Genomic DNA, 110507 nt, shown 5'->3' with positions numbered 1-110507 from the left:
GTAATAACAAATGTGTTTAAACTTTCTTAACCTGTAAAATGAACATGGTAATTAGGAGGTGTGGCCACAAAATAGGCATGGTCAAACCATTTCACCGGACTCCGGGCAGAAAATCTTTTTGTCCCTCCTTCTATTTCCAAAATGTTGGGAGGTATGCAAGTGAGTCGCATTCCTCCCTGCATGTTTCTAATGCAGTATTTGCCAACTAGGAAAATGAAAGGCACTATAATTGGAAAGATTTGATCTGCACATATTTTTGCCACATTCAGATCTGGGAAGACACAATACTCAGTGTCCCTCCCCAGGTTGACACATCCATTAATACATTGTGTCATACCATGCTCAAATTGATAGCGATATATCAAACTTTTACTCAAGTTCTAATCCAGCGGTGGGTTGTGTTTCCTGCTACCCTGCAGAAATCACAGAGAGTTTGTCTTTCAAGTGCAGGTATGGGATCCCTTATCTGGAAACCACTTATCCAGAAAGCTCCAAATTACAGAAAGTCCATCTCCCATAGAGTGCATTTTAGCCCGTTGTGACTGTGCAAATATCATTTAGGTGATAAGCAAGATGACTATACAAAGGGATTACACCCACAATTATGCTATGGTACTTACAGTCTTTGTATAAAAACAATAACAATAGAAAGAAGTAACTGGGTAATAATTCCAATAAGGGGATAACTATATGCACACATGCTACCAGAGAGGGGTTCTGAGTGTTGCGACATTTAAAAGGTGAAATAGCATTGGAATGACAGGTTCTGGGCAGCAGTGCAAAGCCCTGCAAACACATTAACCTAAAATAAGTTTCAGTGCACAGCTAAGCATTCAACCAAGAGTCACAAACTTTTTCAAATTTCATTGACTTGAATTTGGCAACTAATTGCAAACTATCTGGGAACTTTTATCGGAAATGAAAATGTAATATAAGCTTTTTCATACTGAAATGGGAAACTTTCTAAATATAATCAGTTACAAATTATGTGCTGTTTCTGAACTATCCCCCTCTCGGCATCTGCGTTTCTACAGTCTCTCTTCATGCAGGAGATTTTGATTGACTATTATCTAATATATGTTTTGAGGCAGTGGCATAACTGTAGAGGATGCTTGACAAAGGGGCGTGGCCCCGAAACGTTGCACCTGCACTGCATTAAAAAATTGCAAGGGCTTGCCCTGCAGCTAAAATCCTTTGTGCCAGTGAAAGTCTTTTCTATAACTGTAGAGGAAACAGACCCTGTAGTCGCAGGGTGCGGGGAAAAGGGGGACCCAGATTGCGGGGTCTGCTTCTTCTATAGCCAACAAGAACCCCCATTAACCAGCCGATCTCTTACCTGCGACAGGTGGAAAGTGGGTGGAGTGGGCGGGAGGATGAGGATCGGAGTGCGCTGGGCCGCTCTGAATATGTTTTTGCAGGGGGGCCTGGCGCACTCTAGATACGCTACTGTTTTGAGGCTCTTCCTAGCAGATGTATTAAAGCTCACTCAACCGACACTAGTAAACACAAAATCTAACAAAGTAACAGACTTTGACTATAATTCTGCATGAAGGCCCGGATTTGGGACAAGGCCACAAAGACCAGGGCCTAATGCAGCACAGATAAAAGGGCAGGGCCTAGTGCAGTCCCAATAAAAGGGCGGGGCCTAGGGCGGCACAGATAAAACGGCAGGGCCTAAGGCAGCCCTAATAAAAGGGCGGGCCTAGGGTGGCACAGATAAAAGGCCAAGCCGCATGTGGGGAACTCTGGGATCTAGGTCTCTGCTCTTCCTTACCCCTCTACCGAAATTGTGAAAATTAACTTGAATTGAAAAGTTATGCAGTGATTTTAGTGGCGTTCTGTCCAAAAACAGACTCTCACTAGGTTCACTCAAAAGTATGGTCATCTTGAATAAATGAATAAAAAGTCAAACTCTATTCTCCAATGTCTGTAATAGAGGGTGATGGTTAAACTCTGATCTATTTGAAATCAGTGTGGGTAGTAATGTCCAGGTAATTGAAATAGGAGCCCCAGTGCAAGTCCCTTGAACAGGGTGGAGGTTGGGCAGTACATGGATCTATTTGGAATAAAATTTATTTTAAGGTCAGATTAATGGGTGTGTTTATTATAGCTAAAGCGGAGTTCAGGTCAAAGGTAGGATAGGTTAGGTAGAGAAGGGTGCCATCAGCAAAGAATGATTCTTGGGGACCAAGTTTAAGACCTGCTATATTAAGGGCTTCTCTAATTAAACAAGCTAATGGCTCCAAAGTGATGGCACAGGGCAAGAGTGATGAAAGGCACCCCTGTTTAGTGCCCTGAGAAAGAGCAAATTCAAATGACACTTTGTGGTAGTTTTAACGTAAGCTGGTGGTGCCCTGTAGAGGGCTTTGGTCCATTTCATACAGTTGTCACAACAACCCAAGTGTTGCATAGTGGTCCAAAGATATTACCCACTCCACAATTGTCTAGTACAGCAATCACCCTATAACCTGTCATGCCTGATTGCCAAATTGCGGAATAAATCTCAGATTTATGTCAGTTGACCTACCTGGTACAAAGCCAGACTGGTCAGGTGCAACAGTAGAGGGAACAACCTGAGACAAATGTCTAGCTAATACCTTAGCAAGTGTTTTTGCATCACTATTTACAAGATATATTATCCTATGTGAGACACAAAGGGTGGGTTCTTTACCTGGTTTCAGCAGGAGTATTATCAATGTGCTTTGGTTGACCTAAAAAAAAAAGTCACGTGTGCTTGGCTGTAACAAGTGTATGGAGCAATATCGGGGTTCCTGCAGCACCACAACGCCTTTAGACCAAAAGCCTCCAACCACCTGGGGAAGGCGTTATCAGGGCGACCTGGGGGGGGGTAGCTTATCAATGTATTTAACTCTTATATAAGAAGAGAAACAGTTGGCAGTTATTTTGTTCATTCCAGTGTAAAGTGTCTGAGAATCATAGAGGCATGGGGGAAAATGAAGTGCTTGAGATTCTAGCAGGCGGGAAGGCTTTTCAGGGAGATTAGTCACCCGAAGAAGAGTCGATTTGTCGCTGGGCGACTAAATCTCCCCGAATCTTAGCGTGTCACCACCCTCAATAACAATGTTATGACCCCATTACCCAGGCTTGTACAATAAGGTATCTATCTCCGGGTCTGACATCAGGTTGCTTCATAGTAAAGGAGCAGTTTCTCCTAATTATAATCGATACCCCTCTTAAGTAGGTTGAGGAGGCATAATGGGCTACAGAAATCCAAGTTTTTTTAAAGGGCTATAAGTTTGCTACCATCGGTTCATCTCAAGTAGGAGTATGATATGAGGACTGTAGATTTTGGGAATCCCAAGTTCCAGCAACTAGAAAGGCAGTGATCTCCAGGCTTTCCAATCGCTATATGACCTTACAAAGAAGCCTAGCTTGCATTCTGGCCAGAGGCAGCGCTGCATATGGTAGGTTTTGCAGTTGCGGCCTATTTTATCTTCAACAATTCTCAGTCACAGTTTGAGAATCTCAATTGCAAAATGCGGGGTAGATGTGGTCTTTTTTCATGGACAATATCTTGCATTTTTACAGGCTTCCATCAGGACCCTATCACTATCTCTGTAGTTTAGCAACCTTGCTGTTAGTGGTCATGGTGGGGCCCCTGGAGGAGGGGGGCGAGCAGGGATCCTGTTGGCTTGCTCTACAATTAATGTTTATAAAAATGTATCTTTGCCCAATTTATATCTGAGCAAGTTTTCCACAAACACTTCAGGTGTATTCCATCCAACCTGCAGTAAAGTTTGACTGACACAGATGTGCTTTTGCATTGTTGCACGGTACACTGTTGCTTGCACAAACATGATCTGCATGGAGGGTCCATGCATGGTCACCATGAGGAAATCTTACATCTGAGGTGTGAAAAACAACATTTAGACAAGCCAGAGGAACATTGGAAAAAAGTGCTCTGGACTAATGAAGTAAAAATGTAACTCTCTGGTTACAATCACCAAAGGTTTGTTTGCAGGCCTGGACTGGCCATCTATCCATTCTGGCAAATGCTCGGTGGGCCGCTTAAAAAATGGGCCGGGGGAGCAGGTAAGCCAAAGAGTAAGCCTGCCAAATTTTAAAGGTAACTTTCCTCTAACCACCAAATTATTTTTTTAAATCACTGTGCCTAGGGTTCTAGTACCTAGAGTCTCTGATGGTGTACAATATACATATACAATATATATGGGTGCTATTATCATGTACCTTTTATGGCATAGAATTTGCTTAGGGTGCCAGTACTCACTGCTTCTCACTGCTAATAATGAATTTGTCAGCAGCCACTGATTATCACTGTGTATAAAGTGCTTCCAGATGTTAGAATTGGAAAACAGACCTATCCACTGTGTTAAATCTTTAAGCCTATATAAAACCTGCTTAACTTCTAGTTGATCCAGATGAAGGCGAAAAAACCCATCTGAAGCCTCTCCAATTTGCCTCAGAGAGGGTTCAGGCCGACCTCGTTGCTCCTCTTACGTGTCACAGGCGGGTTCAGGTTGAGCTCTTCTACTTCCTCTCCCCGCCCTTTCAAAATAAAATCAAAAATAAATTCTGTACCGTTTCTGAAATAATCAAGATTATTTTCACTTTTCCTCTCTCAGCATCTGTTTCTCTTCTTTCTGTCTTTAGGCAGCAGTTGGGTGTCAGATATACATTGACAAATTCAATATATCTTATAGGGGGGCTCCTTTTGCCTAGAAGATGTATTAGAGCTCACTAGACAACATGTCTCTCTACATGCAGAATTTGTGCAAAAGGCAGTTATTTTGTTAGATTTTGTTTGTACTGGAATCAGTTATTTGAGTGAGCTTTAATACATCTGCTAGGAAAGGGATCACCAGATAAGATATATTGGATCTGTCAATGAATATCTGACACCCAACTCCTACATGAAGAGAGAATGAAGAGAAACAGATACTGAGAGAGGGATAGTGAAGATAAACTTGATTATTTCAGAAACCGTGCAGAATATTTATTTGATTGTATTTAGAAAGTTTCTTATATGCTGTAGCTTATATTAATTTTTCATTTTCGGGATAGTTCCCCTTTAAGGGCCTCTTTGCCAGCGTACAGATTCCGAACTTAGTCAATGTTTCTCCTGCACTCCACTAAGAATCCTATACTGTATAAAGGGTACATAGACCAGCAGCCTCTGTAGACATTTAGCCAACTTCCGATCCATGTTCAAACAGCATTACTAATACCAAAAGACCACAGCTTTAAAACAAATGTCAATGTGGCACTGTATCAAAAGCTTTGGGAAAATCAAAGTATGTTTTTGCAGTAGCTGAAATACTGTATAAGCCATGGACTAAAATGTATAATGTAAATTTATAATGTAAATTTTGAGGGTCTACATGTCACTACATGTGTAATCCTATGAATATTTTGTCATTGAGCAGGGGACCTGGGAACTAAGGGGCAAATTTACTTACCTTCGAAGTTGCGCCAGCGTTGGCTTTGCCGCACTTCGCCAGGGCGCCGCTAATTCACTAAAATTCGAAGTTGCACTCGGGGAGGCGAAAGGTAGCGCTACTGTTAATTCGTCAAGCAAAGCGAAGTTACGCTAGCGATGCCTAATTTGCATACGGCGCCAAGTTAAAGTACAATGGACGTATATGTAGCAGCAAATACATTACACTACACAAGCCTGGGAAAGCTTCATAAAATAAAATAGAGTTGTTATTTTGCCCTATACATGTGCCCACAAGTGTGTATAGTTTAGGTGCCAAAATTTACGATCTTTTTCAGCCTATCACCCTTAAAAAAGTAAAAGACGCCAGCATTTTTTGGGACTTAGAAAAAATTGCAAGCAAGCCCCATCTACTCTTATTGCACTTCGCCTGGTCTGAGGTGGTGAAGGCAAGTCTGGCGCAAGAGGTAACGTTCAGTAAAATCCACAGGTTATCGTAGTTACGTCCCTTCGCCATAGCGCAACTTCGCTTGGCGTAAGGGTGCGAAATAGCGCTAGAGTAGATCCACTTCGCTAGCGAATTTACGCCAGCGCCTGTTAGTAAATCAGCGAAGTAATGAAATAACGTCACACTGGCGAATTTTCGCTAGCGTTAGCCACTTCGCCCTTTAGTAAATTTGCCCCTAAATCCCTCTAGTGAACGTATACATCACAAATCAACTTATACTGTACAACATATAGCAGACTGATTACTTATATTAAGCTATACTTTTTCCCTTTTGACTTTAAAAACGTTATTCTAGTAGAATTTGCAAAAAGCCTTCTATGGTTCTTGCCTAGTAAACAGGCAATGGCTTGAAATGCTTACTTGAAGATAAACCAAACCTTTTATTTAATCTTCCTTATGGCTGCCAGGGTCTGTGGTAATAGCAACGAGATAACCCTTTAAACGTCAGTCTAAACAGAGGTAAAATACAAATGTCAAAAACTTAAAGTGCATTACAATTAAGACTAATCACATATTGTCTATGAATGTTGCAGGCTGTATCATCTTAATTTCACAAAGCTGCAATGAACTAATTGTTTTTTCTTTTTTTTAAAAAGGAAAGAATAACATTGTCAGATATGTGATATGGTCCAATAACCATAGGAGCAGCAAATGCTGCCCAAGTCCCAGGATAAAAGTGGACTAGTCCAACACTAATTGACAATCCGCATGCTTATTATTTATATAGCACCAACATATTCCGCAACACTTTACAGAGATTATATACAATTCACATCAGTCCTTGCCCCCGTGGAGTTTACAGTCTAATGTCTATCCCATTCATATACACTATGGTCATTTTTTATCAGAAACCGCCATGCTCTTCTTTAAAACCAATTTCACAGTAAAGTAAGGGGTCACATAGAAATGGTATTGGCATATTAGATTATTCTATTTACTATCCAATATATTATTTTCCCCCCCAAAAGTTTACCAGTTACCTTCATGGGACATCATCAGTTAACAAAACAATCCTTTGATATCGAGTGTAAAACATTGGCAACGGACAAACAATTCCGAAATAGCCGATTTCAGGGAGTGGATATAAAATTTTTACAGAAGAAAATTTTTAAAGGGGTTGTTCGCCTTCCAACACTTTTTTCAGTTCAGTTGTTTTCCGATAGTTCACCAGAAGTAAAGACTTTTTCCAATTACTTTCTATTTTCTATGTGTGACTGTTTTTCTAATATTGAAGTGTAAAGTTTCATTTTTCACCATCTAAAGCAGCTCTGGGATAGGGGTCGCCAACCCTGTAAACTGTTCTTAATTGATTTTGGAGGCACATTTATTAAAAGTCAAATTTCAAATTCATGTGAGTTTTTTAAAACTATTACATTTGAATATAATGGGGGGTTATTTATATTAAAAAAAAAATCGAATATCTAAAACTCTGACAAATTTTACCGAAAACTTGAATCAAATTAGACTAAACTCTATTCAAGTTTTTTCTCTGAATAAAACTAGTTTGTCAGGAAGGCTACTAACATGTCCAAATGACCTCTCCCATTGACTTATACATAAACTCAGCAGGTTTTAGGTGGCAAATAGTCAAATTCGAGTTCTTGAAGGGCCAGAGTACGATAAATCTTGAAATTCGAATTAAAACTCGAATCAAGTTTGGATAATTCACAATTCGAGTTTGAGAACTTTGACCATAAAAAAAACTTGATAATTCGAATTTTCAATTCAAACCTTTATAAATCTGCACCTTAGTTGATACATTTCTTATCTTTGCACCTGCTGAGTTGAATCCCTGGGTTTTACTGAATTAAAGGGTTTTTTCACCTTCCAACACTTTCAGTGCAGTTGGTTTCAGTTAGTTTACCAGAACTTTCTATTTTCTATGTGCGATTATTTCTCTAATATTGTAGTGTAAATCTAATTTTTCACCTTTTTAAAGCAGCTCTGGGAGGGGGGTTCCCTAATCTCATCTATTTATTTGATACATCTATTAATTGATACAATTAGTTGATACATTTGTTGTTTTTGTCCCTGCCTTAGCAGATCCCCGGGTTTCATTAAAGGCAGCTGTTAGAATTGATACAATAGTTGCTAATACTCCAGAGATGCTGCTGAAAAATGTATCAAATAAATGTTGCAAAATTGTAACAGTTTATACTCTGCACCAGAATTATGGACTCAGACTCAATCAATCAGACAGGAACATTCAAATTAAAAATTAGATTAAAAAAAAAATAAAAAATGTAAGTTTAGGCAAATTCGTCACGTCTCAGGCAGGTAAAGTGCACAGACTTGCATAGCTTTCCCTCCAGTCATTTGACCTTAACCCCATTCAATATCTTTGGGAATATTAAAAAAGAAAAAAATCTAGGAAACTGTCAAACACTGTATTATTACAGGACCAAATTTAACTTCCTAAAAGAGTGCTGGAATGATCTCTGATTCTGCACTTACTAGAACTGATGCTAGAGAGTGTAAGTGGTGATTAAAGTATATTCAGTAAAAACTAGCAAGCTTTTTGATTAATATTAGTGTATATATATAGCAAAATATAAACAATGGTGGAGGATTCAATTCTTTTGGACTCTGCTGTACCAGTAGCATTGTTTTCTTTAGCAAAAAATGTGATTCAATCAGCCCACACAAAGTTTAAGGGCAATATCATCAATATGCTTTTCAGATGGCTGTAGAGTAGCTGGGATAACCTCAAATAGCTCCCATTTTCTTGTATGGGAAACATCCAGAAGTGTGTTTTCCAGCCTAAAAATACCCTGAAAAGTGTTTTTAGACAAAAAAAGTGCTCAAGCCTGCACTTCTGTTTGTTTCCCATTCAAGCAAATGGGTGCCACAGGAGGCTACAACAGACACATTTCAGCTGGCTGAACCCATGTGACACAAGCCCAACTGCAGTTTGGAACACTCCTCTCAGTAAATATCACCTCACTTGTTATTAAAGATTCCCACAAGTTATGGACCTATCAGATACAAATGGTGTTCTCCTTCTCTGCAACACTCTGGGGTCTATTTATCATGCTGTGTAAAAAGTGCAGTGAAACATTACCAGTGATGTTGCCCATAGCACCAATCAACAATTACATTTCAGCAGATCTGATTGGTTACCATGAGCCACATCACTGGTAATGCTTCACTCCATTTTTGACACATAATGATAAATAGACCCTTCTCTATGTAGTCAGCATGATTTCAGCCATTTTGCACATAACATATGGGGTAAACTCATTTAAAAAGTCTATATACCCTCTTTATATCATGAGCTCATTCAGATGGGCTTATGTACAAAAATATGCATAAAACCAATCAAATTCCAGAAGGAAATATAATGGGGTTTATATACACACACAAGTAACATGACCTCTTTTGAACCTATGGAATGAGGCACGTCTGTATAAAAAATAAAATTAAAAGGTCCATTTATCACACTGTGTAAAAAGTGGAGTGAAACATTACTGATGATGTTGTTCATTGCAACCAATCAGATCATTGCTTTTGTTTTCTGTTGAAATAGAATTGCTGATTGGCTGCTCTGGGCAACATCATGCTTCATTCCAATGTTTATGTAAATGTTTACAGCCTCTAAATATATTGAGCCATTTTTACAAAGGTGTGGTATATTTTTTTCTTTATGCAGATCCATCCCCCTTCCATTGTCAAAGTGCCTTCACCCAGCTGAATGGAATTGTACCTATTTAACATATTAAAAAGCCTGATCGTCAAGAGGTGAGAATGGGTTGCTAGTTGCTACTTACTGAGAAGCTGCCAGGCTAGAGCTCAGATGTTCTGAGGATTCAAATTTTGTTTCAAGGAGGGTGTCCCAGAACTTGAGACATGATTTAATGGCTGTTTGGCATTCAACCTCTAACTCAATATTTGCTACAGCACTAAATATTTAATACTAACATGCATCCAAGCATATTCAAAGTGCAACACAGAAGCTTAAAACTTTCAGCAATGATTCAATGCCCTGGAGATTTGATGATGCCTGGCACTTAAAGGCAGCTGGCAGTAACTACCACAATCAAAAAGAAAATAAACCCTCACAATATGGCATATTTATCAGAAGGTCAAACAGAGCTCGGCACAGCCTGTCAGAGGAAAAATCCATTGCTATGGGAATTTTAGGAGTATATTTATCAAAGGGTGAAATCGAGAGCTTGTTCTCTGATAAAAAAAAAACACAGAGTGCAGAGATATTTCCCTGTAGCAGGCTGTGTAGAGATTTGTTTCACCCTTTGATAAAGCCATGTGTTTAAACGGCATGCTTATAATATACAGTACTCACCCAAAATCAGTTAACTATACTAATAATATTGGAGCATATTTATAAAAGGGTGAAACAACCCTCACCACAGCCTGAAAGGGGTAAATATCACTGCACTCAGTTTAAGCACAGCACAGTTCATTCAGACTGCTCTTGTGATCTGCCATCTTTCTGTCACCTCCAGTTTTACTTTAAATGCCAGCTCAATAATCCAGCCAGTAATGTTAAGATTCTTTTTGAACTGCAGGAAAAGGTTATGAATGTATGAGAACAAATGGTTACATCGGGTACTAAGTACAAGTGTGTAAAACCACTATAATGTGTGGTTTGGGAAAGGTTATTTGAAATGCTTATCTGCAGTTAAAAGGTTTTATTTCTCAATAGTAAACCTGAAGCAATGTCAGCTTTGCCTCAACTGCAGCAATTAGCTTTAAATAAAAAAAAATAAAAAAAAAGGATAGTAGTACTGTATAATTTACTTTTTTTGTGACAGTTTGAATACATGCTTACGTTGACTTGCTGATAAAGGTGACCCTATATTGCAGAAATATGCAGTTGTCTGCCGACGTGGAACTACATGTCGAACGCTTATTGATAATTTAAAAAAAACACAAAAAGGCAGTCTATCACTTACCCGAGAAAGCATTACAGAACAGAGTGCTAATACACAGAGAAACATTGTTCACTGAAGTGAATGACCCCACTATTTACTATAGATATGGATATATATAGATAAATGACCCTATGTAATATTGAGATGCACTACCCCTTTAATAATAAAGCAACATACCATCAGCTTTGTTGAGGTGCAGTCAACTTCTGAACTACACCTGTTTACCATTACAAGTGTAAGAATGTAAATTCGCATTTCTACTTCTAAGTACAAAGCAATGAAACAGACAATGTATTTAATCTTACACAACACATGGCTACTGTAATTGCTTCACTAGACCACCAATGCTTAGAGTAAAGCAAGTGAAACAAATGGTTTACTTATATTTTAATGGTCACTGGCATCTGGCTGGTTTAGTATGAGATAACATATTCAGCTGGATGTTAAAAAAAAAAATTAAATAAAAATACTTCATCTTTCAGTTTCTTTACATAGCTTTTCCATATGTTAGTTTACTTGGGTAACTGGAGTTCACTGCAGACCCTGACCCCCAGCATTAAGCAGAGCTGAAAATAATTCAGTGCAGCTGAATGTTTCATTTAACTGTTAAACTAAACTCCATTCTCTGCCAATTTTCAGAGAGAAATCAAAAGCATTACAGTTGCATTTTGTTTGATGCTGAAATCATACAGAATAGAGTTCATATAACTTCTTGATGCAATATGCCAGGGCAGCAAGAGCTATTGTGTTGTGGAGTCTCTTTCTGTGTATGTCATCCTTTCTTACAAGCACCACAGGTGAGGATGAGGTGAGGGTATGTAGTGGCAGTCTGGATAGTTTGTAAGCATCATACTCCACTTGGTATTTGCAGCAGGGATCAAATTGCCAGGAGATACCATAGAGAGTAGAGCAGGCCAAGCTGAGCACACCAGCTGGCAGAGATACGTAGTGTGAATACTCAGCGGGTAATGCCAGTGGGGTGAGGAGACAGGCTGTTCCTGACAAGACTGCAGTCTTATGCAGACAGTTCCCTACGGTGACCCAACGAGCAGTTTCATCTCCGATTCGTGTGGGCTCAATCACAATGTATTTATATTGGGCTTCCAGCGCCTGCTCCAGCTCATACTCAAACTGGTCCTGGGCATTCTCTCCATTGTAAATTTCATGCACAATGTAGCATTCACCAGCTGAAAGCGTCACCCTAACAAAGACAGCAGGTTAAAAAACAAAATTCTTGGATACACAATATGGCTTATAAATCAAAAATCGCCTCATTCTTTTCTTTAAAGATGCATGCTGTAAGAACTGTGCTAGCTGATTAGGATGAAATGTTTGCTACTTCTTACAACACAAGATATACTACAATACTATACTAGCCTGGCCAGGATTTAAATCCTTGCCATTGCTATTTGAGAAAAGAGAAATGCTAGAGCCATTATCAAAATCAGATTTAGGAGTCTTATACACACACGAGGAAGTTCTTTTATCTTTCTTTTACTTTTTTTTTTTTTACATAAAACAGCAATACAAATAAAGATATTATATATATATATATATATATATATATATATATATATATATATATATATATAAAAAATATATATATATAAAAAAATATATATATAACGGAGGCCCCTTCCACACACACCCCAAACTGGTTAATTCTTGTAAACTATAAATGCTGAATGCTCTGGGTCCTGAAAGCAATCTGACTGCTGCTTTTCTATGTCATGAATATCTCTCTGAAAATGCTTAGACCCACAACCCACCCCTGGAGTTACTGTAAAATGTAGGCTTTTCATATTCAACCATGGCCAACGAGGCAAGCTTTTTCCTTCAAAAATCTAGGTTTCTTGAAAATACTGTGGGCGTCTCATTTGCATATGCCAAGGTTGCAGAAGATACTTCTATAAATAAAGAGGGGTGACGCTCGAAACGTCATGTTTGTGATTAAAGGCACTTTTTGCAGCAGTACTTCTGCGCTTATTTTGAACCCATTACTGGATTTAAAGGTTGCAGAAGAAACTAACAATAGGCAGCAATATGAAGGTTTGCAGCACATGCTATAACAGCAAGACTTGGTTCTCGCATGGTAGATAATTAGATTACCACTGCACAGATAAATCCTCCTTTGTGATAAACTTCTGCTTGACTGTGCACTTGCGATCTACCTTGGAAGACCAAACATGGTGTAGTTTTAATTTCCTCATACAGATCAAGAAATAGATTTTTAATGATAAAAACAACAGGCAAAAGGAATGGTCAGAGCAAGTTCTACTCATTGAACTCATGTTGACCAAGGGGACACATTACCCATTTAAAGGGAATGTCAACCCAACAAATATTGGCCTAATAAAATAAAACATATTGCTAAGCAATTTTGCAATATACATTCATTAAACATTGTCTTTGGTTTCTACATCATGTGAAAGCAGTGTTTGTCTGTCCCTTTCTATTCTCTGTCCTGGAGGCTCAGACTGTTGATACAATGTAAGACAAGGCAGCTGATTAACAGACTTGTCTTTGCTGGGGAACTAAGATTAAAAAAGTAACAACCAGGCGTTAAGCAAATGCTGCTTTCAATAGCAATTGTCGGCCACTGTTCATGCTGACTCGTCAAATACAGGTAGAATTCTATTGTTTCTACCTGTATATCGAACGACTTGTGTACTGAAGCGAACGGTCTCTCTTGGAAAAATCTAAAAGTATAATTGTTACGTCGATGGCCACCTAAAGTGCTTACATCTTGCATTTGGAACACTGGGTCGTCTGCTTGGAAAAAATTATTTGGTTGTATCAAGATGTTTTTCAGAAAAAAAAAAAAAGCTAGAATACTATACTGTGAGTGTATTCACCAGCAAGTCCTAGAGAGAGTGAAATGGTGTTTTATCTCTCTATCTCCAGAAGATAAAACAAATGAGATTAACCTGTGCAGTTTAAGCCATTTTCAAATATGGCTTCTTTATTGGAGTTCCCTATGGATTTGCTACAGTCCCTGTCCAGTTTTCAAATGAGGGGTGGGCGTGTCCCAACGGTGCCCTCCAAAAGGACAGTAGGAGGGGAAGAGCCAATCACAGTCACACAAGCAAAGACAGACTTCTGACCCCTATCAGGCCAGACTAGCTGCTGCATGTTTCCTATACTACAGTGCAATGTGCTGCTGGCCCCTGCACAGCCTGGGAACGTAGGCAGCAGGAAGTGGAACAGATGGGCGGGACTAGTAGGGATTTTAATGAAACTTTCAATAAAAGATCTTTCGAAGAAAGATAGTTCCTTCAGTACACTATATATTCCATTTTTAAGAAAGTACTGGCACATTCTTGTTTTTTTATACAATTTGTTCCCTTTAAAATCAATAGTGGCCAGACCACAGGGGGAACCCAGTAATAGAAACTCCAGACTCAGCAGCCAGCAGTAAGGAGTAAGAGTCTGTATACAGACTCCGCACAATCCTTAAAAATTACAATTTTTATTTCTAACTATTCTGTGTTTAAAGGGGCAGTATACCTACAGTATTAATCAGGAAAAAAAATCTAAATTTTTTTTGTCATTTCTCAAGTGAACATGGCAAGATGCTTCATGTTTGCTCTTTTAAATAAAATGACAAGTACACAGATAATCCCCCTGCATAATGGACTCCTGCTAGCAAAAATGTCACAACACATGGGAGGGGTCTAATTATCTACCTTGCAAGGACCAAATATAGGTTAGCTTCAATTTAAGTTTGCCCTGTTTAGCTCAAGAAATAGCAAGAATTGCCTAATTAAAATAACAGGCAAACACTAAAGTCAAAACCCCTTTTCTGAAAATGATGAAAAACTGCCTGTCCACCTACGGGAACTAATGCGAAAATCAGCAGCCACTGAAATGACGAAAACACAATACGGTTGCTGCAAATTTGCAAGCAACCGTTTTTACGACTTTTAAGGCCTCCTTCTTATTAAACTTCCTGTTTTTCCTGACCTGCACGTGGTTTGTAGTGAATGCCAAATCATACATTTTTTTTGTTAGACAGAATAACTTAGCAGTGATCCAATTTAAACATTTAACTATCTAAATAGTTTTTGGCAGTCAACTGCCTCTGGCAAACAGTGAAATGTAATTATTAATGATAGAGAGCACCAATTAGTGCAACAATATGTCAGATCTAAGTGGCATTTGGTTTTCTATAAGGGGTTGGATGAATCAAGTGCGTTAGAAAGGACTTTATGCTCCCCTACTAGTTTTGTAGATTCCTCCTTGTATTACAGACATCCAATCCTGTGACAGATGGTATCCCCTAAACTACTGAGAGTTTTAAAGAGGTTTTAAAGGAGAAACGTCCCCTTTCCTGACAAGCAAAAGAACATTGACATTTATACATGAGCAGCTTAAAAACTAAAATGTTCTGATCACCGTTTTAGCTATAAAAAGTATCACCTTCCCATCATTTTTTTTATTTAGCATTTCTGAAGTATTACACAATACTGTTCTTTTTCACAGAAGTCATTTTGACTTCTAGCAGCACGAATGGTCAGTGTACAATAAAAACTACTGCTTTTGAACAGAAACATTGAAAGCTTAGAATAGGGTGATCCTACTCGTTTATTAAGTGAATATTTTCATTCTGTCTGCTGAAATCTTGCCCGTGCAGACCCAATAGTTACATTCAGGGCACTTTCCCGAGACACCTACTTCAGTGGGTTTATGAAGTTCGCTTTGGCCACTCAGTGACAGTAACATCCCCCATAATCCCCGCCCCGGGCGCCTGACTGCAAGGCAACTCTCCCGTCAGTGAGAACCAGGCCGCGGCCTCCATACATTAAGGGCGCCCCGAAATGAAGCACCTACAGGAGACACACAACTGATACTGGGACATGCTCCATCTCCCATTGAAATACTTTTGTCTGAAACACTTTTCGTTTCACTGCTTTTGGGCGCCTTGTCCCCCAGTCTCACCTCTCTCTACCGCCGAGCCCAGCGCGTCTCCTTCCCCAAGTGGCCATCTTGGGAGACTCGGTTGCAAATGTCTCTCCTCTAAACACAGTGCGCCGCGCGAGCGTTGCTGGGATAAATAGTCCTAGCAGCAGCAGAGCTGTCACATATCACACAGAAGAAAACCACAAATACCAGGGGCCCTTGCGGCTCTGTAGTTGAGCGCCGCGCTTAGCCAATCGGGATTTGTAGTTTGGAACGGTCTGCGGGATGGCTGAATGTCACAGGGACTTAGGGTAGAACAATGCAGTTTTGCAACAAGAGGCAGTTATAATATTGCAGTGGGGTGACCTCATTCGAGGTTTTGAGATCCTAGGCATTTTATTAATACAGCCTCCACCCCATGCTCTCAAGGTGACTGTGCTATATATAATATGAATGAAGGCACAGTCTTGTTTTTTTTGTGAGACTATATCAGGCCAGCATAAGAAAAGGACAAGGGAGTTACGCATCACCTCACTTATCTGCACCCCCCCCCAGAATTCCCATTTACTATGTCCCAGCTTAAAGGGGACCTGTCACCCAGACATAAAAAGCTGTATAATAAAAGTTCTTTTCAAATTAAATATGAAACCCACATTTTTTTTTTATTTAAGCATTCCTAGCTGTTGTAAACTCATTTAAATATCTCAGCTGTAAATCAAATATTGCTTGCCCCTCCTCTATGCCTTAGGCATAGAGGTGGGGCAGCCAATTACTTTCACTTTCCATTCAGCACTTCCTAGAAATCACTGCTCTCCCCACATTCCCCCGTTCTTTTCAATGTTTTTTTTTTTTTTAAAAGTTTTTATTTTTGGAATTTCCAACAACACAGACACATAGACAAAAATATAAACAAGACAAATCATATACAATGGAAGTGGAACCAGCAAACAGCGTATCATCACACATAAACCCCAATCTTAGTGAGCGGCTTCATAGTTCAGCCACGCTCCCCAGACGCCCTCAAACTTCTTGGGGCACCCTCTTGTGATATAGACCAATTTTTGGTAAGGAAGGACGGTGTTAACCTGGCTTTTCCAGAAGGCAACAGTCGGGGGTTCAGTCGATTTCCAATGCAAAAGGATAGATTTTTTAGCATAGTATAACAGTTGTAGGTAGCAAAGCTTAACCGCAGGCTTCAGCCCTAAATTATCCATTATTCCCAACAGACAAACTAACGGAGTTCTAAAGCTAGGGACATCCAAGACTAGAGAGGTATGGTGCAGGACCTCACCCCAGAACTCCTGGATTCTTGGGCAGTTCCAGAATACATGCATAACCGTGCCTACCTCCTGATTGCATGTGGTGCATTGGTCTGAAACCGTAGGATATATTTTTGCAAGTCTAGAAGGCGTAAGGTATACTCTGTTCAAAAACTTAGTTTGGATATACCTGTCTCTAACAGACATGGTAATGAGTGGGACCTGTTTCAGTGCGTCCGTCCACATCTCCTCATCCAGACCTGGAATATCCCCAGCCCATTTATGTTGTACCCTGGCAAGTGGATCGGGACCAGCCCTTTCCAGGATGGTGTAGAACCAGGAGGTGGGTTTTTTTATGTCCTCCTTCCTCAAATAGACTTCAAGGGTAGACTCTACTATTTCAATGGGCCGACTGGGAAATTGGGTTTGGAAGGCATGCCTGAGCTGGAGGTAGCGGAAAAACATGGAGTGGGGCAATCGGAAAGCACGCTGTAGGCTCTGGAATTGTTTCAGATCCCCCTGCTCACTAACATCGGCCAAGGTCTTGACACCCCGACTAGCCCAACAGTTCACATCCGGCATATCCCTGAGATGAGGGGGATTACCATTCCCCCAAAGAGGCGTCCAGCAGGACCACACAGGTCTAGCCTTATGGACCATCTTTAGTGCTCTCTGAAACACCCCCACCACTGTGGCCATTGGTACAGTAATCGAACACTGCAAGGAGGTACCTCTATATAGTAACTTAGCTAGAGCCTCTAAGGAGCCCATGTTCTTTTCAATGTTTAATTGTGTAGCCAGGGCATGGGGATGGACATCAGGCCCCCCATTCTGGTGCACAAACAAGATTTTGAGATGATGCAAGGCTTGTCTTAATAACAGTGTCCACAAAATGGCGCCTGCCTGCTTGCTATAATTATTAGGGATGCACCGAATCCAGGATTCGGTTCGGGATTCGGCCTTTTTCAGCAGGATTCGGATTCGGCCGAATCCTTCTACCCGGCCAAACCGAATCCGAATCCTAATTTGCATATGCAAATTAGGGGCGGGGAGGGAAATTGTGTGACTTTTTGTTAGAAAACAAGGAAGTAAAAAATGTTTTCCCCTTCCGTCCCTAATTTGCATATGCAAATTAGGGTTCGGATTCGGTTCGGTATTCGGCTAAATCTTTCACCAAGGATTCGGGGGTTCGGCCGAATCCAAAAAAGTGGATTCGGTGCATCCCTAATAATTATGAATTCCCAGACGGAAGGAAACAAGATTCAAATCATTTTTACAGTGTATTTATTGTTCATTTTGCTTGACTAGCATGATAAAATAGGATTTGGAATAATTTTTTTGGGTGACGGGTCCTTTTTAATAGTGTGTGCCTCATCATCATTTAAATGTGATAATTCACATGCAATTTGCGAAACACGTTTTCTAGCAGCATTTGTTTGTAAATGGCATCACTTCGAGTATACAGTGCCAATAGTGACATTTGTGTGTAAATGACTGGATGAAAATCAATTGTCTGGATTCATTGTCATGTGCTCCTTGTAGTTTCATTGAATTGTCTTTGTGGAGCTGAGCTAAGTGGATATTGAAGAAAAAAAATGCATACTTTCATGTTTCCACACCAATATCTGCCGTATGTGCCCCTGTGGCATGAGAAGCTGCCTTTTGGTTTAGCACACACAGGAAAGCAGGTACCTGCACACCATATTGCCCTGCTGTTACCAAGCATTTTGTAAGTATAAGAGTTAAACAAACAAGGATATTTTGCAGTACGGTGTTGAATCGACAAAATGCACCCTACAAGTTGGATGTAGACGCATGGGTTATATAATGGGACTGATACAATAATCTGATGATTAAACTACATGATACATTAGCCATCCAACATGACACACCTGTCGTAAGGGAACGCAGCATGCAGCATCTTCATCCAACAAGATAAACAATGATGGTGTCCGAAAGATTTTTTGAAACATTGAAATACATTGACTCTTGGATGTAAACACACAAACAATATACTCCATCCGACATTATCTTATCAGACTTTACATTACAGCTGTGAGCAGGGTCGGACTGAAGGATTAGGGCCCACTGGGTTCCAACTTTCGTGGGCCCCCACGCGTATATGCAAACTTTGGCACACATGAGCAAACTTTGTTGCGCTACGCGAATGTGCCATGAATGGAGCCCACGCGTGCCGTATATTGTTTTTTTTTGTGGGAGCTAGCAGATCAGGGTAGAGGGTCACGAGGGCCGGGGCCCACAGGGTTTTTCCTGGTGTCCTGCTGGCCCAGTCTGACCCTGGCTGTGAGGGATCAAATTTCGTAGCATCCTACAAAATCTTGTGGTGTTGCATGGCAAGATCAGATAAAATCTGACCCACAAAATCTGCTAAATTTTTTGTGTGGAGTTTAGCCCTAATTCTAGGTGAGGCTGTTAAAAATAGGGGAAGTGAGATTTACCTATTTGTGCAGTTTAGGAGTGAATGAATGAATGATTAATTAAATATGTTGGTGTTACTGATAGTAATACCAGTTCTTGAATCTAAACTACATTCTTTTCTTAGTTTATCAGGGGAGTTTCACTGGTAGTGTAATGGCTCATTACATTAGATATGGAGGAGATTACATTAGGTAGTTTGATTCTCCAAATTCAAAAAAAAAAAAAAAAAAAAAACTGTTCTGGCTGAGGCTACGCTTCTTAAACTTGATGCATGTGATACATTTTGGGCCTATCAGTGTAGTCAACGGTCTTTTGATGCATATGTAGAGATGTTAAAATGGATCCACAGGAAAAGCATTTTGGGTGAGAAGGCCCTTTAGTCTACTACTTCATGGTATATTAAGACTTGTGTTAATGGAGCAATGCCCTGAATTCTCATTTCAAGGTTTAATCATATCCATATTATGACAGCTGAAAAAATGTTATTACCATGAGTACAATGAGAGGGAGACAATGCCTGTTACTTCCAATGGTCCTAGATAGTTTCCTGCAGGGAAAGCACTGACAGCTATGGATTGCAGAAGTGCAGACTTCGACTATACAGTATGAATATACAGTATTTCCTTATAGATGGGTCCATCCATAGATGATTTTTAAATTTATGGTGGGCATATAGCTGGCTTCACGTTGTAACCAAAGAAAGAGAGTAGAGGTGAAGTACAAGTTAGGACAATCTGCTGAGCGATTTATAATACAGGTATGGGACCTATTATCCAGAATGATCGGGACCTGGGGCTTTCCGGATAACGGGTCTTTCCATAATATAGATCTTCATACCTTAAGTCTACTAGAAAATCATGTAAACATTAAATAAACCCAGTAGGCTGGTTTTGCTTCTAATTAGGATTAATTATATCTTAGTTTGGATCACGGACAAAGTACTGTTTTATTATTACAGAGAAAAAGGAAATAATTTTTAAAAATTTGTATTATTTGATTATAATGAAGTCTATGAGAGACGGCCTTTCCATAATTCGGAACTTTCTGGATAACAGGTTTCTGGATAACGGATCCTATACCTGTATCGGGAAATTGAATTTTAGCGAGTAAGAAAACATCCAAAAATGTCCACACTGCCTCCAAAATGCCCATCTGCTTGCCATAGCTCACAAAATGATTTGTCTGCTGGTTGTCAGTGGCATTAAAACGCATGTCACCAATCCTAATATTGGATAAAAGTGTGGAGTCGGACACATACAGAATGTTAACAAGCTGGGTTACACAGCAAAACAGTTATTTTTTCAGTGGAGGTTCATCTTTGTGCTCCATCTGCATTGTTGGACACGTCAAATCCAACACCAAATGGGTTTTACCACCAGTGACTCACATTTTTGCAGATGGGAAAGCTTTTAGGGGTGATTAGTCATCTGCAGAGATTTATCGTTGGTGATTAATCTCCTGGTCTGCCATTGCCCTAAGGGCAGTGGCCAACAGGGAGATGTCACCAGCGATAAAAATGCACAACTGCGGGTGACAAATCTCCCTAAAATGCCTCTCCATTGTAAATTTATTCTTCTCTGCAAATTACATAAAAGTAGTGACTTAGAGTCAGTATGGAGTTAACCATTGCTTGCTACCTCAGCATTCCAATTAAAACTAAAGCAGAGGCCTCTGGAATCCGAATCGTTCTGCAGCATGTGTTCCCCTGAATCATTAAGAAAACCTCTTTGTCTGGGGGTGACAAAAGTGCAACAGTGTGACTCCACAATTTTTCCATAGTCCTTGAACTTTGGACCCAACTACCGGGGGAGCAGGGGGTGCAACTGGGCCAGGGCCCCTAACCCACGCAGGGCCCCCCCTGCAGATCGCGCAAGCTGCAGCCGGCTGGAGCTGCAAAGCCGCCACCTAGTTCCGTTACTGCTTGGACCTGTTCAGACATGAACTGGATTCCTTGATTAAAATCTCACTTTGCTGCCCACCGACTCAGGCAGACAATCTTGGGGTTGATATTAGTGCTGGGGGTCCCAGTTGCCACAGAGGTTCTGAAAAAGACAGCCAAAGAACAATTGACTAGACAAGTACTTTACAGATACTTGCATTCTTATAAGAGTCAGCCCTTTTGCAAATGAAATACAACTCCAACCATGCTCCCCACTTTTTTGTTTCATTCTAAAGCTAATGACGTGATTTGTGCCAGTTACATATAATGCAATGGGTGCACAGGAGTTTTGTAGATGTGATGTAAGCATTTCTGTCAAAGGTATAGAAGCATCTTTGATCAATACAAAGTACAAACTCAAAGGTAATTTACAGTAATCTGAAATGTACATTTACTTTAAAAGTAGTCAAATGAAATTATAAAAAAAAAAATGCCATGATATTCACAAAATTATTTTTATTGTGGTAGGAAGTAGTATCAAGCATATCTTACCAAAAGCATTCATTTTACAGCCATCTGAAGTCCTAAATGATGGGTTATTGGTACTGTATTATGCCTGCAACCTGGAGACTGACCAGATTCTCTGTCCTTTCTCATTCTTTCCATCCCATAATCACAACTCTAAAGCTATTCACATGCAGACAAGTGAAATAAACACTTTTCTTTCTTAAAAGGAAACCACTACATTAAACAGAACATACAGCTTTCATGATTATTATAAGCCTATCTAAGACATGAATGCTTATTTCAGGGGTCTGCGGATATATTGTTCTTCAGCAGTCTGCACAAGTACAACCTCTGAACAGCAGTAAGAGTCCAAACGCCAGTGCCGATTAGAAGCGACTTACTCTGCAGTCTCTAAACTTTGCTTAGCAGGCCCATTATTTATCAGCTCAGGGAGCATAATGGATACTTTGCAAACTTAATTGTGATTCTGTATACTAATCAATGGTGATTTGTGCATAAATTATATTCTTGGCATTGATTTAAAAGCAAACTCCTTTACTAGGGGGAGGGGAAAAGGAATAGCAATCAAAAGGACATTTTTAACAGAAAACTGTATGAAGGTTGTCGAAAGGTAGACAAAAGCAAAATGTTAGTCGATATCTGTCACACAAAACCCTTCAGTCTTCAATGTAATATTTGCCAACACCTATAAATATGTGAGGTATGTCATCATGGTAAGAAAAGTGAAACAAAAGGGATGTTATTTCAGTTCATCTGAATTTCTAATAAGAAATCCACTGGGTTTCAGCAAAAAAAAATCATCCAACAGGACATCAAGAATTTAAAAGGGTTTAAAGTAAATACAGATAAAGTTTTTAATACAGTATCCTATTTTCTGGAATGTTCAGGTCCAACCACAATCTTCTTTTGAGGCATTTTCACTTTTCTGTTTAGTGGCATTAATTAAGAATATGCGTCATAACATTTCTGCTTTCAGAGGACTTCGGAGATATTTGTCTGCAATGGGAAGGCCATGTGAAATTCATGAAGGCATAACCAAGAACAGAAGAGAGAAAAATCCAGGACATTATTCCCCACGTGAAGCAGAGCCAATACAACAAAAACGATTATCAGAAACCAGAGATGCACCCTTTTGTGGCCACACAATAAAAATAATTTGAAGACATGTCAGATGGTGTTAAAACATTTGTACTTGCATTTAGTATGTATAAAAAGTTCCCTTTGCTGCACTCATAGCTAAGGCTGGTGGGTTCTGCGATCTCTCCTCCCTGAGCTTTCTTAATCCAAGTGCCTGTTCAATGGGCTCAGTATGCTGGTGTATAAAATAAGTCTCAGAGAAGTCCAGATTAAGGCTGCAAATGTTCCAGGTACTGAGGAAGTGGATTTTCCTTAACAAATTTCTGAATATACCAGCAGGTTAAATGAGCCTTCAGATCTTCTTCAACGACAAAGTCCATGGCAGCCTGAAGGGAAATATAACATTCATTAAACATTTCTGACCCAACTTTATTTACATACCCATACATGGAGATCCAAGGAGGGACCCCCCCATGACTTTCAATATTCGCTCTATCCCTAGAACCCAATCCCAAATTATACCATTGTATTTCTCAGAGGAATGAAATACAAAATACATCACCATTTATGATTACCAGGGTTCTTCTGAACAGTGTGATATCTATAGGATTAGAAAACTATGTGACATACAGTGCCTTGCAAAAGTCTTCACCCCCCCCCCATTTTTCATGTTTTGTTGCCTCACAACCTGGAATTAAAACGGATTTTTTGAGAGTTTGCACCATTTAATTAACAGAACATGCCTGCAACTTTGAAGATTTTTTTTTTTATTGTGAAGCAAACAACAAATAGGACAAAATAGCAGAAATCTGTTCACTTCCCTTTGTAGATCCACCTTTTGCAGCAATTACAGCTGCAAGTCGCTTTGGATAAGTCTCTATGAGCTTGCCACTGGGATTTTTGCCCATTCCTCAAGGCAAAACTGCTCCAGCTCCCTCATGTTGGATGGGTTTTGCTTGTGAACAGCAATCTTCAAGTCTGACCACAGATTCTCAATTGGATTGAGGTTTGGACTTTGACTAGGCCATTCCAACTCATTTAAATGTTTCCCCTTAAACCACTCGAGTGTTGCTTTAGCAGTATGCTTCGGGTCATTGTCCTGCTGGAAGGTGAACCTCTGTCCCAGTCTCAAATCACAGGCAGACTGACACAGGTTTTGCTCAAGAATATCCCTGTATTTAGCACCATCCATCTTTCCCTTGACTCAGACCAGTTTCCCAGTCCCTGCTGCTGAAAAACATCCTCACAGCCTGATGCTGCCACCACCATGTTTCACTGTGGCGATGGTGTTCTTGGGGTGATGGGATGTTTTGGGTTTACGCCAGACTTAGCATTTTCCTTGGTGGCCAAAAAGGTAAATTTTAGTCTGACCAGAGCACCTTCTTACTCCATACACTTGGGGAGTAGCCCACATGCCTTTTGGCAAACATGCCTTCTTATTTTTAATTTTAAAGTAATGGCTTTTTCTGGCCACTCTTCCATAAAGCCGAGCTCTATGGAGTGTACGGCTTATTGTGGTCCTATGGACAGATACTCCAGTCTCTGCTGTGGAACTCTACAACTCCTCCCGGTCTGTGAGTTTTGGTAGGTGGCCCTCTCTTGGCAAGTTTTTTTGTGGTACCATGTCAGAAAAGGTGTGTGTATACTAACAAATCATGTGACAATTAGATTGGACACAGGTGGACTTCATTTCACTAAATTATGTGACTTTTGAAGGTAATTGGTTGCACCAGGATTTTTTAGGGGCTTTATGGCAAAGGGGGTGAATACATATTCACATGCCAATTTTCAGTTTTTTATTTATTTTAAATTCTTTTTTATATATATTTTCTCATTTCACTTCAACAACTTAGACTACTTTGTGCAGATCCATCACATACACTTAGATTAAGAAACATTTAAATTACAGGTTGGAATGTAACAAAATAGGTAAAAGGCCAAGGGGGGTGAATACATTTGCAAGGCTGTGTGCATGCCAAAAGGAATATAATGCAGACAAGCTTACAGGCAAAATCGATTAAAAATACAATAATGTTACTAAAAATCTCTTTTCCTAAAAATAAACTACACATATATTGCACAGCAAGATGGGTTGTCAATATTCAAGTTCCATTAGTCTTGCTTTACAGAGATCGCAAAAAACATCAATTGCAATTCCTAACTGATAATGAATAGAATCACTAAAATAAAACAAAATCACTTATCTGCTTTGATTTTCTATCATATAATTAATGAACTACATTTCCTTTAGCCACAGATTATATATTCTATTATCTGTGCCCCTTTTTAAAATGTTACTTCTTTGTGTAATTGTCTTGCAATACTTCAGTTTAAATCACACTAAAAGTTACTTCTTATGTTATTTAGCCCTCAGATCAGAGCACCCCTTCTGATGAAGAACTTGTGTCAGCATAAAAAGCTTATCATACTGATCTCACTTCTATGTGTGCATTAGGCACAGCAATCATAGATTACTATAGGAAGCACTGACAGGTGGATATGATTAAATACTGCATAAGAAAACACTCACAATGGATAAAGTCTCGCACATGAATGTGTTCTCTGCACTCCCTTCTGTAGGATCTAGAAATACAACACACCCCGCACATACCTTAGCAAGATGTTTGGCTATCCCTCTCCCTCTGAAGGCATCTGGAACTTCAGTGTGTTGCAGATCCACAGTTTTCTTCCCCACATACTCGTACAAAAGAACAGCTCGATCATGGCAACCTACATAAAAAGGTGCAGAATTAAGCACGTAGAACTGAAAAAACAGCATCAAATACCACAAAGGAAAGTGGAAAAAACAATTTAGAAGTATAAAAATAATTTATCAGTTTGTTCAGTCTCTAAGCAAACTTGAGCATTACAATTTGGTACTGATCGGTCCAGCTAGTGACAATAAATACACCCTTTACAAGTATTAAAAAAAAAAAAAAAAAAAAAAAAAAAAAGAGTTGTGTGCTTCACACAAATTCGACTCAAAACTTCTATTAGGTAAAAAAAAATGTGCAATTCTTTCCATGTGCCAAGTCCGATCCAATTTTCATTTAAAAAATAGGAGGCAATTAAATGCATGAAAATCAAATATTAGCGAAATCAAAACTGAATGCAAAAATCACTGTTTAGTTTATGAAGCTTTCGGGTCATCATGATCTTCATCTCTGGGCAGCACTTTCTATCACTTCTTCAAAAGTTACTTTCCACTATTAAATGCCAACTACATTCATATCCTTGGTAGATTTTTAAGCAACATTTGCCATTATGCAACTGTAAATATCCCAGGCAAGAGTACAAATTAGTGATGTGGAGTCAAGTTTGAAACTGTGATTTATCTGATGGCATGTTTATTTACAATAGAATGTCCCAACATAGATCAGAGGGACAAAACTAAAACACTGCGTACACTGAACATCTAAATTATGGTATTTTTATTTGTATTACTGTACTGTGTACTGTGTACTCTAGACTAGCGTCTGTGTTAAGTTAAATATACATGTTTATTTTTAAACTTTTATTTTTAAAACTTATTCAAAATATCACATCATCTCAGAATTGTAGGATATCCAAACGCACTGCTATTCAGTCCCAGTGTAGGAGTGCAACATTTCCCGATTGGGTCACCGATATCCCGAACTCTATGCTAAAATCTTGAAAATGGAGGAGAGCACTCAAATAGCATAATGTCACACTTAATAAAAGGCACGAAAGGCCCAAAACATGTTGTGTAGTAGTAGTAGTCAGCAATAAAAGAATTTCACAGCATATGTTATGTTTCAGACACAACCTGCCCCATATGTCTTGATCTAAATTAAGCCTAGCTTTCCCACTTCCATTCTAAATACTCGAAGATAACTAATTTTTCTTTCCCTTCCCAATACCCTTCTATACCGTTTAGCCGCACAGAAAACTGCCTTCTTTTTCGGTCGTGCTCCACTCGAATAGGGCCATTTGGATCCATGCTCTCCGGTACTGAGTGCGCCATGTGCAACTCCGGTATCCACAAATATGGCCAGGGAGTCAGCTGTGAAGTCATGTGCCGCAACCAACCTATGGCAGCGGAGTTTATTCTACTACCGATTCTATACATGTGCTGCGACCAATTTTAGGACTAGAGGTTTCCTCGTCCCTGCAGTAAGAGAGAGAGATTTTACTAGCACCAGATCAAAGTATATAGTACATGTTATATTGTGTAAAAGAATAATTCGTTCTGTATTCAGTCGTCCAGAACTAGTAGCGCATGGCTGGGAAGTTGCTCTAAGGTAGCTCAAATGTGCCCTTTGTTAAATAGTTAAAGGAAAACTATACCTCCAAAATGAACACTTAAGCAACAGATAGTTTATATTAAATTAAGTGACATATTCAAGAATCTTACCAAACTGGAATACATATTTAAGTAAATATTGTCCTTTTACATCTCTTGCCTTGAACCACCATTTCATGATGGTCTGTGTGCTGCCTCAGAGATCACCTGATACAACTTTAAAGAGGACCTGTCACCTTGAGACATAAGTAATATATATCTTTTCCCTCCTTAGTTTAACCCTTTAGTCAGCTGTTTTTGTCTATATCTGAAACGGATTAGAAAATCTCCTACATGTAAAAAGTGCTTCATAGGCGCTGCCATGTTGAAACAGGACCCCTTTGTTTTCTGTGTGTGGATTGTGCCAAACTGCCAAATCTCATGGATGCTTAGTGATAGAGTATACTCTGTGATAGACTGGCTCTGTACCACTCATGTCACACCAGGACTTGATATTCTATTAGGATTGTTTGAAACACATTGTTCTATTTAGATTGTGTGGGCTTTTACTAAAAAATCTCATAAACTATGAAATTACCGAAACGCTAAAACCTGCTAAAACTGTGCAGTTCTTGGGGCTCATTCATAAACACTGGGCAAATCTGCACCTGGACAATAACCAATTAAATGTTTGCTTTCAAAGTTCAACCTGCAGCTGCCTGTAAAAAGCCAGTCACCAATTGGTTGCTATGAGCTACTGCCCAGGTGCACATTTGCCCAGTGTTTATTAATGAGCCCCCTTTAGTCAACCCCAAAATAAAAATGTGCCTAATAAAATAAATAAATAAATAAATACATAATAAAATAAATAAATAAAGACACTGCTGGGATTTAGGGTTAAATATAAAAATCAGGAAAGTGTGTGTGAAGGGTAAAGTACCTGTAACGCAATACTTTTGCTTGTCAAGAGTAGACTAATTGTTTACATGAAGAGCAGAAAGCAGCAGCATTATGGTTAAACTTTAGCTGCTACTTCTGCTAATACAAACGGAGCTCGTCATCTGACATATGACTGAGCTCCTTATCTGACACCCCCTCCCTCCTCCGTGCTGATAAACTTTACCAATGTGCTTCCCCATTCTGTCTGTGCTTTTGAACTCCTACACAAATTCATGCGCTGTAGTCTCCAGCCCCTGACAACTGCAGAAACTGGAGATATCGCCAGAGGAGTGTGCAGGGCTGATTCTACCCATGATGCCTTGCTCTCCTGACTTTCAGAAAGTCGGGGCTTCAGTCAGTATCTCGTGGACATTTTCAAAAGTAGTTATAAATTGAGATTTAGTGAGATTTGAGTTGAATAAATTGAGGTATGTGGTTTGTTTTAACAGTTTTATTGCCTTCCTAGTGTTAACTCAATCGTGATAGGTTTCCTTTAACTGTAACAGGAAGAAGTGTTGAAGCAAAAGACAGAACTCTATCTGTTAATTGGCTCATGTGACCTAACATGTATAGTTTGTTTGATTTGTTTGTGTGCACAGTGAATCGTACGATCCCAGGGGGCGGCCCATATTTTTTAAAATGGCAATTTTCTATTTATGATTACCCAATGGCACATACTACTAGAAAAAGTATATTATTATGAAAATGGTTGAGAAGTCAGGCATTCATCTTTGGCAATATCTGTTTTTAAAATGTTTTAAAAAACAAAACAAAAAAAAACAAGGCAGATCAGTGAGCTACAATGGGGATGCAGCCAGTTAGAGAGTGAAAACTGACATAACATGACTGTGACTTACCTGCAATGCAATTCCTGATTAGGAGGGCTGTCGTCCCTGTGGTTATTGTAATGTTACATCTTTCTTTGGGTTTATGCAGGACCCATTTCGTGCCCACCTAGTTGGTTTGCTTGCAGACGGTGTTGGGTATGGATCCTGTGGAACTAACATATGGAAACTGAGGTTAATATGTTTATGTAAAATATGCTGGAATGATCATCAGTGTTACAAACCTTACATAGATAAATATTAAAAATGCATCTTAATAAATGCTGTGGCCAGTTCAGTCCCATACTGTGTGTCATGTAAAGAAAACACTCCGCAAAAAATTCATAAACGATTGGATTGTCCTCCTAGGCATCCAATTGATTCATGCATGGACTCAATATTGTCGCCTTTCTCCATTTTTATCGACCATATTATTATTGCGTATGTTTTAGAGCATACAACCTTCTTAAAGGAGAAGGAAAGGTTAAAACTAAGTAAGCCTTATCAGAAAGGTCCATCTAAATATACCAGTAAACCAGAGTCCCCTGTCAAAAGAAACACTGCATTTCTTTCCTTCTATTGTGTACACATGGGCTTCTGTATCAGACTTCCTGCCTTCAGCTTAAACCTCATTGCCCTGGGCAAAAGCATGCTCAGTTTGCTCCTCTTCCCCCACCCCCCTCTACTGTAATCTGAGCCCAGAGCAGGGAAAGACTCAGGCAGGAAGTGATGTCACACCATGTTAATACTGCAGCTCCTATCCTAAACAAACAGTTTCTAGAGCTTTTTACACAGGTATAGTAAAACATTCTACAGAATAAATATAGCATTCTAGCTTGCACTATTGCAGCTAATCTATTGGCAATAAAATGCCTCCGTAGCTTTCCTTCTCCTTTAAAAAAACACCATTTTTTTTTAATTTGAAATAAAAGGGATGGATAATGTTCTACAGCATGCAATACTTGTTACCTTTGACATGGAGAGCCTCTACACCTCCATCCCACATGATAGGGATGTGGAGGCTGTCAATGTTGAACTTGAAATATAACTCTATGGATGGATCACAAAATAGTTTTATGTTGCAGTGTTTAGAGTTGGTGTTGTAGAACAACTATTTTATGTTCCAAGACAATTATTGAAAAAAAGATTGAAAAGAGGACTGTATTGGGGCCTGAAATGTTGTCTGATGTAAAGACATGTGAAGTGAATAAATTTTTTCTAAATTCAAACTGAATTCAAACTGAAATTGTAGATTTTGCCGTGCTTATTACTACCAGGTTGTATGTCAGCTGGAGTGGACACCGAGCATCATGGTTCTTTGTATCTGAAAACATTGGTGACATTCTCTTGAACATAGACTTTGTTTGCCTGAAACTCATGTAATGGAAGGCTATGTGGTGGAAGTTGTTCAGCATTCTTCCTTTCAAACACTTCAGCAAAATCCTTGAAGCAATCAGATAAAAAGTACAGGCACAGAGGAAACAGAAGTACTAGAGGCAATACACTTAAGTGCAATAAGGCAATTACTTTGTGTAAAATTTAAAAGGTATCACTACTGAGATTAACTGGCCCCTGCATTGTTTACACGTCAAATTCAGACAGTAAATTCCTGCATAGTTCACACCTGTAATCCCCCCCCCTGCATTTTTCACACCTGTAACACCTCTATTGTTCATACCCTTAAAAATCTGTACTGTTCACACCTCAAACACAGACTGAAAGTGCACACATTGTTCACACCTCATCCAAAGGTGCACCAGCATTGTGTCACTGTATGTAACAGTATGAACTGTTCATGTTAGAGGTTTCCCTGTCTTCTACTGTATTCTGCCTTCCCTGTGATCCTGTGTGCGCCATGCTCTGCCTTCCCTATGATCCTTTGTGTGCCATACTCTGCCTTCCCTATGATCCTTTGTGTGCCATACTCTGCCTGCCCTTTGCTCCCTGTGTGTGCCATACTCTGCCTTCCCTATGCTCCTTGTGTGTGCCATACTCTGCATGACCTATGCTCCCCATGTGTGCCATACTCTGCCTGCCCTATGCTCCCTGTGTGTACCATACTCTGCCTTCCCTATGCTCCTTGTGTGTGCCATACTTTGCCTGACCTATGCTCCTTGTGTGTACCATAATCTGCCTGCCCTGCGTGTGCCATACTGTGCCTGACCTATGCTCCCTGTGTGTATCATACTCTGCCATCCCTATGCTCCCTGCGTGTGCCATACTCTGCCTGCCCTATGCTCCCTGTGTGTCATATGCTGCCTTCCATATGCTCCCTGTGTGTGCCATACTCTGCCTGCCCTATACTCCATGTGTATGCCATACTCTGATTTCCCTATGCTCCCTGTTGTTAGGGGGTCCCCAAGGCCCTTCACCACATAGGCCAGAAAAATCCCAGCCCTTGGTACCACCAAAGTTGGACGGCACTGTTGTAGATGATCTTCTGGACATTGGAATGATTGAGGTCCAACTGTTTGTCAATCTTTTTAAAGGAACAGTAACATCAAAAAATTAAAGTGTTTTAAAGTAATAAAAATACAATTGCTGTGCACTGGTTTGCTACTGTAATTTATATAAACTGCTGTGAAGCAATGGGGCAGTCATTCAAAGGAGAAAAAGTATGTTTGTGTTTCTGCCTAGGTTTCCACTGGCTACTCTGGTTTTATAAAAATATATCAGTAGGTTAACTGGCTCTTGATAAAATTGGACCCTTCTGTTTTAATGTCTACATAGTATGTTCCACTGGGGCAGGGACAAATGTATATCATGCCTAATCTCAACCTCTAATCTCTCAATCTCATTTTAACATACACAAATTGCATATAGTAATAATAATGCCTGTCCATGTGTATGGTGCAGTTGGCCTTGTGTGCATTACACTACTCGTTTATTTCATTCTCTTTGGGGAAATCATAGCCGTGAATTTTTCTGATATGTCCCAGACCCAATAGTTACATTCAGGCCACTTTCCCGAGTCACCTACGTCAATGGGTTTATGAAGTTCGCTTTGGCCACTCAGTGACAGTAAAATCGCCCATAATCCCCGCCCGGGCGTCTGACTGCAAGGCAACTCTCCCGTCAGTGAGAACCAGGCCGCGGCCTCCATACATTAAGGGCGCCCCTAAATGTAGCACCTACAGGAAACACACAACGGATACTGGGACATACTTCATCTCCGATTTTAATATTTTTGTCTGTCTCGCGTTTCACTGCTTTTGGGCCGTGGCTCCTAGACTCACCTCTTAATACTCCAGTACCCAGCTCGTCTCCTTCCCCAAATAACCATCTTGGGAGACTCGGCTACAGATATCTGTCCTCTAATCACTGTGCGCCGCGCGAGCGTTGCTGGGAAATATAGTCCTAGCAGCAGCAGAGCTGTCACATATCAAACAGAAGAAAACCACAAATACCAGGGGCCCTTGCGGCTCTGTGAGTGCTGCGCTTAGCCAATCGGGATTTACAGTTTTAAATAGTCAGCTGGATGGCTGAATGTCACAGGGACTTGGGACAGAATAATGCAGTTTTGCAATAAAAGGAACATAGCAGTAATAATATTGAGGTTGTGTGACATCATTAACTGTATTGATTGTTTTCATGGTATTTGTGAAAGATATTTTTATGGCATATCGGTTGCTAAGCAATGTCAGATATGCATAGGCCTCATTTAGTAACATGGTACGTAGTCACATTTAGGTTGAAAGAAGACACATGTCCATCAAGTTGATGATGACAATTTGCAGAATAAACAGGAGGGGACAGGGCCGACGAACGGCAGTTGGCCTAGAGGTGCCCGCTTTTTAAATCCTGCCCTGAGCATAGGGTTGCCACCGTTTCTTAAAGGAGAAGTCAACCTGTACGGGGAGAAAACCCTCCTCCCCCCCCCCCAGCAAATGCCCCTAACTTGTTACACACCTCTTGGCGCAGGTCCTCTGCTGCCGAGTTCACGGGCGCCATCTTCTCCGAGCGTTCTTCTTCCTGCTTTGACCGGCGTTTTTTTGGGATCAAGCTTCATTTTTACCAGCCTGAGATTACATAAAGATAAAATTCCTGCTCTTGCAGGTGAAGTCCTAAGTAACATTTGCATTTTCTCCTTTTTCCATCTTGAATGGCTGACCCCATGGCTACACAGCAGATTGTTTATATAAACTGTAGTAGTCTTTCTGAAGCAAACACACAACGTTAACTAGTGCAGGGCAGCAGTACATTATATTTTAATTTATTTAGACACTTTTATTTTTTTTGTTGTTACTGTTCCTATAAATCAATCTGCTTTTCATAGTAAGTGGTGCACAGATTCACTGAAAAGCAGAGGAACTTCAATTCCCAGAATTCATCACTTCACAATGGAACAACATAGGGGTGGATTGTATTATGCTAATATTTTAGGAGAGGTGGGCATCTGTCAAACAAACAGACAGCAAACACACAGGCAGTTTTTTATAGTACCCTTTCAGTCTGTGAAATCAGGTATGTTTGATTAAAAATAAAATACTAGTCCAGATAGTGTTTATGCACAATTTCTTCATGAGCCTAACTGAGTGAGTATATTCTGCCTTTAAATTGCTGTATTAATATATATGGGCAGGATTTCATCCACTGGGGCTATGGCTAGCCAGGTTAGAACAACTCCAGTCAAAATACTTTTATCCACTTATTACCAATTTTTATAGAGAACCTAATGCTCATTCCTTTGACTTTTCTGGCATCCACCTGTCACTGCACACATGATGGATTTTGGCCTGAAAAATGCCTACTCTTCAGGTAGTTAAAAGACTCCTACCACTGCCTCCCATTGATATCATAGGGAGAAGCATAGAAGTGCAGGTGTGAGTGCTTTTCTGCCAAAAATGCAATTGTGACGGTCATGAGCCAGAAAAATGGCTTACACCAGCACTTGCTGCCATAACACTAACCTAAAACCAGTGGCGTTCTGTTTTTGATGCTTGGTAAAACACGTCAACCTCCAGACATTATGGCTGCTTGAAAAATAATTTGCTGAGGGGCCCAATAATACCTAGTTACGCCACTGGCAGATGCTAAAGGTTACACTACATATTTGCTAGTTGGACAGTGTGGAATTTTTATAAAACATGTGTTACTTGATATTGTCCTTCATTTGATCTGCTGTATGCGCTACCTTTTCACCACCAGCTAAATCCTTCATGACCCTCCCACTGCTTGCCATTGACAGTTTCCTGTGCTTCTCTTCAAATTGTCAATAGCCTGTGTGTGGTCAGCCTAAATACATAGACTAAAAACACCTGCTGACAACAGCCTCTGTGTCCATAGCCTTAGAACCCCATGCAGGCCCGATAAATAATGACGGTCCATGGCATCTTATTACAGCAGTTTCCAGAACCAGGTTCCAAGTAGGGAAGAAGCACACCAGCTCAGCCAGGCAATGCCTTTAACACATTTATTTGCAGAAGTATTAGAAGCACAAGCTTTCAGGGACCCCTTCATCAGGTGAAACACCAGAACCCACAGACTGTCAGATTGGCCTAAGCAGTGTCAGGAGCGCCCGATGGTGCTCCCGTCTCTGGCGGCGTTGCGTCCAAGATGGCGGCTCCCATAACCCACGTGGGAAGATGCCGGCGCCTTGACTTTTGACCTTAGCCTGAACTCTGGACTTTGATTCTTTGCTGCCAGTTATTGAACCAAACCTCCCAACTATCCAGTGTTCAGTGGGACAGTTCCGATTTTGACAGCTCAACCCACAGCCACGGGTTTGTACTGGAAAGTCCCGATTTTCTCTGCACTGAACAGTTAAAAAAATATACAATGTTTCTAACTTAATTGACTTTTGGCAGAGAGCCCAGAACAGCCAGGAGGTGCAGATAAGATACTTTGTAACAATTTTGAGAAATAACAAATAAGTAATTGTAACAATTTAGATAACAGGTGCCTTGGAAGAAGTTAGACCCACAGCTTAAAGGGCAATTCACCTTCATTAGCAAAACTGTAATAATTGAAAAAAAAACCCTCAGAATTATGTTCAAACTTTCATAACCTGCCAAACTTTGTAAAACGAACATGGTAATTAGGGTGTGTGGCCAAAAAATGGGCGTGGTCAAAAAATTCACCTCACTTTTTTGTCCCTCTTTTTGTTTCCTAAATATTGTGAGGTATGATTGAACTGCGTATCCTGACTGCATTTATTTTTTATCCCTTTGGTTACCGAGAATTTGAACTTGTCCTGAAGCTTCCTCCTTGGTCCGGACTTCACCACTAGGAGCCAATAGACCCCTGACTAGGGTTGCCACCTTTTCTGGAAAAAAATACCAGCCTTCCTATATATATATTTATCTTTTTTCCCTATTAATAACATAGCGATCAGCAATTATTTTTACCGGCTAGGTGGTAACCCTACCAGGCCCTGACGAGCAGTAAGAAAAACACACTTTGATAAGATCCACCATGCAGAAGCAATGTGCTATATAGGATTTGGGAAGTGTAATAAAAGCCCCTAATTTTGTAGGGATTAATAAATTATATATGATGCTTGTTTTGATCTGAGCTAAAAATTGATATCTTCAAAAATGTCCCCTTCATTGGAGCTCCTTATACATCTGCTACAGTCGCTGTCTGTTTCAAATGAGGGGTGGTCGAAACAGAGTAAGAGGGGGACAGCCAATCACAATCCTGCAGTCCCAAAGCAAAGGCAGGCTTCCGGATGATGGACAGATGGACATGGCTAGTTGGGTTTTAAGGACATTTTTCAATAAGCCATATCTTTTTCAAAAACATTCCTTCTTTAGATAATGACAGATTATTGTTTTTGCACCATATGTCTCCTATAAAAATTTAACCAGTGTAACCCTTAGCACATGCGCAGTGTAGCCTTTAGCTTCGGCCGCTTGCTTTGTGTGCTCCTCCCCGTTTGTACGCGCATGCGTTGTTGTGGTCAGAAGCCGTCAGGGAAATCTTCGTTCTAGGGCCGGGTTCGCGTTGACTGTCCAGAGTCCGCGAACTGGTACCGCGCCGGTGAGTGAACCTCGGTGTGAATAGTTCCCGGTTATGTAAACTGTGCTTGCGAGTATAGTTCCGCCAGTTTGTCGCTTGTAGGGTTTATCGCAGTAAGGGCCTATAGGTCGTGCAAAAGCTTGAGGAGCAAGATGAGTGAATGAGGGAAAGCCTATATTAATACTGTAACGCTCGGGGAAAAGCGGCATGGTAATTACTATACCGATCCTTTTTAACCGGTGCAGTTAATTTTGCTGGACAGTTTTACTACAAGATAATATACAGCCAATGACGTTTGCAGGTAAGGGAGCTTTTCAACCGTGATTAGATGAGCTCACAATTAGTGCCACAATGGGCTCTGCTAGCTGATGCTTCTGAGTCACTTCAGAGGGAGAACCCTTCACAAAAATCCACCCAGGGCTAATGTATGTGTAAGTCCCATGTGACCAGGACCGCCATCAGAAATCACAGGGCCCCATACAACAAAATTTCCTGGGCCCCCTGCGCTGCGCCCACCACTAGTCCCACCTACAGGTCTGCCCTCCCCACCCCACAGGTCCGCCCTCCCCACCCCACAGGTCCGCCCCCCCACCACACAGTAAAAAAAATAAAAATAAATATTGGTGGCTAGGGTTCCCACATGTTAATAAAAAATAAAAAGATATTGGTGGTCAGGGGCAGAGCCCCCCATAAAAAAACATTTGTGGCCAGGGCCCCCCCATTAAAAATATTGGTGGCTCGGACCCCATATCAGAAAAAAAAATTGGTGGCCAGGGCCCCCCCCCCACAATATAAGAAAATTGGTGGCCAGGGCCCTTTAAACGTCCATGCCTTCCCGAAGTCAGCAGCTCTCAGAAAGATGGGGGGCCCGGATAATCAAGTAAGTGTGGCCGGGCCCCCCTTACCCTAGGGGCCCCCTACAACCCTCCCCCTATCCCCCCCTGATGGCTGCCCTGCATGTGACCATCAATACAATGCCTAACTGATATCCTTCCTTGCTTCTTTTGTCCTCTTCTTTTAATTGTTAGCTGTTAACTCAAAAGTCAATAAAGAAAATCTTATTTAAAAAAAATTAGCAGACTTGGTGTGACTTGTATTCAGGGCTGCCATCAGAAATCATGGGCCCCACACAGCAAAATTTTCTGGGCCCCCTAGTCCCTGCCCACCCCACACCATAGTAAAAAGTCCATACCTGCGCTAAAAACGGTAAACCCTCACTCAAAAGTTATAAAAAGCCATTGGTGGTCAGGGCCCCCATTATAAGTTTAAAAAAAAACTATTGGTGTCAGGACCCCCATAAAAGTTTTTTTTTAAAAAAACATTGGTGGTTAGGGTCCCCCTACAAGTTAAAAGAAAAACCATTGGTGGTCAGCCCCCCTATAAGATAAAAAAAAAAAGTATTTCCACCAGGGCCTCCATAAAAGTTTATTTAAAAACATTCGTGGTCGTGGCCCCCCTACAAGTTAAAAAACACATTGGTGGCAGGGGCCTATAGAGTATTAAAATAATACATTGGTGGCCAGGGGTTTAAAAAGAATTAAAAAAACACACATTGGTGTCCAAGCAAAGGATATACAGTAAATAACAGCTCTGAAGAATCCCATTATATACTACAGAGTTTATCTGTTATCTGCTGTGTATCCTGTGCCTTTTCTCTATTTTCAGCTACACAGCAGTTTGTTTATAGAGACTATAGTAGTCTTTCTGAAGCAAACACCAGCTTTACTAGTGCAGCACAACAGTACATTATATTTTCATTGCTTAAAAAAAAAAAAACTTTAACTTTTTGGTGTTACTGTTCCTTTTGGCGTTGTTTGTGCACCTTCAAAGGCGCTTCCATCCTGTCCGATTGACAAGACTACTGTTATCCAAGTTTTTTGCCGATACAGGTCGCCTCGTCTCCTACCATACAAGCACCAAATATCAAGTTCATTTCATACAATAATATCTGTTCATGTGTTAGTTTGCAAGAGGTTGCCATATCATGGATTTATCTGATGGATGTTAATCTAATTATGAGCTATTCTCCATCCACAGTTGCACCCACCAAGTATAGGGGCCAGAGCTCTTGTTACGGGTTTTTATTAGAAAAATTCTATTGTTTCCCCTGCGGGATCTGTTAGCTCACACCTAGGCGATAGGCACTCTTTTAATTATCTGCAGTAAATAATTTTGTGATACATACATGCCATATTGTTTCCTTTGTGTTCAGGTTTACAGCTATTTAGAGAAGTGGGACCAGATTTTCCTCCGCTGTCGGTGATAAGTAGAGCATACAATTCCATCCATTCTCTCCAGGTATGTGGGCACTACAGCCATCTAGAGCTTTCCTCAAATTATGGTACCCTCTATAGCAGCGTTTCTCAAAATGTAAGGACGTTTTATAGATGGCTCTGCTTATGATTTTACAATAGGATAGTTAGTCCAAAAGATGTCTGTGTTTCTATCATAAAACATTGATTTTCAAATGTCTTTGTTGTTTATTTTTCTGTGAAATCAATGTTAAAATGTATGTTTACACTTTTATTAACCTTTAGTATGTTAAAGATTGACCTATTACCGTATATGCACTTTTTAAATTCTTTTAATAGATTTCTAATTGTTAGCCTTCCAATTATAAACAGGACGCAACAAATATAGTAAGGTTAATTGCTAGCGGTCTTAGTATACCAATTCCTGAATTAATAGACTAAAATGAGACATTATTATTATTATATTTATGAATAAAAGTTGCAGAATAGTCCTGGTATCAATACATGTAACGATATGCAGAATTTAAAAAAAGAAAATATTTGAACATCTCGCATACCAAATGGTGGAGATACCTCCCAATTGGAATCCCCTTGTAGCCAATGAATGTTTCATCAGAAGTCTACCTGGTAAAGCATCAAGTTATGCAAAAGATATCAAAAGGGACTGGCTGGTAGGGGGTCTGTGGTTGGTATGCAAAATGTTTTAAAGGGACATATTGTGTTAAAAAAAATGTGTCTGTGCATTAGACTCCTTTAAATTTAGATGGCTTAAAGGAGCTGTTCACCATTTAATGAGCTTTTAATATTATGTAGAGAGTGATATTTGGAGACAATTTGCAATTGGTTTTCATTTTTTGTGTTTTTTTACTTATTTAGCTTTTTATTCAGCAATCTGGTTGCTAGGGTCCAAACCACCCTAGTAACCATTTATTGATTTTAATAAGAGACTGGAATATGAATATGAGAGAGCCTGAATAGAAAGATGAGAAATAAAAAGAACCAATAATAACACGTTACAGAGCATTCGTTTTAGACGGGGTAAGTAAGCCCCATTTGAAAGTTGGAAAGAGTCAGAATAAGAAGAAGGCAAATAATGCAAAAACTCTAAAAAATAAAAAATGAAGACCAATTTAAAAGTTGCTTAGAATTGACTTTTATAACATACTAAAAGTTAATTTGAAGATGAACCACTCCTTTAAAGGGTTGTTTCTGGCTGATTTGTGAAAAATTTCCCCAAACTAGTACCACCCATATGTTAAACTTCCTGCTGCCTCCTTTCTCAAGTTGTGTAGGGATGCAAGCAGCACCTGCACTGTAGAATAGAGACCAAATCAACAGTTGGATGACCTGATGGGGAACTGAAGTCTGATTTTGTTTTGTGAATGTATGGCTGTGATTGGCTGTCCTCCTTCTACAGTACTACTGACAGGCTCCATTAGAACATGCCCACCTCTCATTTGAAACATTGCGATGGGCCATAGCTCTATGGGGAGCTCCAATAAAGGGTCATTTTTTAAAGACAATGATAATTTTTAACCCAGAGTGAAAACCGCACCATCTATTCATTCATTATTACATATAAGATATGGGGGAGTTTCCATTTTGCTATATAGCTCCCTTAATGTGTAACAGTGATGTTTGCGGAGTCAGAAGGCGAAAAGATGTTAAGCCCTGGGTGAAAAAAACAGAACCTCTGTAGTAGAAAGAGGATTTTTCTTGAAGCAGTATGTAAACATTGTATGTTATGTGATCATTTATGGAAACTTCATTTTGATGGTATTGTTTACATTCCTCAATGTATGACCTCAGTGTCTGTACTTCACTAGAAGTAACTAGATTATTGTAAAGCAGCACTAACATTTTGTAGCATGAATACTGGTATAAATACTGTAGCATAAATACTGGTATTTGATACAGTGTTTATTTTTTTTTTACATGTAGATTTTTTTAAAGGTATACTGTCATGGGAAAACAAGTTATTTTCAAAATGCATCAGCACTGAAATCCATTTTTCAAAAGATAATTTTTTTTATACTTAATTTTGAAATCTGACATGGGGCTGGACATATTGTCAGTTTCCCAGCTGCCCCCAGTCATGTGACTTTTGCTCTGATCAACTTCAGTCACTCTTTACTGCTGTACTCCAAGTTGGAGTAATATCACCCCCTCCCTTCTCTTTTTATATATTCTACACAATTCTTTGCTGTTTTATCATTTGTATTTTTGCAGTTTTTCTTTGAGGCACAAAAGGAAGATCACAATGTCCTTGCACCAGTTTTTACTTGAACCCATTACTTGCCATGCCTGGAATAAGGATCTCACACGTAAGTTATGCATAACCTGTCACTGTCAAATCTCTGTTTTGCAAACCGAACCATTAACTGGTCATTTAAATGGGTGAAATAAACCTATAAATACATTTTTTAAAGCATTATTGAAATATAAAAAATCTATACGGAGAATATGATCTGCATATTGTTTTAATTCAGTGCATTTTTTCTGCTTAATTCTATTTACTTGACTTTTGTTTTTTTAATTCTATAAGTCATGCTTATTTCAATATTCTTCACCAGAGATTGCAATTAGTCCAAATAACCATGAAGTTCATATTTACAAGAACAGTGGAAACCAGTGGGTAAAATGTCATGAATTAAAGGAACACAATGGGCACATCACAGGTAAGTCATGGAGAAGGGATATTTTGCGAGAAATCCAACACACACACCAATCCAGTGTGGTGGACTTTTGGCCTGGCCAGAAATCCTGCCTCATATTTGTATTAAAGGATCAGTAACATAAATTTTTTTTATTAAAAAATTCATTCGTGTAGAACGAAAAAAAAACACAGAGACATATTAAACTTTTAAATCTCGAAGTCTTTATTAAGAAATAAGTTACCAAAACTCTGCTTGCACGCCTCTTCAGAAAAGGTGACACGGTGACGATCCCTCCTCGATTTCTCATCCCTGACTATCTCCTATAAGGAAAGCAGGGAGGAGAAATCAAGCGCCACACGATGGATCGCCTTTTCTGACGAGGAGCGCAAGCGGAGTTTCGGTAAGTTATTTATTAATAAAGGCTTAGCAATTTAAAAGTTTACACATAGACAACAGCTTACTGATAATGTCTAGTTTTGACTTGTATATCAAAATACTGTTTGCAATTTTTTTTTTTTATAAAGGGGAGTCTACAACATGGGAAAATAGTTGCAATTGCAACATGTGGGTTATTATTCTTTATATAGAACCAACATATTCCACAACATTTTATAGAGATTATTTGCATCAATCCCTGCCCCTGTTGAATCAATATCCAATATTTTACCCGTGTGCCGTAATCCTAAGGCAGGGCTGATGGTCGGTCTCCTATACATTTTAATGGTAGAAGAGAATTGGGCAGCAGAAACTTAAGGAGGGACAATGGTATACAGTATACGGTACATACCTTCACTTTTATTAACATTAAAATATTGACCGGCTGCAGAAGATGAGGTTGATTGGGTGAGGGAAAAGTGTCTGGGGTTAAAGAAGGGGATAGCAGAAAAAAAATCATTGGGGGGGTGTCAGTAGGGCGGTGAGTATTGCCCAACTGCCTTTTAATATATAAAATGTCATAGGGATGCCAATGCTCCTCATTTTTCATTGAATGTAATTTTCACTGGGGTGCTAATACTCTCTGCTTCTTATTCCATATAATGTGCTTTGTCGTGCCAGAACCCACTGTATAATGTACTTGCATTACCAGACCTTCACTGAGTAATTTGCTTGAGGTTTCAGAACCTCTCACTGTATATAATGTGCTTAAAGGGGTTGTTCACCTACCTTCACACATTTTTTCAGTTCAGGTGGTTTCAGATAGTACATCAGTAATAAAGACATTTTTTTAACTGCTTTTTATTTTTGACCTTTCTTTTAAATTAAAGTTTGAAGTTAATAGAATATGCAGACTGCACTGGGTCCTGTGTTGTCATGTAATGTAATGTGGATTTTATAGTTTTTGTATTGTTTAATACAAACTTTCTCCAACTCTCCAGAACCAGTGGCTGCAGCAAAATAATCCTCCAAATAGAATCCCAGTTTATCTGTTTAAATCTCACTCCATGATCTTTGTCCCTGCCACTGGAGTTGGAAACATTAAAGAGGATCTAAAGGCAAAATAAAATCCCATTTTTACTTTATTATCTGAAAAAAAAACCTATCCCCAATATACTTCAATTAAAAAATCTGTACAATTTTTTTTTATAAGAAACCTGACTGTATTCAGTGAAATTCCCCCTTCATTTACTTGCTCTGACTGCTGCAGATACAAATCTCTACATGGTCGTTGGCTGTTCTACAGGGAAACAAACAAAGCTGCTTGAGTTCTGGGAAGTCCCTCCCTATGCCGTTTGAAAGTATGATAGTTTCCTATCCACAGGAGTCAGAGCAAGTACATGAAGGGATAATTTCACTGCATACAGTCAGGTTTCTTATTAAAATGGTAGACATTTTTTAATTAGCAGATTGGAGATGTTTCTTTTTCATTAAAGAAAGTAAAAATTGGATTTTATTTTTTTGCCTTTACATCCCCTTTAAGTTCTTTCTCTCTCTGGTGTTTCAGTCTGGTAGCTCAGTAATCCAGTTGCAAAATCAGGACTGTTACAGTTTATTTCTCAGCAGCATTTGAAAATTGTATCAATTCTAACAGCTCCATTTAAAGGAAAACTATTCCCCCCAAACAATGTAGGTCTCTATAAAAAGATATTGCATAAAACAGCTCATATGTAAAATCCTGCTTCATCTAAATAAACCATTTTCATAATAATATACTTTTCTAGTAGTATGTGCCATTGGGTAATCATCCCCTGGGATCTTAGGATTCACTGTACTGTATGTTAGGTCACATGAGCCAATTAACAGACAGAGTTGTGTCTTTTGCTTCCAAACTTCTTCCTGTTACAGTTAAAATTGAAGTATTTCTGGTCAGGTGATCTCTGAGGCAGCACACAGACCATCACGAAATGGTGGCTCAAGGCAAGAGATGTAAAAGGGCAATATTTACTTAAATATATATTCCAGTTTGGTAAGATTCTTTAGTATGCCACTTAATATGATATGAACTATCTGTTGCTTAAGTGTTCATTTTGGGGGTATAGTTTTCCTTTAATGAAATTTAGGGATTCTGCTCAGCAAGGACATAGAGCAGAAATATTATATTACTTTAGAATAGTTTACAGAACCCCCTCCCAGAGTTGAGATAGAAAATGATAACTTTAATATTCGAAAAACAGTGAAAATACAAAGCGACTGAAAACAAGTCTTTTATTTCTGGTATACTATCCAATAATACCTGAACTTTTATACATTTTGAAAGGTGAACAACCCCTTTAAAGTGCTAGTCCCTGCTCAACTCCATTCATTGCAAACTGCCAGAATGTACCGCTCTTATTGTATAATATGTCATTTTTGTGGTGGAAATGTCATGGAGAGTGTACACCAGATACCTATCTGGCAGTGAAGGCTACATGTAAATCGTTACCAAAACCCATGGTTTCAATTCTTGCTAGCTGTAAGTGTGCAATCCACTATTCAGCAGAGGAAATCTATTGTCACCCATTTGAGTAAATTTTAGTCACGAAACACTATAAATAAATAATAAAAATGCTCTGATTTTCTTAAAAAATAAATAAATAAACAAAGCTCATTATGGCTGACTAATTTAGGACTTAGAGGCAGCTGGTCTGCAGCTTCCATCATCTATCAGTTTATATACTTAATCACTAAGGGATGGGAATATATAAACTGTACATGATTTACTCCGGGTATAATAACTCATACATAGTAGGCCAACAGTTGAAGACTTTCAATTAGTTGCTGTGTATATAATAATCAAACTATCTGGTTGTTATTAGGCTGAACTGACTGCTGCAAATAATTATAGAAGCTTTTGCTGTCATGAACATAACACATTTTTGTTTCCCCAGGCATTGACTGGGCTCCTAAAAGTGACCGTATAGTAACGTGTGGTGCTGACCGTAATGCATATGTTTGGAGTCAAAAAGATGGTGTTTGGAAGCCAACATTGGTGATTCTCCGCATTAACCGTGCAGCTACCTTTGTAAAATGGTCTCCCCTCGAAAATAAGTTTGCAGTGGGAAGTGGTGCAAGACTTATATCTGTGTGCTACTTTGAATCTGAAAATGACTGGTGAGTTCTCTGCATTACATTAACTATATGTTTCACTCTTTTCAAGCTTTTGAAGATGGTTTTTGCCTTCATGATTTACGGGTGTTTTACGCTGGTCTCCGCTCAAATTCAAAAAATTTGAGATATTCAAAGTCTTTTAGCCTATTAACTCGAAATAATTCTTTTCCCCAATAGCATTCAATCAAGTTTTTTACATTCAGATTTTTTCACAAGTAAGCAAACATTCTTAACTCCCTTAATGTATGAAAAATATTTAAGGAGTTCAGTTATGTAACTATGTAATTATGTTCATCAGCAATTAATCAAAATAGAAGCAGTTGTAAATCAAAGAAGAAAAAACCCCCAAAAAGTACCAGTAGTTGCAACTTGAAACATTTGACATTCCAACAGTTTATGTAACCGGATGGTTATAGTCCACTAAGTCAGTCTATGAATATATGTGATTCATGGGTTCATCTGTATAATTATTAGTCAATAGTAACCCTGTTATAATAATAATAATAATACAGTCACTTTTTGTCGGGGTGTAAGATATGTGCTGAGGTTTGTCCTTGAGGCCAATTTGTTGCAAGGGACACAGTGGAACAGGCACCAATCACTTTGGTACTTTGGTACTTCGGTAATTCCAATTTCAGAACTCATTTAGCAGCACAGACGTTCATGTACTCGGGGGGATCCCCGCAATTTCCTTCTCCTATTTGGACAATCTTGCTTACCCACTTTGTTATACAGACTCTTTTTCTTCTCAAGGGGCGTTACCACCATCCGATATGTCCCTTCCTGTTAGGGCACGCATTCCACTTTCGGTATATGCATCGAAAGCAGAAAAGATCATCACTTGTACAAGCAGTTGATTTTTTTGAGACCTTTTCCGAGAAGTCTACGCCCCCTTCTGCATTAAAGTAATTTTAACAATTTTTAATAATATTGGTTTTTTTTATTTGCAGGTGGGTAAGCAAACACATCAAGAAGCCAATTCGTTCAACTGTGCTGAGCCTGGACTGGCATCCCAACAATGTTTTGCTGGCAGCTGGATCCTGTGACTTCAAGACAAGGTAGGGTATACATTGTTATAGGGATTCTGTCGTGATTTTTTTTTTTTTATGGTTTATTTTTTATTTCTAAATTACACTGTTTACACTGCAAATAATTCACTCTACAATATAAAATTTCTTTCCTGAACCAGCAAGTGTATTTTATTTTAGTTGTAATATTTATTGTAGGCAGCCATCTCGGGTCATTTTGCCTGGGCATGTGCTTTCAGAAAGAGCCTGCACTTTAGGATGGAACTGCTTTCATTGAGTGTTGTTCTTAGATCTACCAGGCAGCTGTTATCTTGTGTTAGGGAGCTGTTATCTGGTTACATTCCCATTGTTCTGTTGTTAGGCTGCTGGGGGGAAAGGGAGGGGGTGATGTCACTACAACTTGCAGTACAGCAGTAAAGAGTGACTGAAGTTTATCAGAGTCATGTGACTGGGGGCAGTTGGGAAACTGACAATATGTCTAGGCCCATGTTAGATTTCAAAATTAAATATAAAAAAAATCTGTTTGTTCTTTTGAGAAATGAATTTCAGTGCAGAATTCTGTTGGCGCATCACTATTAACTGATGCATTTTGAAAACAATTTTTTTCCATGTCAGTATCCCTTTAATTCTCTAATAATCTGTGTCAAAATAGACATATAGACTAAACTTTAGTGTATAAGTCTGAATTAATGCTGAGCCTATGTTTTTGTCTGTTTACAGGTCACTCATAATATTTTTTTTAATGTGTTTTTTTTTGTCATATCAATTTTTCCTATAAAATTAGGGTCTTCTCTGCATATATTAAGGAAGTTGACGAAAAACCTGCAAGCACTCCATGGGGATCAAAAATGCCTTTTGGTCAGATGATGGCAGAGTTTGGAGGAGTTAGTAGCGGAGGCTGGGTGCACAGTGTCAGTTTCTCAGCTAGTGGCAACAAACTTGCATGGGTCAGTCATGACAGCACTGTGTCAGTAGCTGATGCTTCTAAAAACATGAGGTAATATACTCGAGTGCCTGTTGAGAATTTTCAGATGCCGGCTCTATGAGGGACATAAATAAAATATGTTCAAACAGTGCTCTATACAGCCACATACATGCATACAGTTTATTCATAGTCCCAGTCATATCACCTCTTATAAACTACAATGAGGTTTTCAAATACATTTTATAGATATGTTGTAGCTAATTAAATGGGTTGTTCACCTGATGCAGAATTGAGCTTCTGTAGCAATTGAAGTAAAATATACCCTCTGTGTCTCAGAACTTCACATACAGGTTTTGTGATGTTTATATCTGAAGAATCCGTAGGCTATGAAAGGCAGTTGACTTTCTCCTGGGATTCAAGTTACTTCTCACAGAAATAAAGGGAACACAGTCTTGGTTGTTGAAGTGTAAATTAAATATATTTTGTTTAAAGGTATTCTTATCACATATATGGGCATTGTTTATTGTCTATATAAAGGCTTATTTTTCAATATTTTAGAGTTTAAAGTAGCAGCAGCAACGATTAATTTAAACCGTGATACACGTGGAATACATTATTATGAAAATGGTAGGTTGCTGAGGAAATTTTACAATTTAATTATTTTGCAAGATATCAAGGTATCTATATCAAGGTATCTCTGTACCTTCTCTTTCCATATAAACAATTTATCAGTCTTATATAGGTTGTTAATAGTATCTAGCAATTGTCTGAAGGGTGTGTGTCTGTATTTATAGTAATGTTATAGGTCTTCCTATATGGAATAATGTGACCAATTAAAAACAATGTTTAGTTTCCTAGAAAATAATGGCTTTGGCACAAGGCCAGACCAAGTTTAGACCAATATCCATATAGTTTAGAGCAGTCACAGTCAGGACTGTTTTATAGGCACCCAAAGGCTCATGCCCAGGGCAGCAGCTCCTTGAGTGCCTATATAGAAAAAAAACTTTAAAATAAATCCCACTGCCAAACACTTCAGTGGTGGAGCTGAGGGAGGGAAGAAACTTGTAAAGATGACCTATTGGACTTTTAGTAGTACAGTATATTTTTTTTTATTTTTTTGCACCTCTACAGATTTAAATGCTCTCTTGGTTTTTAAAACAACAATTACAATTGAATAAAACATTTTCTAAATCAATAATTAGAATGTCTTAAGCAACACTTTTGCATACAAAAATGATGGGCACTAATACACTAAAACTTTTTGTATCATGTCTAATATAAGTGATGGAGGATTTACAGTATAACATACTGTCTTTTAAATTTAGTGTTTCCCAACTGAAGACAGAGTTTCTTCCTTTATTAAGTGTCATCTTTGTATCGGAAAACAGCTTGATAGCAGCGGTAAGTCTTTGCTGAAATCTGTGTACTTGTAAAACTACTTGCACTGATTCTGTGTCTGTATTTGGGTCCATCTGCTTTTCATCTTGTGGCACAGTTCCTTCCCTCAACACCCGCCACCTCCCTTCATCCTTTTAGAAGTTATTTTAAATACCCTCTATAGAAAACACTTTTTTTGCATTGGCATCTGGTCCCAAGTATGTAGGTTGTTTTGCTAGTTAGATTCTTGGGGTGTGTTCGTAGCAGTCATATCAACCCATACACTCCAGACTTTCTCAAATTTATCTGGGCAGCCTCTACTAACATATGTTAGCTTGTAGGGGGGGGGGGTTATTATCGATTTCCATTTCTTTAAAGTGGGTGAGGTGGGCAACTTCCAAGTTAAAATAAGTTTTTCTGACATAATAATAAAGGAGTCTCAGGAGGGGGTGCGTTGGTATGTATCCTGAACAATATTCTCCACTAAACCCAATATACATGCTTCTAGGGAACACACGTTCCGCATGTCTAATGCTTCTACTACAAATGCCACCACTTTTCTCCAAAATATATCGATCAGTGGGCAGGTCCAGAACACATGTAGGAATGTACCTGGACTTGTTCCGCATTTAAAATTAGATTATCCAGCATAAGACCCATCGAGTGCAGTCTTGCTGCTGTGAGAGAGGTCCTATGAATTACGGTACATTACTGTATCATAATACCATTACTACTAATCACTGAAGATGGGTATGAGTGGGCATGGTCATCCCAGTCATCAGAGTCTAGTTGTGGTCCATGTGGTGTAGCATTGTGCAAAAGTGTTACCTCTTTGAGTTTTGAGAGTTAAGTAAATACAAGATACCAACTGCTTACGATTGGGCGACCTTAATAGCTCCACTAGCCGAGACAGGGTTACCTTGGGGGGGGGGGGGGGGGTCTGAAAATTGACTATTAGCTGTCTGATCTGTAAGTATATGAACCACATTGTTCTTGGAAGCTTGTATTCCCTAATTAAAGGGCATGTAAAGGCAAAAACATAGAATCCCATTTTTACTTTCTTTAATGAAAAAGAAACCTATCTCCTGACTTATGCAGTGAAATTCTCCCTTCATTTACTGCTGTGGATAGGAATTGTTAGATGGTCCCTAACTGCTGAGCAGGGAAACAATCTTACTTATGAACAGCAGTGGGAGCCCCGCCTTACTTCCCAGTCATGCAAAATTCAAGCAGCTTTGTTTATGATGATCCCTAAGCAGCCCAGACCACACTGAGCATGTGCATAGTCTTGGTCTTGCAAAGATGTTTAACAAAGTTACAAGATGGTGACCCCCTGTAGCCAACTTTGAAAGCATAAATTATTTGTTTGATTAGGCTTGTGGTGCAGTACATTCATGTTTATGTTAAGTAAACAAAATATAGCATTTCTAGCCTTATTCTATTTTAGACTTTACATGCCCTTTAAAGCTGCAAAAGATTTCAGCCCTTGAGCATCGTACAGTTGGCCAACATATTTAATTTTAAACTTGGCCCAAATTGAGGTGTCAGGTATCGTAAGAAAGTGGTGTAATTTGGGATTACACCACAAGGGCGTATGAGGGGATATTACGTTCATAGAAAACAATTTAGGTTACTAAAGAACAACAGAACTGGCTTTTATGTGTTAGCTGGTTTATCTTTAATTAGTAGTCTAGCTTTATATGTTCTTTGTTTTAATTCTTCTGTGGTTAAAATGTTTAACAGGAACCTGTTGAACATCTTAAAACTCTGATCAGTGTGTTTTTTAAAGAAAAAAAATTGGAAACAGAATTTTTTTATATATATATATATATATAAAAGAAACAGATCTGGTGCACAGCAATAACAAGAAGCAATGCCTGTGTGCTGGTCCTATGTCCATAGTACATGTATCAACGAAAAAATAGCCGCACCAACAGGACTTTCGTGAAAAACAAATAGTGTTTTTATTCAACGTTTCAGCCCCGTACTCGGGCCGTCCTCAGGAAGTGTCACTTCCTGAGGACGGCCCGAGTACGGGGCTGAAACGTTGAATAAAAACACTATTTGTTTTTCACGAAAGTCCTGTTGGTGCGGCTATTTTTTCGTTGATACATATATATATATATATATATATATATATATATATATATATATATATATATATATTTTTTTTTTTTTTTTTATACAGGGCCATGATTGCTGTCCAATGCTGTTCACCTACGATGAGCAAGGTTCCTTGACATTTGTTTCCAAACTGGACATTCCCAAGCAGAGCACTCAACGCAATATCTCTGCCATGGAGCGCTTTCGCAACATGGACAAGAGGGCTACCACAGAAGACCGTAATACCACCCTGGAGACTCTTCATCAGAACAGCATCACGTAGGTTTGCTAAGGGAAGAGCAGTTCGTACATTCGTGCATTTCTGATGGGTTCGGAAACAAGTTAGACTTTTGAAGCTGGAAATACAAAGTGAGGCTTAGTGACAGAGACCGCAAAGTGAATCTAGCGGCAGTGTGTCAGATAAAGATTGTCAATATAAGGATTTATTGTTTGCAATAAGTAAAAAGCCAGACTACGCCTTGAAAAAGAGAATTAGATGCACAGCTTGGATACCTGAAAAGTGGTTGCCAGGAAATAGAAAAGCTATTTCTACATATGCATGCAGCTTCAGAATTTAAGTAGCATACCCTAGGTAAGGGAAACTTGTATTAAATGCAGCTGCAATTGATACAGCTACACTATCAAATATTGACCCAGAGAAACTTAATGTCCTTGAAAATGGCAAGGGAATTAAACAAAGAACAATATAAAGTACTACTTTTATAGCTAACCCACACAAAATAATTTAGTAAATGTCAATATCTAGGTAGGTTACAGTGCAGATAAAGAGGAATTTGAGAGGAAGATGGTTGGGCAAACCGGATGGCCGTTGCCTAAATGTTCCCACTTTTGTGCAATCTCAATTAACTGCAGTCTGTTACTCCAGGCTGAAAACCATGTAGTGATAGGAAGGTATATAGTTTGGTCCTTCAGTTGATCTGATCCAATTAAATCAATAGCCATGAGCAGTCAGATGTTAAAGGGGACCTGTAGTCCAGGCATAAAAAGCTGAGTAATAAAAGTCCTGTTCAAATGAAACACCACACCCAGATCCTTTTTTAGATTAAAATATCCATACCTGTTATAAACGTATTTAAACATCTCAGTTGCCAATCATATATTTAATCGTATTTAAAAAATCTGAGCTGTCAATCATATATCTGTCTTGGGCATAGAGGCAGGGCAAGCAATTACTTTCACTTTCTATTCAGCACTTCACTGTGACTGCATTCCACACTCCCCCTCAATCCTCACTGTCTAATTGTGTAGCCAGGGCATGTGCATCAGGTCCCCAATTTTAGCACATAAACAAGAGTTTGGCAAAATCCAAAGATTTGCTTAATAACAGTGTGGTGCCTGCCTGCTTGCTACGATTATGTAATTCCAAGACTGAAGTGAACAACATTTAAAGAATTTATATAGTGTAGGTAGTTTTTTTTTTTTTTTTTTTGCTTGACAAACCCTGTAGAAAAGAAGGTGTAAAATTAAACTTTTTGAATTTGATTTGAATTATAGGGAGTGATTTTTAGAACTGAGAAAGTATATGTAGAAATGTGAAGGAGTAGTGGTCTTAAATGTTTTTTTTAAGAAAGGGCCAAAACATGGAGTGATGGTCATCCAGTTTGTAAGGTAGACTGAAACCAAAGGTTTTTTTCAAATTCGTATTTATTTTATTGTTTTTATTTCCTCCGATAGCCAAGTGTCTATCTATGATGGTGACAAGACTGATTGTCGCAAGTTCTGTACTACAGGAATTGATGGAGCAATGACTATCTGGGATTTTAAGGTAACTTGTCATAATCACTGCCTAAAAGGTAGATTTAAACATTAAAAAAAAGATTATTTATACATATCTGTGCATTTATAGATATAAGTAACTGTCATAAATTATTATCCAACAAACACAAAGTAGTGCTACACACACACTCTCACCGCTCTTTGCAGCGTCGTGTGCCGTCTGTGACCATGTCTGCCCAGGTCTGATTCACGTACAAGAAAATACTTCCAACAGCACTCCGATTATGGTGAAAAAATGGTTGCTTTATTCGTGCCTCAAGCTAATCGACATTTCGAGCTTTTCCAGCCCTTTATCAAGCTTACAAAAACGTGTAATAAACAATCCTTAAGTAGTGTTAAGAGGGGGAGGCTCACTTAATTCCAAACATCTCTCCCAATCAGTGCCACTGACATTCACATTGTGACTAATTAAGTGCATGGATAAAAACATACATAGTAGCAGTTTAAAAACATTTCAAATGTGTATCAAAAAGTGTGACAATAAAATGTCTAATTCCAGTGTTTAAATATAAAGTGTCCAATTACTTGCTTCCATGTGCAAATTGTACATTGTTTAAAATATTTTGCTTCACATCAGTGTCGCATTTTTGAAATTAATTTTGCATATCCACATATCTTAAAAATATAACTCACAATTTGTATGCCCTACACCTGTGCAGGAATGCCTATGTATTGTCGACACAGTCATTCCCAGGGTATGAGCTGTGAAAATCTAAGAATAAAAACAAAAAAAGGATATATTACACACAGCACTAAAATAACAGGCCAACCATATCAAATAAATAGCATCGGTGTGTGTTCTTGATTCAACCCACCAGGATGAAGTGTCCCCAATTTATGTATCCATTTCATCTCTAATTTTTTAATCTGTAAGATCCTATTACCTCCACGTCTCAAGGGTTCTATAGTATCAATGACTTGGTATCGTAATTGGCTTATTGTATGTCTAGCCTCAGCAATATGTGCTGGAATGAGGAGATGTGTATACCCACAACAAATATTGGACTTATGTTGTTTTTATGCGGTCTTTCACTTTTTGTGATGTTTCTCCCACATATGCTAGGCCGCAATGACATTTGATCAGATATATTACATATGTTGAATCACATGTATAAAAATTTTTATATTGATTTTCCGAATGTATGTGGATGTGTAAAATATGCACCCTTAGAGATATTATTACAATTGGCACAATTAAGACAGGGGAACGTACCCATTTTAGTTGTACCCAAAAACCTTTGTACTGATTTAGTGGATGCCCCCATATCCGCTTTTATAAGGCTATCACAAAGGTTTTTACCTCGCTGATAAGCCATTAAAGGGGGTTCTGAAAATATCCGTATATGTGATGCACAAGTTTGTAAAATATGCCAGTGTTTTCTAATGATCTCACTGACATTGTTGCTAGCCGTCATATATTTACTGACAAATGCCAGTCTAGGGGATTCCCTTGGACCTTTTTGTTGTCTCAATTCATTTTGTGGTAAACTCTCTACCTCAGTTCTTGCAGTTTCCAAGAGTTCCCTGGGATACCCTCTCACAGCAAATCTCTGTTGCATTTCATCTAGTCTTTGGATTTCTTTCTGTTGTTCAGAGACTATACGTGTCACTCTCATAAATTGTGATTTAGGCAAATTGTTCTTCAATGGCGGAGCGTGAAAACTAGAGAAATGCAACAAGTTATTGTGCTCTGTCTCTTTCTTATATAGATAAGTTATTAACTGAGTGCCTTCCTTCTTGATTGTCACATCCAGAAAATTTACTGTCTACAAATCATGTTCCATAGTAAAATGTAAGGTTGGGACCACAGTATTTAAATATGCAACAAACCTTGTAAGACTCTCAACAAGTCCCAACCACAACATCACAATATCATCTATGTAGCGATGATACAACTGGCAGTATTGTTGGTACAAAGGATTTGTATAGACATAGTTCCATTCAAAGTGATCCATATACAAATTTGCGTAGGTAGGTGCAACGTTACTCCCCATAGCAGTACCTTGTACTTGTTTATAGAATTGGTCCTGAAACATGAAATAATTCTCCCTCAGGACCACCTCTAATAACGAGAGAAAAAAATATTGTATTTGGTGGGGGTAATCATTGTGCATAACAAGCATCTCACGTATTGCACCTAACCCTGCTTCATGCATAATGAATGTATAGAGACTCTGGATATCCATTGTTACCAGAATTGTCTCATTTTTTACCGTACACAAATCCAAAATATTTAACAGATGTGTTGTGTTTTTTTCAAACTGTTGTTAATCCTGTCCTGATCCTGTTTAGTATAATTAATTTGGTTGATGTTCGCATAAAGAATTCGGTGTACTAGAGGTAATTAACATTTAACTGTTTTTCCTTTTAGACCCTGGAGTCATACATTCAAGGTCTCAGGATTATGTGATGGGTAAAATTGCCTTTCCTAGCAGGACAAAAAGACCTTGTGGGACCCAATGCACTGATTAAATATAACCGACAGCTGCCAGCAGAAATCCTTCAATGCCCAGCTGGGCCCATGAGAAGTGGGAGAAGTTCAGTAATATTGTTATGGCTACTTAAAGATGGAGGCTGCATGGGCTTATGTTTTGGAACTGTTTATAATGTTTTCAGCTCCAAATTCAACTAGGATGTTTGGGTTTCTGTCTTGTATGTACCGTTGTTAATTTTTGATGAAGATCAATGGAATCAGTTGCACTTTTTGTTTTAAATTTTTTTTTCTTCATTTAATTGCATAATTTACCAAAGCTGCTCTTAGTAGATTCTGTGGGGAGCATCTGTTACAAAGTAAAAGGGGAATTTTATGTAAATTGTCTGCTAGGAAATAAAAAAGCAAAATACTCCGATATGCATATGAATTTTATTTTGTATCATAGGGTACAATAAGTGGTTATCTGGGCAGCTAAGTGACAAAGGAGATTCGCTGTTGATAAAAGTAAGATTCTGCATTTTGGATTTAAAATCTGTCACTTTTATTAACGGGCTGTCATAAAGAAGTTACTTGTTGTGGCACTGACTACAAAATTTGCCAAGGAGCAGTAACCCATAGCAACCAATAAGATGTTTGCTTTTAACCAGGTGACCAATAAATTCTACCTGCTTATTGGTTGCTATTGGTTACTGCTCCTGGGCAAACTTTGTGCCTTTTATTACGTAACCCCATATATATATATATATATATATATATTAGTAAAATCAATTATCACTATTGTCTATTTTGTAGCTGTGACAAGTAGTTGCTACTAGTAGCTCTGTGTGTCTTCACCTTTAAGGGGTAGCATAATGTTTCAGTGGGTACTGCATTGCAGCGCTATAGTTCCAAGTTCAATTTCATCTTGCAAACTGTATGCATGGAATTGGTATGTTCCCTTTTTTGCAAGGGTTTCCTCCATATACTCTTCTTCTTCTTCTACATGCCAAAATCAAAAAACATATAGGCAGGTTAATTGGCACATGATCAGATTTACCTTACTGTGTGTGAATGTGATAGGAATGTTACACTGTCGGTTCCACTGGTTCAGTGAATGATAGCTAATCAGTGTAAAGCACTGTGGAAATATGCCGGCGCTATATAACTAATGGGCTAAGACCCCCATCTACAATACACTGTCTACATTTGATATTCAGTGTTTAAAGGAACAGTTCAGTATAAAAACTGGGTAAATAGGCTGTGCAAATAATATGTTTCTAATATAGTTAGTTAGCCAAAAATGTAATTTATAAAGGCTGGAGTGATTGGGTGTCTACTTGAACAGAGGCCACATGGGACATGAGTTAAATCTCTGAGAAGATCGAAAAGGTTTAGGGCCAGAGAGAAGAAGAGTTGGATATAGGCTAGATATTAAATTGGGGCACTAGGTTGTGTAGGATCTCTTCAACTGTGGGAGGAGGGGGGAGGGATATAGATAAGTTGACTTTAACTCAGGGAAGAGGGGTTTGGTAAATTAACTCATGTTGAAAGCAGAGCCCCCCCCCCCCCTGCTACAATGGAGTGCACACACTTTGAAGACTCAGAGGGAAAGCTTGCGCACACTGCGAGGACACGGGGGGGAGCATGCACACGCTCTGAGAAAGCACGGGGTGGGAGTGTGCACAGGTGAGTGGTGGTGACCAGTGGTAAAGGAACAAATGCCCGAACCTGGGGTAGGCGAAAAAAGTTTTGTACCTAGTGCCCCTTCATTGTTGCGCCCTATGCACGTGCCTCTTCTGCCTACCCCTAGTTTCAACCCAAATAGAAAAGGCTGCTAGTTTGGGTTAAGTAATAATATTGGGGGATTTTAATTACCCAGATGTTGACTGGAGCAACAGTACTGCCAGATCAGTTAATGGGAATACGTTTATAAACTAGTTGCATGACAATTTTATGGCACAGGTTGTTGAGGAGCCAACCAGAAAAAATGCTATTCTGGATCTAGTGAACTCAAATGACCCAGAACTTATACCAAATGTGCAAGTCATTGAACCCCTGGGTAATGTTATATCCCCTGGGTATAATGTTATATCATTTAATGTCTGGTGCAAAAAACAAATGTATACTGGGGCAACAAAAACCATGAATTTTGGAAAAGCTAATTTTAGTGCCTTGAGAGCTGCCCTACAGAGTATTGATTGGGACATTACGTTTTCAGCTAAAAACACAGAACAGAAATGGTTTTCTTTTAAAATGATATTAAATCATTACTGTGCTCAATTTATTCCCTTAAGGAGTAAATGTAGAAGCTCTAAGAATCATTCTATGTGGCTTTATACAGAAGTAAAGAAGTTAATCGGAAAGAAGAAAAAGGCATTTAAAAACTACAAATCAGTTGGTAAAGAAGCTGCATTTAATGAATATAAACACTGTAATAAATGTTGTAAATCAGCAATCCGGAAGGCAAAGAAAGGAAATGAAGAGTTAATTTGCGGTGGAGGTGAAAACTAACCCAAAAAAGTTTTTTAAATATATTAATAGTAAAAAGATGCAGGTTGAGAGTGTTGCTCCATTAAATAATGGTACCAGTATGGTTGTAACAGATACAGAAAAGGCAAATGTGCTAAATCAGTTATTTTCTTCAGTGCATACAATAGAGGAGTCTGAGTTGCCAGGCTCACTTTATAGCTGCACTAATGGCTCAGCTCGATCTAGTCAGTGGCTGACTCAGGATATGATTCATAAAGCTTTAATAAAAATTAATGTAAACAAGGCCTGATGGCATACAACCCTGGGTTCTAAGAGAGCTTAGTTCAGTTTTAGACAAGCCCCTATTTATGATTTTCTCAAATTCACTTTCATCTGATATGGTGCCTATGGATTGGAGAAAAGATGATGTTATTCCAATATTTAAAAAGGGATTACGATCTCAGCCTGGCAATTATAGGCCAGTAAATTTGGCATCTGTGGTGGGCAAATTATTTGAAGGCTTGTTAAGGGATCACATTCAAAATATTGTCCTGGTGAATAGCATTATGAGCAGCAATCAGCATGACTTTATGAAGGATAGGTCATGTCAGAAAAATGTGATTGCTTTTTATAATGAGGTAAGTAAGATGCTGGACAGTGGGGGGGGGGCAGTAGATGTGATCTATTTGGATTTTGCCAAAGCATTTGATACTGTGCCCCACAAACGACTGCTTTCTAAACTAAGGTCTGTTGGGCTTGATGAAGTCGTTTGCACATGGATAGGTAACTGGCTACAGGATCGAGTACAGAGGGTGGTTGTTAATGGTACATTTTCTACTTGGAGTAAGGTTCTTAGTGGGGTCCCTCAGGGTTTGGTATTGGGTCCACTTTTATTTAACTTGTTCATTAATGACTATGGGGAGGGTATTGTAAGTAATGTATCAGTGTTTGCAGATGCCACAAAACTATCCAGCCCAATTAATTCCATCCAGGATGTGGCATCCTTGCAACACGATCTTGACAAACTGGCAATCTGGGCAGCTAAGTGGCAAATGAGATTCAATGTTGATAAATGTAAAGTCATGCACCTGGGATGTAAAAATATCCAAGCCACTTATACCCTTAATGGGAATGCACTAGGCAAATCCATTATGGAAAAGGACCTTGGAGTCCTTGTAGATGATAAACTTGGCTGTAGCAAGCAATGCCAGTCAGCAGCATCAAGGGCATATAAGGTCTTGAGCTGTATTAAAAGGGGCATAGAGTCACGGGAGGAGGGGGTCATTCTTCCACTGTATAGAGCACTTGTAAGGCCCCATCTAGAATATGCCGTACAGTCTTGGTCTCCATTACTAAAAACAGGACATTATTGTATTAGAGAGGGTACAAAGAAGGGCAACTAAGCTGGTAAAAGGTATGGAAAATCTTAGCTATGAGGAAATGGGGATGTTCACGCTGGAGAAGAGGCGCTTAAGGGGAGATATGATAACTATGTATAAATATATAAGGGGATCATATAATCTCTCTAATACAGCAAGTGAGGGAATACAGGGTCATGGAAGATAGCTCATAGTACAAGTTGATCCAGGGACTAGTCCGATTGCCATTTTGGAATTTTTTCCCCCTCTGAGGCAAATTGGAGTGGCTTCAGATAACTTTTTTTTTAATAAAAATGTAAAACCTACAAACAGACTATTTGCAAGCTATTTTTGTGATTAAGACCCTCGGTTTCCTTTTTATTTTGGTACATCATTTTTGTACACAAAAGCTTGGTGACTGCGGGTGCTGTTCATTTACTCTCAATTCAGTGTTGGACTGGCCCACCAGGATAGGAAAATTCCCTCTGGGCCAAGGTGTCAGTGGGCCCTTCTGCTCACCCAACTCTTTGACTTTACAACAGCAATTGCCCCATTTCTATATAAGAACGGAGAAATGGAGGGAGATATTGATGATACTATTTGAGGAGAAATGATTAAAAGAATAAAGAAAGTGAATGACAAAAGAAGGAAAAATAGTTTGGAGAGTGAGCCTGTGGTTAACGACTTTCTGGTGGGCCCAAGGTATCCCAGTCCAACACTGCCTCAATATAATAATAATATTTGCAATAGAAAGCAGTACACCCCACAGCCTGGGCCGCCTGCTCTCCTTTACGCCACTGCTGGGAGGCTCCTTTTATGGATGTTTTTTTTCTGCCCCTGTATTGATTTTTGAAGTTGCGGTAACCCCTCCAATCCAACCCAAATGAGCCCTGGACCTCTCCTTTCCACGAATACAAAAACAAGTAACAGGCTGGTGTAAGTATGAAAGTGTTTTCCAGATCTGAGTCCCTGAGCCGATGTCACCAGGCGCAGCCGCTGTAAGGGAGGGGGCGGGTATTACTGTGTTAGCGAGGCTTTTCCGCTGCCCCTGACGCGTTCTCGCTGCCCCGCCCCCCACACAAGGAAGTGGCTGACAAGTTGCAGTCGCTGTACATTCCGCTGCATCTGTGTTGACTGTTCAGAGTCCACGGACAGCAGCCCTCGTTCCCGGTAGCTACAACTTCAAGTGAGTACTATACGGGTGTCCTAGCGGACCTTCGAGTACATTGGTCCCTTTTGACTGCGCATAAGTTTCACCTGCGCTGAATATTTGCACAGGGTTAGGGCGTATCCCTTCACTTCATGGCGCTCAACTTCCTCTTGTCTCTGCGCTGCAACTTCTTATATTTAGTTACATTATATATTATACTGCTTATATATACTTACCGTTGCCTCCAAACTCTCTCAGCCTGTTTCTCTGGTTCTCCTTTTTTTTTTTATTTTTATTATTTCTGGTTTTTAAATTATTCAGCTGCTTTTTATTTCAGCAATCTGGTTGCTAGGGTCCAAATTCCCCTAGCAACCATGCACTGATTTGATGAAGAGACTGGAATATGAATAGGAGAGGCCTGAATAGAAAGAGAGATAGAATGAGCAATAAAAGTAGCCTAACAATAAACGTGTAGCCTTCCAGAACATTTACTTATTAGATGGGGTCAGTGACCCCAGGTTTGCAAGCTGATAAGTCAGATAAAAAAAGGCAAATCATTTAAAAACTATAAAGAAGAAATAATGAAGACCAATTGCTTAGAATTGGATATTCTATAACATACTAAAAGTTTAACTTCAAAGTGAACGACCCCTTTCACAGTAAGAGCTACCTAGTACATAAAAAAAAAAAAATCATCCTCCTTACTTTATGGCTCGGATTCACTGCTTTTAAATATGTGATTGAGACACAAAGCCTCAACTTTTCTACAATTTAGGATTTGCGGCAGTGGCGTAACTAAATATTACTGGGCCTCACAGAAAATAATTTCTCAGGCCCTGTAAATGAGAGAAGACTAGAAGTAAACCTGTTTTACCAATATTTATTGAAATTGTATATAAATTATCTCCTGATCCCTCTGCAGCCGTAGGGTGTGCTCTCTCTCTGTTGTTACTCTCCTGAGTTGAGGAATTCACCTCTTTGGATGTTTCCCCTCCTGGGACTTGATAGAACCAGTGAGGCAACGGAAAGAAAAAATACAGAGAAGCACGAAGGAAGGGACTTTATCTCATCCAGCGACTAACATGGGAAACATACTCTGCACAAAGTTGACCAAATTCCTTTTTTCTTCTAAAACTTGCCATTCACAAAAACAACAATGTAACAGGTGGAGTAAACCTCAAAATACACCTTAAACTTCACGGTGAATAGTTTCTGGTGCCCTGAATTCACTAGCTGGAGAATATAGTAGAGTGAATTGTATTCATATACAATTAAGTCAATCAGTAAATATTGGGTCAACCCCATACATTTTGGGGCCCCAAATAATTTGCTCTAGGGGCCCAGTAATGTCTATTTACACCACCGTAAGCAATATTTGCAATGTGTTTTTACTACAGTATATCTAAGTGGAAATGTAGAGGAGCATACATTTTCAGGTTTCTTCTCTCTGCTAGAGAGGGGGCCTCCTGCCCATGCTGCTTGGTAATTTGATGTTTTCACATCACATGAGGCACAGGCAATGTAACTAATGCACATGCACTGAGGTGATTCAGCCAATTGCATCAATGACAGCAAAAAAAGGGAAATGCAAATGCAAGGGGCATGTGTAGTTGAGATTGATACATGTGCTTCCTCTGCACTGCTTCTAACGTCATTCTGAAGTAGATAGAATCTTACACAGCCTGGGGGTCGGTGACCCTTTAGTAGCTGTTCAACACATACCCATGTTTGTACGTTGTAGTCCAATGGGCAGTCCTCCTGTTTTATACTTCTGCATACAAAAAATGTGTGTACTTCCTGCAGCTTATACTCAATAGTAAGTCCATATAAGGTAGTGTTTTGTCAACCCTGATTATTTCTGTCTGGGAAGCTTACATCAGTTGTCTGCTGCAAACTATATTAAAATACGGTTGTGCTGGCAGTGCAGGAACTATTGTAATACATGTAGTTATTTGCTCTTTGTCTGCTTCACTAAAGAAATCAAGTGTAGTTCTTTTTGGCTAGGGCTAAAAAAAACTGTTGTATAGGATATAGTCGGCAGATAACTGTATTAGGTTTGAATACAGTGTAGTCACACTTCTTCATTCGGGTACAAAAAAAATGAAATTTTTTTTGCAACAAAAAGCAGAAGTAGTCTTATTTCTTTATGGCTCGGATCCCAGTTATAGACTTCAACAACAGAGCAGGGTTGCTTAATCAGCACCACCAGTGCAGGAAGTTAGTCATAAGCTGGGTCTACATGAAAAGATCAGCTTGATTCAGCAAGATCACCAAAATGAGACCATATCTAGCAATATACACAGTGAAAGCAGACAGAAGCAAAGCAGGCTGATCCAATCCTTTTCCCAGGGACTGTTGGGAGATGGCCTCATCAGTGAGTCTTCACCTGAAGGGAATATTCAAAGAAGCCAGTAAGATCTGCCAGCTATTACTGAGGAAAGCTGTTACAGAGAAAGCCTTTGGAAATAAAAAAATAATAAAAGTGGTATAAAGGTGATAACTTTAATGGCTAACTAATAAATTCATGGTAAGCTTTTAGAACATTTTCGTTCCTTTTTCAAGCTGATTACAATGAAGCTGTGGCGTTCTCTGGTGTGTATGTATGTGTGTATAGATAGAGAGAGAGATAGATAGATAGAGATAGATAGAGATAGATAGAGATAGATAGAGATAGATAGAGATAGATAGAGATAGATATAGAGATAGATATAGAGATAGATAGAGATATAGATAGAGATATAGATAGAGATATAGAGATAGAGAGATAGAGATAGAGATATAGATAGAGATAGATAGATAGAGATAGATATAGATATATAGAGATAGAGATAGAGATAGAGAGATAGAGATAGAGAGATATAGATAGAGATAGAGATAGAGAGAGATAGAGATAGATAGAGATGATAGAGATGATAGAGATGATAGAGATGATAGAGATGATAGAGATGATAGAGATGATAGAGATAGAGATGAGAGAGATAGAGATGAGAGAGATAGAGAGATAGATAGAGAGATAGAGAGATATAGATATAGATATATAGATAGATAGAGATAGATATAGAGATAGATAGAGATAGAGATAGATAGAGATAGATAGATAGAGATAGATAGATAGAGATAGATAGATAGAGATAGATATAGATATATAGAGATAGAGATATAGAGATAGAGATATATAGAGATATATAGATATAGATAGATATAGAGATAGATAGAGATAGATAGAGATGATAGAGATGATAGAGATGATAGAGATAGAGATGATAGAGATAGATAGATATAGATATATAGATAGATAGAGATAGATATAGAGATAGATAGAGATAGAGAGAGATAGAGATAGATAGATAGAGATAGAGATAGATAGAGATAGAGATGATAGAGAGATAGATAGAGAGAGAGAGAGAGAGAGAGAGAGAGAGAGAGAGAGAGAGAGAGATAGATAGATATATATAGAAGTGAAGAAGCTCGCACTCACAGGACTTATCAAAATCAAAAATGGTGTTTATTTCAATATAAGTAACTAACGTTTCGGCTTGCACTCAAGCCTTTCTCAAAACTTTTTGAGAAAGGCTTGAGTGCAAGCAGAAACGTTAGGTGTCAAAAGTAATTTACGAGGGGATCTGCAAGAAACCAGCAGATAATACAAGATAATGTGGGTCAAAGAGGTCGAGTATAAATCAGGGCTCAATTATTGGAGTGTAGAATCAAAGGAGGAAAGCTGTTGATTTGGCCTCACACCAGAAACCACCTATACTAGGCGATTTCCATTATGTTTTCGGCTTTTTTACGCCGGCGTATTCTTCACCTCTTCTTTGTTTTGCTAATATAAAGAAACATAACAAGAAAGTAGCTTTCATGGGTTCCTATATTGCCAGAAATTAGTTGCTTTTCATATTAAAATTATGGTTTTATTTTTTCATGCAGAAATGGCCTATCACAGTTTTCTTCTGGAGCCCATTACCTGTCATGCTTGGAACAAAGATGCAACTCGTAAGTCTTGTCATTAAATTGCTCTGTAAAATAATCCTAGTAGTCGTAAAGCATGTCACCTTGTATATATCCATCCAGCACTGATTTCAGGGAAACTGACATTCCTTTTTTTTTGGAAACGTCTACCTGTGCTTGGGGTCTGGCGGTGCCCACTGTATTAAAGGGGTTGTTCACCTTCCAAACACTTTTTTCAGTTAAAGGACCAGTAACGTAATTATTATTTTTTTTTTTTTAATTAATTTCTTTGTAACGAAAAAAAAACCAGACAGGGTGACGATCCATCGTGCGACGCCCGTTTTCTCCTCCCTGGCTATCTCCTATAGAAGGCAAGGAGGAGAAATCGAGCGCCGCACGATGGATCGTCGCCGTTTCTGAAAGGAGCGCATGCAGCAATCAGTAAGTAATTTCTTGATAAAAGTTTTGCGATTTAAAAGTTAAAACTGTCTTGGTGGTGGTTTTTTTTTTTTTTTTCGTTACAAAGAAACACATTTTTAAAAAAAAATATTTTTATGTTACTGGTCCTTTAAAATGTTTTCAGATTGTTCCCCAGAAATAAAGACTTTTGTTTTTAAACTACTTTATTTATTTTTTACAAATTAAGTTTAAAGTTGAATGTTCCTGTCTCTGGTGTTTGTCTGGCAGCTCAGTAATTCATGTGCAGACTCTTAATTGTTACAATTTTGCAACATTTATTTCATACATTTCTCAACAGTATCTCTGAAGTATTAGTAACTATTGTATCAATTCTAACAGCTGCCTGTAATGAAACCCAGAGAATGTGCTCAGCAGGGCAAAGATAAGAATGTATCAATTTAGAACAGTTTACAGGGTCGGAGACCCCCCTCCCAGAGCTGCTTTAGAAGATGAAATATGACACACTTCAATATTAGAAAAATGGTGACACATAGAAAGTAATTGAAAAAGTCGTTATTTCTGGTGATCTATCTGAAAACAACTAGTTGTTTGATGGTGAACAACCCCTTTAATGACTGTTTTTAGAGGGAAATAAGTTCTTTTTATATACAGCATATACTTTAGTGCTCTGTGAAATATATTTATTTTCCAATTAAATGTCCACATCGAATGGCGGCATTATCTGGTATGTAGCACTAAGTAAGCTGTTTTCCATTTTTTGTGCTTCCCGTACATTGTGACTTTAAAATCCATCTACTTTACAATAGAATGTACATGCCATATTTTTTATTATATTGTATATAAGTAAAATATATGACAAGTGATATTTTTTGATTTAGTTTATAGTTCACTGTATCTGTGTAATATGATGTGTACGTTTCTTTAAGAGGCTTTAATAATTTTTTTTTTTTTTTAGTAAATGGCAAGAGCTATTTTAAGACATGTTAAAGCCTAATTTTTTTTTTTTATCTCTAAGGAACTTACTTAGTGGTAAGTACAACTGCACATTAGCTGCACTTCCCTTGTGAACACGGTAGCATGCTGGTGGTTTCGGTTTATTTTAAGCAACGTGGTGGGTTTTGAAGACATCAATCTGATAATGAGCTTGATCACTTATATCCTGCATGAGAATCTGTTACAGTTCACATCCTTATAGCTGATGTAGAAAGTTAAAGTTTAAAAAAAAAAAATATTTTGCTGGCATGTGGGAACAGGCATGACACATTAAGCATTTCCATTTTTTGTTGTTTTTCTGTTTTAAGGCACAAGTACTGTAATTGCTTGTTTGTATATACTGTATTTTTTGTAATTTGAGATAAATATATACAGTGTGTATATATACTGTGTATATGTATATATGTGTGTAATTTATTATTATTATTATTATTATTATTATTATTATTATCATTGTACAGTTATGAGATCCGTTATCTGGAAACCCTTTATCCAGAAAGCTCTGAATTATGGAAAGGCTGTCTCCCATGGACTCCATTATAATCATAATACAGTGTTTTAAAAATGATTTCCTTTTTCTCTGAAATAATAACAGTACAGATATGGGACCTGTTATCCAGAATGCTCGGGATCTGAGGTTTTCTGGATAACAGATTTTTCCATAATTTGGATCTTCATATACCTTCATATACCTTAATTATACCTTAAAAACCATTAAAACATGAATTAAACCCATTAGGATTGTTTTGCCTCTAATAAGTATTAATTATATCTTAGTTTGGATCAAGTACAAGGTACTGTTTTTATTATTACAGAGAAAAAGGAAATCATTTTCAAATATCTGAATTATTTGGATAAAATGGGAGTTGTCTTTTTGTAATTCTGAGTTTTTTGGATAATGGGTTTCTGGATTACGGATTCCATACTTGATCCAAACTAAAATATGCCAGCCTATTGGGTTTATATAATGTTTACATTTACATGATTTTCTATTAGACTTTATCCAGAAAGCTCCAGGTCCCAAGCATTCTGGATAACCGGACCCATACGTGTGTGTCTGTGTCGTAGTAGTAATGAAAATTTTATTAACGCCCACAGAGGCGCAACTAACGCATGTGTGTGTTTCCCCTACTTCTTGTTTCCGCTTTTTAGTGGAATTTTTTTTTGTCAGCATTTTTAACTTTAGTGAAAGCAGAGCATGTTTGTCATTGTTGCCTACCAGAGGGATTTTTACATTATGCTCGTTCAAAGGGTGGACCAAGAACGGAGCATTAAGGCTCCCAAAACAGCCCCATAGACTTTAAAGGCTAGTCCACACGGGGAGATAGCGACGCGTTTGCGGTCGCGGCGACAAAGCGCCGCGACCGGCGCAGGCGACAGTTTTGTATGGGCGCCTATGTAAAAACGCCTGTGCTAACCACACGATGCGATGCGCTTTTCAACAGTCGCCTGAAAAAGCCTGGCGAGGCATTTTCAGGCGACTGTTGAAAAGCGCATCGCCTCGTGTGGTTAGCACAGGTGTTTTTACATAGGCGCCCATACAAAACTGTCGCCTGCGCCGGTCGCGGCGACTGTCGCGGCGCTTTGTCGCCGCGACCGCAAACGCGTCGCTATCTCCCCGTGTGGAATAGCCCTAATTGCAGTCATCTAACAAGGCAGTAGTAGCCTGAATACCTTTTCACTAGCACTAGTACAAGCACTTGTGCAGTCTGGGATTACTTCTACCTCCCCCCCCCCCGCCAAATTTATTGCCACCTTTAAAAACTTGAAGGGGCTGTTCACCTTCCAAACACTTTTTCTCTGTTGACTTGTTTTGAGATTGTTCACCATAAACAGACTTTTAAATTGTTTTCCATATCTTATTTTTTTACCGGTTTTCCAAAACTGAAAGCTGTGGAAGATTAGAGCAACAATTGTATCAATTCTAACAACTGCCTTTAATGAAACTGGGATTCTGCTCAGCTGGGACAAAGATAAGAAATGTATCCACTAAATGTTTCCATTTAGAACAGCTAAAGAGTCGGTGACCCCCCCCCCCAGAGCTGCTTTAGAAGGTGAAAACTGAAACTTTACACTTCAATATTAGAAAAACCGTCACAAATAAAAGAGAGAAATTGGAAAGAGTCTTTATTTCTGGTGAACAAATCTGAAACCAACTGAACTAAAAAAAGTGTTTGAAGATGTACAACCCCTTTAAAGAGCCTGAAACATCCTGTATCCTATTATCCCAAATGTGCACTTTAGAAGTATAATCCTACTTGCTGTAGATTAACTTTAAGGTCTTTATTTTAGAAATATCCACTACAGTATGATAGTGATGGTTCATGAACAGACTTTACACTTTATTATCTGAAAGAAGCATTCATTTGTAGCAAATATGCATTCTTTATCTTGTACCCCAAACATTATGCATGTCCAAATCCCACACCAGAGCCTCTATCTACAAGAAAACTTGCAGGGCAGTACCTACATATTAAAAACACTTTTACTCATTTGCATAGATACAGCAGTATAAAAAGGCTAACATTTGTGGTTTTCTGAAAAGCTTTAAGCATAAATTTGTCAAAATAAGGCTTAAAAGTAAATTTTTTTTCAGTCAGACTGTCCTGGAATTGTCTTTTTTGCTTGTGTTTGTATTGCATTGTGTACACCGATAGTTGTGCTATGATACTCTTAAAATGCATTAACTCTTGGAATATGTTTTCTTTTTTTTTTATTCTAGAAATCGCCTTTTGTCCAAATAGTCATGATGTTCACATTTACAAGAAGGATGGAGATAAATGGAGCAAAATCCATGAACTGAAGGAACATAATGGACACGTCACAGGTATATGCAAAGCATGGCACTTAAAAAATAAAAAGTAGCCTCTATCATAATCACAAGCGGTGTTCTTGCTGTAATGGCATCTAACTAGGTTTAAACTAGGGATGCACCGAATCCAGGATTCGGTTCGGGATTCAGCCAGGATTCTGCCTTTTTCAGCAGGATTCGGCTGAATCCTTGTGCCTAGCCGAACCAAATCCTAATTTGCATAAAAATTAGGGTCGGGAAGGGAAACCATGTGATTTTCGTCACAAAACAAGGAAGTAAAAATTCCCCCTCCCCTTTTTTCCTTCCCTGCCCCTAATTTGCATATGCAAATTAGAATTTGGTTGACTGTGGACCCACCAATGAGATCTTTGTTCGCTGGTACTTAAGCAGCCCCTAAGAGATATGTGAGGAAGTTTCCCCTATATGTTATAAAAGGCACACTATTTGGCCTCGCTCAGTAACCCACACAGTTAAAAAGGTGATCAGCGTTTTACTGCTATAAGTAACTAGACCTTTAGCAAATTTGAACTTTTTATAGAGGATATATTGAATCATTCTTCTGACACCCAACTGCTGCATGAAGACAGAATGAAGAGAAACAGATGCTGAGAGAGGGATAGTGAATATAAAGTTGATTATTTCAGAAAAAATGCAGATTTTTTCATTAATTGTATTTAGGACGTCAGTATGAGGAAACTTATATTAAATTTTAATTTTCACAATAGTTCCCCCTTCCCCCACATTAAGTTAAATGGAATGGAGTTAAAGTTATATACTTGTTTTCAGGAATCAAAGCCGATTTAGCAGCCAACACCCGATACAAGAGGGTCCTGCTTATATAAGAATATGTATAGATGACAAAGCTATAAAACCTGACCTTTTTTTTCCTTGGTACAAGGCATTGACTGGGCTCCTGAGAGTAACCGCATTGTAACCTGTGGTACAGATCGTAATGCCTATGTGTGGACCCTAAAAAACAATGTGTGGAAACCTACTCTGGTCATCCTTAGGATTAACCGTGCTGCACGTTGTGTAAAGTGGTCACCTAAGGAGAACAAGTTTGCAGTGGGCAGTGGATCCAGGCTCATTTCCATCTGCTACTTTGAGCAAGAAAATGACTGGTAACTGTAAAACAATATAGATTATTTTAACTGACTAATTTGTCTAGAAGTGAGCTTCATTGTAGGTACATTTTTAATAACAATTGTGCAAGGGGATATTTGTGGCGTTTTGCTTGGATTATTTTTTGATAACCAAAATGTGACTTGCATTATCCCCTGTGAGACCCATCTGCAAGTATGGGTGTTTGTCAAAGACATTTCCCTGAAAAGATGCATGCATTTCCTGGTCAAGGGATAACAGCCCTGCATATTTTACTTATTAAATCATAGTAAACAGAATGGATGATTTCTCCCTGTGTACCATCACTCTAATGTAGTGGTTTCCAAACTGTGGGGCTGCCTCCTTTTTGTAAGTTAATTATTACTGATAATATATTCTGTAATACTAATATTGACCAACTAAAATATTTTAACCATACAATCTAAAAGAGTGGTTGGGAAAGGAGAAACACACAAATAACAAATAAAAGCATGGGGGTGGGGATGCTCAGCCTGAAGATTAGATAGGCTTTCTCCCAAAATCTGCTCTCTTAGATACACCTGAAAGCTTAACTTGAAGTTCTATTACGGTGAGGTTTGGGGTGAAAATGTATTTATCCTTAGAACTATCTGGAAAATTGTTAGGAACTTAGCAGGGTGCCCTGAACAAAGGTTAGAATTCCTAGGGGGCAGGGCTTGAACTAGGCAGTAACCCATAGCAACCAATCAGTGATTGGATTTTTCAGCCAGCTGCAGGTTGTAAACTGAAAGCAAACCATCTGGTTTTCCATGAGTTACAGGTCAGGCGTGAAACCTGCCTAGCTGCTACTGAACTAAAGATGCTGCTTGTATGAGTGGTGAAAGTCCAGTTACTTAAGACTTTTCCCCATTAGATACTGTGATGTTTCAGCTATTTAATGGATCATCCAATACAAAGATTTCAGGGAGGGAATTCCACAGATTAATCACTCAATGAAAAACCTTTTTTGCACCTTTAAAATTAAACCTTCATTCTTTTAATCGCCGTGGATGCCATTGTGTCCTCTTATATTCTATGCTCTGCTTCCCTATTTATACCTAATCATATTCACCCGCATATAATATATTTGAGTTTGTTTACACGTGACCAATTATTTTATTGTTTCACCATAGGTGGGTGTGTAAGCACATCAAGAAACCAATACGTTCAACTGTCCTGAGTCTGGATTGGCATCCAAACAATGTTCTTCTGGCAGCTGGGTCCAGTGATTTTAAGAGCAGGTATAATTTTATGCTGAAGTTCCTGTACAAAATTTAAAAAATTATATAGGGTTGATAAAAAGTGAGTGTTTTTGGTGTGAGGATGGACTGTTTTCTAAGATGTTACTTTTTGCATACAAAGAAGCAGAATCTGATTGGAAGCCAAGGAAACATGCTTGTTGATGTATGGAGGTGACACCTTCCTCCAGAATTTGGAATGGGAAACCTTTGGCTTCTCTATTTTAATGCAGTTCATCAGTTCTCTCTTGTAACTAGAAATATGTCCAGATGCTAGAAATTGTGACATTTGTCTAATTGTGTTGAAAATATGAACTACAAGCAGTGATGGGTGGAAATTTGTTGAATTCGCTGCAAATTTGTTTGCAAAAATTTGTCACGTGACTCATTCGTTCATTCAATGCGTGCGTCAAAAAAAGCTGCACAACAAAACCGAAGCACCCGGCACACCTGTATTGATTGCTAGAAAGTCTTGTCACCAAAAAGTCAAAGATTGATGTGTCCTCTCTCTTTTGTGCCAACAAGTTTGTAGCTGTGGCCTGGATAGGTTCAATACGACCTTTGAGGTCTTGTCCTACTTAGTTTTTTTACTTTTTTTTTTCTTCTCTTAGGGCCCTGACAGGAGATTAGTCTCCTGTAGCGCTGGCAACTATTTACCCCAAATCGTTTCCAACCAGCAATAATGTTGCTGGTGGGAAAACATACAAGTCACTTTGGCTTTTTGGTGAGACACCCAAAGATTTAGAGGAGATTAGTTTCCTGTGCTATTGGAGATGAATCGTGGGGCAACTAACTCGTCTGTTAGTGGCCTTAATTGAATGTTATATTAAAAAATGGAAATAAAATCCCTTGGGGGAGGGTAAACAAGAACACTAGTATCAAAACAAAATATCATTGCTTATATTGCATCATTCTACTTGTATTGGAAGACATCTAGCCAATACTGTGTGAGTTTTTCTCAAGAACTGGGCTTTACTGTGTTTTCAGAGATATTCATCCTGTAAATGAGTCATATATGTACCCAAATTTAAAGAGTTATTCAGAATGGCTCTTGTAAGCTTTATAAAACATAATTTGTATGTGAAAGGTTAGGCATTCCTTAAAGTGGTCTAAGTTAACACAAAAACTAAAGGTCCCCATAGACGCAAAGATTTCTCGTGCCGAACGACCGATTTAAGCGAAGTCCGACCAATCCTTCGAAATTATCGTGAAGTTAGTGGGATCTGAACGATCGTACATCTTACGATTTTTCAGCCGACATCTGTCAGAAAATTGAACGGCCAGGTTAAAGAATCTTTATTGGTCCCAGTGCAATCTATTTATGTTTGCAGGGCCAAGCAGGCAGCTACCCTTTCTTTTCCTGGCAAATGGTTTTTTAGGTGATGGACAATTTGTACGATCGTTTCGAGATAATTGTGGTCTCAAGATGACGATCGGATCTTTTAAAAACCTTTACATCTATGGCCAGCTTAAGATCAGGGGCGCCCTGTGCAGAGTACTGCATTACAAAGATCTTAACCCATATGTTGTTGCACATTCTTTCTATTAGACTGCCATTCTAACTTGTTTCTTCAATATTTCCTTCTAGGATCTTTTCAGCTTATATAAAAGAAGTGGAAGAGCGCCCTGCCCCCACCCCATGGGGCTCCAAAATGCCCTTTGGGGAGTTAATGTTTGAGTCCAGCAGCAGCTGTGGATGGGTGCATAGTGTCTGCTTTTCCCATAGTGGAGACCGCATGGCTTGGGTGAGCCATGATAGCACAATTTGCATTTCTGATGCCACCAAAAAGATGAGGTAAGCTATGTAAAACCCATTTAAATGGAGGAAAAAGTTCAGTTTTGGAACATCTAAATGTTGAGGATCTTCAAAAGTAAATGCTACAGAAAACGAGTAGAGGACTGCATAGACAACTAGAAATTGTAAATAAAAGATGACAAGAAGCCACAATCTGAACACACAGAAACAGGCAAAAAATATGCAAAATCAACAAGTTACATATCATTTTTTTTTCCCTCCAGAGTAACCTCCTTGATTACAGACACTTTGCCACTCTTGTGTGTGACCTTTATCACTGAGAACAGTCTGGTGGCTGCTGTAAGTAAATCTGTTTTAAGGTATAGCTGAGAATTGCTTGTACAAGGGGTGTAGAATAAGAATATGTCATCTTGCACACGAGCACCTGTTTAATGTGTTAAAAATCAGCCATATAAATGTAAAATAGTCGTTCTATGCTTTTAACATGCTTTTCTAAACAAAGCGTGCTTCTGTCTGTTCTAAATGTGATTATCTATTGGTCTCTGAACATGCATCAAGTGCAATAAAGTGCATCATGTTGCGTCTATAAATTGTCATGATGAAACCTGTATGGAATAAAATGCAACTCTGAATGCTCATGAGTACAGCCATACAGAATATATTGAAATATATTGGCTGATGCGATTAGGTGTGCTCAAACCTGCACCTCAAGCACATAAAAAACACTTCTGTGTAAAAGCCTTTAAGCAGATTCCCAAGTTAATTGGATAATGGTTGGACAAACATTAAAAAGGGCGGCATCACATCTTATGAAAGAACATTGCCCCAAATGCAGAGAAGTTCTGACAGCAATAGTGCATGAAAGTGATAATGATTTTTGGGTTATTACATTGTCCACTAGTCCCAGCAGCCAGGTGCTCCGTATCCAGTGGATGTATATACCTGTCAATAACTGGTGTCTTTATGGAATGGGGTCCCATTTGCTTAATAGTTTTAAACCTGAATGTTGCTCACGAGTAATAAAGGTTAGAGATCCCCGGTCTAGCGCTTCGCCTGTATGGGGTACCTTTTAGAGTGTGTACAAATAGAGCTACAACATTTGACTCAGAACAAGTACAAGTATAGAGCATAGTCTGTTATGCATATTTTGCACATTGCAGCATTTTTATTCTAGTAATGGGATCATGGGGAGCCATTGGCAGAATTTGGTTCTATGGCACAAAGGTGGAATGCTCCTCTTACTGCATTCTTCTGTACAGAGAGTTTTTTGGATAAATGGATGTGGCAGTGACAGGTTCTGTGGCTTTTCCCCTGGCAGAAATCGGACAGGGTAGACATCAGGCTAAAAACATATGCCAATATTCTTGTAAGAGTCTGAATTTTAGCACAATATGATGCAGCTCCGTTAACAATATTTTTTTGGCAGGGTCATGACTGCTTTCCAGTTCTGTACATCTATGATGAAGCTCAGGGGACTCTGAGTTTTGGGGGGAAACTAGATATCCCCAAGCAGAGTTCCCAGAGAGGAATGACTGCACGTGAGAGATTTCAAAACCTGGACAAGAAGGCCAGTTCCGATACCAACAACATTACCCTGGACTCCTTGCACAAGAACAGCATCAGGCAAGGACATGTTACTAGAACATCGAAGTACATCTGCTTCAAGCTCGCAGTCCCTTGATCTCCCTGGAGATTTTGCTATATTATTTTGAAAAACGAATGTATTTTTATTAGGAAATCGTTAGACATCTAGAAATGTCTTAAATAAGATTTGTATCTTAAAACATAGGGGCGTGTGTCTGATGAAAAGGTAAACGGCTGAACACAATTTTTCATACAAATATATACAAATAATAAGAACAGTCTTTGATACATTGCCATACAGTATGGAATGGAACACTTACACATTCAAATGCTTTAAATGGAGCACAGTTTAATGTTCCTATTTCTGGTGTTTGAGTCTGACAGCTCAGTAATTCAGGTGCAGATTCTGAACTGTTACAATTTGCTACATTAGTGGCTACATTTTTCTGCAACATCTGTGGGAGTATTAGCAACTATTGTATAGAATAGAAAGTGATTGAAATCGTTTAATCACTCACATTGGCCAGCAGGGGGTGATATTATTGGGTGTATAGTCAGCTGAATTTATTTTAGAGGAAGAGTGCATCTTGTTTATGTGCATTAATGACTGAGACCATTTTTATGTCCTTTTAACAGTCAATTATCTGTGCTGAGTGGTGGGAAGGCAAAGTGTTCCAAATTCTGTACCACTGGCTTGGATGGAGGAATGTGCATCTGGGACGTCAAGGTGAGCAATACCTGCTACGCTACATATTTCTGCTTTTCAGTCAAAAGTAAAGTCGCCTTTTGCATGTTCCTGCAATTAAGGCAGATCACTGCGAGTAATATGTTTTACCTGCAGAGATCCAATTGTAAGGGCATTGCAGGGAGATTTGTCACCTACTGTAGCTCGACTGGCAACAAATAAATAATAACAAACATCATTTCTTTCACCATGTTTCAAATCCTGTGAGTGCTTTGCTTTGTATGATATTCTATGACTTTTCTGCGGTGTGCACCCAGGCATTTTCTCCAATAAGTGAGTGCAGCTATTTTTCCTTTATATATCAGTATACCAGGTTCGGGTGCATGGCAGATATTCCAAATTTATAATAAGAAAGATCAGCAACACCGGCATTTCTCGTGAAAAATCAAATTAAGTGTATTAAAAAATGCATGTACAGATATACATATAATTTATAATACCATGAGTGTGTCTATATAAAAGTACATACCACTTAGCTGCCCCGTGCACGGAAACCAATATGTAGAGATATACATATACAAAAACCAGCACCAAGAGTCTTGCAGTGTCAAAAAAATGGATTGTTGCTGAGAGACAGAAATAATTTTTGAAATGTGCTTAGTGATATCATCTGTCATCGGATATAATCTGAGTTTAGCGATGTAATTTCTGTCACATGACTCACTGAATCTTGTATATTATAATAAAGTACCCCCTGTTGCAAATTATTAGGCTATTTGAAGTCAGCTCAGATTTCCATGGCTCCTCAGTAACTGTAAGATTGTGAATAAAGTACCCCGTATTGTAAAATATGAGGATATTATAAGTCGCTGAAGGCCTCCTGCTTTTATAAGGTCATGGAACTGTATTATAATGCACAAGTTTTAGTGAGTCATGTGACAAATAACGTCACTACTCACCATTTATAAGGATATAATTTATAAGATATTAATGGCTTTTGTGTATTATATAGTGAATAAAGTACCCCCCTCTTGTAAATTATAAGGATATTATAAGTTACTGAGGAGTTTCATGACCATATAAAAACTCGAGGCCGAAGGGGGTACTTAATTATAATACACAAGTTTCTGTAAGTCATGTGACAGAAATCACATCAATATTTATAACTGATGACATCACTTGTCACCATTTATAAGGATATAATTTACAAAATATTCATGGCTCTTGTGTATTATATCCTTATGTTTTACAATAGTATATATAAATACTTTTATACACTATATAATATGTGCACATGTATGGCTGCACCAATTAAAGTTAACCTGTAAGGTTGTACCAAATAGACAAATTCTCTTGTCCTGCCTCCAAAGCATATTCCAGAATTTCAATTTTAGAATGATGGACGACCTCATCCGTACCAAATATTTGAGTATAATTGTGGGCATGGGGAATGCTTTATACTACTATATACTACTATAAATCTGAAAGTTTATTCTTCCTATTCGGTTATTTGAATTTGTTCCCATAACAAAGTCTTCTATGCCTTCCAGAAAACCACAAAGAAGGACAATAAGCCCTGTTATCCTAGCAAGATTTTTATAATGTTAGACATTTTTACCATTTTGGAAACTTATAATAATAAAATCCCCTCTCCATATACTGTATGAGCATTGCAATGAATTGACTCTTTCAATATTTTGTACTTTTCTATCAGAGCCTGGAATCTGCAATGAAAGATCTGAAGATTAAGTGAACATACAGGGAAGGCAAAGTCTCTGTTGCCAAACAGCTTCAAGCCTCATTTATAAATGATTGTCTTGCGGTAGACAAAATATGCCAAGATTTTAAAAGCCAAAGCTTATATCTGCAGCTAAATGTTTTTGCTTTATGTATCTGTGCTTCCCTGATGGAACAAAATATGCTGGACATAATTTTTATTTTACGCTTTCAAATAAATCATTTTACATATTTGACCCAAATCCTTTATTTTTTGCTATTTTCCAATACTATGAGATATTTAACAATATAGGTGAAAGAAAATACACTGGACTGATTTATAGTGTGTGTGTGTATATAAAGCAAATGTTTTTGAACACATCACTTTTTTAAACTATTTTGGGTACAATTTTAACCAATGTACCCTTATATTTCAAAAAGTATATTAGGAATATGTATGTGTCAGTTGATGAAGGTTTTACTAATATTTTTCAAAACAATCAGATCGAATTATAGTTCATATCTAATTGGATCTAGACAAGTAAGGTACCTACAACATGCATATGTTTGGCTTGAGCTTGAGGCTAGCACCGCTGTCTCATTAACCATTTCTGTGCCCCTAAGCACTCATGGATTTGATAGAAACCATGAGATTGCTAATTTATAGCTCCTGAAATGACAATATTGTAGGCTTGTGGTGGCATTCTCTTAGACACCCCATTAAATACCAGTGGACATTCTATACCAATTCTAGAGGTGTCTCAAGTTTTAGAAGTTGGGGTAGGACTACATGGACGTTTTCGGCACGATCCAACGTGCTGCAACAAAACGCCTGTGTCAAATCACATGCGACGGAAATAAGGTGCCATATATACTCTAGTATAAGCCGAGTTTTTCAGCACCCAAAATGTGCTGAAAAAGTCTACCTCTGCTTATACTCGAGTCAGCTGCTAGGGAAGAACTAAAAACCCCCTCGTGGTTTGATTCTGCTTCCTTAGCCATGAGCCGAGGGCTAAGGAAGCAGAATCGAGCCACGAGGGGGGAGAAGTATGGGCAGCGCGGAGGAGTCACTGCTGTCTTCGGATCAGTGAGTTAGCAGCAACTTTACCATACTGGCATGGACGTCCGCAAGGGAAGGCACGTCTGCATAATAGGGCAAGGAATTGGTCCCCTTTGTTAGCTGCCCTACAGTTCAAGCTATTTTATAAAGCCCGGTAAACAGACACATAAGTCTGTGCATACCCTTACCGGCTTCTAGGGATTCCTTTGATAATGGTATGCGCAGCATGTGGTGCATCACGGTAGGCTCGGCCAGAGACTTGTCTGCCTGAGATTACCAGCCTGAAAGAGAAGCAAGTGCTGAGAGATAAGGAGGGGGCATAGGAGAGACACAGAAAGAATAAAACGGGGTGAGTTGAAATATGACAGGGAGATTAAAAAGCAGCAGGAGGAAGGAGGGGGAGGTGCGGGTAAGATAAAGGCAGGAGAGCAGACGGGCACACTGTGTATAAATAAGAGAGTTGCAAGCTCCACAGCAGACAGGCAAGCACTTGGCCAGAATTGAATTTAGGGGTCAGGACCCAAGTACTACAAGACAGGCATGTTAACCATTTAGGAAACCAAAATTTGGGTACTAATAATTTGAGTGATATCTTCCTTGCCCCCCTTGGAAAAATTTTTGTGGACACCCATGCATACCGGTATACTTTTTAGAAGACTATTAGACTGCTTGCTGATTTGCATTGTAAAACAAAACCGTATAATTCAGTGTAAAACATTATGGGATTATTATTGTCAACGAAGATGCTAGGCAACACCAAAGACACATCTGATCTTCACTTTTAACTTAAAGTGGACCTGTCACCCAGACACAAAAATCTGTATAATAAAAGTCCTTTTCAAATTAAACATGAAATACAATTTCTATTTTTTATTTAAGCATTCATAGCTGTTGTAAGCTCATTTAAAAATCTCAGCTGTCAATCAAATATTGTCTGCCCCTCCTCTATGCCCGTGGCATAGAGGCGGGGCAGACAATTACTTTCACTTTCAATTCAGCACTTCTTAGATGTCGCTGCTCCCCACACATTCCCCCAGTTCTCTTTACCATATAACTGTGTGGTCAGGGCATGGGGATGGACATCGGGTCCCCTATTCTGGTGCACAAACAAGATTCTGAGATGATACAAGGCTTTTCTTAATAACAGTGTCCACAAAATGGCTGCTGCCTGCTTGCTATAATTTTGAAATCCCAGACTGAAGGAAACAAGATTCAAATAATTTATATAGTGTATTTATAGTTCATTTTCCTTGACTAATCTGATAAAATAGGATTTTGAATAATTTTTTTGGGTGACGGGTCCCCTTTAAGTGCTAGTTCTTCCCTAGCAGAGCGCATGCAGGAGCGTGTGTTCTGCTGAACATGTTCTAAAATGTATTTCTCACCCCTAGGCTTATACTTGAGTCAATACATTTTCCCAGTTTTCTTAGGTAAAATTAGGTACCTCGGCTTATACTCGGTCGGCTTATACTCAAGCATATACGGTAAGTGAATGCATTGTCGGATGGTGTCGCAGCATTGATCTGACATGAATGTCGGATGCAGACACTGCGCAAATTCATCTGACATTTCCATTACTTAACTTATTTCCATCTCATTTATATATATATATATATATATATATATCATGTAAAGCAAGGCACTCACAGGTCTTAAAATATTGTGAAAAAGAGATTGTTTATTTGTTATCCTGGAGACCTTTGTCAAGGTAACAACAGGTTTTGACCTTTGAGGTCTGTTCACCTCTGCAGGAAGTACCACCATTGTTTTATGATCCAGCAGCTCAGTGGGAATTGGCACATTTTTGGTCAGTAGCGATTGTACGATCTTACATTACTCTTTGTAAACTTGGGGACAGAAAGGGGTGAGCCGTGCAGCCTTATAGCAACTTACGATACACACCTACTATATCTGCTAATCCAAATTTAAATGTAATTAAAATGAGTCATTTTTAAACTTTTTTTTTTTTGTACTTTGGTGATTTGGCTAAACTAGGTTGATGGGATTTTGAGTCCTCTCCCCACACACCTAACTATCCGCAATTAAGTAGTGATGATGTCACTCCTCTTCTGCTTACCTAAGTGTATAATATGATCCTGTTACACAGAGACAAAGAAGCCTATTCATGTCTTTACTGCAAACTCCAGGTACCTTACTACAACCAGTTCAGTTACAACAATATATCTTTCCTGCTCTTTATAAGACACAAGTCTTCACTCTTAACTTTCCTTTGAGGTTTATTCTTTACAATCTGTCCTATCTCTGCCAGTATATTTTATTGGTTATGGCTTTTTGATATGTGTTGTGTTCTTAATTTGTTGTTCACACTTTAATCATCTGTTTTCTCTTTAAAAAAAAAACTGATTTCAGTGCAGAATTCTGTTGGAGCAGCACTATTAACGTATGTGTTTTGGAAAAAGTTTTCCTGCAATAGGAATCAATAGTGTTTTCCCATGAAATGCTAAAACACGGAAGCGCTCAAGAGTGAATGCAAGTCTACTAGAAAACAATGTTGGGACCCTGAGTTTTAGGAATAGTAACTCAGGTAGTCTCACTTTGTATGTGGACAAATAAGTGGTCCTTTAGTATACCCAGGCAGCTATGTCTCCCTTCATGGGTCCACTGGGATTTACTCTAGTCTAGGCTATGGTTTGCCCACTAGGTGGCAGCATATAAAAGTATAAACATCATGTGCTAAGGGTCTTTCCTGGGACCTTAACTCACCGTGAGGTATTACAGGTCCAGGTTTGCCAGTGGTAAAAGTTAGAGATATCTAGGATTAGTAAAGGTTCTGTCATAGTTGCTCTAGGAGTAATAGAGAGGCTGAGTATGTAGTGAGCAGTTTCCACTCCAACAAGGAGAAGTAGTGGGTGATTTCACCACTAGCAGAGGGAATCAGTGGATGAGGTGAGGACCAGTGAGGGTGCCAAGATCCCAGGCTGAGTGACCTGTGCACATTGCTCTGCTTTATGGGAGGATTTGCCCCAGGAGCGTAGTAACCCATTCTTGTTATTTCACTTCTGAAAGGGGATCCTGCTGTTATTCTGCTTGACATCAAAGTGTCTGTAATCTACTTCATTGCAACTGTTCACTGTAAATAAACCAGTTATTTTGCTGCAAGAAATCTCTGTGACTGGATCCTTTGCTGAACGGAACTACACAAGGTACCGGGAGTTGCACAGGTACATGTGGGTCATTGGCACAGTACAAGCAGCAGCAGTCCTGTTCACACACTACAATACACATGGGTGTGCTACAATAATGTACAACATTAAATAAACCCAATAGGCTGACTTTGCCTCCAATAAGGATTAATTACATCGTAGTTGAGAGGAAGTACATTGTACTGTTTTATTATTACAGAGAAAAAGGAAATCATTTTTACAAATTTGGATTATTTGGAAAAAATGGAGTCTATGGGAGATGGCATTTCCGTAATTCATAGCTGTCTGGATAACAGGTTTCCGGATAACGGATCCCATACTTTTAGTAGAATCTGTTCTGCACAAAATTAAAAAGTGGATGTAATGTTTTGAATGCAGACATCTTCTGTTTAAGTAGATGGACAGAACGATAGATCTATATAGGATTGTCAAATAAAGTCAGATCTCTGTTTCAACAGGACATAATGGAAAAAATTGGTCCATGAAATATCATGTTTATTACACCCTTTATTAAAAACAACAAAAAACAATATTAAAATGATGTGACAGAATAGATACAACTTTCAAACACAATCTCGGTCGCAGGCCTTAAACGATCCAGAAGTCAAAGTTAGAATTGCTTATCCAGAGCATCCTCTGCAGCCACAGTGTGTGCACTCAATGATCCTCCCCTGTAGAAAAGAGCACACACATATGAGATTCATTAAGGGGCATGTTTACTAACATTGGAGATAAATATCTGGAGAAATTTCTGGAGATGTTGCCCATGGCAACCAATCAGCAATTAGATTTAAACAGCCACAGCCAAGTTAGAAAACAAAAGCAAAGATCTGATTGGTTGCTATGGGCAACATCTCCAGAAATCTCTCCAGATATTTATCTCCAATGTTAGTAAACATGCCCCTTAGTCAGTTCTTTTTAGTTAGGCAAGAAGTATCAGAGTCAGCTCAGATGGCAGAGCGATGCTTCCCATGGCCTTACGAGAGAGACATTTCCTTGGTTAAACAGTAACACCAAAAAATTATGTTTAAGAAGTGTTTAAAAGGAATGACAATATAATGTACTGTTGCACTGCACTGGTATTGGCTTCAGAAACACTCCTATAGTTTATATAAACAAGCTGTTGTGTAGCAATGGGGACAGACATTCATGCACAGGATACACAGTAGATAATAGACCCCATTACACTACAGATTCGAGTTTTCGGGTCGATTACATTCATCAGAAAAAATGTTTTTTTAATACATTTCGATTGGTCGAATTTATGGTAGTTTAGGGGAGTTTTTAAAAAATTCACATGAATTCAAAATTTGATCTTATGCCTCTATATGTGGCCAGGATGGAGGTGTGAGTACAATAATGTATTCTTGTTCCTTAGCAGAGTGCACGTAGGAGCTGGTGTTCCCTGGAGAATGTCCTAAAATGCTTTCTGTAAACCCCTGCCACTCACTACCAGACAAGTTAACTGTTTGCTACAGACCCCCCAGCTCTCAATACAAATAGAAAAGACTGCAGGTTTGAGGCAAGTGTAGAACTACTAGCGGTGCAAGGAATCAGGAGTTGGCGTTACCTGGTTGAACCAACTCTGAAGCCTTATTATAATGTGACTTTAGACCTGAAGTTGACCTTCTGCAGAATGTTTTTCAGTAAGCTTTGTGTTTGGGATAAGGATGAATTTTTTTTGTGGTGGATTCAATATTTGGGCAAATTCTATAATTGTGGATTCAGCGCATCCCTAGGATTTACTCAGATATAGTGATAAGCTACATTTTTCGCCAAGTTTTGTTGCGAAAATGATGCCCATGTGATGGGCTACGTATCAAAGTTCAGCCTGGCACTAAAGTGTTAAACTAAAAGTTGTAAGCAAACTGCATGTAACAGGCATGACAAAGCTCGCTGAGCGAGTGAAACGCACGTCAGGCGCTTGATCTTCAGCTCAATTATGCAGGGTTTCCTCGCTCAGCCGATACCGATTCTATGCGGGATGGTGGGGGCTGGTACAGAGTAGCAAGCACACCATAACCGGCACTAAGGAAGAGATCACAGAACACCTATGTTTTAGGCACATTAGTTAGGGTGGCTGCACTTCCGGTTTTCCCAATTCAGTAGCAATCCAGCCGACCGGAATGCAGGCTCCTGGGGTGGAGGTGGTTGTTTATACTGGTCTGCAGGGGCCGCTCCGTTTGTTTGATAAGGGCTGAAGTGGGTCCCGGTGAGGGTAAGTTTCATGCAGTTTGCCAACACCTTTTAGGTTAACCTTTTAGTTCCGGGCTGAACTTAGCCCATAACAATCCCTGTCCTAATTGTAATTTTAAAACGTCACCAATATTCTGGACCCACATTTTAATATCATATTATTAAAAGTTATTATTGTTAGTTTGTTCAAGGGAATCATTGAATACTGAATGGGGTGGTGCAATTTCAAAGGTCAACCTTTCTCTAGAAACTTTACATTAAATTTACTAGACCTTGCACTCCATTGGTTGTTTCTCTATGGTGGAAGGTGCCCCCAATCCAATCTATTTGCATCATATCCCTTTAACAGTCAGGCAAGTTGGCACCATGACTAGATAGCAGAACATATATTAATGATCATTATCCTTGCACACATGGCTGACAGAATGGTTATTATTGCTAGGTTTACTATATGTTTTATGGTTTCTTTTCTTCTTGAACCATTAAAAGAAGTATTCTACTTAAAGCATGAATAATTAGACACACGTATTATGGTTACAGTTACTGGCCAATGCATTTGAAGCATCTGCAGGTGAAACAGATTCAATTTATATATATGGTGAGCAGCGATTCAGTTTGTAGCATTACCCCAAGTCTTTTAAGTTATTGGCCATTACCCATTGTGGGAGTCTATACTTTATGGCACAGGGTTTAAAAACAATTGTTGCAAATACATATGTTTTTATCTGTGTGATGTGCCATAAACTGTCACATTCTTATTAGTAATTAAATTAAAATACTTACCACTTCCAGTTTGGTTTTTGGGACCCTGCAAATACAGTTGGTTCCAAAGTTGGTGTCTCTGGTCTGTATACAACGCAGGCAACACAGGTTTTCATAGCCCTGCTTTTTCCATTTTGCGATAAGGTTCTTATCAGCATATCCTTCCCTGATACAGTAGTCGTATAACTCTGTAAGAAAGACAAATACAGACATTTTGTACAAGTCCAATCATAAAGTGTGAGGCATTATTATTTATCAGGGCTGCTGCACACACATCATCTTTGAGCCAAAAGTGTTTTTTTCAATTCTTCATTCATTTCATGGAGAAATTCAGAGCAATGACATACTGGCTACTGAGTATTCACAGGAGATGAGGGGGCCCATTTACTTAGCTCGAGTGAAGGAATAGAATAAAAAAAAACCTTCGAATTTCGAATGTTTTTTTTGACTACTTCGACTATGAATTGAACGAAAATTTGTTCGAATATTCGACCATTCGATAATCAAAGTATTGTCTCTTTAAAAAAAAACTTAGACCCCTAAAACCCACCGAGGTGCAATGTTAGCCTATGGGGAAGGTCCCCATAGGCTTCCTGGCAATTTTTTGGTCGAAGAAAAATCGTTCGATCGATTGATTAAAATCCTTCGAATCTAACGATTAGGTGGATTTAATCGTTCGATCAAACTAATTACGGTAAATCCTTTGACTTAGATATTCGAAGTCGAAGGATTTACATTCGGCAGTCGAATATCGAGGGTTAATTAACCCTCAATATTTGACCCTATGTAAATCTGCCCCGAGGTTTACAGGCAACATTGCATGTATATAACTTATTAGCTGCCTATGAGAGAGAACTGCCAGGACAATACAGAAAAGTAGTCATACAAGGGAAAGGGAAGAACAAGCAGATAAGAGTTGGATGAAGAAAATGAAGAGCAAGAATAAGAATTGGAAAGCAGTTTATAAGATATATAGCAGGAGAGAATGGGTTTGAATACAAAAGTAGAGAGGAGATGTTTTAAAAAAAGAAAAAATTTCCACAGCATGTGGAAAAGGGGAAGTAGTGTAGAAGGTAATACTAGACAAGACATGGGGGGGGGGGAAGTGTGCAGCATTAAAGGGGTGGTTCTCCTTTATGTTAACTTTTAGTATGTTATAGAATGGCTAATTCCGAGTACCTTTTCGATTGGCCTAGTTTTTTAATTATTCGCCTTCTTCCGACTCTCTTCAGCTTTCAAATGGGGGTCACTGACCCCATCTAAAAGACAAATGCTCTGTAAAGCTTGTTGTTATTGCTACTTTTTAGAATTAATCTTTCTATTCGGTCCCTCTCCTATTCATATTCCACTCTCTTATTCAAATCAACGCAGGGCTGCTGGGTAATTTGGGCCAGAGCAACCAGATCGCTGAAATTGCAAACTGGAGAGCTGCTGAATAAAAAGCTAAATAACGAATTACCAGAAATAACCAGATTGAAATCCAAAACTATCCAATATCTGTGCAGCTCAAAATATGTGCACAAGATCCTGTTCAGTGATTCCTGTGACTGAGTGCAGACGGCCGGAAGTACAACTTCAAAAGATTATTTTGGTAGAGGATATCTTGATTTAACCCTTTACCTGCCAAGCATGTAGATACTCCAAACGGTTTCGTTTTTTATTTATAGAAAATCTGGCCTCCCCAGGTTCAGAATCCTGCTATATGGTTTCCATGCCCATGTATAAATAGAAATAAAAAGCATGCCCAGTACAGAATGAATAGCTGATTATTCATGCAGCTCATTGCCTTTATGATTAATTCTCAATAGCAATGTAGATTATCATACCTCTACTGATAGCTTTTCTCTTGTAAAATAAATCAAAGATATAGCGAGTTTTCTGATGATGAATCCTGAAGATAGGCCACAAGGACTCCACTTTCCTCTTCCCCTCATGAGGATCGGTTTCCGCTGCAGAATAGAAAACAACTTTCACTTCACAGTAGGGGGAAGTCATTCAGGTCTATGACAAGCCCAAACCTTTGTCATTTAAGTAGAAGAGAACCAAATGAAAATCATGTGAACACAGTATGGGATTTTTATATGGAAACAGATGAACATGACAGCTAAGAAACACAGCCATGCAGTTTCCCATAGTGTCAAATGCCAGACGAGTCGCACTTTGCACTAAATACCTCAACCATTTTCAACCTTTTGTGCTTTTTTTGCTAAAGAGACATTTTCCTTCGGAAATTGTAAGCATACCTAGTCTATATTTTTATTTGATTCCCGGACAAATGATTTGCTTTCTAAAAATCATGGAACTCCAAGGTGACTTCTAACATCCTCCTATTTTGCAAAACGTGTTTTGTTAACGGGATATACTTTTACCTGGGACAAAAATAGTCACCGAGTTTATAAGCAAAGTAAAGACAAAGTAAACGAGAAGAACTTGCGATGTCTTCTGTCATTAATAATGTGAAAATGTATCAACACCTTTGAATTGACTTTATTATGAGTGGTATCTACTTTGAAAGGAAGAAGGTGAGATCCTCTGTACTCACCCTTATTAAAGGAAAAGTAACACCAAAAAAATAAAACTGTTGTAAACAATTAAAATATAATGCACTGTTGTCCTGCATTGGTAAGAGTTATGTGTTTGCTTTAGAAAGCCTACAATAGTTTATATAAACAAGCCGCTGTGTAGCCTTGGGGGCAGCCATTTATGCTGAAAAGGAGAAAATGCACAGCAGATAACAGACAAGCTCTGTAATATAATACAATGGTATTCTACAGAGTGCATCGGTAATCTCCTATGTAACCGGAGCCTTGAATGGCTGCCCCCATGGCAACACAGCAGCTGGTTTATATAAACTATCGTAGTCTTTCTGAAGCAAACACACCAGTTGTAGCATTGTAGGGCAACAGTACATTATGGGGGTTATTTATCAAAGGTCCAATATTAGAGCTATGTGAGATTTTTTTTAGACCTCGATTGAATTTCTAATTTAAGAAAAAACTTGATTTGAAAAAAACTTGAATCAGTGAATTCGGGGTTAACAACCCGAAAACTCAAATTAATTCTACATGACCTTGACAGGTTTTAGATGGTGTATTTTCGGATTCAAGCTACTTCCATCTTCAGAGTATAATAGATCTTAAAAACTTTTTTTTTAACCGAAAAAGTTGAGTTTGGACTGAAAACTCTACATTTTTGGGTAAAAATTAACTCAACCTTTGATAAGTGACTCAATTTTAATTAATTAAAGGGGTTATTCAACTTTACAATAACTTTTAGTATAATGTAGAGAGTGATATTCTGAGACAATTTGCAATTGGGTTTCATTTTTATTATTTGTGGGTTTTGGGTTATTTGGGTTTTTATTCAGCAGCTCTCCAGTTTGCAATTTCAGCAGTCTGGTTGCTATGGTCGAAATTACCTTAGCAACCCTGCACTGATTTCCATAAGAGATGGAATATGAATAGGAGAGGGACTCAATAGAAAGATGAGCAATAAAAAGTAGCAATAACAAAACATTTGTAGTTTTACAGATCATTTGTTTTGTAGATGGGGTCAGTGACTCCCATTTGAAATCTGGAAAGAGTCAGGACAAGAAGGCGAATAATAAAAATAAACTATGAAAAAGAAAAAATGAAGACCAATTGAAATGTTGCTTAGAAAGGGCCATTCTATAACATACTAAAAGTTAACTTACAGGTGAACCACCCCTTTAAATCGTTTGAAAATAACCAATTACCTCACAAATGGTATAAAAATTGAGAATATATCTTATATTATTATTATTATTATTATAATAATATACAGAATTCATTACATTAACAAAGTTATTAAAAAAAAAAAAAGCTTTAATTTTGCTATTGTTACAGGGTTTTAGCACTATAGAGTGTGGGACTAGAAGTGAGGTGACAATGGAAGCCATCAACCCTACAGCGATGCTCTGAATTTGCCCACCAGATACACAAGATTTGACTTTTTGGCAGTCATATTGATGCAGGTAGGAAGGAGAAAGGGAAGCTAGAAGTTAAATCATATGGGGGGGGGGGTATTCATTTTTAAATGAATCTAAAGAACAAATTGTACCTGTGTCGGGAAAAAGAAATGCAAATGAACATTTTAAAGTGAGCTTGAAAACAGAACTCCACTAAAATAAATATTGTGTATAGATTTTAGATGCTACTAGAAGCAATAAAGTTACCTTCTCTCATTTTCTGGTCAAGTTCATCCAAGGTTGGCTCAATGAGCTCCCATCCATCTGGTGGAGGCTTTCTGCTCCGCTTCACCTTTGGCATGTTTGTTAATGATCTGCCGGGGAAAAAAACAATGCAACATCAAGGCTTTATTCTATAGCAGGGATCCCCAACCTTTTGAACCCGTGAGCAACATTCAGAAGTAAAAGGAGTTGGGGAGCAACACTAGCATGAAAAATGTTCTTGGGGTACCAAATAAGGGCTGTGATTGGCCATTTAGTAGCCCCTATGTGGATTGTCAGCCAACATTGAGACTCTGTTTGGCAGTGTACCTGGTTTTTATACAACTATAACTTGCCTCCAAGCCTGGAATTCAAAAATAAGCTCCTGCTTTAAGACCACGGAGAGCAACATCCAAGGGGTTGGAGAGCAACATGTTGCTCACGAGCTACTGGTTGGGGACCACTGTTCTATAGTATAGTTACTATAACCAAGAACCAAAATGTCCATAACTTTCTATCATTTTGAAATATACCACAGCAAATTAAGACAATGTAGATACCTACATATTGCAGATTGAAAAAAAAAAAACTAATATGCAAGTTTTATGCTTACTCCCCATGGTACACAAACATTTTTGCTCCAGTGGGGGACAAACCCATGTTGTGGCTGTGGGACATTTAGCACAAATGGAACAAATACCTTCAGCCTTACAACATGAACTTGATAAGGAGTCTTGGTATAGAGCTTCATCATATGAGGAGAAGCAAAGCCAATTGAAGATGAAGGAGAGAGATTTTGTAAACTTGGTTCTGATCTGTTGGTGCTTCTCCTCTGGCTCTTCATGGGAAGGGGTGCCTGCTCTTTAGAGGGGTTTTCACCTTTAAATTAACTTTTAGGGTGATGAAGGCAGTGATACTCTATTTGTTTTTTTACCTCTCCTGAACAAACAGATGGCCAACAATCATAGGGTATTACAACTTTTCAGTTCTTTTTGTAAATTAAAAGCATTTGTTTTTCCAATTAGCTAATGGGTACATTGACAAAATGCTTGAACAATAAATGCCTGGCACCTTCTAAATAAAACAAAAAATGCATTACGATTTGTAAGCCCACAAACACCATGAAAGCTAATAAAAAAAGAAATAAATCTTACATTTTTTGGATGGCATATTTTTTGCAAAGACTCATCAGTCTTTCTACTCCAAACAACCGAACATCAAATTTTTGCTAAAGTCATGAAATGTCTAAAAATTTTGCAAAACATATTTAGCAATGCCTTTCACACATTTATTCAGCAACAACAGACTGCTGAATAAATGTTTTAAAGGCATTGCCAGTATGTATTCGGGTGCTTCCTTCCTGTTTGGAGCTTGAGTATGTTGGTTGGCTTGGAAATGGCTTGAAAGTTGAACGCACCCAGATGAAACAAGTGGTGTGCTTCAGATTTACACACACACATATATCTCCCAGATGCCTCGAAGTAAAGAAATAAAAAACTGCAAATATGTATGCCATGCTGTCTTCAGAACCATTTGACATGCAGAAACCTAATGGTAAGGAGTAATCAATATCTTGGGTCAGAAGAAAATACGGTGCAAAGGAAAAATAGGTAATAAGTAGGAACATATTTGTAATTGCTGCACCTGAAAGTAGATGCCTCAAAGAGAGAACCCCAAAATGTTGCATTTTTGAAGGGAGCTTTTAGGTGAAACGATGCCTTCCAATAGACTATGTGTACTTGAAAACAGGTCTGGACTGAGAATCAAAATACGCCCTGGCATTTCAGGTACCCAGAGGCCCCAACAGGCCATATGGAGGCCCAAACTGCCCCTCACCAGCCCCCTAAATAGTGATTGAAAAAAAATCCAGCAGCACACTGTTGAATTTGCAAAGGTGCTCAAATGCAGAATTTATCAAGCTTGATAAAGGGCCTGGTTGGCTCGAAACGTTGCCTTTTTGTATGCTATGGGCTAAATAAATTCTGCATTTGAGCACCTTTGCAAATTCAACATTGTGCTGCTGGATTTTTTTTCCATGTATTGATGCGACCCGAGGACAGGATTGGGTCTTCTAGTTATTATTATTAACATGTATTTATATAGCGCCAACATATTGCGTAGCACTGTGTTCAGCACCTGACACAACAACAGTGTTTGTCTAGGAGGTGAGCGCTCCATTTTTTGTGACTCCCTTAATAGTGAGTGTCTATGGCAATTTACAGCAGCCCCTCTGGCATTTGCCAGAACCCACAGATTACCAGTCCGGGCCTGCTTGAAAAGCTTTACCATTTTTTCTACACTGGTGTTTACAAGCTGGTCAGGAGGGTAAAGCACTGAGCACCACCCAAATGATTTCATGAAAGGTTCAAGGATTGGCAAAAGAAGCAGAACTACAACCATGATCACTCCTAAGTAGGGATGCACCAAATCCACTATTTTGTATTGGGTCTAACCCTCGAATCCTTTGTGAAAGATTCGGCCGAACACTGACCCTAATCCTAATTTGCGTTTGCAAATTAGCGGTGGGAAGGGGAAAACATTTTGTTACTTTCTTGTTTTGTTACAAAAAGTCACGCAATTTTCACTCCTGCCCGGATTCGGTTAGGCTGGGCAGAAGGATTCGGCCGAATCTGAATCCTGCTGAAAAAGGTGAATCCTGGATTGGGTGCATACCTAGAGGGACAGCAAATTTGCAAACAGATTCCATTAGGCAGGGAAATCAAACAAGAAAAAAAGAAAGCTGCTGCTGCTGCATAGATTAATTAACCCTTATTATAGGGCAGAAAACGTCCCCTTCCCCCTGTAATGAAACCTTATAAGGAGACTACAGACTTTCTAATGCTTCAAGAAAAACATACACGAGATTGATAATATTCTCCAAGGACGTTACTGATGCTTTTTCAGTTAGCGAACAAGTACTGAAGAAATAAATATCCCAAAACGTATAAAAAGATGAACAGAGTTGTCCAACCAAATCACAGTTATCACCATGCAATCTACAAGCCTTACTGTGTGTGTGTGACTGAACTCCGGTAGGCAGCCCTCTCGCTTCCTTTTACTGAAGCTCCTTCCGCTTCCTGTTACTATAATGTCAATCATCCCCGTACGCCGCTTGGGTCCTTTGATTTCATGTCGATATCCAACTACGTCATATGTCGGACTCAGCGGAATACTTTCCAAATCCGCTCATTCGTGTGATGGTGAAGCTTTCACCATAAATCACTTACCTTTAAACAAATACCGCTGTTACAAAGCACACGATAATACGTTTCACAGGCTTTGTATGGTTTAATCAGACGAGCTGCCCGAGCTATTGCCTGACTAGAAAATAAACGTTTGTCATTCTCCACAAGCTCTCAACTAGTGTGCCGAAAGACTGTAACGCGCAAAAAATGTGTGAATAAACCGAAATGATGGAAGGTAGTGGAAAAAGTCAAGAGGCATATGAAGTTGTGAGTCTGTAGTCAGGCAGTGTTTAGGGCAGCTCTTAGCTGAGGGTCCTCTCGGAGTGTGACCGCCAAGGGTGGGGGCAGAGGAAGAGGCATCTGATAGACCCGACAACAACATGCCGAAAGGAGGTGAGGGAATCTGATTTACTAGAGACTGTGATGTATAGGAGGCAGTAAGAGGTGTTAGGCCCCTACATGATCGAAAAAGAAGCGCCTCCGGCAATAAAAACATGTGGATGATGTCACGAAGAAACGATGGGATTTAATAATAATATTAAAAAAAAAAAGATTTTCTTTGTGAATGTAGAAGGGAACTTTATTTAAATGGGATTATTGTCGCACCCTATACACGTACGGGTTTGGGGGCACCATGTGTATGTAACGTGTATTACTCCTTGTAATGAGTCATTTCATCAGCCCACATTGTGCTCTGATTCCTTACACATACAGCTGTATATATATATTTATATGTGTGACACTCACATCTGTGTGTAAATATATATATATATATATTTATAATTTGTATGTATATACACACTAGGGATGCACCAAATACACTATTTTGGATTCGGCCGAACCCCCGAATCCTTCGCGAAAGATTCGGTCGAATACCGAACCGAATTAGAATATGCAAATTAGGGGTGGCAAGGGGAAACCATTTTTTACGTCCTTGTTTTGTGACTTAGTCACGTGATTTCCCTCCCCACCCCTAATTTGCATATGTAAATTAGCAGTAGATCCTAGAGGGGAGCGGGCCCTCGTGCGTGACGCGCAGACAGGCCCCGCCCCCCTCTGTACGGCCGCATTTCGCACCCCCTGCTCCCCCGGTAGTTCCCCCACTGTAAATTAGGATTCGGTTCAGCCGTGTAGAAGGATTCGGTCGAATCCTGCTGAAAAAGGCAGAATCGTGGCCGAATCCCGAACCAAATCCTGGATTCGGTGCATCCCTAATACACACGTCAGTTAAAGTTACCCCCACCAAAACCAAACCCTTTGTTAAAAAATTATCATCATGCCATAAAGAATAAGCAGTTTTTTTTTAATCAACAAAGTTGTTCCCCATGTCATTAGATTGCAAGCTCCTGGGAATAAGGCCCTCCGGTGCCATTTTCTTTTATTCATTTTGAAACTATTGTTAAATTACTGCAATACATTTTCAACGTGCCGGTGTAATGTTAATGATGACAATCTAATGTTATAGGTAACATCGCAAATTTTCCCTTTATATGAAGTTTGCTTTAAATATTAAACGGAGGCATATTATTCATTCTCTTTAATGAATTGGGTCACAATCCGTGGGGCTGGCCCAACGTTTTACAAAAAACCGTATATCTAGTGTTTCGCCCATCTAGGTGATGTTCATCATAGGTAAAATGATACTTTATAGTTCTGCCACTTTTTATGTGTTATGAGTTAAAAGGCATGTCAAACCAAAAATAATTAAAGAAAATGTAATTGTAAGTAACCAATATGCATTTATTATAAAAAAAAACAGGTGCTATTGAAAGCTTTTGCTTTCCTATTGATTGATACCTTTTAAACAATGTTGCAAAAGTCCTAGATACCAGCAAAACCAGATCTATTTATCAGCTGCCTTGTTTTACATTGTATCAACAGTTTGAGCCACCAGAGTAGGGAGAAAAAAAGCAACAAATACAGCTTTTTTTTAAAAAATATGTAAATAGAAAAAAAAATGAAGCAGGAAGGGGTGGGACCCTTAATATCAGAGGGGGTCAGCTGGTTGATGAAAACAAACAAAAGCTGAGATTTTTAACTGTTATTTTTCGTCTGTCTACGAGGAACCAGTTAATGAAGGTGTCCTTCTTAATGGTCCTAATTCTAGTAATACAACTAAGGATGCATGGTTCACGCATGAGAAAATCAAAAGAGACATGTGAAGATAAACAAAGGTCCAGATGGTATTCATCCCAGGGTACTTGGCGAAGTTAGCTCTGTGATTGCCAAACCTTCAGGATTCTCTGAGGTATTGCATGGTGCAGACAGACTGGCAAATTGCTAATGTGGTGCCGCTATTCAAAAAGGGATACCGTTCTCAGCCTCAAAACTGTAGGCCAGTTAGTCTGACGTCAGTGGTAGGAAAGCTTTTAATACATATGCATTCTGTGGAATACAATCCCCTATAAACAAAGGGTATTGAAAAGTAGAAATTGCACCCATGGTGACTAGTTGTAGCTCCACAAAAGCCCACAATCCGATTTCCTAGTGAGTTTAGCAGGTGATCATTCTTACAAGAAGTAAGTTAAAGAAAGGCTTTAAGAATGGTAGGTGTCCTGGTTCGCTTATAATCTTCTTGTTTCCTTAGTGGGTAAAATGAAGCAACATGCGTGGAAGCATTTTAACAGTTTTAATAAATAGTAAAAATTACACTCACAAACATTTCTTCTTTAAAATCGCTTTAAGAACAATGCAGCGCATCTGTCTGGTGATCCGAGTCTTTTAGCGTCTCTCTTGTTCCAGCACGCGTGTCTCAGGTCTCCGCCTGCTGCTTCCACACTCTTATTTTGCCGCTGACATGTTTCACTGCGGTGAAATAAGAGTGTAGAAGCAGCAGCAACTTAAAAAGTTTAATTGCCCTCTTGGGGTCAAGAAGGAATTCCCCCACTCCAGCCAAAATTTGAGGCAAATTGATGGGTTCATATGGGGGTTTTCACCTTTCTCTACATCAGTTAGTAGGTAGGCAGGTTTCATTTAGATGAAAAGCTGGTACAGTACTGTAAGGACTACATTTTCTTTCAATCATCAACCATTTGAATGTTATATTTGTTTGTCATCTATTTCCAGTGTTCAGTATATTAATGATGTTCAGAGTTTGACTGAATCAGAGTCTTTTTGGAATCCGCCGAATCCAATAGCCTAGCTGAACTAAATCAGAATCACTTCTACCCAAAACCTAAATTGGGGGAGGTTCAGAAGTCACAGGAGAATTTTCATGGGGTACCCCACACTTAAAGCAATGATTGCATTTACCCTTTTTCACTTTTTATTTTTTTCAAGTTTTATTACACAGTATGACGAGATGCAGAGCTAAATACACTGTGTAATTTACTTTATTTCAATTTGTGATTTTAGCTTATTCCACAGATTAGTGCCACCCATCTCACTGTGCAATCATCATTTTCTGTTATTGCTTTGATGTTATTTATTTAAAATCAAAAGAAATAACACCTTAAAATAAATTATTAAATATCAGTAAAAGTATGAATCAAATGCAGTGCCTGCACTTGAAATATTTTGTGAACTAAATATAGACAAACTTATCAAATAAACTCATTTTATCCACACGGTAATACTGTGTAATATGCTGAGTTTGTATTCTCGTTATTTTCTGGTCCACCACTTGTAAAGAAATGTCTTTTCACAGGTAGAAAAGGAAGCCACAAGGGCCGGATGAGGCAGTACACGAGTCCAGAAGAAATTGATGCACAGATTAAAGCAGAAAATGAAAAGGCTCAGGTATGTAGCATTCATAAATACTGAAGCAAATTCAATACAGAATAATAAATGTAAATCTAAGCAAATTTCCAGTATATTCATTTAAGCATTTTAATGATTTAAAAGTGAAATAACAATAATTGCTATTGTCTCTTAATATTCAATGCATTGCTGGTCCTGACAACGTGACGCTGAAACAATGTAGCAAGAGGCAACTCTCTTTTCTATAAAGGCTTGAACATTTATTCCATTCCTGTCACCTGTCTGTTAACCACAGATGATACTTTGAGAATTAGATTGTTGGCTGAAGAAGAACTCAGTGGTGCTAAATAATTTCAGTGATGCATGAAGTAATATTTACTTGTAGTACAAAGAATAGCAAGGGACAAACTAATCCTGGTTTCAATAGGAATTACAAATAGCTTGAAAATCACTTAAAATCTTTATACTTATAGGGGCAGATTTATGAAGGGCCGAGTTTAGAGTTCATGGGAGTCTGTAAAAACTCACATGAACTCAAAATTCGAATTAAAAAACGCCCAATCATAATTTATCCAAAATAAATAAATAAAAAAATCGAATTTTTCAAACTCGGGTGAATGGGATCGAATGGTAAACTCGAATTGAATTCGAATCAAATTTGAATTGAGTTTTTACTCCAAATCGATCCCAGGACGTCCCCCATAGGTTAAAACAGCAATTCGGCAGGTTTAAGGTGTTGAAAAGTCGAATTTGGATTAAAGGTCTAGTACATGATACATTTTGAAAATCAAATTCAAATTTTTTTTAAAAACTTAAATCAAATTTTAACAATTCCCTATTCGAATTTGACAGTTTTGGCCATAAGACTTTTTGAAATTAGAATCCCTTCGACCCTTGATAAATCTGCCCCATACTGTATGTACATATATACCTGTGTATACAATATATAATATAAAATGTCCAAATGAGTCTGCACTCTCTCTCTCTATATATATATATATTATATATTTATATTTCTCTGTCATCTAAGGGGGACACAGGGAACCATGGGGTTAAGCTCCATCCTCCAGGAGGCAGGACACTTGAAATTAATTAAGGGGCATGCCCATCAGTCTTTACCCCATACACTGTACATTCCTCTTCAGTTTTTTAAATGTCCTGCTACCGGGAGGTTGGACCAACGCCTGACTCTACGTTCAGCCCATGGCTGATACCCGGGGTGAGGCCTAAAAAGCAGGGTTACCTGTCTTTGTAAATAGGCAGCCCCCTACGTAGGCAACACACCGGGGTCATTCACTAGCTCCGCTATACCGACCACCCAGATATTGCCTGTGCTGAGGATTCAGGGAAGAAGGTCTGGCCGGTGTGGGGGTAAGTGGCACACTGCCTGTCTCATTACAGGGATTTTGCCTACTCTGCCTCCCTCCCCCCCTTAATATGCTGGGACTTCCCCCTCCTCCCCCTTCCTCACCATGCCTGTCTCTCTTTCACTGTTTTAGCAGTGTCTGCCTACCTTGCAGCCTTCTGTGCGCAGCGTCTGCCTACCTTGCAGCCTTCTTTGTCCTGCATGGGCGCTTAGTTGCGCTATCCAGCAGGATGTGGAGGGTGTGGGAGGCTTCTGTGAGGCGCTCACTGCGGAGCGCATGGAGTGGAACGCAATGCATTCCACTTTCAGTCAGTCCGGCAGCCATTTTCCTTTGGTGCGTAAGGGAGCGATGTGCGAATGAGCACAGTATTTGGAACGCATAGTGTGTTCCAGCGGCCATTTTGGGCACAGAAAGGTGCAGGAGAGCAGGCACAGCGAGGGGACATAGAAGGCAGACAGCAAACATAGCTGAGAGCCTCCAAAGCAGTCCCCGCGGGCAGTACCCTTCACTACCTTCCTCTATGGTAGTATGCCAGAGGGTAAGTCAGTGGCACTGTTCACGAGGGCAAGGGTCCCTCAACAGCACAGGTGAAATACCTGGCTTGTTCAAAATGCCAGAATAAATTCCCAGGGGGCCATGATACTTGGTCTAACCTGCCAGCAGTTGATGCATTGGTGTCTAGACTCTCAAAGTCCACGACACTACCAGTCACCGATGCGGCAGCGTTCAAAGACCCCTCAGATAAATGGCTAGAGGGTTTCTTACACGCAATTTACACCTCTGCAGGGTAGACGCTGCGTCCATGTTTGGCATCAGCGTGGGTGTCCAGAGCCATACAGGCATGGTCAGAGTTATTATAATCAGCATAGACTATTGCTGAGTTTCCTTTGTGACGCCGCCCTGGACACTTCCCAAATGCAGCCCGTACTTCGGCATTGTCCATAGCAGCACGCAGAACATGGCTCAAAAATTGGTCTGCAGATCTTAGTTCCAAAAAGTCTCTAACTTTGCTACCCTTTAAGGGACAACAACTATTCAGAGAGGAGCTAGAAAAGTTTATTTCCCAGGCAACAGGGGGGGGGGAAGAGTACCTTCCTACCACAGGCCCGAAGCAGAGCGGCTACATCAAATAGGCGGGGAAAATTTTTTCTTGGCCAAAGTAGCAGGTTTTCAAGGCGAAACAGTTCTCCGCAATGGTCTCACTTTCGAGTAAAAGCCGGTGAAAAAAGCCACCATGGAGGACCAACAAGCCTCACACCAAGACCTCAGGGGAAAAGCCCGCCTCAGTCTGATGGGCGCTCCCTCCGGAATTGTTGGAATGAATAGGGGTTAAATTACTTAAATTACGAGAGGAATGGATACATTGTTCCTCAGATGCATGGGTCAAAAAAATTGTGACTGAGGGATATCATCAGGACTTCACAACTGTGCCACCCAGGAGGTTTCTCATGTCCAGGGTTCCTCACTGTTCTCAGAAGGCACAAGCCTTTCTGGATTGTATAGAAAGGCTGGAGCAAACCGGAGTGATCAGTCAATACCATTCACAGAGAGAGATTCTCTGGTTTTTACTCAAACCTATTTACAGTACCAAAGAGGAATGGGTCTCTCAGGCCAGTGCTCGACCTCAGGGGCCTCAATAAATTCATCCGTTCAGTACGGTTCAAGATGGAGACATTGAGGTCAGTCATTCGAGGGATGGAACAGGGGCAGCCAATGATGTCCCTGGATATAAAGGACGCATATCTCCATGTCCCGAAATGGCCCTCTCATCACTGCTATGTATGTTTTGCCTTCAGGAACAACACTACCAATTTGTGGCTCTTCCGTTCGGACTGTCGTCCGCCCCCCAGGGTATTTACAAAGTTGATGGCGGTAACAGCGGCCACGTTAAGACTGCAGGGGGTTTCAGTAACCCCCTACTTGTACGATCTCCTACGATCTCCTTCTGAAGGCCAGTTCAGAAACCAAGGCCAAGGAGCACTTAGAGAAAGACGACAGAGAAAACAGGATTTTTGATACGCTATACGCTAAATCTGTTTCTCTGTAGTCATAAGAGGGACACAGGGCTTCCTGCCCTTGACGAGCTGTTCACCATTCAGTCGAGTTTTTTGTTCAGTTCCACTGTTACTTTCTGCCTGTTATGAGAGTTTAAAAAATTATTTAGCAGCTTTTGGAACAAACTGAAGAGGAATGTACAGTGTATGGGGTAAAGCCTGATGGGCACGCCCCTTAATTAATTTCAAGTGTCCTGCCTCCTGGAGGATGGTGCTTAACCCCATGGTTTCCTGTGTCCCCCTTATGACTACAGAGAAACAGATTTAATGGTGAGTATCAAAAATATATATATAATTAAAACAATGCCGCTCATCCCTTTTTTATTGGGTGCACATGGGTCAGGCTTGATATACATCAAGGCAGTGTCCAAGCGTAAGTGAAAAAAGAAAGTGTTATTTTATTATATAAATATTATATCTTTCATAACCCATTTTTTGTTGCAGGAAGCAGAATATGAAGAAAGCAGTGGAGCAGCTGGAGTTCCAACAAAAGACAACCAAAGTTCAGATGAGAGTGATGAAGATGATGAAGACTATCAGGTATGCAAAGTGTTTCCGGTATTAAATGAGAAGGAAAGTCATTTTACACTTCGGGGTGCCAAATGTTATGCACACCCAAGTGATTGTATTGACTTACCTTAAACCCCTCCTATCAGCAGAAAACTGCACTGGCCTGGGGTTATACCAGTGAGCACCACAGAGCGATCCTCTTTTGGCTTCTTCTTTCTTCAAATTTCCTGGGCAAACGCATGCAAGTTTGGCTTTTCACGCTAATGCGCAGCCGCGCGAAGACAGAGGAAGACAGAAGAGAATCGCTCCGTGGTGCTCACTGGACTAACCCCGGCCGGTGCACTTTTCTGCCGTTAGGTAAGTCAATACAATCACTTGGGGATGCCTAACAAGATTTTCCTTCTCAAAGACTTTATAATTAAAAATCTAATTGCAAAATATTGTGCTTGATGGATAGTTTACCCCTTTCACTGCCTGAAGGCTTTCACACTTCAGTTATGCATATTGTCAGACAATTTTTGAACGTTCGGTCCTCTTTAACTTTAGGGGCATTTCTGAGGGGGGGGGCATTTATTCTACCCAGAATCTTTCTTTTGAACTGATTGTTGCTTTTTGTAATCTTTTGAGTTTAGAAGGCTTGAATCTTCATAAGACTATACATATATGATATTACCATGCTGTGATGGGTAATATATTTTACATACTTTTGTATATATTGTGAAAAATGTCTGTTTTTTCCCCTTACTTATCAATACATTTTCCCGAAAATTTTCTGTGCAGGAAAAAACAAAAAAAATTGTGAAAGAAAAACTTGCTTGAAAACTCAGATTTTTTTAGATTTTTGCCCGAAAACCACAAAATCTTTGGATTATTGCATGAAACCCAGCACAGATCAATATATCTATGGGACTTCTCCCATTGACCTATATGCATCCTTGGCAGTTCTTAGATGCTGAATTTTCAAATTCTGACTTTTTCCATCCTTGGGGTATAATAATTTGCGAAAAAAATCTAGTTTTTTTTTCACTAAAAATTTGGATTTAATAGTAAAAAAACACAAATTTTTCAGGTTTTTGGCATTAGGACTTTAATAAATAACCCCTTTAATGTCATTCACATCAGCTTGCATTCCCTGTGACACACACTAGTCTTATTCAGAAGTAGTTTTGGAGGTAGATGCTTTCCTGAAGAAAGATATGTATCGCTATTCTAAGCTAAATGTTGCCACTAGGGAATTGCCCAAAAAGTGTGAGGGCACAAAATGGTGCTCATGGGAGAGTAAAAGACTTTTTTTTTTTTTTTTTTTTAAAGAACTTCATTCCGACTACCAGTATAATATTGAAATGATTTCTTAATTACAGCGGCACACCAGTTTTAGATTGAACGCTTGTGCTCAAAAAAGACTATATAACACATTAAAGGGGTTGTTCACTTTTGGGTTAACTTTAACTACAATGCAGAGAGTGATATTCTGAGACAATTTGCAGTTGGTCTTTATATTATTATCTTAATATGTAATTAACATTTGTTGAGCAGCTCTCCAGTCTAGAATTTCAGCAGCTATCTGGTTGCTAAGGTCCAAGTTACCTTCACAACCAGGGAGTGTTTTGAACGAGAGACTATTTGATTGACTATTGCCTGAAATCAAAAATAAGTAATAAAAAGTAACCATAAAAAAAAAAATTGTAGCCTCACAAAGCAATTGTTTATGGCTGCTGTAAAGAGGCGGAAGAAGGAAACTAATTTAGCAACATGTTTTTTTCAGTGCAGGGCCTGCTTCTCCTTAAGACATCCTTGCTGTGTTGGAGGGAGCCTTCAGTGATCCTGCAGCGACAGTGCCTTCCAACACATTTATAAAAGGGCTTTATTGTAAATATTCAAAGCAATTTGGGGTATAAATAAGGCACTGTACATTCTAGATGGAAAAAATGGCAAAGCAGTTTAATACAGTAGATGTCACAGGCACCTGTTATAGAAATGCTTTTACCAATATAGACATTTAGAAAGAAACTACTGCACTACCATATGTCTGTTTTACACACCTAAGCCAATACAACTACTATGTATTTTTTGTATTTGTAGTTATGTAAGCTTCCTTTTTTTAATACCATCTGATATGTTCATAATTCTACCCCTAATCTTTCTTCAGCAAAGCTTCACTGAGAGTTAATTGCGTAAGATTAATGTGAAAGAACTTCATGCCAACATTGCAATACTCCTTTGCCTTCTTTTCTCTGCTGAGAAAGACCCCACATGGCCACTGCTGTGCCTGCAATATCAAAACACTCTTGTTTTGTCTATGGATTGGCTGAAAAGGAAGCACAACAGTTGCCATAGCATTGTTAATACTGAACAGAGGTCAGGTCACACCTTTAGCCTACGGTAAGGCTCAAGGCTTGTTTTGACCACTGCTAATTTGAATGGGAAGTGCCTATGGTAGACGGTAGCTTTCAAGGGAGATCATTTCCCTTTCAGATTAAAACCCCAGTAACAATAAATGCTACTTTTTCCCAGACCAGAGAGCTGCTTTATTGAAAAAATTTTTTTTAAAAAAAAGAGTTGAACATCCTGGAAAAAAAAGTATTGAATATTGTTACTGGGGGTGCTTGACAAATTGGCAACTTCCAATTGCTTGAGCCTTTCCTTGTCCTTTTATAGAAAGTGACTGTAGGTGGGTGTTCTCCCTGGGAAGATATAGCAGTTAAGATCCCCTGTCTGCACTGAGCCATAGCACTTACTCTCCACTAAAGCTTTGATGAAGGTAAAGACATACTCTGAACCATAAACACTGCTGCTTCATAATATGTGAACTGCAATGGCATAACTAGAGTTGTGGGGCTGTTGTTGCAGAGGGACTTCCTTCCTTCCTGTCAGATTAGTTCATAAGCAGCAGAAACAGATTTTACTCGAGGGGACTGGTTGTGCAGCCGCAAAATTACAATTCCTCCTCTCAGTCCGCACCGCACTGACAGATTATAGAGTAAAGGTACATTTCTACCAACAACAGGAGCACAGAACCAAAACTATAGTACATTACAGATGCACATAAAATGGCAACACACTACTTACCTTCTCTTTTGTTGTTCCGTGCTCTTTCCTTCTATTTTCTTCCATTCTTTCATTTTTCTGTAATTATCAGTCATTTCAATCTCTTCTGTAGATCATTCAACTTCCCTCTTTTGTCCAATTCTCACTCTTTATGTATCTTCTTTACTATAATTCTATTCTATGTCTCTCTGATCCCTTATATTCTGTTTGTCAGTGTTTGGCAGAGTTATTAAGGGTTGAATTGTAAATTTAAATTTGGCCAAAACTCTCAAATTTGAATTGGTAATAATCCAAACTCGATTCAAATTTGAATTAGAAAATTGAGATTTATCAAACCTTGACCCTGGGAGTAATTTGAATTTGACTTTTTGCCACCTAAAACCTGAGGAGTTCATGTATAAGTCAATGGAAGAGGTCCAGTGACCATTTTGAAGCTGTTACTAGCCTTCCTGACATTTGGGTCTTTTTCAGAGAAAAACTCGATTCAAGTTTAGTCTAATTCGATTCTAGTTTTCGGATCGGTAATATTAGTTCGAGTTTTACAATTTTTTTTTTATAAAATAACTTTCCAATCGAATGTCAAGTATATTTGAATTTGAGAGCAGCGCAGCTAATGGAGCGTTTTCTCTTTCCCTTATACTTTTCCCTACTATTTCTGCTTTCTGTATCCTCCCCTTCTTCTATCGTCTTTTTAACCTTTTTTTCTTAGTCTTCTCTTTGTCATTATTTTCCCAAATATGCTTTTGTAGCCCTCCATATTTCTTCCCCCTTCCACTTGCATGTTATGTTCACTCTCTTTCATATCTTCTCCATTTAGTTTGTTTTTTTTCTCTCTTGGTTTTCACCCTTTCTGCCACCCATTATTTTTTATCTCTTCACCATGTGTCTGCTATTCCACTTTTCTTTAATCCTCCCTGCTTTTATTTATTCTGTTTCCTTTTCCCTATTTCCCACCCCCCCTTTTTGTGCTGTTTTTGATGCTTTCCCGACAGCACCAAATTTGCACTGCAGAAGAATTGTGACAAGAATAAAATATTATCATTATCACAAATCCAGCTGATTACAGCAAAAACAAAATTTCCCAGGCAGCATTGTTAATGAATATTTATTATAACGTTGCTTAGAATGACATCTTTCATTACACAAATCATTTTTGGAGGAGATCCCCTGTAAAGGAAACTTTACTTATAGGTTATGTTTTCCCTTTAATAAATGATGTTCTATCAAAAGGCTTTAATTTACTTATTTATTTATTTTAATTTCAGCAAAAACGTAAAGGAGTGGAAGGACTGATAGACATAGAGAATCCTAACCGGATAGCACAGTCTTCCAAGAAGGTGACACAGCTTGAACTAGACGCACCAAAAGAACTTTCACGGAGAGAAAGGTAAAGGAGGGCTTGATCATTGCACTCCCAACTGAATTGATGCTCATTTTGTTTCAGATACATTTTTTTAAAAGGTTTCAAGAACTTGGATCTTCATGTTGCGCAGTGTTTCAAATACAGACCAGATTGATTTAGAAAAGGTATTAGAGTAACAGTATTTTTAATAATCGCAGTTCCTCTGTTAAAAATCTGATTTTTAGTTTTTATATATACTTGAGAATACAAACAAAATGTGAAAAACCCTAATGATTGGGAAAGGGACATGAGGGGAGACATCACAGGAATTCTTCTGTATGCTTTAGAGCATTCAAAGGAAAACAATATATTCTGAAAGAAAACTTAAATATAATTAGTACAGTACAACCTCAATTTTAAGTTCGTCAGGGAACCACGCAAAAACAGTGTTAAATCAAGGAAATTGTAAAATCCAGGACAGAAAAAATAAATAAATTGTTGTTGCCGCTTTTTTTTTTTTTTTTTGAGGAATTTTATGTATTTCTACATTTTAATAGTTACCTGTAACTAAGCTAAGCTAAAATGAATCCATTTTGGTAACAAAATCCTATAAAAAAAAAATATATATATATATTATTGTTTTTAGTAGCCTTTGAACAATTTATGCAGCATTCTGATTCTGATTGGATATTTGTTTTTCCTCTTGTATTCATTCATTTCAATATCATTTGTCTCCCTGCTGCTCTATTCGCTATTGATATACAGGTATGGGACCTGTTATCCAGAATGCTTGGGACCTGGGGTTTTCCGGATAACGTATCTTTCCGTAATTTGGGTCTTCATGCCTTAAGTCTACTAGAAATTAATTTAAACATTAAATAAACCCAATAGGCTGGTTTTGCTTCCAATAAGGATTAATTATATCTCAGTTGGGATCAAGTACACGCTACTGTTTTATTATTACAGAGAAAAAGAAAATCATTTTTAAAACTTTGGATTATTTTGGATAAAATGGAGTCTATGGGAGACAGCCATTCCGTAATTCGGAGCTTTCTGGATATCGGGTTTCCAGAAAAGGGATCCTATAACCTGTATTTGCATTTCATGTGAAACCATCTTTAAAGCAGTTGGTACAGTGGTGCCAGTGGGCAAGAAACTAAATAGTAATGTTTTTTTTTTGTATTATTGACTGCCTTCTGATGTTTGCTCTGGACATATACAACAGCTGAATTCTTTTTTTTTTTTTGGACAGAGAGGAAATAGAAAAGCAGAAGGCAAAAGAGCACTACATGAAGATGCATTTAGCAGGTAAAACTGACCAGGCAAAGGCAGACCTAGCCCGTCTAGCAATTATTCGAAAACAGAGAGAGGATGCAGCAAAGAAAAAGGATGAAGAAAAGAAATGTAAGTATGTTTAATAACATGAGCGCAGCCCTCCATCAGAACTTCTGCCATGACCTTGACCATGACCTGAACTTTTTCAGTTTTAAGTAAAAGATTGAGGGGATGCAAAAGGGTTAATCTCGTTCCTTCTCTTCTTCAGTTTGCATACATCTCTTTTTATTTGTAAAGGTGCCTCCTTGGGGGTCAACATTATACATATATCCTAACCGCAGCACTTACTGTGGTTCAAAAAAGAAACAGCATTGTAAAAGGAAGACACACAAAAGCTCACACTGGCAAATGCCTTTAAGTCATTTATTGTGACGAAATCTCAGCTTTCTGGGAAGCCCTCCCCTTCCTTAGGTGCAAAAAAAGAAAAATCTCTACCCACCTATTACTTTTTTTGTTCATAATGAAAGAAGATATAATTCTAAATGACTTTCTAGTGTTATTTGTAAATGTAATTGCTATTTAAAGCAATATTTGCCCCCTTCCAATTCTCTGTAATGCTGGTTCTGACACTTGAAACAGTGTAGTGGAAGACAGGTTATTAACCTATAAAAACAAGAAAGGCCTTGTGGGACTCCTTTTAATAGCTATTGTATTTACAGAGATGAATCATGTTTTATTTATTTTTATGTGTAAATGCAAAAAAACAAAAGAGGGATGGAGTTCATTTACATACAAATGGTGCAGAAGCTCTGTTTAAAAAAACATATCACCCCCAAATGTCCAGAGCAAATTGTCTTAAACACCCAAAATTCTAATGTTTAATGTACCTTCTTTATTCCTTCAACATATGTCTGTTTTTGCAATCTTTGAAAATATATAAATGCAGGAAAACTGGATCTTGCAGGAAATTTTTCCTGCTATAAACAAATGAAGTAGATCTTATATCAAATAACACACCTACTACAATGAAATGGTTGAAATGAGGACTGTTCTGGGCGGTTTAATGAGACATTTATAGATTTGGGAGCTTATGCAGAGTAAAACGACATCTATGCAGCTAATGATTCCTCACCCATCTGAGGACAGCAGCAAAGATCAACAATTTATTGCAGGGGCTTGCCCGTAATTTCTAATATAAACAGCAGAGGAACATTTTTTTATACCACTGGGCAATATCCGGTTACTACATACTGAATATATTGTCTTGTGTGTGACAAAACTGGTTAGCGACACAGAGATGTCAATGAATTATTTTCAATGAAATTTTATATTACCGCACACCTCCTTTCACTTATTCTGCGTAGTGGTGCTGGTCTTCCGTTGATCTTGCCAGGTCTCCTTACTGCTTTGTAATTTCGAAAAACGGTCCGCACACACCAATATTGCAGTCGGGGATTGTGCCCCTTTTATTAATGCCACCAACAATCAATAATCAACGTTTCGGGGGGACACAGCCTCCCTTCTTCAGGATAATCCAAAAAGCAATGAATTATTTTCAGCCATACAACGTTTATATTTTGATGATCATGCCCTTCTGAAGTCAAAATACGCTCTAATTACAATTTTTTTGTTGTTGAATGTGGTATGGATTTGAAACACTTAACAGGGTATCTTTCTGCTACTAATTTTTATTTTGGTTTGTTTTATGCAACAGTAACCACGGGCAAAGGTTTACAGTCAATGTCCCTAAATAAGTAGCTTTTCCACAGCTGACCAGCAGAGACAGGATCACACTCCTTGGAACAGTGTTGCCACTTGGTCTGTTGAAGAGACCATCCATCTAGCCTGTACCATCTTCCCTGTTCCCTTTGCACCATCTCTCACTGAGCCGGCACCGTGTCTCCAGCCCAGGCATACAGCAGTCAGAGACTGGACAACACTTTGCTTATATAAGAAATAAATGCAAAGTGCCTGAAAGACTCGGGTTCCCAAAGAGAGGGAAATAAAATTTGGAATTCAAATAAAAACTTTTCTCCTTTGTTTCTATACCTGGAGAAGGAATGCGGATGTAGAGGCTTTCAAAGCATTTAAAATACATGTACAATACCTTGAATAATGAATTCATCTCTACTATTTACTAGTTTAAAGGAAAAGTCAAGTCGCTTTTTAATTTCAGTATCCCTGTGTAGCCTACCTTAGCCCAATGTGAACCGCATTAGTTGCGCTTTGAAAATCGCTCCAGTTTCCCTGCACCATTGCATTCTTTACACCATTGCGCTCTGATTTACCCGGCGGCCATTTTTTTCTGTATGCGCGCTTCCTCGTTCTAATGCGCATGCGCCAATAGCCCCATCCTCCTGACCTCTACACGGAGGTTTCTTCCGACGCTTAACACAAGCATGTGCGCATGCGCTAGATTTTTTTGGTGAACTGCGCATGTGCGCATCGCCAAATTTAAGCGTGCATTCCTAAGGGAGGGGGGAGAGAGGCTGCGAGTGCTGGAAACCAGACGGAAGAGCAGAACAACATTGCTGCTTCACGGATTAACTGTCAAGGACTTCAGTGGTCGGTATGTAAACCATTCTAAAAGGCTTTTCACTGATAAAATTTATGTTAGGGGGTTTGACATGTCCTTTAAGGTTTTAAAAAATAGTGGACAGCAGCACGAATTTCCAATTAATAAACCAGTCTTTATTTGATCTGCTTAAAAGGTAAACATGGCCCGGGCCTTACTCGTTTCAGGCCCTTAATCATTAGCACATCATAGTTTCAGATTTGAATTGTGTGTTAAAATCGAATTAGTGTTTGTTTTTTTAATTTGCGAGTAAGATGATGTCAGACATGGCATTTATTTTACACCAGCAGAGCAAAGGCAATGCATCTGTCCTATAAATATAGGATTTTCCTACTAAAGGGTATTGTATCTTGAGACTGTCATGTCAGTTGGTGCACTTATTTTGATGGGGTTCACAGCACTTCTGGGCAATTATAATAATGATACGCATTCAGAAGTTAAGGAACATCACATCTCTTGCTATTAAAATATTTAAAAAGCTCTATGAGTTCCCTGTTCTTTATTCCCGGGTAGCTAATAAAACAGCTATGTGCACATACACAGATAACATCATGTGAAAGAATAAGGATGGAACTGAACAAAAAACAGATATGACATCAGATATTGACATCAGTAATGATGAGAACTAGCAGTAGGTGGTGGTGTTAAATTCTGGGACTTATAAAGACTTCTCTCAGCATCTTGCTTTTATACTCTGAATTTGCTGAGACAGCCTGGGCAAGTTGGAATCTTCTCCACTTGTAGATAATCTTCCAGATTGATGTCTAATCTTTTCAAATCCTTTCCTAGACTCATAGGCAACTATAAAATTCTTTCTAAAGTCCTCAGAGCCTCTTTGGTGATGTCACACACACACCAACAACAACAGATCAAAAAAAAAAAGTGAGTTTTATGAAGTGTAAGGGTCAGGGCACACGCTCAGATTCGGGGAGATTAGTTGCCCGGCTACAAATCTCTTCCTCGGGGCGACTAATCTCCTCAAACTGCCTCCCGCCGGCTAGAATGTAAATTGCGGGCTGGATGCCACTTGGAGTGCTTCGTTTTCCGAAGTTGCCTCACGAGGAAACTTCGGACGACTTCGGAAAACTAACTGATTCGTCTGCCATTCCGCCGGTGATTTACATTGTAGCCAGCGGGAGGCAGTGCGGGGAGATTAGTCGCCCCCCGAAAAAGGTATAGATTATAGCCGGGCGACTAATCTCCCTGAATCTGAGCGTGTGCCCTGACCCTAAAAATCACAAACAACTCTCAAAGTCAGCGGGATCTTTTCATAAATGACGTGGCATGTGGTTTTAGAGGAAATGGGTTTCAAAAACCTCTAAAACGAGAATGTTGATAAATGGGCTTCCCTTGTCTGAGTTTTAAATAAGAATCGTTCCTCCATGATCCTCACTAACAATGTTCTAATTATTTACACCTCATCTGGTGCACTTTATTCTAATCTGAGGTATCTGAGCTAGTTATATATGTCTGGGTGTACTTTTCCCACATGTGAAATCGGCATTTATGTTTATTTGAATTACACGGTGAAAATCATAGTGTAAATGATGCAAATTTCTTAATATTGTCTGATTTTTGTACATATTTTGTACCAAAATCAGACAATGTACAGATGGTACATATTTTGTAAATTTAGGGAGTGTTTTATCAACGTTCAAATTCGATGTTTGCTGCACATCAAATTTTTCTGTGCTAAAACTCCTGAATTTGATTTATTCTTTCAAAACCTTGTATGTACGGAGAAACAAAAATCACAAAACTCAATTGTAAAAATTAAGCATCTAATTCAAATGCGTTCATGTAGGAGGCATCTATGGCATCTATTAAAATGATAGAGTAAATAGTTGAGGTATTTTTTCACAATCTTATTCAAACTAATTTTGTTATATTGGGATTTTTTAATTAGCAAACATTCAAGTTTGATAAAAATGTGAGCTTATTCAAAATAGAAAACAACTGATTACACAAATTAGAATTTTGATATAGGCCTTTTGGTCTTACCCTATAGAATTCTGAAATGCAACTGGTCTGATAAATTGCCCAAGCTTTGTAGCTGGCAGACTGATGTTTTGTGACCAAAGAGTAGTTGTTGAACTCATTCCAGAAAAGGGAAGGTCCCTAAAACAAGTTTTGGTTGCATTATATTGAAATGGTTTTTGATAACACAGCAAAGGGGGGTCAGAGAAATGTAGGCCCATTGGGATATAATGTTTTGAAGTTTTGTTGCCTTTGGCTTCTGAATTCATAAGAACAAAGCCATAAACAAACTAATAAACTTTTATCTTTATTTGGGTGAATAGTGTCCTCCTATTTGTAAGCTTATTAGAAGTCACTGAGTCGTTGCATAGCTATACAATGGCTAAGTGGTTTTATACAGGTAAGTTGACTTCTAATATCCTCCTATTTTACAGCAGGGGTACATAATGTTTTATAATCTACAGTCTGGTCATTTCCCTATGGGACCAGACTGTAAATTATATCCTTATAAACGGCGCGTTCTGGCGTCAGAACGCGCCGTTTATAAACTTAAAGAGACAGCACTTGTAGCTGCTGCTCTCTCCTCTACACTTGTTTCACGCAGTTTGGCTTTCATGCGCCACATTTCCTTGCTTCGCCTGCACTTAACACGCTCCACCTGTTTCACTGCCTCCCATCTATCGGCTGCACGTTCCTTCCTCCCAGAGTCCCAGGTCACCTGCAGCTGCTTCCCTCCTCACACGATTCCTCTACTCTCCATGCCCCTCCCGTCCACTATAGCAAGTCTTGCTCCCCCCTCCCATCCATCATCTCAAATCTCGATCCCATTCGCACCAACTATCGCATGTCTGGGAAGGGGGTGTGACTTCCTGTGTGAGGAGAATAACTGACTTTACTGTTGTGAGGTAATTTTGAGTAAAACAGCAGAAAAAAAGATCGCAAACACAGAAAGGAATCAGGAGTTACGATTTCTAACCATATTGCAGACAGAAAAAGTTTCACTCCCCTCCCATCAATCATCTCAAAACTCGCTCCCCCTCCCATCCACTATCGCAAGTCTTGCTCCCCCCCTCCCATCACTATTTCAAGTTTCACTCCCTCTCCTTCCCTTGGCCCACCCCCATCTCTGATACAGCAGAATGTCGTCACACAGAGCAGGCTCCTCCAAAACAACAGAAATCAAAAGTAATACAGGTACCAAAAGGGATGCAGGGAAAGAAAAAAATCAACAAGGAGGGACAACAGAAAAAAAAAAGTAATGCATTTTGTAAAAAGCAAGGACAGGATGTAAAAATTGAGCTTAGAAACTGTAGATTATAATAAATAATGTACCCCCTACTCAAAATTTATAAATATATTATAAGCACCTCGGAGTTATGTGACCTGTATAAAAGCACTCGGCCTGCGGCCTCGTGCTTTTATATGGTCACATAACTCCTCGGTGACTGATAATATCTTTATAAATTACAGTAGGGGGTACATTATCCACTATATAATATCCAAGAGCCATAAATATCCTATACATCATGTATTTTATCAGCCCTAATTATTATTAACATATTTATAGTGGCAACATATTCCATAGCACGGTACAGGAGATCGGCATAAACGTTGAACATACAAATTATATTCTAAATTACTACTGATAATGACTATAAGAGGTAAAGAGGACACTGCTCAGTAGATTTCACAATCGAATTAGATTTTTGCTAGTTACAGAAAACTAAGGTTACACCAAATTCTGAATTTTAAGATTCAGCTCAATCAGTTTTTGCAGGAGTAGGATTTGGCTTAATCCTTTGGGGCAAATTTACTAAAGGCCGTCGCTAGCGAAAATTCACCGGAAATACCAATTGCAGGGACATTGCCAATTTACTAACAGGCGTAGAGGGCAATTTGCTAAAGAGTGCAAATTTTCCATTACGTTACCCTTCACCATGAAAACCTTCAGCCTCGTGCCTTTATATGGTCATGGAACTCCCCTTATAATATCCTTATATTTTACAATACGTGGTACTTTCCACTATGTATTCTCCATGATCCTTATTTTATAAGGCCCTCCTTAAAAACAGTGTTAAAAGTTGTCCGGATTTTCAGGGGAGATAGAGAAGGCTATAGATTCTTTATAAAACAATTCTCTATGGAATCTGTAAAGTAAGAGGCTATTGTAGCACAGATTTATTGTAGGGAAGGCAGGTCATTTCCTTCTGTTCTGTTGTCTGTACTATTGTCTGAGGAAAAAGATCAGAAAACAAGTAATCCTGAAGAGGTGTGTGCCATTGTGTTGAAAATATATTCTGTTTGTTAGACTAATGTTCATCCATCAGCCAAAAGAATTTAAATTGGACAGGACGAGATAATACAGGGACACATGGGGAATTTTAGAAACAATGAAGACAAATAAATGTTCAGAAATATTATATAGCCTCCCACCTCCATGCTGCCATTCCACCTAGATGCTGCCATTCCACCTAGATGCGTAACTGTGTTGGTGTACCAACTTTCAATTTTCTTAGATTTTTTTCCTTGCACTTTATTATGGACCCCCTATTTCCATCATCCCGACACAGTTGACTCCTCTGCCCATCACTTAGTGGTTTGAAATAAATATAAACTTTCTGCCTATACTTCTATCTCCAACCAGAAGCTCTGATCTATGGTCACCCCCAATACTTTTGGTTGGTAGATAGCTAAAGGGTTTCACTTTATCTACCATTTCTATACCCTGACTGGTCTCAACCCTTGGTTATGACATACACTCAAAGTACCAGTTTCAGAACTTGTCCAATACATAACTAATAAGTCATTCTATCCACCAAATTTAATAATAGCAATTCTACTATGTTCCTGCCTATTCCGAGACGGTGTGTGTGTGAAATATCCATACTTCAGATGTTTGATTTCTAACCTTTAATC

General features: G+C 38.8%; 6 protein-coding genes across 11 annotated transcripts; 3 read left to right on the top strand and 3 right to left on the bottom strand.

Annotated features, from left to right (window-relative positions):
* Positions 1-11190: 11190 nt before the first annotated feature.
* Positions 11191-15807, bottom strand: tmem11.L (transmembrane protein 11 L homeolog). The gene is made up of 2 exons (NM_001097798.1): positions 15755-15807; positions 11191-12017 (listed from the first exon to the last, which is right to left on the bottom strand). The coding sequence occupies exons 1-2, from the start codon at positions 15799-15801 to the stop codon at positions 11501-11503; spliced, it is 564 nt and encodes a 187-aa protein (NP_001091267.1). The 5' UTR covers positions 15802-15807; the 3' UTR covers positions 11191-11500.
* Positions 15808-21793: 5986 nt separating this feature from the next.
* Positions 21794-32187, bottom strand: natd1.L (N-acetyltransferase domain containing 1 L homeolog). Of its 2 annotated transcripts, none has more exon segments than NM_001091604.1 (5): positions 21794-23283; positions 25509-25627; positions 26789-27026; positions 28937-29079; positions 32140-32187. In NM_001091604.1, coding segments are annotated over 3 exon segments (330 nt in total). In that variant the 5' UTR covers positions 26883-27026; positions 28937-29079; positions 32140-32187; the 3' UTR covers positions 21794-23166.
* A 3540-nt stretch (positions 32188-35727) lies between these two features.
* Positions 35728-54376, top strand: arpc1a.L (actin related protein 2/3 complex subunit 1A L homeolog). 2 transcript variants are annotated; one of them, XM_018236258.2, is made up of 11 exons: positions 35728-35884; positions 38076-38161; positions 40345-40439; positions 40689-40793; positions 44078-44300; positions 45248-45355; positions 46110-46322; positions 47576-47651; positions 49816-50009; positions 51426-51516; positions 53899-54376. In XM_018236258.2, exons 3-11 carry the CDS (start codon positions 40376-40378, stop codon positions 53935-53937), a joined length of 1113 nt encoding a protein of 370 aa, XP_018091747.1. In that variant the 5' UTR covers positions 35728-35884; positions 38076-38161; positions 40345-40375; the 3' UTR covers positions 53938-54376. The 2 variants fall into 2 exon arrangements, with proteins under 2 accessions (XP_018091747.1, XP_018091748.1); XM_018236259.2 differs by having other exon boundaries at positions 35754-36164.
* A 4470-nt stretch (positions 54377-58846) lies between these two features.
* Positions 58847-75445, top strand: arpc1b.L (actin related protein 2/3 complex subunit 1B L homeolog). 2 transcript variants are annotated; one of them, NM_001086947.1, is given in 10 exon segments: positions 58847-58953; positions 62845-62910; positions 67001-67105; positions 67989-68211; positions 69343-69450; positions 71036-71242; positions 71467-71542; positions 72630-72826; positions 73424-73514; positions 75187-75445. In NM_001086947.1, coding segments are annotated over 9 exon segments (1110 nt in total). In that variant the 5' UTR covers positions 58847-58953; positions 62845-62846; the 3' UTR covers positions 75226-75445.
* A 4129-nt stretch (positions 75446-79574) lies between these two features.
* On the bottom strand, positions 79575-89794 carry bud31.L (BUD31 homolog L homeolog). Of its 3 annotated transcripts, XM_018234055.2 has the most exons (6): positions 89569-89794; positions 87867-87868; positions 86566-86672; positions 84197-84319; positions 82392-82558; positions 79902-80083 (listed from the first exon to the last, which is right to left on the bottom strand). In XM_018234055.2, the coding sequence occupies exons 1-6, from the start codon at positions 89656-89658 to the stop codon at positions 80033-80035; spliced, it is 540 nt and encodes a 179-aa protein (XP_018089544.1). In that variant the 5' UTR covers positions 89659-89794; the 3' UTR covers positions 79902-80032.
* A 320-nt stretch (positions 89795-90114) lies between these two features.
* Positions 90115-105066, top strand: pdap1.L (PDGFA associated protein 1 L homeolog). Its single transcript, NM_001094048.1, is given in 6 exon segments — positions 90115-90137; positions 93391-93482; positions 97309-97404; positions 101688-101809; positions 103017-103168; positions 104754-105066. Coding segments are annotated over 6 exon segments (519 nt in total). The 5' UTR covers positions 90115-90124; the 3' UTR covers positions 104798-105066.
* The last annotated feature ends 5441 nt before the right edge of the window (positions 105067-110507 follow it).

This window comes from Xenopus laevis, chromosome 9_10L, assembly GCF_017654675.1.
Source record: "Xenopus laevis strain J_2021 chromosome 9_10L, Xenopus_laevis_v10.1, whole genome shotgun sequence".
Classification (NCBI taxonomy): Eukaryota; Metazoa; Chordata; class Amphibia; order Anura; family Pipidae; genus Xenopus; species Xenopus laevis.
The sequence above is the reverse complement of the archived record's forward strand: the minus strand, read 5'-3'. Positions and strand labels throughout refer to the sequence as shown.

What these genes read in the sequence shown, in the direction of transcription:
- tmem11.L (NM_001097798.1), bottom strand. Translation starts at nt 15,801, where the DNA reads ATGGCCACTTGGGGAAGGAGACGCGCTGGGCTCGGCGGTAGAGAGAG. An exon ending in GGGCTCGGCGGTAGAGAGAG is followed by an intron (nt 12,018 to 15,754) that starts GTGAGACTGGGG and finishes TGTCTTTGTTAG; the next exon opens with GGTGACGCTTTCAGCTGGTG.
- natd1.L (XM_018234267.2), bottom strand. Translation starts at nt 26,987, where the DNA reads ATGTATAGAATCGGTAGTAGAATAAACTCCGCTGCCATAGGTTGGTTG. An exon ending in GTTTTCTGTGCGGCTAAACG is followed by an intron (nt 25,628 to 26,788) that starts GTATAGAAGGGT and finishes CTTTTTATGTAG; the next exon opens with GTTGCCATGATCGAGCTGTT. An exon ending in TAGCCAAACATCTTGCTAAG is followed by an intron (nt 23,284 to 25,508) that starts GTATGTGCGGGG and finishes ATTTCCCTTCAG; the next exon opens with GCTGCCATGGACTTTGTCGT.
- arpc1a.L (XM_018236258.2), top strand. Translation starts at nt 40,376, where the DNA reads ATGTCCTTGCACCAGTTTTTACTTGAACCCATTACTTGCCATGCCTGG. An exon ending in TTTGAATCTGAAAATGACTG is followed by an intron (nt 44,301 to 45,247) that starts GTGAGTTCTCTG and finishes TTTTATTTGCAG; the next exon opens with GTGGGTAAGCAAACACATCA. An exon ending in AAAACAGCTTGATAGCAGCG is followed by an intron (nt 47,652 to 49,815) that starts GTAAGTCTTTGC and finishes TTTTTTATACAG; the next exon opens with GGCCATGATTGCTGTCCAAT.
- arpc1b.L (XM_041575507.1), top strand. Translation starts at nt 64,266, where the DNA reads ATGTTAAAGCCTAATTTTTTTTTTTTATCTCTAAGGAACTTACTTAGT. An exon ending in ACATAATGGACACGTCACAG is followed by an intron (nt 67,106 to 67,988) that starts GTATATGCAAAG and finishes CCTTGGTACAAG; the next exon opens with GCATTGACTGGGCTCCTGAG. An exon ending in TTTGAGCAAGAAAATGACTG is followed by an intron (nt 68,212 to 69,342) that starts GTAACTGTAAAA and finishes GTTTCACCATAG; the next exon opens with GTGGGTGTGTAAGCACATCA.
- bud31.L (XM_018234055.2), bottom strand. Translation starts at nt 89,658, where the DNA reads ATGATTGACATTATAGTAACAGGAAGCGGAAGGAGCTTCAGTAAAAGG. An exon ending in TGACCAGAAAATGAGAGAAG is followed by an intron (nt 84,320 to 86,565) that starts GTAACTTTATTG and finishes TCTATTCTGCAG; the next exon opens with CGGAAACCGATCCTCATGAG. An exon ending in CAAAAACCAAACTGGAAGTG is followed by an intron (nt 80,084 to 82,391) that starts GTAAGTATTTTA and finishes TCTTTTCTACAG; the next exon opens with GGGAGGATCATTGAGTGCAC.